At 42.4% G+C, this 119,014-nt stretch overlaps 4 protein-coding genes and 1 pseudogene across 6 annotated transcripts; 4 read left to right on the top strand and 1 right to left on the bottom strand.

The window, feature by feature from the left end:
* Positions 1-35,542: 35,542 nt before the first annotated feature.
* On the top strand, positions 35,543-43,509 carry LOC311136054 (neuronal tyrosine-phosphorylated phosphoinositide-3-kinase adapter 1-like; the record flags this gene model as incomplete). The annotated part of the gene is made up of 6 exons (XM_084170118.1): positions 35,543-35,730; positions 38,329-38,708; positions 38,827-40,536; positions 40,734-40,979; positions 41,434-41,528; positions 43,084-43,509. 6 exons carry the CDS (start codon positions 35,543-35,545, stop codon positions 43,507-43,509), a joined length of 3,045 nt encoding a protein of 1,014 aa, XP_084026244.1.
* Positions 43,510-48,092: 4,583 nt separating this feature from the next.
* Positions 48,093-54,907, top strand: LOC311136038 (sodium/potassium-transporting ATPase subunit beta-2-like; the record flags this gene model as incomplete). The annotated part of the gene is made up of 8 exons (XM_084170103.1): positions 48,093-48,183; positions 52,404-52,532; positions 52,734-52,838; positions 52,944-53,149; positions 53,433-53,492; positions 54,080-54,106; positions 54,426-54,521; positions 54,740-54,907. The coding sequence occupies 8 exons, from the start codon at positions 48,093-48,095 to the stop codon at positions 54,905-54,907; spliced, it is 882 nt and encodes a 293-aa protein (XP_084026229.1).
* An 8,345-nt stretch (positions 54,908-63,252) lies between these two features.
* On the bottom strand, positions 63,253-66,539 carry LOC311136306 (ceramide-1-phosphate transfer protein-like; annotated as a pseudogene). Its single transcript has 2 exons — positions 66,466-66,539; positions 63,253-63,719 (listed from the first exon to the last, which is right to left on the bottom strand). The product of its transcript is annotated as a ceramide-1-phosphate transfer protein-like (transcript).
* A 5,106-nt stretch (positions 66,540-71,645) lies between these two features.
* On the top strand, positions 71,646-77,654 carry chrne (cholinergic receptor, nicotinic, epsilon; the record flags this gene model as incomplete). The annotated part of the gene is made up of 11 exons (XM_084169597.1): positions 71,646-71,727; positions 72,220-72,353; positions 72,676-72,720; positions 72,936-73,045; positions 73,242-73,501; positions 73,760-73,960; positions 74,421-74,535; positions 74,655-74,769; positions 74,998-75,205; positions 77,041-77,174; positions 77,450-77,654. 11 exons carry the CDS (start codon positions 71,646-71,648, stop codon positions 77,615-77,617), a joined length of 1,572 nt encoding a protein of 523 aa, XP_084025723.1. The 3' UTR covers positions 77,618-77,654.
* A 4,086-nt stretch (positions 77,655-81,740) lies between these two features.
* LOC311135616 (phospholipase D2-like) lies at positions 81,741-118,388 on the top strand. 2 transcript variants are annotated; one of them, XM_084169631.1, is made up of 24 exons: positions 81,741-81,940; positions 84,490-84,643; positions 84,803-84,933; positions 87,181-87,323; positions 87,494-87,587; positions 94,222-94,287; positions 94,374-94,432; positions 94,568-94,813; positions 100,912-101,055; positions 101,214-101,297; positions 103,215-103,293; positions 104,900-105,010; positions 105,186-105,404; positions 105,540-105,705; positions 106,134-106,252; positions 106,417-106,533; positions 106,651-106,755; positions 107,160-107,248; positions 110,831-110,944; positions 112,613-112,659; positions 113,008-113,142; positions 113,917-114,070; positions 115,948-116,065; positions 116,232-118,388. In XM_084169631.1, exons 2-24 carry the CDS (start codon positions 84,502-84,504, stop codon positions 116,454-116,456), a joined length of 2,907 nt encoding a protein of 968 aa, XP_084025757.1. In that variant the 5' UTR covers positions 81,741-81,940; positions 84,490-84,501; the 3' UTR covers positions 116,457-118,388. The 2 variants fall into 2 exon arrangements, with proteins under 2 accessions (XP_084025757.1, XP_084025758.1); XM_084169632.1 differs by lacking the exon at positions 110,831-110,944.
* Positions 118,389-119,014: the final 626 nt, after the last annotated feature.

Below are 119,014 nucleotides of genomic sequence, written 5' to 3'. Positions count from 1 at the left end.
AACTGGTTGAGTATGAGAATTATAAATTGTAGTTACATAGAAAAAAGGAAAAGTCTTCATATTTACTTGGAATAGGACTAGGATACCTTCCTAAATTATCAAACTTTTATCATCTGTGCACCACCATATTATTAGTTCTAGCCTACGGAATATCAGTAAAAAGATCAGGGAAATGTTTTATAAAGTCCATCTGTCATAACATAATGTAAAATCGATATTCCACCAAAACTTCTACTTGACAATCTAGACAAACTAGAATACACTTGGCCAAGCTGGTTAAATTACATTTAATTGGAAAAGGAGTTGGTTCTTGTTCAGGGCCGGACTAGTGCATTTGGGGCCCCAGGGCACCGAGTGCTTGGCAAGTGTCATGTCAGTCGCAATGTTTAAAGTATGTTCCAGTGTGAACGTGCATTGAAATCTGACATGAATGGGTGCATTCCAGATATACAGTTGAAGTCGGAAGTACACCTTAGCCAAATACATTTAAACTCAGTTTTTCACAATTCCTGACATTTAATCCTAGTAAATATTCCCTGTCTTAGGTCAGTTAGGATCACCACTTTATTTTAAGAATGTGAAATGTCAGAATAATAGTAGAGAGAATGATTTATTTAAGCTTTTATTTCTTTCATCACATTCCCAGTGGGTCAGAAGTTTACATACACTCAATTAGTATTTGGTAGCATTGCCTTTAAAATGTTTAACTTGGGTCAAACGTTTCGGGTAGCCTTCCACAAGCTTCCCACAGTAAATTGGGTGAATTTTGGCCCATTCCTCCTGACAGAGCTTGTGTAACTGAGTCAGGTTTGTAGGCCTCCTTGCTCGCACACGCTTTTTCAGTTCTGCCCACAAATGTTCTATAGGATTGAGGTCAGGGCTTTGTGATGGCCACTCCAATACCTTGACTTTGTTGTCCTTAAGCCATTTTGCCACAACTTTGGAAGTATACTTGGGGTCATTGTCCATTTGGAAGACCAATTTGCGACCAAGCTTTAACTTCCTGACTGATGTCTTGAGATGTTGCTTCAATATATCCACATCATTTTCCTTCCTCATGATGCCGTCTATTTTGTGAAGTGCACCAGTCCCTCCTGCAGCAAAGCACCCCCACAGCATGATGCTGCCACCCCCGTGCTTCACGGTTGGATGGTGTTCTTCGGCTTGCAAGTATCCCCTTTTTCCTCCAAACATAGCGATGGTCATTATGGCCAAACAGTTCTATTTTTGTTTCATCAGACCAGAGGACATTTCTCCAAAAAGTACGATCTTCGTCCCCATGTGCAGTTGCAAACCGTAGTCGAGCTTTTTTATGGCGGTTTTGGAGCAGTGGCTTCTTCCTTGCTGAGCGGCCTTTCAGGTTATGTCGATATAGGACTCGTTTTACTGTGGATATAGATACTTTTGTACCTGTTTCCTCCAGCATCTTCACAAGGTCCTTTGCTGTTGTTTTGGGATTGATTTTCACTTTTCACACCAAAGTACGTTCATCTCTAGGAGACAGAACGCGTCTCCTTCCTGAGCGGTATGACGGCTGCGTTGTCCCATGGTGTTTATACTTGCGTACTATTGTTTGTACAGATGAACGTGGTACCTTCAGGCATTTGGAAATTGCTCCCAAGGATGAACCAGACTTGTGGAGGTGTACAATTGTTTTTCTGAGGTCTTGGCTGATTTCTTTTGATTTTCCCATGATTTCAAGCAAAGAGGCACTGAGTTTGAAGGTAGGCCTTGAAATACATCCACAGGTACACCTCCAATTGACTCAAATGATGTCAATTAGCCTATCAGAAGCTTCTAAAGCTTTTCCAAGCTGTTTAAAGGCACCATCAACATAGTGTATGTAAACTTCTGACCCACTGGAATTTGTGGAGTGGTTGAAAAATGAGATTTAATGACTCCAACCTAAGTGTATGTAAACTTCCGACTTCAACTGTACATTCTGCGCAGGCCTGCGCATATTTGAAGATCATTATATTATATTGATGTGGTTCATGAGACGTCAAATGCTTATCCTGACATTGAAATGATCTGATGCATGTCAGCTACACAAATTCGATACATGCCCTATATGTCTTCTGACTTTCTAGACCATGGGAGGAGCCCTGTAGGCCAGGGGTATTCAACCGGGGGTCCACGTACCCCTAGTACTGCAGGGGGTCTGCGAAAAAATTAATAAATATATATTATTGTTTTAAGTGGAAAATATATTGTTTTAATTTAAATGTTTTGCTGAATATTAGTAGCAAAAACGGAATAAACTCATTTCGAATTACCTACCTACAGTGAGGGAAAAAAGTATTTGATCCCTTGCTGAATTTGTACGTTTGCCCACTGACAAAGAAATTATCAGTCTATAATTTTAATGGTAGGTTTATTTGAACAGTGAGAGACAGAATAACAACAACAAAATCCAGAAAAACGCATGTCAAAAATGTTATAAATTGATTTGCATTTTAATGAGGGAGATAAGTATTTGACCCCCTCTCAATCAGAAAGATTTCTGGCTCCCAGGTGTCTTTTATACAGGTAACGAGCTGAGATTAGAGCAAACTCTTAAAGGGAGTGCTCCTAATCTCAGCTTGTTACCTGTATAAAAGAGACCTGTCCACAGAAGCTATCAATCAATCAGATTCCAAACTCTTCACCAGGCCAAGACCAAAGAGCTCTCCAAGGATGTCAAGGACAAGATTGTAGACATACACAAGGCTGGAATGGGCTACAAGACCATTGCCAAGCAGCTTGGTGAGAAGGTGACAACAGTTGGTGCGATTATTCGCAAATGGAAGAAACACAAAATAACTGTCAATCTCCCTCAGCCTGGGGCTCCATGCAAGATCTCACCTCGTGGAGTTGCAATGATCATGAGAATGGTGAGGAATCAGCCCAGAACTACACGGGAGGATCTTGTCAATGATCTCAAGCCAGCTGGGACCATAGTCACCAAGAAAACAATTGGTAACACACTACGCCGTGAAGGACTGAAATCCTGCAGCGCCCGCAAGGTCCCCCTGATCAAGAAATCACATATACAGTACAGGGCCGTCTGAAGTTTGCCAATGAATATCTGAATGATTCAGAGGAGAACTGGGTGAAAGTGTTGTGGTCAGATGAGACCAAAATCGAGCTCTTTGGCATCAACTCAACTCGCCGTGTTTGGAGGAGGAGGAATGCTGCCTATGACCCCAAGAACACCATCCCCACTGTCAAACATGGAGGTGGAAACATTATGCTTTGGGGGTGTTTTTCTGCTAAGGGGACAGGACAACTTCACCGCATCAAAGGAACGAGGGACGGGGCCATGTACCGTCAAATCTTGGGTGAGAACCTCCTTCCCTCAGCCAGGGCATTGAAAATGGGTCATGGATGGGTATTCCAGCATGACAATGACCCAAAACACACGGCCAAAGCAACAAAGGAGTGGCTCAAGAAGAAGCACATTAAGGTCCTGGAGTGGCCTAGCCAGTCTCCAGACCTTAATCCCATAGAAAATCTGTGGAGGGAGCTGAAGGTTCGAGTTGCCAAACGTCAGCCTCGAAACCTTAATGACTTGGAGAAGATCTGCAAAGAGGAGTGGAACAAAATCCCTCCTGAGATGTGTGCAAACCTGGTGGCCAACTACAAGAAACGTCTGACCTCTGTGATTGCCAACAAGGGTTTTGCCACCAAGTACTAAGTCATGTTTTGCAGAGGGGTCAAATACTTATTTCCCTCTTTAAAATGCAAATCAATTTATAACATTTTTGACATGCGTTTTTTCTGGATTTTTTTGTTGTTATTCTGTCTCTCACTGTTCATAGACTTATCATGTCTTTGTCAGTGGGCAAACGTACAAAATCAGCAGAGGATCAAATACTTTTTTCCCTCACTGTATAGTAGAAAAGTGGAGGATATCTTCTTTCTAATTATGTCAATGTTATTTTTCAACTCCTAATATTTAGCAAATTACACTAATTGGAGCCAATTACGCTCACTGGAGTGTCTGACATATGCTTTGAAAAAGTACCCGCGATTAGGCTACCAGTGCGGCAGGTGGCGCTGGCTGCTGGTAAGCTTTCTTAACCAGGACATGCATTTTTGCCAACACATGGCTAACTTTTGTTTAACCAGCTGAACAGCTGCTCTTAGTGAAAATGTGTTTGGAGTTACCTTAGAGTTTATACTTCCTCTTCCAATTATAATGTGGGGAGGTCAAAAAATAATGAACAACTATCTACCAAATCTGTTCATTTTTCAATGTTGATTACTTCTCCTTGCCATTATCATTCACCTGATGATAAGACAAGACATGTGCAAGAAAAGGTTGAAGACCCCTGCTGTAGGCCAACACCCTGTAGTGACTGAAGGGGTGTGTTGCACACCACATCTGGCTATTCAGGGGCTGTGAAATATGTAAAGCAAGGTGTAGACTTGTCCCCAAATATGAAGAAATATTAAAAGGGACTAATTATATGCTACATTATCTTGGACATGATTCTTATTAATTTGACTACTCATTATCCTCCATATAACTCTGGCGCGTTTCTCAAATAGGCAGCTGGTGCTCGACAGGCCTCGCGTGACCTGTTGACCTTCAAAGAGAATAAGGCACTAAAGGTAGGCCTATAACTAATGGTAAAATTAAGTGTATGAGTAGAATAGAGTGAGAATACAAAAATGATTTTATATATCTAGAAAGGGTATTACACATACAGTCAGGTCCATAAATATTTGGACATTGACCAAGTTATTATTATTTTAGCTGTCTACCACAGCATATTGGAGTTGAAATTAAATAATGAATATGAGTTGAAAGTGCAGACTTTCAGCTTAAATTTGAGGGTATTTACATCCAAATCGGGTGAACGGTGTAGGAATTACAGCACTTTTTATATGTGGTCCCCCCCTTTTTAAGGGACCAAAAGTAATTGGACAATTGGCTGCTCGGTTGTTCCATGGCCAGGTGTGTGTTATTCCCTCATTAGTTCATTTACAAGTAAGCAGATAAAAGGTCTAGAGTTGATTTCAAGTGTGGCATTTGCATTTAGAATCTGTTGCTGTTAACCCTCAATATGAAGTCCAAAGAGCTGTCAATGCCAGTGAAGGAAGCCATCATTAGGCTGAAAAATCTAAACAAACCCATCAGAGAGATAGCAAAAACATTAGGTGTGGCCAAATCAACTATTTGGTACATTCTTAAAAAGAAAGAATGCACTGGTGAGCTCAGGAACACCAAAAGGCCCAGAAGACCACGGAAAACAACTGTGGTGGATGACAGAATAATTATTTCCCTGGTGAAGAAAAACCCCACAACAGTTGACCAGATCAAGAACACCCTCCAGGAGGTAGGCGTATCTGTGTCAAAGTCAACAATCAAGAGAAGACTTCACCAGAGTAAATACAGAGGGTTTACCACAAGATGTAAACCATTGGTAAGCCTCAAAAACAGGAAGACCAGATTAGAGTTTGCCAAAGAACATCTAAAAAAGCCTGTACAGTATCTGGAACAACATCCTATGGACAGATGTGACAAAGATCAACTTGTACCAGAATGATGGGAAGAGAAGAGTATGGAGAAGGGAAGGAACTGCTCATGATCCGAAGCATACCACCTCATCTGTGAAGCATGGTGGAGGTAGTCTTATGGCGTGGGCCTGTATGGCTGCCAATGGAACTGGTTCCATTGTATTTATTGATGATGTGACTGCTGACAAAAGCATCAGGATGAATTCTGAAGTGTTTAGGGCTATATTATCTGCTCAGATTCAGCCAAATGCTTCAAAACTCATTGGACGGCGCTTCACAGTGCAGATGGACAATGACCCGAAGCATACTGCGAAAGCAACCAAATACTTTTTTAAGGCAAAGAAGTGGAATGTTCTGCAATGGCCAAGTCAATCACCTGACCTGAATCCAATTGAGCATGCATTTCACTTGCTGAATGCAAAACTGAAGGCAAAACACCCCAAGAACAAGCAGGAACTGAAGACAGCTGCAGTAAAGGCCTGGCAGAGCATCACCAGGGAGGAAACCCAGCATCTGGTGATGTCTATGGGTTCCAGACTTCAGGCAGTCTTTGACTGCAAAGGATTTGCAACCAAGTATTAAAACTCACAATTTAATTTATGATTATGTTAGTTTGTCCAATTACTTTTGAGCCCCTAAAATTGGGGGGCTATGTATAAAAATTGTTGTAATTCCTACACGGTTCATACAATAATTTTGACAAAACCCTTAAATTAAAGATGAAAGTCTACATTTAAAGCACATCTTGATTGTTTCCTTTCAAATCCATTGTGGTGGCGTACAGAACCAAAATGATGCAAATTGTGTCACTGTCCAAATACTTATGGACCTGACTGTATACCCTCAGCTTTCTCAAATTTCTTCCATCTCCCTGGTTTGGAGCTTAGCCATACACAGTACATAATGGATATGATTTCTCCAAGTGATATTTGCATATAATCATAGAGAGCCTATGGCTACATACAGACAGTGAAAACACTTTAAAAAACATATCAGGAGGAACCAGCAAAGTCCTACAACTTTCTCTACTAAAGACTTGTTAGAAAACATGTAATGGTCTGATGACTGCATGACTGGAACCCCAAGCATTGGACCCCTGGTGAAGGCTGTTGGAGCCGCAAGGCGTAGTCAGAGTAAAAATAAATAAATAATGTCCATGCATAAGCCGTAAAACAATACAGGCTTTTACATTTTTTCCACTACATGAGAGTGCCTTGATTACTTCTGGAAGTTTGTTTTGCACAAAGGCTTTTCCGGCATTGTTCACTATCCAGCATGAACTTATTTTTGTTTCATTGGACCCCTGTGTTGTAACTGAAATAATAGAAGCTGCAAGTACAATGAAGACATCTCTAGCCTGCGGGAATCCATTGATCTGCCCTACCCGCTCACTAACATTCAGCAAAGAAAACAAGTTATCACCGATTCAGCACCACCGCAACTAAACAGCACCGCTCTCAGGCCAACAAACATTCAGCACTATGGACAATACCGCGACCAGCGTGAAATAGGCTAGCCTAAACAGAAGACTTATAGCTGATTCAGCACCACGGCCACTGAACAGCGCCGCGCCCGGGCAGCTCATATAGCCAGAGAAGAAGAGGCGAAGCAAGAGGGTTTACTCTGCCCCAAATCTGTCCACGAAAATAAGACCACGAAGTGAGGAATTTCTGTATGAAGGTCAATGAGAGTGTTCAATTTGGTCAACAAAAAATATAATTTCTAATATGATCAAATAGAAGTTTCGCAATGGTTAGGTTGTTATGAATGCACTGATATACGTGGACGCACATGGCATTTCGGCAATTTTGAAAAAAACTACTTTATATCGGAATTGTGCCTGTTATTCACACGCGTACCTGCCTTCTCATTGGCTAGACTGGTCCCACTTGATCTCGCCTCCTCCCGGTCACTCAACTATGTTGTCAATATAATAGATCATCTTTGATAGCCTAATGAGTGAACATTGCAAACACCTCTTATTGCAGGCAGAAGGCTCTCTACCATACTTTGCTATTGTTACCTGTGTTGTTTAGTGTTAATAACATGAAGACTACGTTACCCAGCAGGCTATGCGAGGGGGGAAGTTGAAGTATGCATTGCATGGCTACACAAGGAGATTGCTAGCTAAAGTATCAGTTTATTAAAAGTAGTTCAACCCATGCCTCGGTTTGTCATTATTCAAAGGAACAAACATAACATGGTGTCAGATTGGTAGTCGCTATGACGAGACAGAGAAAATAAAGGAGGTACTCTGCTAATTTCCGCGACGTAAATTAAACATTCTACCACAAGTCAAGTGACGTGAGTAGTCGAAGATGCTAGCTTGCAAGAGCGATGCCAACGAGCCGCAGCAGCGAGAGCGAGGCTGCACTGGAATCTGTTGACGAGCAAGTTGATGAGCAACCTACCGAAGTTAGAGAAATTGAAACTGTACCTGTTTCCCGAGTGTTTCCCGTCATGGATAGGCTTAGTCCTCCTACTCATATGCAGTTAACAGGCAATCTAGCTGACAATTGGAAACGTTTCAAGCAGAGATTCAATATCTACCTAGCAGCCAGTGGAGCAGGGGGAGATGATGACAAATTGAAAGCTTCCATTTTTCTGCATGTTATTGGAGAGGATGCATTGGACATTTACAATAGCTTTCAGCTAGACGAGGCAAACTTGACATTGACTGTGCTCATGGCTAAATTTGAGGAGTACTTTGTACCAAGCCAGAACGTCATGTTTGAGAGATACAAGTTGTTCTCTCATGATCAGAAACAGGGAATCCGTTTTGACCAGTACTTGGCTGAGCTGAACACACTGAGCAAAACGTGTGAATTTGAAAATCTGAAAGAATCACTAGTGAAAGACAGGATAGTCTGTGGCATACTTGATAATGGACTCAGATGTCTTCTGGAACAGGAAAAAAAACGAAAGGGAATGGTCCCATGAGCAGGAAACCTGCTTCAAAAACCTAAAGAAGGCAATCACGGAAGAGCCAGTGCTCAGGTTCTATGATCCAGAGAAAAGCACAAGGATTTCTGCAGATGCATCACAGTTTGGCCTGGGAGCAGTTATTTTGCAACAGCATGACGACACATGGCAACCTGTTGCTTATGCGTCCAGAGCCTTGACAGCCGCAGAAACAAGGTATGCACAAATAGAGAAAGAACTACTGGCGAGCACATACGTGTGCGAAAGGTTTCACCAATACATCTACGGACAAGTCTTCCAAGTAGAAACCGACCACAAACCACTGGTGTCAATCATGTCTAAGCCACTGAATGATTGTCCAATGAGAATCCAGAGAATGTTGATCAGACTGCAAAAGTATGATGTGAAGATGATCTACCCCCCGGGAAAGTTCATGTTCGTTGCCGACACACTTTCTCGAGCAGTCGACAAGAAAGAGAGCGCCAACACACATAAAAACACTGAGATTCAGGCCTACATCGACATGATCGTTGCATCACTTCCTGTGTCTTCTGAGAGAATGGTGCAGATCAAAAGAGAGACAGCAGCTGACCAAACAATGACAGAGTTGAAAGAAACAATACTGATAGGATGGCCTGCACAGAAAAACAACTGTTCAAGGAGAATACAGGATTACTGGATGTGCAGAGCAGAGGTCACTGTTGTGGATGACATAGTGTTCAAAGGCAACAAGATTGTCATTCCCATGACACTACTCAAAGAAATGCTACAGAAAATACACGAGGGCCACTTGGGTGAGGAAGAATGCAAACGACGAGCACGAGAAGTAATGTACTGGCCAAGAATGAACCAGGAAATCAGCCAGACCAATGCTTCATGTGAACTGTGTTTTACCTACATGCCAAAGCAGCAAGCAGAACCGCTAATGCCTCATCCAGTACCCAACCGACCCTACTACAAAGTTGGAGTTGACCTTTTTGACTGCAATGGCAAAAGTCACATTGTTGTTACTGACTACTACTCAAACTACCCTGAAGTAGCAACACTGCCAACTACCTCCAGCAAAGCTGTAATCACCTACCTGAAATCAGTCTTCGCAAGACATGGGGTTGCGTCTGAACTGTACTCGGACAATGGCCCGCAGTTCTCAAGTTCTGAATTCCGATCGTTTGCTAATGACTGGGGATTCCGACACAACACCTCCAGCCCCAACTACCCAAGGTCCAACGGCTTAGCAGAAAGTTCAGTAAAAATAGTCAAAGGTCTGATGAAAAAGGCACATGATGGAAAGGAGGACTTCCTAAAAAGTATGATGATCTACCGCAGCGCACCACTGCAGAACAGACTTTCACCTGCACAAATGTTGATGGGACGTCGCATCAGAACCAACCTACCCATCCATGAGGACTTGCTAACACCCAGAGGTGCTCAAAACGTCAAACTTGCAAAGGAAAAACAGAAAGACAAACAAAAACAGCGACACAACAAAAGTGCAAGACACTTACCTGAACTGAAACCTGGAGATCATGTACGACTCCGAGACATCACTACAGGAACCTGGATGCAGCAAGTGTGCGTGCAGAGAGAAGTTGCACCGCGATCCTATGAGATCCAAACGGAGCATGGATCACAACTGAGACGAAACAGAGTGGATCTAAGGCTTCAGCCATTCACTCAAGGGACTGAGGATCCTCAGGAGGATACTGCAGAAGTGTCAAATGCCTTTACCAATGGACAATTCAGTCAGAACACCCTGACTGACAATGAACGCTGTCCAACTGCTTCAGGAAGCACTTCAGCAGAACGCCCAAAAAGAACTGTCAGAGCCCCTGAAAGGCTTATTGAGAATTGCTAAAAATATATAAATATGGAAAAAAATGGTCACCTGGATTGGATGTTTTTGTTTATGTGAAAAGAAATAGAGCCACAATAGAGTATTGTTGGACTGAGACTGCATTTAGTTGAGAAACAAAAAAAAAGGAAAGAAATGTGTGTTATTGAAAATTGCATGTTATGCAGGTTGAGTAAACATTCCCATTCCCCTTTTCCACTCCCCCCTGAACTTTAGAATTGCGAACATGTAGGAAATAAATAGATTATTGCAAAACTGCTCTCCGACTCATTGGTATCCCGTTACACCCTAGAAAGTGTTCAGCTTCTGAGATTAAAATCTTCTAGACATTTCCCTTCTCCACATTCCGACCTGTCATATTAGACAGTGCAACCATTTTCAAAGGTAATTATATTTATAGGTTAAGAGGAGAGGAGAAACAAGAAGGGATTAAAGGAATACCACCATTTACATTTACATCATTTAGCAGACGCTCTTATTCGGAGCGATTTACAGTTAGTGAGTGCATAAAAAAATTTCATACTGGCCCACCATGACAGACAGCCTAGAACTGTTATAAAGTGGTCATTGAATAGACAGGATATCTGTTTTAAAAAAGAGAATCGTAGAATGTAAAACAGTTTTTGGACAGTTCCACCGCCAACAAATCCCAATTTTACTCACTCTGCTCACTATTTAGTTTGCAGTTCTCAATATGAAAACAGACCTAAAGGGGCGCAATAGGAATAGCCCAGTGAAGTGATAGGGTTAATAACTGTATGCTTAAAATAACTGTTCATAACATAACTGCCTATTCGGATAAATTGATGAATTGCTTAAATCTTGAAGTGGTTGAATGTATCTCTGAAGAATTTTCTTGACCCTGTCTGTTAAAGTTCTGTGTTTTTTCCAAGCCGTATGTGATTGTATGTGTGAATTAATGTATGTTGTAGCCTCTGTCTGTCAGTTTCTAAGGTAAAAAGATAGGCTGCTGTGAACCACGTTTATAGAATGCACACGCTGCCAGTCTGCTTACGTCTGCAATGAGACCGCAGACGAAATTGTAAATACTACTCAACCTGAGTCGATAGAGAGAGGCGGAGAAAAAGGCAGACATAGAAATGTAGAAAAAAACTACTTAGAAAATGTATACTCGGTAAGGTGGGCAGATCTGTCGACTCGACCTTTTAAAAAAACCAAAGCGTCACATCGGTTGAGCGAGACGCGCATTATGGAATCTTCATAAACCTGCCTCGTTGCATGTGCTATTTTATCAACCAATGGCCTCCTCTGGAGAACAATTATTAATATTAATATAAATGCAAATATCTGCTAGCGCACCGCTTGAGCCGAGGTTTCTGTGTTTATTTGTGCAGTAGTTTTTTTAAGCCATCAATGTTTTATCGGATGGTTCAGATAACGCGCAGAATTTAGGAGCGTTCCATTATTTTATTTGTGCATGTTTTTTTTGTTTTTTTTTGGGGGGGGGGAATAACATTTTGTAACGTCGCAATGAACTGCACCATGGATTTTAATCAGAATTCTTAACGGGTAGCCCATAGTGCCCATTTAATCGGTGGAAAAATGGAAACGTTGTTCATGTAAACAAGAGCCAACTATTTTTCAGATCCGCCCCATTTATCTATTCTATCTTTCAGTATTTCTCGACACATCTGGAAAAAGTGTTTTTTCTTTTACCGTTCTTCCACGAAGACAGCGATGTCATCATTAACATCCCGGCGTGGTTTTGTTGTTGTCTGATTTTACTACTGGATATCCGCACATACCCCTGCGCCAAGCCATACCTCCGTTTTTTTTATAAGGTAAAGCCTTTACCTTTATTTCCCATAACATGTTATAGGAACAGCAAATGTTGCCTATTATTTGAATAACCAAACGCCATCGATGAAATCATATTCCCTTGATATGCTATTGCATGTGATATACCCTACTGTTTAATTGCAAGTCAGTGTTTATAGGAGCGAGAGGTGTAAGTCTTTTTCCATAATAATGTATGCACTTTCTGCTGTAGCACATGTAGCCTAGTCTAGTAGAGGCCATACGTGTGTTTGTAGGTGATGCCATTTTCCACAGAAATTGTAGTCAGCATGTCTGCTTTATTTGCGACAGAACTATAAAGATAACGTAGCCCAGGTCTTAAATTCAGTCGTGACTAGTGGTCGTAAATATTTCACACGAAAACAAGAAGTCCATCAGCTGACTTGTGATGATGGAGCCCATGCATGGCATCGTTTTAATCATATGAGCGGACGGCTGTGTCAGAAAACCACTCGTCAGACGTGGTCGTCACGTAAAACATACCGATAGTGTCATTGGAATTCATAACAATGCCATAATTTTTTTGTTGTTTATGTGAATAAATATTCGGGTGTAGACATTACGCACGCCTGTGCACGTTGTCAGGTGAATTAGTTTGCCACGCGCGCGTCTTTGGGTTGTTGGGTTGGGGATGTGCTCGTCTGGCTGGGATGATCATTTGTTTTGAGGAATTCATGAAGCTATTTTTATATCATTGCTTCAGCTAATATAATTGAATCTCAAATAAATGTAATGACAACGTGAGAATGCATATGCTACATGTCATATCGACGGTCCTTAAATTGGACAAACAGAGGGGTGGGGGCGTGCTGGGTTGTGTGTGTAACATTTTAGTGCTGGATACCGGCTCAGACGTGACGCCTGCTCACTCAGACACCACACATTTTTAGGCGTATTTTTTTTATTAGAGACTGGCAAATAAGCACTGAATGTAGGCCTACTAAATTACAGGAGGGAGGTTGGTGGGGTGACGGATTCCAAGGTTTTTTGTGTGACTGTGACTGCAGACATTTGTCCCCACCCTTGCAGAGCCATGTGGAGCATTTCTATACACACATATTCTATGCAAATAATGATGAGCTTTTCATAAATAGTCATCATAATAACATTTTATTTGGATGGGTGTAATGAGGAGTTTTAGTTAAGAAGCTCAACTCCACATGCACAATGGTGTCTACACACATCTGGAGGCTAACATAATTTATTTGACTGAATCCAATTCCCAACCCGGTCTCAGAGCATTTCGTATTATTCTTTGTGTAAATCCGAGAACACTCCATTTAGAATATGTTACATTTCATATGGTATGTATTAATTTGTGCATGTCCATCATCCATTTCGTATGATGATTTTCGAATTACAATTCATATTATATGTTACGAATTTGCAAAACGTACAATATGTAATGAATTTTCTAAATGTACAATATGTTACGAATATGCTAAATGTATGATATGTTTACAAATTCCAATTCTAACGTTAGCTAGGTGGCTAACACTAACGTTAGCTAGCTGACTAACATTAGCTAGGCTAGGGGTTAGGGTTATGGTTAACGTTAACGTTAGGGTTAAGATTAGGAGTTAGGTTAAAAGGTTAAGGTTAGGGTTACGGGAAGGGTTAGCTAAAATAGTTAAGGTTAGGATTAGGGGAAGGGTTAGCTAACATGCTAAGTAAATTAGTTGCAAAGTAGCTAAAAAGTAGTAAGTAGTTGAAAAGTTGATACAATTCTCAAGTTGTCCGTGATGAGATTCGAACACGCAACCTCTGGGTTGCTAGATATTTGCGTTATCATTATTCATTTTTGTCTTAAGTAGCCTTCTGTCTTATGCACCATACCATTACATATCATACTAATTTGAGTGTGTCCAGGATTTACATTTACTATGTTACGTCTATTCTATGAGACCAGGCTGCAATTCCATATCCTGTCACAAGTTCCTAGGTTCCTATGAGTGAATGTGTGTAATATGTGTCAGATTTGGGGTCAATTCCATTGAATTTCTGGTCAGTTGAATTTACTACAACTTCCAGTGCAATACATGAATTGACTGGCATCTAGATGGCGCTGCTCCTTACTCGCTTCTGTGTTTGTTTTATGATTTGCTTTTATAGTGAAAGCTTACTTACATAGTGGTATTATACGATAGATGTACGTGTATATGTGGGGGTTTGATCATATTTCTGTGTGAAAATCAATCTCCATATAGATATTTATGTGTGTGTTTGTGTCTCTGTTAGTGTCGGTGTGTCTATTAGAGAGGGCTTTAGGTACTAAGGTATCCTACAACATTGTTTAAGACAGAAATTAAAAGCATCATCATCCTCACCCAATGTCCCTGAACTCCTCCACAGTTCAGTGATTATAGTAGCCAGAGAATCTCAACTCCTAGTGGTGGTGGACAAGAACACAGCGCCTAAGTCTTTCTCCTACTACAAACGTGGCCAATGCAGTAGTAACGTACAAATTCCCACCGAACACTTTCTCCCTGACAGTCACACAATTCAGGGTTTTCATTGCTAATGCTATCTTAAATGTTTTCATTTTTAGCAGACGCTCTTATCCAGAGCGACTTACAGTTAGTGAGTGCATACATTTTTTATACTGGCCCCCCCATGGGAAACGAACCCACAACCCTGGCATTGCAAGCACCATGCTCTACCAACTGAGCTACAGGGGACTATCTGAGAAAGGACAGTTGGACCCAATGAACCCAATGAACCCTCTATATTTTGAGCAGCTTCTCACTGAGGAAACATGAATGAAAAACACACATGTTTCAGCAGCATTGTAGGAACCCTCTCATTTATTCTGGTATCCTTTATTTCAAGATATCAATGAGTAGGATGCAAACAGCAACACCGGCGTGGATAGGTGTGTAAGTGGGGATGATGACTAAAGGAGGGAAACGAGGGTCCACTGCAATGAACGAGAGAGGGAAGAGAGAGAGAGGCAAGCACACTATCTAGCCATTTCCCTGTGCATTTCCCTGTGAGGATGGCTAGTCGTTCCATCAGACAAAGACATCTGGTGGGATTCCAGAGATGACGAGTGATTGAAAGATGGAGGGATACTCAAATGAGCCTGACCGACAAGGGGCAAGAAAAGGCTCACAGATGGAGAGACAGAGCGAGAGAGAGACAGAGAGAAAGGAAGACGGAGGGAGGAACTGGCGAGTGTCAGACAGACATGGCAGATGCTCACGTTTAAAGCTAATTTCTCCACTAGAATTCTGGCATTTCCGGGCTCCTGATCTGGCTGATCTGCGATGAATCTTTTACTGCAGATTTCCTGGAATCCCCGAATTGAATTTGACCGGACCGGAATGTGAGCAGTATGATTATATACAGTATGATTCAGATCCCTGTTTGTGGGGAGAGAGGGAGAGAGGGAGAGAGAGAGAGTTAAGGAACCAGAGCAGGTGCAGTAATATCAGACTGTGGAGTCCAGCTGTAGTCCTCTCTGAAGCTGGGGATGGATGGGAGCTGGAGCGGGGTACTGGGTGCTCACAGGATGAAGACCTATCCGAGATTTGGTAGTAGATTAAGTTATAAAAAAAAGAATAGCAATCTCCACAGTACCATGCATATGAACGTGACGAGACTGACAGCTTCTCTGAGCCAGGCAAATTCATTTATCTGGATCATTAGAATGGATATATCCAAAGAAATGGCAATAGAAACAAAGTTAAAACAAATGAAAATGCACATAGTTTGCTGTCATTTCAGCTGCTTGATGTGTGTTAGATTTAGTTGGCTAGATAGCAAAGGAGAAGTAGCTAGCGTGCAATTATTTGTTTACACAGAAACTCCTCAAAGGTTGTAAGGTTCTGAGTCACATGGAAGTCTAGATCAAACATAATAACTGCCATTATATGCCAATAAACATGACAGAGATGAGTGTTTCAATAAGAGACTGTGATGTGTGTCTCTCCTAACAGCCCTCTCATCTCCTCATAGTACTCAGCTTGTGTTGATAAGCTCCTCTCCAACTAATCGAAACCCAGACATGAATTTACAAAAAACTCAATCTTTCTGCACAGACGTTAGTCCAACATTAGTCTCTTCCAACATCAGCCGCTGTATCATGAGTCTAGCAAGCAAGACTAGTCCAACATCAAATTGTGATTTGGTCGAGTTGAACTCATAAAATAGGATGCACAGTACAATATGCTTTACGGTAGAATGCTGGTTGAAATGACGTTAATATGATGAAAGTGATTACTAAGCCAGCAATCAAAGCAATTAACCCACTGAACTGCATAGAGCTGATGTACAGCATAAATGGAGGTAACTAAAGGGTAAAGGGTTTTAATCAAGGATTTATACTATAGTAAACAAGATAGGGAGGGAGACAGAGAAGTAGAGAGTTGGATTTAGAATACGATCCCTGCTCATAAGAGAGAGAGTGTCTGTGAGTGTGGGTTATCCTATCCACATCGACGGGACCGCAGTGGAGAAGGTGGAAAGCTTGAAGTTCCTCGGCGTACACATCACTGACAAACTGAAATGGTCCACCCACACAGACAGTGTGGTGAAGAAGGCGCAACAGCGCCTCTTCAACCTCAGGAGGCTGAAGAAATTTGGCTTGGTACCTAAAACCCTCACAAACTTTTACAAATGCACAATTGAGATGCATCACCAGGGGCAAACTACCAACCCTCCAGGACACCTACAGCACCCGATGTCACAGGAAGGCCAAAAAGATAATCAAGGACAACAACCACGCGAGCCACTGCCTGTTCACCCCGCTATCATCCAGAAGGCGAGGTCAATACAGGTGCATCAAAGCTGGGACCTAGAGACTGAAAAACTGCTTCTATCTCAAGGCCATCAGACTGTTAAATAGCCTTCACTAGCACATTAGAGGCTGCTGCCTATATACATAGATTAGAAATCACTGGCCACTTTAATAAATGGAACACTAGTCACTTTAATAATGTTTACATATCTTGTATTACCCATCTCATATGTATATACTGTATTCTATACTATTCTACTGTATCTTAGTCCATGCCGCTCTGACATTGCTCATCCATATATGTATTTATATATTCTTAATTCCATTGCTTTACTTAGATTTGTGTGTATTGGGTATATGTTGTGAAATTGTTAGATATTACTTGTTAGATATTACTGCACTGTCGGAGCTAGAAACACAAGCATTGTGTATGTGACCAATCAAATGTGATTTGATTTGATTTGAACAGTGGGATAAAGAGGCGGTTGAAAGGAGCAGAGGAGGACAGTGATAGGGAAAAACAGATAAGCGACATAAATGTTTCAAATATATGGTTTAATGGAACATGAATCATACACAACAGTGAGGGAGGGAAACAGCAGAGCAGAGCAGCAGACCTCCCTCCAGAAGCGTCCCTCCAGTAGCATCCCTCTCTGCTCTCTTCCTCTGGTTGGCCCAGAAACAGCAGAGGTGAACATTACAGACAGGCTGCTCCATGCTGCTCACTGCACTTCAGGGGCCTCATTTATCAAAGGTGTGTGGGCACAAAAAATACTCTAAAACTTGCGTGTGCCAGTTTTCCCACAAAGGTTGGTATCAAAGTGAACGCATCTCCACTCAAAATCTCAGACCATGTGTACGCACAACTTCTAGTGGTTGATCAACTGTATTGCAAGCAAATATTGTGTTTGATGCATGGGAATTATAATAATGGTAGGCTATTAAACGTATAGGCCTGATGATAAAATCTCCTAACCAACATTTGCTGTTGGTTAGGAGATCGCATAGCAGCATGTCGGTTAACCCTAATGTGTTTCTTTTACTTTGATTATATAGGCCAAAATCATAATCATATTGCAGGACGTCTCTCCTTCTCTGACATGACTGGTTTATTCCTGCTACACAACAAATATTAGGCTACCATTTATCCATCTCTCATTGCTCGAAAGTAAATAGACTGGTAGCCTATTTAAATGTGATAGTATGGGTAGGATACAGTATTGCTGTGTGATAGGAGTGCACGTCATAGCCTATTTAAAGTAGCTGTCCAGTGTTTCCAGATTTCTATGAAATATGATCTATAATTAATTACAATATGAGTGAAATAGTTTTGCTTACAAAAGATTGTAATTAACTTTTAAATTTAACTAAATGTAATCGAAAATGTAATGAGAGGGCCATAAACAATAACTAGTAATGCTGCATACTCCAAGAAAAGTTAAAATCTCACCTTTCTGGTAAAAATAGTTATAAATTGTTGAGGTGTAGTCATTGTTGAGGACACAAGCTCAAGTACACAGTACAAATATGATAAAAATATGAAAATATGAAATATTTGATATTATATATTTCCTATTCAACAAAACTGTATGAATAAGGCTTAAAATTACTTATAATTTTTCTAAACATAGTATAATCAATTTACAAAACGACTAACTATAAGATTTCACCTTCCTTATAACTGTAAAATACATATTTTTAATTTAGGGTTAGAGAAAATGTGCATATATTCTTAAGGTCTCTTGATCACAACGTCTGCCACAGTCGCTGTGAATGTCACACAGAGCTCTAGCTTGGCTTCATCCGTGAAGAGCACACTTCTCCAGCGTGCCAGTGGCTGAAGTCGGTTACAACGCCAAATTGCAGTCAGGTCAAGACCCTGGTGAGGACGACGAGCACGCAGATGAGCTTCTCTGAGACGGTTTCTGACAGTTTGTGCAGAAATTATTTGGTTGTGCAAACCCACAGTTTCAGACCATCCCACAGGTGAACAAGCCGGGTGTGGAGGTCCTGGGCTGGCGTGATTACACGTGGTCTGTGGTTGTGAGGCCGGTTGGACTTACTGCCAAATTCTCTTAAACGATGTTGGAGGCGGCTTATGGTAGAGAAATTAACATTCAATTCTCTGGCAACAGATCTGGCCAATTGCACGCTCCCTCAAAACTTTAGCCATCTGTGGCATTGTGGCAATGTGTGACAAAACTGCACATTTTAGAGTGGCCTTTTCTTGTCCTCAGCACAAGGTGCACATGTGTAATGATCATGCTGTTTAATCAGCTTCTTGATATGCCACACCTACCAGGTGGATGGATTATCTTGGCAAAGGAGAAATGCACACTAACAGGGATGTAAATACATTTCTGCACAACATTTCAGAAAAATAAGCTTTTTGTGCATTTGGAAAATTTCAGTGATCTTTTATTTCAGCTCATGAAACATGGGACCAACACTTTACATGTTGCATTTATGTTTTTGTTCAAATCAAATCCAATCAATGCGCCGAATACAACAGGTGTAGACCTTACAGTGAAATGCTTACTTACAAGCCCTTAACCAACAATGCAGTTTTAAGAAAAATAAGTGTTAAGTAAAAAATAGATAAGTAAAAGATAAAAATTAAAAATAATTAAGCAGCAGTAAAATTATTTGATACACTGCCGATTTTGCAGGTTTTCCTACTTACAAAGCATGTAGAGGTCTGTAATTTTTATCATAGGTACACTTCAACTATGAGAGATGGAATCTAAAACAAAAATCAAGAAAATCACATTGTATGATTTTTAAGTAATTAATTTGCATTTTATTGCATGACATAAATATTTGATCACCTACCAACCAGTAAGAATTCCGGCTCTCACAGACCTGTTCATTTTTCTTTAAGAAGCCCTCCTGTTCTCCACTCATTACCTGTATTAACTGCACCTGTTTGAACTCGTTACCTGTATAAAAGACACCTGTCCACACACTCAATCAAACAGACTCTAACCTCTCCACAATGGCCAAGACCAGAGAGCTGTGTAAGGACATCAGGGATAAAATTGTAGACCTGCACAAGGCTGGGATGGGCTACAGGACAATAGGCAAGCAGCTTGGTGAGAAGGCAACAACTGTTGGCGCAATTATTAGAAAATGGAAGAAATTCAAGATGACGGTCAATCACCCTTGGTCTGGGGCTCCATGCAAGATCTCACCTCGTGGGGCATCAATGATCATGAGGAAGGTGAGGGATCAGCCCAGAACTACACGGCAGGACCTGGTCAATGACCTGAAGAGAGCTGGGACCACAGTCTCAAAGAAAACCATTAGTAACACACTACGCCGTCATAGATTAAAATCCTGCAGCGCACGCAAGGGCCCCCTGCTAAAGCCAGCGCATGTCCAGGCCCGTCTGAAGTTTGCCAATGACCATCTGGATGATCCAGAGGAGGAATGGGAGAAGGTCATGTGGTCTGATGAGACAAAAATATAGCTTTTTGGTCTAAACTCCACTCGCCGTGTTTGGAGGAAGAAGAAGGATGAGTACAACCCCAAGAACACCATCCCAACCGTGAAGCATGGAGGTGGAAACATCATTCTTTGGGGATGCTTTTCTGCAAAGGGGACAGGACGACTGCACCGTATTGAGGGGAGGATGGATGGGGCCATGTATTGCGAGATCTTGGCCAACAACCTCCTTCCCTCAGTAAGAGCATTGAAGATGGGTTGTGGCTGGGTCTTCCAGCATGACAACGACCCGAAACACACAGCCAGGGCAACTAAGGAGTGGCTCCGTAAGAAGCATCTCAAGGTCCTGGCATGGCCTAGCCAGTCTCCAGACCTGAACCCAATAGAAAATCTTTGGAGGGAGCTGAAAGTCCGTATTGCCCAGCGACAGCCCCGAAACCTGAAGGATCTGGAGGTGGTCTGTATGGAGGAGTGGGCCAAAATCCATGCTGCAGTGTGTGCAAACCTGGTCAAGACCTACAGGAAACGTATAATCTCTGTAATTGCAAACAAAGGTTTCTGTACCAAATATTAAGTTCTGCTTTTCTGATGTATCAAATACTTATGTCATGCAATAAAATGCAAATGAATTACTTAAAAATCATACAATGTGATTTTCTGGATTTTTGTTTTAGATTCCGTCTCTCACAGTTGATGTGTACCTATCATAAAAATTACAGACCTCTACATGCTTTGTAAGTAGGAAAACCTGCAAAATCGGCAGTGTATCAAATACTTGTTCTCCCCACTGTATATATAGGGGGTACCGGTACAGAGTCAATGTGCGTGGGAACAGGTTAGTCAAGGTAATTGAGGTAATATACACTACCAGTCAAAGGTTTGGACACACCTACTCATTCAAGGGTTTTTCTTAATTTTTACTATTTTCTACATTGTAGAATAATAGTGAAGACATCAAAACTATGAAATAACACATATGGAATCATGTAGTAACCAAAAAAGTGTTAAACAAATCAAAATATATTTTATATTTGAGATTCTTCAAATAGCCACCCTTTGCCTTGATGACAGCTTTGCACACTCTTGGCATTCTCTCAACCAGCTTCACCTGGAATGCTTTTCCAACAGTCTTGAAGGAGTTCCCACATATGCTGAGCACTTGTTGGCTGCTTTTCCTTCACTCTGCCATCCAACTCATCCCAAACCATCTCAACTGGGTTGTGGCCAGGGGGATTGTGGCATGGTCATCTGATGCAGCACTCCATCACTTCTTGGTCAAATAGCCCTTACACAGCCTGGAGGTGTGTTGGGTCATTGTCCTGTTGAAAAACAAATGATAGTCCCACTAAGCCCACTAAGGGTGGGGTTGGGGGACAATGCAAATAGTTCGGGTAGCCATGATTATCTGTTCAGGAGTCTTATGGCTTGGGGGTAGAAGCTGTTAAGAAGCCTTTTGAACCTAGACTTGGTGCTCCATTACCGCTTGCCGCGCGGTAGCAGAGAGAACAGTCTATGACTAGGGTGGCTGGAGTCTTTGACAATGTGTAGGGCCTTCCTCTGACACCGCCTGGTATAGAGTTCCTGGATGGCAGGAAGCTTGGCCTCAGTGATGTACTGGGCCGTACGCACTACCCTCTGTAGTGCCATGCGGTCGGAGGCCGAGCAGTTGCCATACCAGGCAGTGATGCAACCAGTCAGGATGCTCTCGATGGTGCAGCTGTATAACGTTTTGAGTATAGATTACTTGCTATAAATTGATCTCTGAATGTGCCACAGCGACGAAACCACTCTCTCCTGCTGTGTTACGGTGTAAGGATTCCAGGTATACAGTGGGGAAAAAAAGTATTTAGTCATCCACCAATTGTGCAAGTTCTCCCACTTAAAAAGATGAGAGAGACCTGTAATTTTCATCATAGGTACACGTCAACTATGACAGACAAATTTAGAAGAAAAAAAATCCAGAAAATCACATTGTAGGATTTTTTATGAATTTATTTGCAAATTATGGTGGAAAATAAGTATTTGGTCACCTACAAACAAGCATGTTTTCTGGCTCTCACAGACCTGTAACTTCTTCTTTAAGAGGCTCCTCTGTCCTCCACTCGTTACCTGTATTAATGGCACCTGTTTGAACTTGTTATCAGTATAAAAGACACCTGTCCACAACCTCAAACAGTCACACTCCAAACTCCACTATGGCCAAGACCAAAGAGCTGTCAAAGGACACCAGAAACAAAATTGTAGACCTGCACTAGGCTGGGAAGACTGAATCTGCAATAGGTAAGCAGCTTGGTTTGAAGAAATCAACTGTGGGAGCAATTATTAGGAAATGGAAGACATACAAAACCACTGATAATCTCCCTCGATCTGGGGCTCCATGCAAGATCTCACCCCGTGGGGTCAAAATGATCACAAGAACGGTGAGAAAAAATCCCAGAACCACACGGGGGGACCTAGTGAATGACCTGTAGAGAGCTGGGACCAAAGTAACAAAGCCTACCATCAGTAACACACTACGCCGCCAGGGACTCAAATCCTGCAGTGCCGGACGTGTCCCCCTGCTTAAGCCAGTACATGTCCAGGCCCGTCTGATGTTTGCTAGAGTGCATTTGGATGATCCAGAAGAGGATTGGGAGAATGTCATATGGTCAGATGAAACCAAAATAGAACTTTTTGGTAAAAACTCAACTCGTCGTGTTTGGAGGACAAAGAATGCTGAGTTGCATCCAAAGAACACCATACCTACTGTGAAACATGGGGGTGGAAACATCATGCTTTGGGGCTGTTTTTCTGCAAAGGGACCAGGACGACTGATCCGTGTAAAGGAAAGAATGAATGGGGCCATGTATCGTGAGATTTTGAGTGAAAACCTCCTTCCATCAGCAAGGGCATTGAAGATGAAACGTGGCTGGGTCTTTCAGCATGACAATGATCCCAAACACACCGCCCGGGCAACGAAGGAGTGGCTTCGTAAGAAGCATTTCAAGGTCCTGGAGTGGCCTAGCCAGTCTCCAGATCTCAACCCCATAGAAAATCTTTGGAGGGAGTTGAAAGTCCGTGTTGCCCAGCGACAGCCCCAAAACATCACTGCTCTAGAGGAGATCTGCATGGAGGAATGGGCCAAAATACCAGCAACAGTGTGTGAAAACCTTGTGAAGACTTACAGAAAACGTTTGACCTGTGTCATTGCCAACAAAGGGTATATAACAAAGTATTGAGAAACTTTTGTTATTGACCAAATACTTATTTTCCACCATAATTTGCAAATAAATTCATTAAAATCCTACAATGTGATTTTCTGGATTTTTTTTCTCAATTTGTCTGTCATAGTTGACGTGTACCTATGATGAAAATTACAGGCCTCTCTCATCTTTTTAAGTGGGAGAACTTGCACAATTGGTGGCTGACTAAATACTTTTTCCCCCCACTGTATGGCTGTGACATAGGGTTCTGCCAGGAGTTGATGGAAAGTGAGAAGAGCGAATGAAATGGTAGGAGGGACATCCCAGCTTCAAGTGGTGTCAGATTTCACATCCTGCTTCACACAGGCAGAAGGACTCCTGTGTCCGTGAAAATCAGGGCTACCGCTCAGTGCAAGCCATTTCAATCTACCGTGTCCACAGATCGATTTCTAAGCAAGAATGTTGGTCGGAACCAGTAACAGAACCACGCAGGTCCCCTAAACAGGGGACTTTACATCAAAGAGGTTTAAGTATGTTAACAACCAGCTTTTCTGTGTTTGAATGGTGTGAGCGTACCCCAACAGAATGTTGTGGGCTTATACCGGTCAATAAATATATTCATGTCAAGTAAACAGCTGATTGGCCAGCTCAGCCAATGAGCCAATGAGACGTCTCGGCCAAAAACATGACATCATCCTCTATGAGGAAATAGCAAGCGTTTTTGAAACTGTCTGTTTGAGACACAAGTTTGAGGAGGGATACATTATTTGGGTATGAGTTAACAGATTAGGAGCTTTTAAAAGTGAGATTTTCACTGAACAGTTTCTTTAAATTCAGAAGCTATACCCGCAGGAGATAGCAATGCAATAATCTACTGACAAACAAAATATTGAACAACAATTCATATTTTCCATAGAAGTGTGCTGTAGCATTTACTTTTAAATTGTTCGAATAGACAATCAACTTGCAGAATCCGCTGCCTGTGTTTGGCACTCGCATGCATTTTTTGTTTAAAAAAGTTGCAGAAAAAGATTAAGAAATTCTGCCCACACCTCAACATAAATGTGATCGAATTTGCCATTGCGCTTTCTTTTAGAAATTGTCATGGCCCAGTTCCAACATCTCAAAATCATACAGCAAATTAGGGTGTTTTTGTTACCATCAAATGTAAATGGATGGCGTTTTCCAGGTGGGGTTGTAATGCTCGTTCACGAGTGCCCAAATATAGTATGGCTCTAATTTATCAACGAAAACATGTGTACAGTGGGGAAAAAAAGTATTTAGTCAGCCACCAATTGTGCAAGTTCTCCCACTTAAAAAGATGAGAGAGGCCTGTAATTTTCATTACAGGTACACGTCAACTATGACAGACAAATTGAGGAAAAAAAATCCAGAAAATCACATTGTAGGATTTTTAATGAATTTATTTGCAAATTATGGTGGAAAATAAGTATTTGGTCAATAACAAAAGTTTCTCAATACTTTGTTATATACCCTTTGTTGGCAATGACACAGGTCAAACGTTTTCTGTAAGTCTTCACAAGGTTTTCACACACTGTTGCTGGTATTTTGGCCCATTCCTCCATGCAGATCTCCTCTAGAGCAGTGATGTTTTGGGGCTGTCGCTGGGCAACACGGACTTTCAACTCCCTCCAAAGATTTTCTATGGGGTTGAGATCTGGAGACTGGCTAGGCCACTCCAGGACCTTGAAATGCTTCTCTCGAAGCCACTCCTTCGTTGTCCGGGCGGTGTGTTTGGGATCATTGTCATGCTGAAAGACCCTGCCACGTTTTCACTCAAAATCTCACGATACATGGCCCCATTCATTCTTTCCTTTACACGGATCAGTCGTCCTGGTCCCGTTGCAGAAAAACAGCCACAAAGCATGATGTTTCCACCCCCATGCTTCACAGTAGGTATGGTGTTCTTTGGATGCAACTCAGCATTCTTTGTCCTCCAAACACAACGAGTTGAGTTTTTACCAAAAAGTTCTATTTTGGTTTCATCTGACCATATGACATTCTCCCAATCCTCTTCTGGATCATCCAAATGCACTCTAGCAAACTTCAGACGGGCCTGGACATGTACTGGCTTAAGCAGGGGGACACGTCTGGCACTGCAGGATTTTAGTCCCTGGCGGCGTAGTGTGTTACTGATGGTAGGCTTTGTTACTTTGGTCCCAGCTCTCTGCAGGTCATTCACTAGGTCCCCCCGTGTGGTTCTGGGATTTTTGCTCACCGTTCTTGTGATCATTTTGACCCCACGGGGTGAGATCTTGCGTGGAGCCCCAGATCGAGGGAGATTATCAGTGATCTTGTATGTCTTCCATTTCCTAATAATTGCTCCCACAGTTGATTTCTTCAAACCAAGCTGCTTACCTATTGCAGATTCAGTCTTCCCAGCCTGGTGCAGGTCTACAATTTTGTTTCTGGTGTCCTTTGACAGCTCTTTGGTCTTGGCCATAGTGGAGTTTGGAGTGTGACTGTTTGAGGTTGTGGACAGGTGTCTTTTATACTGATAACAAGTTCAAACAGGTGCCATTAATACAGGTAACGAGTGGAGGACAGAGGAGCCTCTTAAAGAAGAAGTTACAGGTCTGTGAGAGCCAGAAATCTTGCTTGTTTGTAGGTGACCAAATACTTATTTTCCACCATAATTTGCCAATAAATTCATAAAAAAATCCTACAATGTGATTTTCTGGATTTTATTTCCTCAATTTGTCTGTCATAGTTGACGTGTACCTATGATGAAAATTACAGGCCTCTCTCATCTTTTTAAGTTGGAGAACTTGCACAATTGGTGGCTGACTAAATAATTTTTTCCCCACTGTATATGTTGTGTGCGACAGTTTGATAAATCCCAATAATTAGTTGCGCACGCAAATCCTAGAATCTCCTTGTATGGCAGAATTTAGTACACACGGTTGATAAATGAGGCCCCAGGAGAGGTCAAAGGGTACACGCCCCCAGGGGGAGGGCTCTATCTTGTCCTTATACCATGCTAATTGTCATGGATCTCATCTCATCTGGGTTTGCTATACAGTATGTAAATATATTCCACTCAGTAATAGACCCGAAACTACAGTGTTTTTTGTCACTTGGTGTCACATTGGTGTCTTCTCAGACAAAATATGCGTTAGCAATTTGGGGAGATGTTTAGACTACCATTATAAAGTTAAAGGGGTTGATACACTCTCTCTCTCTCTCTCTCTCTCTCTCTCTCTCTCTCTCTCTCTCTCTCTCTCTCTCTCTCTCTCTCTCTCTCTCTCTCTCTCTCTCTCTCTCTCTCTCTCTCTCTCTCTCTCTCTCTCTCTCGACCGCACCTGCTGTCTCGACCTCTGAATGCTCGGCTATGAAAAGCCAACTGACATTTACTCTTGAGGTGCTGACCTGTTACACTCTCTATTACCCTGCTGGTAATCTATGAACATTTGAACATCTTGTAGAACGATCTAGCCTTAACGTCCATGTACTCTTATAATCTCCACTGGCACAGCCAGAAGAGGACTGGCCACCCCTCAGAGACTGGTTCCTCTCTAGGTTTCTTCCTAGGTTCCTGCCTTTCTAGGGAGTTCTTCCTAGCTACCGTGCTTCTACATCTGCATTGCTTGCTCTTTGTAGTTTTAGGCTGGGTTTCTGTATAAGCACTTTGTGACATCTCCTGATGTAAAAAGGGCTTTATAAATACATTTGATTGATTGATTGTATTAATACGGTCCTGGTTTACTGCCTCATGATGCTACTAAATATCTTCAATGATATCAGAGGCATTGTAGGTTTGCATAAAAATAAATGTGCATATTTTCTTGTCATGCAATTTTGATAGCTCATAAAACAAACAAATACTCTGCATTATACAATAGAGGAGTTCATAGCAAAAAGGAGGGGCAGGGCAATGTTGCAGGTTAATTAGCATCAAAGACGAAAGGATAGTCAGATCCTGTTTACAAAATGATGCTGGCTTAGTGTTCAGGAGTGTGTGCATCTTTAAGCTTCTGCCCCCTCCTCCCTGAGGAACTGCATTTTTTCCATTTTCATTACTGCTACCCTCCTCTCTCTCTCTCTCTCTCTCTCTCGCCTCTCTCTCCTCTCTCTCTCTCTCTCGCTCTCTCTCACATGCACACAAACACACACACACACACACCTTCCCTCTTTTTACACACACATGCCCTCTCTATTCCTCAGCTACCCAGAGGAGAGGGATGAACTCAGCAGCACAGACAGCACATGACAGTAGACAGACACAGCCAGCCAAGATGATCCCCAGAGATTTAGAAGTGGGAGGGATATCAGTGTGTGTGTGTGTTTTTGTTTGCATGATATGTGCTGTTTTGTTTGTTTGTTTGTGTGCGTGCATGTGAGTGAGTGATTGAGTTTGTGTGTGTGTGTGTGTCTGTCTGTCTGTCTGTCTGTCTGTCTGTCTGTCTGTCTGTCTGTCTGTGTCTGTCTGTCTGTCTGTATATGGTGGCTACCAAATTTCCAATGGCAACGCGGGACACCAGCAGCAGATCACGCTGGCCTGGCCGTTTATAGAGTGTGTGTGAATTTAGGCTCACAGAGCCAGCCGAGGCAGAGTGTGTCTGTGTCTGTCCCTTGAGGGCAGGCTGTCCTGTTGGATGAGAGACTCAGCAGCAGCCCAATGGTATCACTGAGGAGTGTGATGTGCTGCTGTGCCGCTCCTCTCATCATGGCGGGTATGCTGCACATACTGTACCACACATGCTGAGCTTCCCAGTGCTGGTATATACGCTCTCCTCTTTCCTCTCTCTCTTCCTCTCTCTCTCTCTCTCTCTCTCTCTCTCTCTCTCTCTCTCTCTCTCATCTCTCTCTCTCTCTCTCGCTCACACAGAGCAGGGCAGGGCAGAGCTAAGGTATTGTCTGGGACTCCTTGCTGAGGGTGTTTGTCTGAGACAGTAGAGGTGGTTGTGTGTGTTTGGAGCTCTGGGGTGCCTCTCCTCCATTTAGAATTTTATTGAGCACATGGTGTGTATGTGTGTGTGTGTGTGCACGCATGTGTTGTTAGCCAGTGAATGTTAATATACTGAGTGCACTGAGTCACCTTGGTTACTGCAGATTCCAACCAGAGATGATGAAGCATGGGCAGGTTACTGCAGGAGGGAAGGGAGGGGGAGATGGAGGTCACTGAGTGCCTTCATATGTTGACTGCACCATGGAGAGAGAGAGAGAGACCAGAGAGAGACCAGAGAGAGAGAGAGAGAGAGAGAGAGAGAGAGAGAGAGAGAGAGAGAGAGAGAGAGAGAGAGAGAGAGAGAGAGAGAGAGAGAGAGAGAGAGAGAGAGAGAGAGAGAGAGAGAGAGAGGAGAGAGAGAGAGAGAGAGAGAGATGAGAGAGAGAGAGAGAGAGAGAGAGAGAGAGAGAGAGAGAGAGAGAGAGAGAGAGAGAGAGAGAGAGAGAGAGAGAGAGAGAGAGAGAGAGAGAGAATGCATGACTAGTTTACTGTAATTTTCATATGCTTGCAAAAATAGGAAATAATTGTAAGGTAACAAACTCAAGAAAAGTAATACAAATTCACTATGCACACAAGTGTACACACACACACATAAACATATACTGTATGTAAATGTAAAATATATGTAGCATATTAATGTGTTATTGGCAGAATACTCATCACATAAATGAAAGTTAGCCATATTATCATCCTCCATTAGTTGCTGTCACTCAGTTATGTGTGCTTTGGCGCAGAGAGGAGGAAGGAGGACGTTTGTTTGGAGTATATTTTTGGTTCCAACTCCATGAAAGATTCATTGGTCACTCAGTTTGTACAATGCAGAGGAAGAGGAACAGCCAATGCAGGGTGGAAGAGGGAATATACCAACCAAGGAGGGTGTACTATATGTGTGCAGTGTGTTTATCTATATGTATGTGTGCGTGCACGTGTGTATGTGTGTTCACTGTTAACATTTTAAAATATGAGACACCAAACCCGTTCACAGGGATGGTTAACTCTCGAGGTTCCACTAGTCCGTACTGATCTAGGTAAATCCACCTTCAGTTTTAGTGCCCCCCATTTTTGGAATAGCAGACAAATCTCCCTACATCTTGACTCTCTGGTGCCTCTAGGGCAGTTTAGGACTTTAATGTTGAATGAATTTAATGAGAATTGCAACGATTTGGATTTAATGTAAATACTTGTATTTGTGGTTTTTGAAGCTGTAGTATTGATTCTGTAATTTGTTGATGATTTTGAATTGTTGTATTGCTGTCCTCAGGGCACCATTGTAAATGAGACCCTGATCTCAATGGGTTCCCTTGAATAAATAAAAGTGAAATAAAAAAAAGTGCTGCCTGTCACATGCAGTCATTTTTCTTTTGGAGAAACCCAATACCACTCTATTTCCCATGCATTTTATGATTGAGTGCTTTTTTCTGGGTCTTTGAATTCATTTGTTTTAGTGTAAGCAGCACAGTGGTTGGCAGTAATCCTATGTAGTGTCCCAGTGGGGTTACTCTCTGACCATACATCATATCACAGTGTATTCTCTTGCCTTGTTCCCTCATGAGAAAGGTACATTATGTATTCTATAGCCAAACAACAACATCAAAAACAACAACAACGATATACACCAAATACAGCATGGTAACCATGGTTGTGGCCAATCTAATTTCATAGTAGGCCTATATGGATTTCCATAATGTATGTTTGTGGAATTGGCTGGAAGCCTGAGAGCTGACTGTCTATCATCTGGAGAATATATGAGAATGGCACTCTCTGCACAGCATATGGTATCTATTTGTTACAGATATACTATGGCAATTAAGACACGATGTAGGTGTACACAGAAATACTAATTAAGCAGGGTAAAATTGGATCCGTAGCATGTTAACTTTCCCATTCAGATAATAATGAACGACAGCGCTAACATCCCCCTTTGTGAATATTTAGTGGATGGAGAGAGGCACATGCAGACAGTGTTGCTAGGAGACCACACACTCAGTGACTGTGTGAGAGACTGGCTGGTTTCACAGGCAGCCCTCCCCCAATTCTTACAGTCCAGCTTCTTCTCCCTTTTCACTGTTTATCTATCTCCTCCTCTTTTCTCATTTTTCTCCATTTACTTATCCCCTCTCTCCCTTTCTCCATCTCAATACTTCTCTCTATCAATCTGTCCCCACTTTGTTTTCTGTCTATTCCTGTTTATCTCTACCCTTCTCTCTCTCTTTCTCTCTCTCCCTCTCTTTATTTATCGGCTTCCTCTATCTATCTATCTATCTATCTATCTATCTATCTATCTATCTATCTATCTATCTATCTATCTATCTATCTATCTATCTATCTATCTATCTATCTATCTATCTATCTATCTATCTATCTATCTATCTATCTATCTATCTATCTATCTATCTATCTATCTATCTATCTATCTATCTATCTATCTATCTATCTATCTATCTATCTCTCTCTCTCTCTCTCTCTCTCCAACCCCTCCCCCTCTCTTTCTCCCTCTCCCTTCCTCCTTCCTTCCCAGTCCTTCTCTCCCAGACTGATTGGCTGCAGCGTGTCGGGCTGCCACGGCGTACAGTCGGGCTTGTTAGAGCGTGGTGATGGTGACAGTGTGGATGCGTGCGGCGTGGGGTCAAGCCATGATAGCATACAGTGCGGTGCTGTACAGTGTGGCGGTGTGGTGGAGCCCCGTAACAGGCCAGCACTGTGGTGTGACAGACAGCAGCCCCACGGCCCAATAGAGCAGACGGCCTGACAGCCAGGTGCTCTCTCTGCCACCACTGGGAGGCAGGGTGGGGGAGGAGGGAGGGAAGGAGTGGCAGGGGAAGACAGGGAGAGGGGGAGGCAGGAGGGAGGGAGGGAACAAGGGGAGAAGGGGGAGACAGGGATGGGAAGATAGGAAGGAGGGAGACAGGAGGAGTTTATGTAGGGCTCATTGTCTCGGGAGCGCCATCTCCCACAAACCCAGATGGCAGCGAATGCAAAGTGTGGATTCAGAAGTCATCCAAGGTTGAGTTTAAATAGGATATGTAGAAACAGCCACAGACACAGTCCTTTGACACCACAGATATCCTCAATATACTGTAGGCCTATAAGGTTAGCCACTCCCTTTTTACACCCAGAGATGATTCTCACAGTAATTATTGTTTGGTTAGTTAAAATTGTGGGCATATCTCATTTTCACATATTTTTATCACATAATTTACTGTATCAGTTCTCTACCTTTTAATCAGTGAGCATTCGAGATTATAGCTCAAAGGGTTTTGTTTGTGTCCATGTGTCAGTGTGTGTGTGTCCATGTGTCATTGTGTGTGTATGTCCGTATGTCCATATGTCCGTGTGTGTGTGTGTTTTGTTTATGTGCCTGAATGGCTAAATGATCTGCAGCCTTGCATGCAAATCCAGTTATGTGAATCATGCCTCCATCTGCCTCCTAGCTCTAATGAGGTGGATTTGAATGACTTCTGACCCTGTAAATGCCTCTTAAACTGCTTTTACAATCCCCATGAATGTGTCAGTGTGTGGGCTTTGGTTGCATATATACATTGTGGGCTGCATACACAATATAGCCTATATAGAGTGTATGTATGTGTGTGTGTGTATGTGTGTGAGAGAGAGAAAGCGCGCGCACACACACAAGTGAGTGTCCGTGCATGTGTGCATGCATGTGTGTGCATGCCATGTGCTTATACTGTAGCACATGTAAGAGCTGAATAAGATTGCACATCAATGTGAGCGATGCTGTTGCCTCCACATTCATTTAGGCTCCGATAAGAACATGCTCTAGGAGTAGATGAAGTGTGCTGCTGTATAGTGGAGTAGTGAACCTGATGAACCATCTCTCATGCAGTGTCCTAATCCTCAGCAGCATGTATACTTGCACACTTCTCAACAGCTGTAATGCGACAATTGCAGGGCTGCCTGCTCAGCTTCCAGATCCTGGAAGGCCAAATCAGCGGCCCTGTTAACAGAAGGCCAACCTACACTTTCTCAGCCCCCTAACCTAATTAACACTGAGTCACACAGCACGCCATGCCATACTACGCCACACCACGGAGGGTAGCCAGGCCGCAGCATGCAGCGGGGCATTGTGGGTAGCGAGGCCAGGGCGCTGGACAACAGGAATAGCGGGAGCTACGATGACACACAGGGCCATCTCAGAACCATGATGGGATGATACCGCTCTCTGTATGATTTCGTCTCTCAAAAAAATTATAGATGTTTCAACTTATTATTAAGTAACTGGTTCCACAGCCTTTTTTAGTTTACTCAACTTTTCGGTCAAATGTTACCTGAACTTAAAATTTGTAGTTGGCCCAAACTTAGCTCCAACTTGAGAAAACGTAGGCAAAAATTCAGTCAACTTAAAATGATTTGTTTGCGCAACTCATATGTTCATTCAACTAGAAATTATTATTTGGGCATCTTAACTAAAAAAGGCTGTGCAACTGGTTACACACACACAAACAGTGCTTTTAACATACAATGTTTTCAACATACATATTTTGACATATAATTACATTGTGCATGTTTATCATTACAGTAGTTATTATTCAACATGTCCTCACCTGGGATTTGAACTCACAACCTTTTGGTTCACGGCATTCCGATCTTACATTTACATTTACATTTACATTTTCGTCATTTAGCAGACGCTCTTATCCAGAGCGACTTACAAATTGGTGCATTCACCTTATGATAGCCAGTGGGACAACCACTTTACAATATATCAGCCCCAAAAAAATTTGGGGTAGGGGGAGGGTAGAAGGATTACTTTTATCCTATCCCAGGTATTCCTTAAAGAGGTGGGGTTTCAAGTGTCTCCGGGAAGTTGGTGAGTGACTCCGCTGTCCTGGCGTCGTGAGGGAGCTTGTTCCACCATTGGGGTTCCAGAGCAGCGAACAGTTTTGACTGGGCTGAGTGGGAACTGTGCTTCCGCAGAGGTAGGGGGCCCAGCAGGCCAGAGGTGGATGAACGCAATCTTCTATGCCACCAAGTCTGTGTCAATTATCAGTTAACCTGACTATTCTCTCATTCTTACAGTCCAGCTTCTTAACCCTTTTCACTGTTTATCTATCTCCTCCTTTTTCTCCATTTACTTATCCCCTCTCTCCCTTTCTCAATATTTGTCTCTATCAATCCCCACTTTGTTTTCTGTCTATTCCTGTTTATCTCAACCCTGCTCTCTTTATCAGCTTCCCTCATCTTTCCCAATACCTCCTCTCCTCTCTCCCTCGAACTCCTGCCTGAGCTGTCTTCCTCCCTCCCTTTTCTCTCTCCCTCTCTTTCTATGCATCTCTACCCATCCTACTCTTGAGGACTGTTTATCTCTCCCCTCCTCCCCACCTGTATCTCTCACCCTCTCTCCCCTGCCCACTCCTCCCTCTCACACTCTTTATATCTCTTGCACAATGTAATCATGCATGTCAAATATGTAAGTTGAAAACTTGTGCATACTTGAGTGCATACTTAAATGTGTAGTAGTAGACCACTATTGATTTTGTCCACATTGGATGTTGGCATACTTTTGATCCAGTGTTTGTGATGCTCCTCAAACCAAAACCAATAGCAAGGAAAGAGTGTCCCGTGCAGTAGAAGTAAAACCACCAAAAGCCTGTGAACTCTCACACTGACAGCTGTGCTTTTCTTAGCCAATCGCAACACCGTGCTTGCATACTCCAATGCACACAACACTGTTGGGCATTCAAATATCTGCCCCACAACAAGCCTGACTCCTCATGGGGTGAGTAGCGTGTGCAGGAAGTCTTGTGTGCGCTACATATGACAAACCACATTACTGCCTGGGTAGCAGACAGCCCTAGCTAGGCCACCCCAAGGCCCCCAGCCAGAGAGCAACACAGCAGCTGAGTTACCATGCTTACTCAGATAGTCGTAATTGGATAATGAACATATAAATAGTGTTTTCATGTGATCCACTGTAGGTTGGACATTGGCGTAAACAACACAGTGGCTGAGTAAACATCCAGTACCTGTGACTTGCTGTCTGGCTGCCTGGGTGCCTGGCCCAATGCCCAGTTTGTTTTAGCCTGGAGGAAAGGATATCCACCATGACACAATGAGCCTTAGTAGTAAAGTTTCCTGCATTGCAGAGTCAGTTTATCTGGATGCTTTCCCATGTTTTGGTCAGATATTTTGTCAGACATAGTTTATAATGCTGCATCCCATCTGGGTTTTAACTTTCACTCCTGATCACAACTCCTACCCTGTCTCTGAGCACCTCATTATGTCTGAAGTAATCCCTACTGGTCTGTTCACCTGTATGGAAGAGGAAGAGCCCAACCTGGTCTCAGAGCATTTCATATTATTCTGTATGTAAATCCGAGACACTCCATTTAGTATGATATGTTATGAATTACAACTCGTATTATATGTTACGTATTTGCAAAACGTACAATATGTTACGAATTTGCTAAATGTACTATATGTTATGAATTGTAGCTAGGTGGCTAACGTTAGCTAGGCTAGGGTTAGGGATAGGGGTTAGGGTTAAGGTTAGGGTTATGTTTAAGAGTTAGGCTAAAGGGTTAAGGTTAGGGTTAGGGTTAGGGGAAGGGTTAGTTAACATGCTAAGTAGTTGCAAAGTAGCTAAAAAGTAGTAAGTAGTTGAAAAGTTGCTAATTAGCTAAAATGCTAAAGTCGTCCGTGATGAGATTCGAACTCGCAACCGTTGTGGTTGCTAGACGTTCGCTTTATATGCCTACCCATCCACCCCGACCAACCATCCTACTTTCATTTTTGCCTTAAGTAACCATCTGTCTTATGTAACCATACCAAACGTAACATATCATACTAATTTGAGTGTCCCGGATTTACGATTTACTATGTTACGTTTAGTCTATGAGGCCAGGCTGAGGAGCCAGGTACCATAACCGTGCTGTGACTGCTACTGCCCTACATACAGCATGTCGACATGAGAGTTGTGTAACTGTGCAGGGGAGCTATGTAAGAGGAGCACTGGACATGACTCGGTCATGTCAGCTCAACATGTAGTAGATGACTATTAACAATGCCACTGTCTCCATCTTCTCTGTGTCTAGGTGATTGAAGTGTGGCCTGCAGTGACATCCATCCCCTTCTCCCTATTGGTCTTCTATACCATGAGCTCTGGCTCCGCCCAGGATGTGGCGGTGGAGCATTTCTTGCGTGACATAGAGAGGCGGGGCAAGCGGCTACATTGTGCTGTGATTGGCTGCGAGGAGCAGCGTCCCTGTGGCGACATGAACCTGCTGTATCGTAAGAGCCGGCTGGACTGGAGGCACAAGGACCAGGAAGGCAATAAGAAGAGGTGAGGAGGGGTGAACTGATCTTAACTCACAACAGCATGCTGGACTGGAGAGATGGAATGAGATTATTCAGTTCAGATGAGTTGTAAGTCTCTGAGCTGAAGTGGAAGAGTTTTATCGTTCATATTTAATGTGCAACCTCTGAATTGTCATCCTAAGGGGAGTGGGGGCATGTTGAAAGGAAGTAGAGAAACAAGAGAAGAGAGGAACAGAAGATGAGAAGAGAGGAGCTTTATTGCCTTCTTTATAGGGACAATGTGGCCCATTGGTGCCTATGTAGATTATGGCAAGCACACACACACTTACACACCCGCAGGCACACACACACACACACACACACACACACAGAGCTCTGCTCTTGGCTTTTCTTCACATAATGCAATGAGACAGAAAACAGTTGCATCTCTGTTCTCCATGATGAACAGGCTCAGTGCTGTTTTCGCTGCCTGCGCTAGCTTCCCCCCTCTCAATAGGAAGGTGTACGCTCACATTGTCTCCCTGCTGGTTCACTGCTTCATAAGAGATGATGGCAGAATTAAGGACAAGACTACTCATTGTGACCTATAAACAAGGCATGCATTTAGATGTGTGTAGTTTGTTACGTTTTATCGCTCTTGCTTCCTCTACCTCAAACAAACATGGTAACACTCAGGGACCACTCACATGCAATAACCTCCTAAATGAGGCCTTTGATTGCATGCTCGGAAGCAAAACATATCCTCCTCTCCTCACATACGAAGAGACCCAGTTTACCTCTCTTTCTTTCTTTCTTTCTTTCTTTCTTTCTTTCTTTCTTTCTTTCTTTCTTTCTTTCTTTCTTTCTTTCTTTCTTTCTTTCTCTCTCTCTAATTTCTCTCTCTCTCTCTCTCTCTCTAATTTCTCTCTCTCTCTCTCTCTTTCTCTCTCTCTTTCTCTCTTTCTCTCTCACAAACACACACACACACCAGACACACACAATGTGTGCACCCACACACTCACTTCCCACTCTTTCCCAGCAGGGAAACAAAAGGTGGTCGTTGCCTCCAGCTCCATTCCTCCAGTCCTGCTAGGGATGTCAGATCTGACCCATTCCTCCCCTCTTTCCTTCCTCACCATGGCTACCTCTCCCCTCCTTCCCTCTCGGAATCGTCTTGGAATTGGAGAGACAGGTTGAAATGGACATGATCCATAGTTGATACACTAAGTAGAGGCTTTTTATATACTGTGCTATACAGCCAATAATTTCCTTCTAGGTGGTTGTAGTGAAGAACGGTTTCATTTCAGGTCTTTTCATGGTAATTGCTGTGCACAGTGTTTTCCTACTGACTTCAGCCACTGTTGTGAAGGCTGAGTCACCTCTATAAAGGTTAATTTACAGAGCTAAACCGTATATTCTATATGTAATAACTCCAGATTTGGACCATGTCCGCTGCAGCTCCCCATCCCATGTTATTGCCCATTAAGGTACACTGTATGGATTCTACTCAAATTGAATCAATCATTAGCTTGATTGGTGAGATATTGATTATTGTTTCACCTATTAGGAAACCAAAGACGTTCTGAATCTGTGGCATTCCTGCATGATGTTAGTTTGGATGAGGTCATGATGACCTTCAAAAGATGTTCAGTGATTATCCATGTGATGTTTTTGAAGTAAAATTGGCTTTAGAGAGCAATTAAGAATTTAGTTGTCTGTTTAATCAAAGGAACAGTACAGTAGTTCATACATTAAACTGCGATTTATTTACTTTTCATCAAGTAAACTCCAGTTTAGATTTTTATGCTGCACTGCCACACCTTTCTTCAGGCACTAAATTGCCCCCCACATATTATATGTTTTAAGGGTGCTTTTTCTTTTGTGTGCTTGTTTGCAGTATGTTTAGTACATTGGCAAGCGATACCATGTGCATTTTCACGGGTTTTAAGACAAACCACTAAACAAATAAATAGGCAAACCAGTTGCCATGGAAACAGATAAAATACTTGGCAGAGGTCATGATGAGTGTAGTGAAGGGACAATGTAATAAAACAGATAAAGAATTAGTTAGAGAAACCCAGTAACACAGTGACGTACATACAGGAAGATTATAGTCAGAAAGGAGCAGCTAGATTTGGGAGGGTTGGGTTTTAGGGGAAGTCATTTCCTAATTGAATGTGTTTGTGAGCTAAGGGCGCAGATGTGGGGGGATAGAAATGGAAGGATAGAAGAGTTCTGAAGAGGGAGGGGCCTCCCCTACACCCCATGCAGATACCGGCATGCACAGCTGCTGCACTGCCTCGCCCAATCTCTCATCACTCACTCTCCATCGGGAAACTACGCTCCTTGTGCCATCCATGCATGAGGAGCAGTGTGTGTGTGTGTGTTTGTCTATGTGTTTGTGTGTTTATGTATGTGTGTGTGTGTGTGTGTTAGTGAGAGAGAGGCAGAGGAGTAGAGGGAGCCGTAGGACTGCAAATGAAATTGACTGTAAGCTATGTAGAGACCATTTTTGAACAGAAAAAGAAAAAAGGAGAGAGGCAGAAAAGGGGAGGGGCATCACAATGGAAAATAAATTCACGTCCTTCACTGAGACGTGATTAACTGCTGAATGAGAGAATGTTGTTCTTCCTGTGTTGTTCAGCTCCAGCCAGAAGGACCCCTCCTCAGCCACGGTGGGCAAGGTCCGTGACCTGGCATCATTCCGGCGCCACTTCCGCATGGGCTTCATGACCATGCCTGCCTCCCAGGACCTGTCCCCTCACTCCTGTGCCTCCGCCATGGCTCCCCGCTCCCAGTCCTGCCATGCCGTGGGCGCTGGAGACACAAGTCTGGAGAATGGGGAAGATTACTCTGACACCCAGTCGCAGCACGGTGGGCGCTGTCCCCCAGCTAAACCCAAACGCCATCCCAGCACCCGCCTCAGCTCCTCCTCGGACCCCAGAGCACCTCACGCCCCACCGGACGCCCCTCCGCCACCCCCGCCTACTCACCCGCAGGCTAAACACTCAGAGAAGAAGAACGGTAGGCTATGGCAACAGTAATGAGGGCAATGAGGTGGGGAAATTTGAAAATGTGTGTTATTATTATTGTCCTTGTTGTAATTATCTCTCATTCATTGCTGTCTCTCTTTCCCCTGCAGCCATGAAGAAGTCTGACTCAGGGGACATGTCCAAAAAGGTGCCGCCTTTGAAGCCCAAACGAAGCCCCAGCACTCAGCTCTCGTTTGAGCCCCCAACTCCCCGCGAGCTCCCTCCTGCCACGCCCCTGCCCTTCCAGGGGGGTGAGGGTCAGCCTCAGGGGGAGGAAGGGGACGATGAGCCCGTCTACATAGAGATGGTGGGCCAAGTGTTCACCAGGGAGATCCAAACTGCCACCCCTCACCCTGTCACGCCCGTTGCCACCACACCTGATTCAGACTCAGACCAGAGCGAGGCCATCTATGAGGAGATGAAGTACCCGCTGCCAGAGGACAGAGAGGGACACAAACGCCTCCCTCTCAAACACGAGAGACTCAAATCCTCCAAACACCACCACTCCTCCTCTGGCACCTCCACCCCTCTACCTCGCCCCTCCTCCTCCTCCCCCTCCTGCTCAAAACCTAAAGCCACAGTGTCTGTCTCTCACTCCTCGCCCCTCCCCTCCTCCACCTCCTCCACCCCTGTCCCCCAGCCCCTCTCCTCCAGCCCGCACCCCCCACGAGCCCCTACGCCCTACCTCCTCCAGGGGAACAAATCAGAGACCGAGTCCAACAGTAAGATCCCAGCCCCCTTCCCCAACCTGCTGCAGCACCGACCCCCGCTGCTCGCCTTCCCCCAGCCTGCTGCTGCCTCCAGTGGGGTCGGGGTCCAACACAAGGCTGCTGCTGTTGCCAAACTGGGGACCATCAGCATCCAGACCTCCTCCAGTATGACAGCTCCGACTAGCACTTCCTCCTCCACCACCCCCTCCTCCAACCTCCCCTTGCCCCTGTCAGGCTCTAAGGAGTCTAAGGACAGAGACAGAGACAGCCAGCTCGGCCCTGCACCGGGGCTAAGGGCCAGGAGCCACTCCACACCCCTGCCCCCTTCCTCCAAGTCCACCTCCCCCTATTCCCACCACCACCACCCCCACCCCCACCACCGCCCCTCACACTACCACCACTACCGCAAGCCAGAGAGAGGAGACTCGCCCAACCCCAACACCAACAACAAGAATGGCTCAGAGACCTTCTCCAAGTCCTCTGCCCAGACCCAGACACAGGGCTCGGGCAAGGAGGGGAAGTCTGTGAGCTTCTGCTTGAAGTTAGACAAAGGAGAGAGGGACAGGGACAGGGAGAGGGACAGAGATGGTCACAGGGACAGTCACAGAGACAGAGACAGGGACAGTGACAGAGAGAGACACAGGGAGAGAGACAGAGAAGCAGGGTTCCACTCTACCTCCTCTCAGGCTGAGAAAACCACCAACAACCTTTCATCCCAGACCAGTGCCAGTTCAGCCCCAAACCCGTCCTCCTCTTCCTCCCACTCTCGCCCTCACTCTCGCTCCCAACTCCACCGCTCCCACACCCCCCACGGCCTGCCCGTCTACAAGCCCCCCTCCTCAGACAGCCCCCTGCTCTGGACCTACCCCTCGGTGGGCTTCCGGAGACCCCCGGCGTACGACAGCCTGCGAGGAGGGTCTCATCTGCCCTCCTTGCACCACCAGGGTCACGGTGATGTGGCCTCCAAAAGCAGCACGGTGCCTGGGCCCGTCCAGGGGAAGGCTGGGTTCATGCCCTGGGACAACAGTGGCTTTGGAGACGACGGGTCTTACTTGCCCATGCAGAGGAAACTGTCCTTCAGCCACGGCAGCAGAGAGACAGGGAGAGAGAGTAAGTTTATATGTGCTGGATGGCATCATGGGTTTGAATTGAGTATTGAAATGAATCAGAAGTTCCTCAGATCCCTGGGGAAGGGATAATCAGACTATTAGACTGTAGCTAAGTGACATCTGTCACTACACTATACTTTGTCAATAGACGATTATTCCATGTTTACTCAACAATTCCGTCTGTCATTCCCCTCTCAGAGGATGAAGGGCGGGCGTGGAATGGCAGTGCCGATACCCTCCTGAGGATGGACAAGGAGGAGCTGGGCCCCGGGCATCGAGGAGGAGGAGGCCACTCTGGGATCCCAGTACGCTTCACTGGAGGGAGGGGGCTGGGCCACAGTGAGTCCCTGGCCGGGATGGAAGAGGGGCCCTTGGGGTTCCGAGCCCTGCCTAGAGGGGGTCTTCCCCTCCCCTGCCAAACCTTCCCAGCCTGCCGCAATGGAGGTAAGCACTAAGACACCCAGCACAGAATCCTTCACCCAGAATCTTTTAAAGGAAAGGGGTCTAAAGTATGTCAAGGATTTCACTAGAACCCAAAAATCTCAAGCCAAGCGCTTTAGAAAAGAGACCACATCAGCAGATTTATCTGAAGATCCTATTACCTGAATTTCTTAAATCCACGCTCACATCATCATTGTGTTATGGTTTAAGATCACAAGTGGCAGCGTAGTGGAAACGATGGTATGTAGTACCAGAGCCATATATATATATATATATATACACACATACTCAGGCACATAATACCTCCCCCCACATGTATGCATGGTTGTACATAGACACATAAAAGAATACACTCCATTCTATACGCACAGCCATTCTCCCTGACAACATGAACAGCACATTTGATTTGTGAGTGTAGACAGCTGTATGAACAGTGCTTGTTTTTTCTGTGTTCCAGAACTGGGTCGACTGAGCCGCTCATCATCCACCTCTGGGGTGAGACAGGTGGGTGGAAGCGACGTTCAGCGGCAGAGCAGCCTGCCCCACCGAGAGGTACTGAGTCAGGTGAATAATACCTATTATTATAATGATGATGATTATTATAATGACGATGATCTTTGGTATTACTGTGATTACTATCATTTGTACAAGTAGTAGTATTGGAATTATTCTGAAGAATATGGCCATTGTTGTTATTCCCTGTGCTGATAGCAACAACCCTCCTCCTGAGCTATTTATAGCATGGAGATATGTTCACTGAGCAGAATAAGGTTGTGCCTTAAAGAATAAGTCCCGGGGAGAGCGATGCTCTAATTGACGTATGCAGAGATGCGTAGATGTAAGGAGTATGCTTCTCTACAGTGTTTTGGAGCAGTGAGCCGCTGTCCAATAGCGTTGCGTTTTGCCCAGTCACTTGGCTGCATCTCAAATGCTGACGCAGTTCAAGTGTGCTGTGTTGTGCTGCAGAGACTGTTTGCGTGTGCTGCGTAACCCTCCCTTGCACGCCACAGGCTCGAAGATGGTGTCACACTGCCGCCTGGTGGCAGGTTTGGGTGCAACACATTTGGGGGCCCTAAACGAGATTTGGTTGGGGGTCCCCCCCACCTCGTGGGCAAAACATTTTACTCGTCCCCGTCCTGACGGCGGAGAGAAAACATTTGGTTTGCAATTCTACACATTTTGCCATGGGGCAGAGATAATATTTGTCAATTTTCAAACACATTTCATGCAATTCTACTCATTTTTACATGACTTATGCCATGTTAATATGATATCTGAGTGAGAGTGACTAACAAAATCAATGGGGCCCCCTGGAGGTCAGGGGCCCTGGGCACATGCCCTGCATGCCCGATTGGTATTTGACCATGATTACTACAAGTTTAGATAGCTGGCTAGACTTAACCTTTTACTGCATTGGCTATATCAGGGTCACACAGAGTGTTCTTGGTAGTCTTAAACAAATCTACTTTGAAACAAAAGTATACACCTCACACACAAAAATAAGGCACCTGTATCATGTCAGATATAGAGTTGAAATGTATTCAATTTTGAGTTTGCATCCCAATATTACACTTTATATACATCACAGAAGACTGAAATATAACAAAGCCGTTTGACATAGAAACACCGGATTTTCTACTTTTTTTTCAAATAATGTTTATTAATTATTAAATTATAAAGAATGTGAATAACATTCCACCCATGAGGCCACTAGAGGGCGATTTGGTCATTTGACTGCAGGAAAGGGCTACCTTACCAATCAAAAAATTGTTAGCTGACATGGTTAATTGAGTGACTGTCAGTGACTGACACAACAAGTGACAAACTGCTGATTTACAACCAAATTTAGAAATTGCACCTTGTGTATTTTACTATTCTATCTTTCAACAGTAACGTTTTTGTTGGTCGGGGCCCCTGTTTTTGAAAATTGATCTGCGGGTTTACAAAAGGGGGGCCCCGCCAGTTGCCCATCCCTGGTTTACAGGGATACAACAGAGATGCAGTATTCATGCATACCCCACATTAGATTTTAGGTAAAAAATCCCGAAATCATGCATCTTCCTTTAACTCCCCTCCTTTCTCCCTCCCTGCCTCTCTCTCTGTCCAGTTGCATGGGCTGTCCCACTCCTCCCAGACGCCCTGCAGTCCTATCCTGTCCAGACAGCAGCAGCAGCTCCAGCTCCACCAGCAGCAGCTGCAGTTACAACAACAGCTCCAGCAGCTGCAGCAGCAGCACCACCTTCAGCTGCAGTTCCAGCACCTGGCCCAGCTGGCCCAGGGACAGCCTCCCACCCCTGGGGGTGCCGCCGCGTCCGCAGCCCAGACCCAGAGGGACGGCAAGCTGTTGGAGGTCATTGAGAGGAAGCGCTGCCTGTGCAAAGAGATCAAGGCCCACCGGCGCCCAGAAAAGAATCTGTGTAAGCAGGACAGCATGCCCATCCTGCCCAGCTGGAGACGGACCCCTGAGCCCCGGAAGACGGGCACACCCCCCTGCCAGAGGCCCCAGGCCGTGGTGTGGGACACAGCCATCTGAGAGGGGTGGGGGGGTGTGTGGGGGGGGGGCAAGTACTATGTACTAAATAAGTACTATTGTGGTGAAAAACAAGAAGTTTACAAGTGGGGAGACATGGTGGGAATCACTCTCTACAAAGGGAAAGAGGATGGAGGACTATTTCCTCTCTTAGGAGTGACAGTGTGATTACCGCCGACCTCCACAGAAGAGGGAGAATATATATGAGAGTAAGATGAGAGTTTTGTGCTCTCACATGTTAAAATAAACTTTATGTGGAGCTGATACAAGGTCTACAAGGTTAATGCAATTTTTTTGAGGTGTGTGGGCCAGAGAGATAATGAACTGAAACATAAATCGTTATTTTGCCAAGGGTGATCAACTCTACTTTGTAGAGATAAAAAAAAGATTGGGAAGATTCAATTGAGGGATATACCAATCAAATATGAAACCAAGAAGAGACATACGTACAATAATTCAGTACTGTGTGATTTCTTACACTTTAGTTTTAGTATTCTACAAGCCCTTCCTTGACTCTTTATACATTTCTTAAACGCCAGTCGACTCTGCTTTTGTTGAGGCTAAATAAAAACGGCATGAATTTACACTATAAGAGCAACACTGGTTTAACTAGTTAGGCCTAATTTCCCCTAACGTAACTACAGCTTACATCAACTCGTAGTTGACATGCATTTTCTCTCCCTCCACTGTCACAAATGGACATTGGGAGGGAGAGTTTGAATGAGACTTGAGGTTGATGCTCAGCAAGACACATCTTATACACACTTATGTTCAAGCACACAGACACAGACACTTTAAACACATACACACACACTTATACTCTCTAGCCTTTGATAAAAATGATTATGAAAATGAAAATTATCTTATTATTAAAGAAATATTGAAACATGTTGAGTGCATATGAGATGGTTTGGTTTGCCTTGTGGTCTGGGTATCAGTAGATTGTTATTATGGAGATGAAGTAATCATGATTTAGGAGGAAAATACTACCTAACTGTTTGCATATTTGTAATGTAAATATACAGACTTTCTCAGCGTTCCTGCAATTTTATAGCAATATGTTCCCAATGTGGGCGTAACATTAATATTAAAACATGTCAGCCGGCCAAAACATATCTCGGACTTGAACTCAAAGTCACAGTTAACATGTCATGTCCTGCATGTCATTGAACAGACATACAGTACTGTATAAAACCATATAAATTAATCTACTATCGTGTGGAGATTATCGTGTGGAGATTATCGTGTGGAGATGGTCATGTGAGATTGTTAGATTTTAACATAGATCTTGAAGATGCCATTATATCACTACATACACCATGAAAAGTCCTGCTGAAATGTTATGTTGTGGTTGTGTAAAAAGATTAACGTGTTGCTGGGGAAATCTTTTCAAAAAGTTAATATTATGACAGATGGCACATACTGTACACTCAAACATAGCCGCGGGAAGTAGTCGTGCAAAGGGTGTAATATTTTGTTATTAATAAAATGTTTTTATTAATAACAAAAGTAGTGCACTGGGTCTTTACTAGACCTGTATTAGCGAACTGATATAGCCTTCTGTAGCGCGGGCTAAAACATCTGCACTCAAATCATACTGTACAGTCAAATTAAATACAAACGGACACAGATTAATTGTACAAAAAAACATCACTGGTCGAAAAAAACACCACCGGTCATGCAGACTCACAGTTACTTATTGATGAGCGTCCCATCCCACAAAACAATGATATCAACACAGACAGTAGGAGATGCTGCAGTTGATAGGGCAGTGCAACATCATCACACACACACCTCAAACAGAATGCTGGAAGAACCTGCCCAAAAACACAGCATACCCTTAAGAGAAAGAAAACCCCTATATACTATGTAAATAGATATGTACAACTGTATTGAAAATGTAGCAATTATTTCCACTTTCATACTTTTAATCAATAAATATAATGTAGCATATAATGTATAAATGCATTTGTTCATTTTTATTTTTGTTAACTTTTTTTAAATGAGTACTTTATCTGTTGCAACTGGTCCACACAGACATTACTGTACGGTTCTACCAATAAATGACAAGCCCTCAAGACAAAGGCAGTATCACAATTGTCGTATCATATTTATGCAAGATTCCCTTTAAGCAGTACATACAGTTGTTGTATTTATGCCCTTTTCTACATACATTGTATTTATGTACAGGTTTGAACAACTCAGTTTGACCATTGTTTGGACATTTTCTGAAATACTTTGCTGCTATCTCAAACTACTACTAGCTGCTGTTGTTGTTTATTGAATTACAATGGTATTTGTGACCATATCTAACATTACTACTATTGTGCTTATTGTTACATACTTTTAATTTATTTACCGAAAAGCCACGTGAGATGAAGTTTGTACTGTAAAGAGTCAATCCCTCTGTACTTGTATTCTGGCACTTGAATGTCTCCTGGTTGTTGTTGTTTTACTGGTTAGCACCAACCTGTACAGTTCCAGTGCCACCCCGTGGAAAAGTATCCAAAATGTTGAAGTGACATTGCACCAATGTTACCAAGTCACTGCTTCACTTTTTGCTACTCCAGGTTATTATCACCCATTTGACTATAGTTTAAACTAAACAAACAGAGATGAGGACCATGTTGAGGGAGAGAGGGGAAGTGCAATGCATTCCTTATATTGAAAACATGTCAGAGTTTGGGTTCTATCCCAAACCCATTGGTAAGTGTGCCCAATAATATTGTATTTCAGATATACCAAGTAGTCATCTTTTAAAAAATGTATTACAACAATTGATATCTTAGGCATAATTTACAAACTAGTTTACAAAAGCTATCAGCTTTGCGTGTCGCCTAAAACAGTGGCCAGTATATGAGTGCCATACTATATTGATATGGTAAGATACGGTGTACCTTGGAAATCACTGTAGTGCTATATTCACATTGATATCGTCATTAAATCAATTTTATATAATGAACAGGATTTTTGCATGTCTTTATGTTTCATGTCATGACAAACAGAAGCGTACTAATATGATCTCTTTGCTTTATCTCTTCACATCTCTTATGTATTACGTTCAATATAATTGGTAGGATAAGTAGTGGTGAATGTAGAAGATTGTCTCTGGTTAAAACCATTGCAGACAGACAGAATGCCCTCTAACAGGGTTCTGCTGCAAGGCTATGAACCCAGTGACACCACCCAGACACAGAGGTGTTGTAATGTCTTAGATCTCCAAGTGAGGGCACCAATCACATCCCCTGTACCAGTTACCAGTCTCTCTCTGAGATTCATGTACCTATCAATTCAGTATACGTACACACACTCACACACACTGTCATGCGGATGGATGCCGGTGGCAGAGCAAGCCACATCCTACGGCACCAGAAGTACTGCAGAGCAATCCATTAGCCTTTAGACTTGACCTCTGCACTGCCATGAGACTGACTGGCAGACCAGACACCCCTGCCACACAATGCAGGGATGAATTTAGCTAAGGCAACTCCCCCCAAAATCTAGACAGGCTTTATACTGACTCTCCCTATAGTCATATATTTGATTCACCCTGCTTTACCCTAAGTGGGCTAGCCTCTTCTACAGTAAGCTACATTACCAATATCGTAGACATCAGTTGCCAGTTGTGTGCAAATAAGCATCATATTGATATTGTGTGAGGCAGCTCCATATGTCTCTCCCTCCTCCTTCCTTCCCTCATGACAGCCGGGTTTAGAGGACAGCATGGGAATTAACCGCAACATAATTAATAAATCCTCAGAGGAAGCTGCATTATTCAACAGTGTTGGTTTCAGGGAGGGGATGCTGAGGGGAAGACATTTTGTTTAGATGGATGTTACTATATGAGCTATGTTCAAGAGCCCAATCTATGAGCAGCACCACTATCTTCACACACATGCACGAGCTGCATGAGGAATCCCCAGAGCTTATATCATTTGCTGGAATGCTTGTCACTCAAATCCTTGCTCTGGCGTTAAGCGAGCAACATAGGTTGTAGCAGGCATATGATTGGTTAGAGAGGCAAGCTGGTTGGCTGCTGGTGTCCTCTGGTGAGAGGGGAGGAGGGGATTGTAGCTTTCTCCTCCGAGGGGGTGGGGGTGATGGGTAGGGGAGGGGTGATGCTTGAGGGGTAAGTGAGGGTAAGCAAGAGAGAGGCTGGTAGAGAGAGAGAGAGAGAGAGAGAGAGAGAGAGAGAGAGAGAGAGAGAGCTAGAGAGAGAGGGGGGGGAGAGAGAGAGAGAGAGAGAGAGAGAGAGAGAGAGCTTTACCGCAGTATCACTACATTTCTGCATCACTCATCAAAACTCTGCGGCATGCTAACTAGATCTGGGGGAGGGCAGATACCGGTTTTGTGCTGAGTGTAGTGTCAACACCACCGTCGTTTAGTATACATTGACTGTAATTAGATACAGTAGCACGGAGCCGCCGGATTGTTCATCCTTTTCTTTCAAACAGCTCGTCATTTGTGCGCTCGATAACGACTTTCTGCAGCCTATCTGAGTAAGATATTTAACATCTCACCAAAACGCCTATTACATTAGGTTATAACGCCCGGTAACAGTCCGTGGATTAAAGAAATCTAGCAAAATGTCAAAGGATGCTGAGAAGAGCACTTGGAAGGACTTCATATGGAACTCCAGGACGCGAGAATTTTGTGGCAGGACAGGGAGCAGCTGGGGTGAGTCTTCTACCTAGTAATGGTCGCCTGCAGCAATGCAGCACAGATGGCCCCTCTACCTCTAACACAGGGATGGGCAACTCCAGTCCTCGGGGACCGGAGTGGTGTCACACTTTCCCCCCCATCCCTAGCAAACACAGCTGATTAAACTAATTGCACTCTAAACTGAATATGATTAGTTGATTATTGAAGTCAGGTGTGTTAGCTGGGGCTGGGGCAAAAGTGTGACACCAGTCAGGCCCCGGAGGACTGGAGTTGCGCATCCCTGCAAAATAGCAGGTCCGCAGCACCTTCTAGTTAGCTGCAGGCTTCACAATGATGTCATGAGCACCCTTTAATTGTGCTGCTTGAATACTTATTAATGCGTAAAGAGTAAATGAATGTGACCAGGCAGAAATGTAAAATGTGTGTAGGCTGGCCTAGCCTACAAAGTGTAGCATTCAATGCGCAATTTGAAGCCGCTGCCTCACCCCAGCGATCACTTAATGAGATTGGTCGCTGTCCAGTGCAAGGCGGTGCTGACATTCAAATGCGGCATTATGTGTGGATTGCCGGCATTATTCTCTTTCATTTATTCATTTATGCCACTTAGTTTTCCTGCGCAATGCGTCTGGACATAAGGGTGGAGGCAGTGCCAATATATGAAATTAATATGCCAGTGCACACCATTTTAATACTATTCTCTGCTGTAGCCTACTTTTTAAAGGCTACAGTAGGCCTCTTTAGATTTAATTATCTTTACTTAATCTGTCTTCTGGCGCAGAGCACCCCTTCCTGAGATGTGAGGGCCAGTTGTTACTTCAAATAGCGTCAGAATTGATTAGCCTGACCTGTTATTAACTTGAATAGGCTTTACAAAACGCAAATGTAGTGGGTTTGCGGCATTCAGTTCAACTATAGGCTATTTGCAATCAATGTTACAATGCAGGTTTTGTTTCAATGAAGAATCAAATTGATAAGACTAAAGTTGTATCATCTGCTAAGTGTCAAGATCAGCACGATAATCTGCACTGACAAGATCTGAAATAAGATATGGTAATGTAGTCTAACATCTGAGATTTTAAGAGATGACCACAACATTATAACTTGTGCACTTTTTCAACGCCCTTAATAACCTGCAACTATTTCAAATGGCTCTTTTCTAATGACATTGAGGCGTTTTAATCTGGTTAAAGCCGAGGGCCACATTCTATTTGCATCACCTCCAACCCCCCAGCCCTCCCCTCTCTTAGTGTGAGTAAATCAGTGCAGGATTTAATCCTAATCTAATGACTTCATTGGCTGGCCAGCCGAGTATCAATTGTAGTTGTCCAATCAAACTGTATACATTTCAGAACATTCCCTTTAATTGATTACATTTAATGTAAATGCAATGATTTGAGATGTCACACACACACACACACACACACACACACACACACATACCTAGCATTTCACATTTCCACAAGAAATGGTGCCCTTGCTAAGATATTCATGAATGGAGAGAAATGTAAGTCATAGGCCTACTGAGTGGGGTGATCACTGACTGTAGTTTCCTATGCAGTAATTTTCCCAGAATGCACTCCTTCATCCAGCTCAGTGTGTCCCATATGCTTTGAGGACTGGTGGCCTGGTTAAGCTGCGCTCTCTAAGGCTTGCTAATTAGGCTATTTCTGTAGTGAGCCAAAACGTGTATAGCCTATACATGGTCCCTGAACTTAGTACATCCTCATTACCTGTCTGGGCCTAGGTGATCTAGGTATCCAGGTGCTAGTCTACATGCAGCTTTCTTTTAATCAGCCCTGACCTCCTCCACAGCCCACAGAACAAAGATGGAGACATAGAGGACCCACACCAATCTGATGCACACAGTACTCTAGCTAGTGTAATGGACACTGTTTCCACTGATAGCGCACACTGCTTAGATTAGATGGGGTAGAAAATCAGCCTAATCAGGGTGGCACTACTGTTCATTGTGGAAATGCAAGTGTGTTTGTGTGTGTGTGTGTGTGTGTGTGTGTTTGTGTATGTGTGTGTGTGTGTGTGTGTGTTTGTGTGTGTGTGTCGCACAATTATGGAAATAGTTCTTAGATCCATGGGCAATTTCAAAAGTACATGAATATTAAAACAGCCATAGCACATACATATTCTTTTATCCTTACCACTTTTTCCATTCAAAGCTTCTTGTTTGATAACCCAGCTTCAAAACAGTGTCCACTGCGTTTGAACACTATCCCAATCAAACAAACAAAAAAGAAAAGAGACACCTTTTAAAAGGCGTCCATGTTGCCATTGTAGGAGGGAAAGCCCCGCCATTTTGTTCTTTGCTTTCAACTCTCCCTGTGATGGGGGGATGAAAAGAGAGAGGCAGAGGAAGAATGAAAGAGAGAGGGCATGGTGATGAGAGGTCAGGCAGGACAGCCAGTGAACTGGACACCCTCCTGGTGTGGCCAGGGGAAGGTGACCCTCTCTACACTCCTCTTGACCCTCTCTCTCGGTCTGCACACAACACCCAGTCTGTCTCCCCATAGGGATGGGTGGTATCTGTGGTCACCATGACGCCCCATAATGTTAGATCAGATAAATAATGTCAGGTCCCCCTCCCTGATGATAGTCCCTCCCGGCATTGGTTGGACCAGAGCCAGGGCTAGACCCAGGGCTTGTACCGTATCTGTGATGACTCAGCAGGGTTTGTCCTTCCAACACACTATGTACCACAGCTCCCTATCTCTCTTCACCACATCTCACCCTACCCCACAGGATGCCGCTCTGCTCTCCTCTCATCTTACGCTCCTCTCTATAAGGTTACATATCTACGTAGATCCCCTCACCCTGGGGACTGGCAGACAGACACACTTACACATTCACTCTCACTCACCAAGAAGCTCTGGTGTTTGCAACTTTATCCCATGGAGGAGCTTCCTCTTGCTATTTGGTTATGGATCCTTGTAAGCCTGGCTGCGCTGTGAGGCCCATGGCTCCACACAGCTCTAGGCCTGCTGACAGAGGAAGCCCTCATGGTGGTCTTTGACAGGGCCCAGGTGTGGAGCTCCACAATGGGGCCCATCTAGCAGAGACACAGCAGGCCTACACCCCAGGACTGGTCTCAGGTGACCATGCTGAGATGGCAGAGGAAGGGAAGGAGGGCTACTGATAGGCTCAGTCAACTCACCTGTTTTATTCATTATATTATACACTAATTGTGTATCTCACATCCTGTATGACCATATAATGTTTAGCAGCTGAGGTGATTTTATGTTATCAACCCAACAGAATGGTTCAATAGCTGCCCGTTCCCTTGGGCCCAATGCTGATATGTTACCGTGTTGGTTTGGTCTCCATACGGTTTGTGTCAGTGGGATACTGTACATGGCAGCTAATCCCCTGACCCCCTGCCCTAATCTCCAGGGGTCTTCTCTCCTCCTCCCCTGTCCCCTTCTGTCACCACTCCTCTCTCCTTCTATTTTACCCTCCCCCTCATCTCGGCTCTTTCCCTCATTGTTAGTGTTACTTGATAATTAATTTGGACAAAGACCAGACATTCAATCCTGGATTAATCAGCCTTGTTTAAGACTGGGGGGAGGACGTGTGTCTTTATGTGCAGGTTGTGTGTTGTCGGTAGTGTGAGTTCAGACATGTATGGAGAAGTGTGCATGTCCAATTAATGTTTCCATAAATAGATAGATATTCAATATCCATTAAACATATTTTTTTCTAGTTATAAAAATGTGTACTGTGTGTTTGAGAGAGAGAGAGGGCGAGAGAGATAGATAGAGAGATATATATACTATAGAAGGAAGTAGAGGCTTCTAGTTTGAGGTAAAGAGGATTACTCCTCACCTCCTGTATCTTTTCACATATTTGATCGTTGGCACGGTATAGTGTGATAAATACAGAGAGAGTGGTATAGTGTGATAAATACAGAGAGAGTGGTATAGTGTGATAAATACAGAGAAAGTGACCAAATAATGACTTGGATCATAGACAACATAGCACCTACTCTACATTACCTTTTCACTTTTCAGCTTTTCAGGCTTTGTTATAACATAGGGCAAATCATAAATGGCACCCTGTTCCGTATAAGTGGGAAATATGGAATGTCCATAATCTGACATAACCCCACTGTATAGGTAATTGAGTGTCATTTTGAGTATAGCCCTATTTTGTTGAATGTTCCGTTTCCTATGATCTAGTATGATGTTAATGCTGTATCTGTGTGCTGGTTGTGTCTCCCTCCTCAGGCCTCATCCTGCTGTTCTACCTAGTGTTCTACATCTTCCTAGCAGGCATGTTCTGCCTCACCATGTACGTCATGCTGCAGACCTTGGATGACCATAAACCCACCTGGCAGGACAGGCTTGGCACACCAGGTATGATGAACTAACACCCCAATACCACATTCTAAGAGGTTTTGATACACTAAAACTTCAGAATTCAAGGTAACATTTTGACAAGTCTCTTCACAACTGCTACTGTATAGCCAGGACCAGCCATGAACAATCACACATAGTCTAGTATCCATGTGATGTAGGCTAAAAGCCCTCCCCATCTTCTCTCTCTCTGTTCTGCAGGCATGATGATCAGACCCAGGGGAGAGGCGATGGAGATCATCTATAACACCCACAACACTGAGAGCTGGGACATGTACGCCAAGACCCTGGACAACTTCCTCTCCCGTGAGTCTGTCTGTCTGTCAGCTTGTCTCTGCCTCTTTACCGCCACATAATTACATTTCTATTATAGAAAACAACATGGTGAAACTGTATTTCTCTCCCATCCAGCCTACAACAACTCTCTGCAGGCTGAGAAGAATGAAGAGTGCACACCGGACCAGTACTTTGTTCAGGCAGACAGTGGTGATGTGAAGAACAACCCCAAGCGCTCCTGCCAGTTCAACCGCACCTTTCTAGAAGAATGCTCTGGCCTCGATGACCATACCTATGGATACCAGGCTGGCAAACCATGCATCATCATCAAGCTGAACCGGGTATGGGAGAAGCAGAGAGTAGAGGGGGGCTGGGGAGGGAAGAACTTGTGGTGATGCTAGGAGATGAGTAAGGGAGAGGGGGATGGAGCAGTCATGTAAATGGTTTGGAGCCTGGAAGAGATCATACCAATTAAGTACAAACAATGTTGGAAATTTTTTATATTGTTATATTGACAATCACAACAATGATCAGTTGAATGGATTCGCTTTAAGGAGGGATGAAGTGGGGATGGTGGTGGAACTCCCAGGTTAACGCATGTCTGTCTGTCTGTCTGTATTCTAGGTCATTGGGATGTTGCCAGGAAAGGATGGCCAGGCTCCATTTGTCACCTGTGGAGCGAAGGTGAGCCTCTCTCTCTTTCAGTTCCTACTCTCTCTCTCTCTCTCTCTCTCTCTCTCTCTCTCTCTCTCTCTCTGGTCTCTGGTCTCTCTCTGGTCTCTCTGTCTTGTCTCTCTCTCTCTCTCTTTCTCTGGTCTCTCTCTCTCTGGTCTCTCTCTCTCTGGTCTCTCTCTCTCTCTCTCTCTCTCTCTCTCTCTCTCTGGTCTCTCTCTCTCTCTCTCTCTCTCTCTCTCTCTCTCTCTGTCTTGTCTCTCTCTCTCTTTCTCTGGTCTCTCTCTCTGGTCTCTCTCTCTGGTCTCTCTCTCTGGTCTCTCTCTCTCTCTCTCTCTCTCTCTCTCTCTCTCTCTCTCTCTCTCTCTCTCTCTCTCTCTCTCTCTCTCTCTCTCTCTCTATCTATCTCTCTCTCTCTCTCAGAATTAACCCATCATGTCTCTTGTTCTCATCTATGTCCCCCATTACCTTCCTTTATGTCTGTGTCTGTGTTGCATGATACAATGTCATTTCATCATTTCATACCATATGTGTATGTTGTTGTTGCTGTTCTCTTCTTTTCTTTTCTGTTACCATCCATTCTGTCCTTCCACTCTCAGAGGTACAAAGTTGGCAAAGATGAATGGGTAAGGGTGCCACTGTAGTGACTGTTGTGACAGATAGAGAAGTAGATATGTTGTGTATAGTTGCTAGTGCTACACTAGTACCCTCATCTTTTTATATTCCAAGATATAGAGGTTCAATAGCTTTATTGCATAGCATATACAGGTAGACTCAATGGCTAAAGTAAATGTAAATAAATAGTCTACTCTAATTGTCATGGTGTCCTTTCAAAGCTCATCCACTTCTTCAGATTGGGCAGTCTTTCCCTGCTCGCCCACACACTTCCGACAGAACATGGTCTAACATGCTCTAACTAATGGCCTTGATCCTCTGCCCCTGCAGAAAGAAGACTCTGATAAGATTGGAGAGGTGGCGTACTACCCTGAAAATGGTACCTTCAACCTCATGTACTACCCTTACTATGGCAAGAAAGCTCAGGTGAGAATCCTCCAATACCAACCTGCCAACACTCAGAAATCATCACTTATAAACCTCTGTTTTATGGTTAGATGAACTCATCTTAGTGTTCCAATGTCATTTCTAATGTTATTACGCATTATTTTGCCTGTGCTTTCAACACGTTATAGATAAATGTTGCTGAAAAAGAATTCTGAAAGCTTCTGTAACAATATCTTTAAAATGTTAACTACTCCCAGGTGAACTACTCCCAGCCGCTGGTTGCCATCAAGTTCCTTAACATGACCCTCAATGAAGACATCAACATCGAGTGCAGGATCATCTCCAACAACATTCCTCCTGGGAGTGAAAGAGACAAGTTTGCTGGGAAAGTGTCTTTCAAGCTGAGGATCAACACTAAAAACTAAATGTACATTCTCTTTCTCTCGCTAACATGCCCACCCACCTCTACCTTCTGTGCACAGGTACACACACACATACAGGGACAGATAACAGAATTAACACCCTCCGTTTGACGAATAGAACATGTTTACAACTTCCATTTACCCTAGATTTCGGGCATTGTATGTCCAGTGGAGTGATGATGTCAGAATGGTGGAGTAAAAGGGTGGTAATTCTGTCTCTGTTTCTGTGTGTGAACTTTGATTATTTTCTGTAAATTAGTTTGACGTGAAGTCTATTTATACTGCATGACTAACTAGGGGATAGAGTGGACATAAACATGTATGATTTCAAAGTTTGCAAGGAGAAGCAACGCCTCTTACCAGTTTATTGTTGCTCCTTCATTGCTGCCTCCCTATAGAGTGCCCCTCTATATACGAATATACACAAAATACAATACAAAACGTGTATATCTATTTATATATCATAATCTTATATCAGTATGTCTATTTTGTTGCACTTAAAAATAATCCAACAGCTAAAACATATGATGAAAAAACATATTTTTGTGGATGAATGCAGAGATGGAGTCATTTTGCATGTGTGTATTGTCTTTAGTGTGCTAAGAAGGTGGGAGGCCCCATGTCTCAGCTCTCTGCTCTGCTATGTGTGAATTATAAACAAGGCAATGTTCAACTGCTGGCCACCAGGAGGGACCACACTGCACTCTGCAGTGATCATCCAATTTAACCCATAAGAAGATAGCATCTCCAACATGGGGAGTTATAGAGGTCAAGACCTTTGTCTGTGTATGTGTGTGCGTGTGTATGTTTGTATGTATGTGTGTGAGTATGTACTGTATGTTTGTTTGTATGACCAAATTCCATTTGCAAGACAGAATGCATACTGTAGGTCGGGAAGTTGCATATGCAATGTGCAATATTCATTAAGAGTGACACATCATGCACATTCTACACATTAAACAGGACTATTTTGTCATAAACACTTGAATTGCACATAGTCATAAATCGGATTAGGCTTCCATAACATCAATTTACACTACGTTGTTACATGGTTTATGTTCACAGCTGTATTCCTACAGCTCAAGGCGTAGGGCTAGTTTGTTTGTTCATAGCTTTTTGCTTGTACATCGCATCTATTGATATGCTCCTGTACATATCAGAAAGAGATGCCATTCTTCTATTTTGTATTGATTTGCACTGGTTTGTGTTTTTCTTGTGAAGAGGAGATGCTTATGGTTCTGTGGAGAAGGAAAAATATAGAGAGAGTTTGTTTTGTTTCTACGTTTGTTTAAATGTATATTCAAAAATGTCGGACCAACTTCATCAGTTGTACATGACATGTTACTGCTGTAATAGTGCATCTTAGTTTGAAGGCTGTCTCCAACCTCTCTGAGTACATCGGCCAGAATGTCTGGAAGGCTGGTTTGGTGATAACGGTCATTTGTTTGATTTATTTTTATATTGGTAGGATTCTCTGCCATTACATTGCTTTAAAAAGGGTGCAACAGACCAACCAACCTTGTAGTTGGAGGCTGTACTATATCTAAAAGCACCTACAGTTGAGCATGTGCAAGAGCATTTATGAACTTGCTCTAGCATGATGGTCAATGTGCTGGCGCACAGATGCCCTGGATGTGCTGCTGACTTGGGGCTGGATTCAATCCGTAACGCTAAACTTCGGCAATACTTATTGAATCCAGCCCTTGATTAGGTACACCTAATGAGAAAAGCCCATCTATCAGTTGAGGAATCTGTGGATCTGAGCGAGTGCTGCTGAACCTTGGCTGTGACATTGTGGCAATGTGACTCTGATCCTGCTACGACGTCATAGCGACACTTTTAGAACACTAGCATCTGTTCACTCAGTTTAAGGGTTGGGTTGACTTTTAGGGCCTGTTCTTCTCTCAGTCAGTATAAGGTGTATATCAATACATTCTCCTTCATTTTGGTTGAAGTTGCGCCTCAGTAATATCATCATCGTCAAGACTTGACAGTGTAATAATAATCATTATATAAATAATCGGTTTTGTTTGATAGCTGTATAATACACGTTGATGATTGACTGAACAAAGTCAATTCACTCCAAGCTGAACATGCATGTTGCATGTGGCCTACCAATAGTCTTTGTTTTTGACATTGTGAAACAATGGAGTGAACAGTGCTACTTCCTCGTTAGCATTCCTGCTCCACTCAGTCTGCTTCGCATGCTGAGATTTCACTGTAATCTCTTAATCTGGTCAGATAATCCAGAGCAGGTACTCTACTTTATCCTCTCTTTGTAGTTCCTCTTTCTTGTGTCAACCCCCACTCCCCCCCCCCCCCCCCCCCCCCCCAACACCACCCCCTTTCTCTCTTTTGTCCACACAAAGACACACACACACAGACACACACACACATATAGAATCATCCACCCTTTCTGTTAAAATATGTCAGGTGAGGAATGACTACGGTATGTGCTTGGTTCTACAGTTATTTTAAGGTCTATATTATTATTAACATGTTTTTATCCATGTGACCCATGTATTGCCATGTTGTATCACAATATGTTTTGTCCCATGAGCCCATTCCATTCACAATTCAATCTACAAGTAAATGTGTATCCATGGTGTGTATCCATGATGTGTGTAGCCACGCAAATACATGTATGTGGATATATTCCAATTGTAAAATGAATGCTTTTCTTTTCTGCATACAATAGTAGTCCTGTCACATTCCCTCCAACCAAAGATATTCATTATCATTTTAACAGTATGAAATAATCATGCTGCAACTACAGACCACAGATCTCTAAGAGAAAGGGTTTCATTTATGAAGGATGAAGGATGTCCTATTCTTAGATAATGCTACACACAGAAGGAGCAGGTTTCACTAAATGACAACAGTGCCTCCTGGTGGACAGATTTGTTGTTCACCAGTATCGCCGAATGTTATTTAATGTTATCTCCATATATTTGTTTTTATATGATAATTTGGAGACGTCTTAAAAAAGCAATATATTTATTTCCTGTGTTGCTGATGATGTATTTATTATTGGAATGGCTGTAACAACTTTATAGTAACATAAATCATCAAGAGAGTGAGGAAGAAAACAGAAAGAACATGGAAATATTATGTTCACAAATGTTATATGTCTGCCAATGCACATCTTCAAGATTGAACAATAGAAACACTTAACAGTTTTGTTTTCAAAAGAGATAAAGTATTTTTATTGTTATTTTGTTGTAAAGAGGAAATAATGTATTAGCTTTGGATTGTAATAAGACAGGGGTGCTACCTGGTAGGTGTTTGAGCTGTAAACTCTTGACTCTGGTTGAACACATACCAAGTATGGTTGAATGTAGAAAACTTTTTTTTGGTTTATTTTCAGTCCAACCCCTTCTTTTTCTATTTTGTTTTCAACCTTGCAGTATTGAATGTTTGCACTGATGAACGCTCCACTATTTATTTCAGATGAACTGTGCATGTCTTTATATGGGCCACAGTATGATGAGATGAAGAAGGGTATCATCTTGGTTTGATCAGCTACACTGAAACAGTACAATACTCGCCTGTGACCACTGCATGTGGCAAACTAGTGTGAACTACCTATTTGTTTCAAACTCACTTGTGAAGACGCAAGACGCAGCTTTTCACTAAGGTCCAACCTGAAAAGAACATAAAAAAGTTGTATCCCTGATTAAAGACAATCTTGAATCAGACAGCTTATTCAAAACAATCTAAGGCAGAAATCCTTTGAAACACATTGGGATAGTCTCACCCAAAAATGAAAATGGCTGATAATTCTATTCTCTTTGGATCTTTTTTTGCTGTTATTGTATTTATATATATTTTTTGCTCCTGTTCATTGTAAAAAATGATAGAGAAATCAATAAACGTGATTGAAGGAAACACAACCAGATTGTCTGTTTCGTTCCCTTTCATCATTTTATATAATTGTATTGTCTCAGTTCAGTGTGTCTGTCTACCCTCCTCCTTCCTTCAGTCACACAGTCAGTCAGTCAGACATAGAATACCCTCTACAGGATAACATAACACTGACATAAGAGGAAGCTAATCTATTCTAAGACTTGACAGAGTAAAAGGAGACGTCTCCCACATGACATTTCTTTACAGTTTACTATAAAATACTACTGTACTTAATATAGAATTCTGTAGTAAAGTGTAGTATACTGTAGAATACATTTACATACATACATTTACTATACTACACACTGTAGTATCCCTCGATCATGTGTAGTACTTACTGTAGAATGGTGTAGTATACTGTAGAATACTACAGTAAATACTACAGTAATGTCTGAAAAACCCTACAGTACGCAAAAACACTACACTTTTTTAATACTACAGTATTCAATTAGCATATACCCTGCCCATTCCTCTCCCCCATATTGCAGTTTGTGCCACCCATAAGTGAGAAACCTGCATGCCAAGTATAGAACATAGTGTTCCCTATAGGTTATATATATAAAAAAGAAGTACTAGCCATTCAGACCCCAGACCGCAGTATTTCTCTAGTAGGTTTCCTGAAGGAGGAAGTCTCCACTTCTATGTTAAAGATAATAAAACAAAACACTATAGTAAATACTACAGTAATGTCTGCAAAAACTCTACTGTAAATACTACTGTCCGCAAAAACACTATAGTAAATACTACAGTAATGTCTGCAAAAACTCTACTGTAAATACTACAGTCCGCAAAAACACTATAGTAAATACTACAGTATACTACAATCTGTAAAAACACTATGTTAATTATTATAGTATATACTACAGTTTTCATTAACTAACTGTTAATACTTCAGTAAACTACAGTATAGTCTGAAAAAACACTACAATGAATACTATAGTGTTTATACCATGGTATATTATAGTATTTGTTCATTACATTTTAGTCATTTAGCAGACACTCTTGTCCAGAGCGACTTACAGTTAGTGAGTGCATACATTATTTATTTATTTATTTTTTCATACTGGCCCACCGTGGGAATCGAACCCACAACCCTGGCGTTGCAAACGCCATGCTCTACCAACTGAGCTACATCCCTGCCGGCCATTCCCTCCCCTACCCTGGACGACGCTGGGCCAATTGTGCACCGCCCCATGGGTTCATGTGGGCTGTAACAGAATCATTCACAAGTCAATAGACAGATACTTCAACAATGAGTTCTGTACTGTCAACAGCAATCTAACAAAACTATTTGATGATCCAAACTGGTTTTGTATAAAGATGAAGTGAGGCTCTGGGGAAACATTCTATTTTCAACCTAGTGGGGAAAGCGGAAGTAAAGGACCAGTGGAGTCAAGAGGTAGCGTCAGGCAGATGGATGTAATCTAATGTAATCTCATTCACCATGATAATCCCTATGCATCTCCTTCAACACTTATGTATCCTGCTCTCTGCTCTCCTCTGGCAGTTGATGGCCACCTACCTAGCCTGACCTCAGGACATGTCATCTAGCCAAGTACCCCGAGCATAAATACCGTTCATGGGAGACATTGGCCTGTACTGTAGATCACCTAAGTTACAATGTATAATATGAACCTCGAAACAAATTAACCAAAACCACTACATTTGAGCACTTTTTTCATAAAATATACAAGATAAGTAAATGTGCTAGAGTCTGACTGTCAGACTCTGACTCTGTTCTCAGATTGGACAGTGCTTCATGATGTTAAAATGTCATAGTGGTTCTGACTCGTCTACCCTGACCACTTTACAAGATTATAACAGAACTTGACACCCAGTCTTTGACCTTCACCTCAACTCTGACCACCCTTCACATTCTCTCTCTCTCTCTCTCTCTCTCTCTCTCTCTCTCTCTCTCTCTCTCTCTCTCTCTCTCTCCCTCACTTCCTCCTCTACGCTATGCCCTTTGGCTCTCTCCTTGCTTCTCTCATTCCGTTCATCCTTTCTGGGAATGGGATCCAGTGGAGGACAACAGAGAGAGAGCAAGGATTACATGGCATTAGAGGTATTTGCGGGTTTAAAATAGTGTGATCAAGTGTAACGCAAGTGGCTGATATACTGTGCATGCAACAGCTCTCTCTCTCTCTCACACACACACGCGCGCACACACACATACAGACAGACAGACACACACACACACACACACACACACACATACACACACACAGAGAGACTCACAGACAGTGATTTACATGTACTTTCTACTTATGCACATGGTGCTCTGCAATCCTGCTTAGGCGTCCACATTTCACATTAACCTACAGTTAATTTTCTCTGAATGCTTGTTCAGACTCTTTCCATTAACAGCCTAAAGCAATATTTCTGTCTCCATATTCAATCTCAAGAGCATTTTTCATTTTTTCTAACCATCACATTACAGTCAGACACTTAGTGGTTATTAATATATTTTTTAAATTACAGTTAATTCCCAAATATATATTCTGAGGTCAAAAAGTAATTGTAGCTTACATTCAAAAATCTCTTAAATGGTGGCATTATGCCATTCACAGCATGTGTGTCCAAGCAGTGGTGAGTGCTTGTGAGGTAGAAGTGATTACTTCACAAATGCTCATTTAAATGACTTTGTCACTCACTGTTGTAAGCATTCAGGGTTCAGTGAGAGTGCTGTGCTTCTGTAGGACAGCACTATGACCTCTAGTGGAAATAGTCCAGTACTGCAACAGGAGATCAAAAGTACCTAATTGTCATACCTGAGCAAAAGTATAACAATAATAATATAATATGCCATTTAGCAGACGCTTTTATCCAAAGCAACTTACAGTCATACGTGCATACATTTTTGTAAAGATACCTTAATAGAAAATGACTAAAGTAAAAGTGAAAGTCAACCAGTAATTTTACTACTTGAGTAAATGTCTAAAAGTATTTGGTTTTAAATATACGTAAGTATCAAAAGTAAAAGTATAAGGGGCACATGCCAACACTCAACAATCATTTACAAATTAAGCATTTGTGTTTAGTGAGTCCGGCAGATCAGAGGCAGCAGAGATGACCGGAGATGTTTTCTTCGTAAGTGTGTGAATTGGACCATTTTCCTGTCCGGCTAAGCATTCAAAATGTAACGAGTACTTTTGGGTGTCAGGGAAAATGTATGGAGTAAAAAATACATTATTGTCTTTAGCAATGTAGTGAAGTAAAAGTAAAAGTAGTCAAAAATATAAATAGTAAAGTACACTACAGATACCCCCAAAACTACTTAAGTAGTATTTAAAAGTATTTTTACCTAAGTACTTTACACCACTGCGTATCATTGTGTGATTGCTTCATTTTTTCAAGCCAGAGATTCGTTTAGAACATTTTAACATATCAAAAATATTATTTGTACTGTGTAAAATTTGTAGGAATGCTTAAACGTACTTAAACCATGACAACAACAGTAGCTAAGATCCTAGTGAATCACTACATTGTGATCAATAATGTCCATCTGATGTGTACAGCAGCCCTAGAAAATATTCAAAATTACATAATGACAGTGTCGGGCATGGATAAAGTCCTTTGCCTTGGGATTGGCCTCAGATTCAACGATGGCAATGCCGAATTACGCATCAACATATCAGTCACTCACAACAATCACTGACCTATGGAATTACATTGGCAGCATCATCCTAATTTACAACAGTACCTAATAAGTTAGACTTGTTTTTCAACCAGATATAATTCATATGGTCTCCTGTCTTCCAACAGTGTAAAAAAGTCCATTACATGATCTCACACAAACAGTGACATGACAATGACTTATCAATTGTACAATGAAGACGAAGTTTAGCTTTAGTTGATTGTTTTTACCTGCACTTTGGTCATATGGCCCCTGTGGTCATATGGCCCTTAATACAATTTGGTTAACTATGTTATGTTAGTGGTCCTCTGTAGCTCAGCTGGTAGAGCACGGCGCTTGTAACGCCAAGGTAGTGGGTTCGATCCCCGGGACCACCCATACACAAAAATGTATGCACGCATGACTGTAAGTCGCTTTGGATAAAAGCGTCTGCTAAATGGCATATTATGTTAGGATCACTCACTCATGACTACTTGAGCAGCTCATTATTCTTGCTTGTGAACTTTAACCTGATAGTAGATGGTGTGTTGATAGTACAGCATATGAAACAAGGCACCAGGGGATAGACTGTAATACCTAGTTCCCACTATTGTGCTGACCCGAACCATACTGTGCTGGCTCTATTTTATTTTCACATGGTCCAATCCAGCATGATTTCAACCTCTGTTGTGGATGCGTAACCATGCCAGCGCAGTACAGCTCAGCTTGGTTCGACTCAGTAGTGTGAAAAGAGTATTACTGTAATGTCCAGATGTGGCTGGTCTCTCAGGAACAGAACCCCCCCCCCCCCCCCCCCCCCCTTCTCCTACGGCAGGTCCAGCATGCCATGCTCCTCCCGGGCCCTCTGAGTTCTGTCATACACCTCTCCGATGGCCCGGACCACCCTGTTCAGCACCATCCTGGCCATCTCCTGGTTCATCACACACACCCCGCTCAGGCATGGAGATGAAGGCTATTTCTGCTGCCCTGGGTACGAACCAGGAGTGGTGGTGGGCCATGGTGTGCTGATAGGCTTCAAGGCAGAGCTCAGAGGTGCTCCGCAGCTAGCTGCCCACAGGCCCCTCCGCCAGCTTCTCCAGGAAGCCCTGCAGCCACAGCAGGGCCCGGTGCAGCCGGAGCAGAGTACGAGACCCGGAGTCTGTCATCTGCTGGAAGTCCACCAGGCCCCGGCTGCTAGTTGCCTCCCGCAGGGCCAGGTCGCGGATGATGGAGGTTTTGGTTTCAATCTCCTGAGATATTAGTCCAACCATCAGACCAAGAGTCTCCATGAACCTGTCACAGAGGGAGGAATAGGAAGAGGAGAGAACCAAACAACAACCACACAGAGCCCAAATAATCCACCACTCCCACAGCCCCCATCCATTTGAGTTCATTCACCCTGGTTCATCCAAGTGGATGTGAATGTCCCTTTTACTCAGCCAGGCTGGGATCTGGTGTGTGTGTGTGTGTGTGTGTGTGTGTCCTGCCTGACGGGTGATGGAGAGGGAGGGGGAAAGAGAGAAAAAAGAGACCAATAGATTAATTTGAGTACATTTGGTTATCCCTATTGAATCCATTCATATAAAATCCAGCTGTACAAATAAGTTTAGAATTGTTTTAATTGTATTTCACCATACTTCTCTGTCTCTCGTTGATTTACCCTGTTTATCTAATTGTAAAATGTAAGACAATAATCCCATTGGTAATCCAAATGTCCATCTGTAAAGAGAAAGAAGACTTCTAAGAGTAAGCTACAATGTTTTTACTCACCACTGGGCACACCACGTAATTTCAACGTTGAAATTAGGGTAATATTTGGTTGAGATGTTGATCAATGACATTTCAAACTTTATTCACCAACTCAAAAAGACAGCCAGAAGTATGTTGAATTTCTGATGTGTTATCACTATGCTTTCACCCATCTAATAGCACAACCAAATTCCAATGGAAAAACAATGTCTGATTTTTGGTTTAGTTGTCATCTAAATGTGTTATCACTGCGCTTTTAACCATTTAAAAGCACAACAAAGTTCAAATGGGAATACAATATTTTACTGCAGTGGGCTAAATCAGGGTCACACAGAGTGTTTATTGGTAGTCTTAAACAAATCTACTTTGAAACAAAAGTATACACCTCACACATGATTATGGGCTTAAAAAAAAGAAGACATCTGTACCATGTCAGGTATAGAGTTGAAATGTATAACATTTTGAGTTTGCATCCCAATATTACACTTTATATACATCACAGAAGACTGAAATATAACAAAACCGTTTGACATAGAAACACCGGATCTTCTGCATTTAAAAAATAATTATGTTTATTAATTATGGAATTACGAAAAAAATTAATAACATTCCACCCATGAGGCCTTAGGTCATTTGACTGCAGGAAAGGGCTACTGTGTTATCACTGTGCTTAATCTAATAGCGCAACCAAATGACCTGGATTGTAGTTGAGATTACATTAAAAGTACATAGTGCAAGTGATCAATGCTGTTCAAGATTCTGTGCATATTATCACAGCAATTATGAAGATCTCCACAGACCTGTGACCTTTGCATGCTATCTTGAACATGCACACTGTCTATGATTACATTAGAATACATTTATCGTTACTGTAGACTAACTCAAAATGAGGCCATGGATGTGTTACATTTACATTTTACATTTTAGTCATTTAGCAGACGCTCTTATCCAGAGCGACTTACAGTTAGTGAGTGCATAAATTTTTCATACTGGCCCCCGTGGGAATCGAACTCACAACCCTGGCGTTGCAAGGTTAAATAAATACTGTTACATTACTTTGTAAGATAGCCTTAACTTTAGCCTATTTACTATATTACAAAAGTAATATTGAACTGTGTTTAGTTGACAACCCAACCAAATAACAACATTCCGATATCTAATGATTGCATACACTCTTAGAAAAAAAGGTGATATCTAGAACCTTAAAAGGTTCTTTAGCTGTCCCCATAGGAGAACCCTTTGAATAACCGTTGCAGGTAGAACCCTTTTGGTTCCAAGTAGTAAGGGTTCTCCTATGGGGACAGCCGATAAAGGTACTACATTTTTACAGTTAAAATACGTCTTTACTATTAGGCCCATAAAAATGTTTTATGCACAGACAAGCGCATGCACAAATAGGCAATCCAGTGAAAAAAATAGTAGCCTGCCCGAATGTCACAATATAATTAGCACACGGTAATTACAATTAATAATGTCATTTCTAAATTAATACCTGTTCATTTCTGAACTGTAAAATAAAGTGCAACCAAAACACCTAATCCTTCAGAATAGTGAGGAAACCTGTTAGACAGACATGATTTATAATTATAACATTATAAGACTATGTCCTTCTTTCTGACCATTCTACCAAGCTATCATACACTGTCATGACCTCAGTGACAATGTGTACTTGATGGGGGTAATAAAGGCTTATTAGATCACTCATACATTCCGTCTCATATCATGAGACTGACATCTGTGATAATGGGAGACGCATGACAATAGGCCGGCCACCCTTTTGATCTAAATAAGATTCAAGATCAAATGGATTATTGCAAACTTGTGTATGACACATTTTCAATTGACAGTACACATCCTTGCAGCATGAACAGCAGTTAACTGCTTGTAAATTGAATGTTTATTTGTGCTTCACTCCTATCTCCTTCTCTATTCTAATATCTTTGTTAAGTGTATGTTTTCCTCACTGCAACTAAGGTTACGGTGCTGGATGAAGTTAGAAAAGAGGCAAAGCTTGCCCTGATTATTGTGTAGAGTAGCAGGATGTGGTGGTGTGGACCCAGCCTAACCAGCAACCTAACCACCACAAGAGGAAATAAAAATGTCTAGAGATTCCTAGGTCAGCAGGCACAATGTGATATTATTCTATACATTCCAAACAAGTGAGGCATGTGTAAATCAATAAAGCTACATTACATAGGCTGGCTAACTCATGGAATGTTTACTATACCGGACACGTGCTCAGCCACACACACAGCCTCCCCTCAGTGTCGGCTTGAGACAGATATGTTACTCAAGGAGCCACATGGAGCCGAGGAAGAGCAGTAGAACCACGGTGGCCACAGCAGCCTTGCCCTTTACCCCCATGCTCACACACGGCTGTGAGAGTCAGCCTGGCCCTCTTTCTCTCCCCTCTCCCACTGAATATGCCACAATGCCTGCCAGCCTCTATCTATCCATACCGCTGCCATTTCCTCATGCGAGTGAGTTCACTGGTCCCCCCACTCTGTGTCTGTTTCGGTCTCTCTATTGGCCCCTTTAGAGGAAGGCCCAAAAAATTGTCAAAGACTCCAGTCACCCAAGTCATAGACTGTTCTCTCTGCTACTGCATGGCAAGCGGTTCCAGAGCGCCAAGTCTAGGTCCAAAAAGCTCCTTAACAGCTTCAACCCCCAAGCCATAAGACTGCTGAATAATTAATCAAATGGCCACCCGGACTATTTGCATTGACACCCCCTACCCCATTTGTTTTTACACTGCTGCTACTCGCTGTTTACTCTCTATGCATAGTCACTTTACCCCTACCTACATGTACAAATTACCTCGACTAACCTGTACCCCCACACATTGACCCCCTGTACAGTGGGGAGAACAAGTATTTGATACACTGCTGATTTTGCAGGTTTTCCTACTTACAAAGCATGTAGATGTCTGTAATTTTTTATCATAGGTACACTTCAACTGTGAGAGACGGAATCTAAAACAAAAATCCAGAAAATCACATTGTATGATTTTTAAGTAATTAATTTGCATTTTATTGCATGACATAAGTATTTGATACATCAGCAAAGCTAAACTTAATATTTGGTACAGAAACCTTTGTTTGCAATTACAGAGATCATATGTTTCCTGTAGGTCTTGACAAGGTTTGCACACACTGCAGCAGGGATTTTGGCCCACTCCTCCATACAGACCTTCTCCAGATCCTTCAGGTTTCGGGGCTGTCGCTGGGCAATACAATACAATCTATTGGGTTCAGGTCTGAAGACTGGCTAGGCCACTCCAGGACCTTGAGATGCTTCTTACGGAGCCACTCCTTAGTTGCCCTGGCTGTGTGTTTCGGGTCGTTGTCATGCTGGAAGACCCAGCCACGACCCATCTTCAATGCTCTTACTGAGGGAAGGAGGTTGTTGGCCAAGATCTCGCGATACATGGCCCCATCCATCCTCCCCTCAATACGGTGCAGTCGTCCTGTCCCCTTTGCAGAAAAGCATCCCCAAAGAATGATGTTTCCACCTCCATGCTTCACGGTTGGGATGGTGTTCTTAGGGTTGTACTCATCCTTCTTCTTCCTCCAAACACAGCGAGTGGAGTTTAGACCAAAAAGCTCTATTTTTGTCTCATCAGACCACATGACCTTCTCCCATTCCTCCTCTGGATCATCCAGATGGTCATTGGCAAACTTCAGATGGGCCTGGACATGCGCTGGCTTGAGCAGGGGGACCTTGCGTGCGCTGCAGGATTTTAATCCATGACGGCGTAGTGTGTTACTAATGGTTTTCTTTGAGACTGTGGTCCCAGCTCTCTTCAGGTCATTGACCAGGTCCTGCCGTGTAGTTCTGGGCTGATCCCTCACCTTCCTCATGATCATTGATGCCCCACGAGGTGAGATCTTGCATGGAGCCCCAGACCGAGGGTGATTGACCGTCATCTTGAACTTCTTCCATTTTCTAATAGTTGCGCCAACAGTTGTTGCCTTCTCACCAAGCTGCTTGCCCATTGTCCTGTAGCCCATCCCAGCCTTGTGCAGGTCTACAATTTTATCCCTGATGTCCTTACACAGCTCTCTGGTCTTGGCCATTGTGGAGAGGTTGGAGTCTGTTTGATTGAGTGTGTGGACAGGTGTCTTTTATACAGGTAACGAGTTCAAACAGGTGCAGTTAATACAGGTAATGAGTGGAGAACAGTAGGGCTTCTTAAAGAAAAACTAACAGGTCTGTGAGAGCCGGAATTCTTACTGGTTGGTAGGTGATCAAATACTTATGTCATGCAATAAAATGCAAATTAATTACTTAAAAATCATACAATGTGATTTTCTAGATTTTTGTTTTAGATTCAGTCTCTCACAGTTGAAGTGTACCTATGATAAAAATTACAGACCTCTACATGCTTTGTAAGTAGGAAAACCTGCAAAATCGGCAGTGTATCAAATACTTGTTCTCCCCACTGTTTATAGCCTCATTATTGTTATTTTATTGTCACCCTACCCCTCAAACCACCTGACAAAATATGCTTTCTCTATGCCGTCGTGCCTCAATAGTTTTATCAATCTTTAACTTTCTCCTTTTGTTCTGTTTCTGTTTTCTGTTTTCTATTTCAAACCCAACCGTCCTGGTCCTGCTCTCTTTATCTATGCTCTGTCCTTCTTTCACTTTGTTTCAGTCCTTCTCCTTTTATGGCTCCCTCTTTTATTTGCCAAACTCTGTGTCAGTCTTCAGCTTTGTTGATCAATGTAAGATTCCAGAAATGAGCTGAGTTAGTCAGCCGCTAGCTGATTAAGCAAGTGTGATCTGTCCCACCGAAGCAATACCCATTCTCTACACCAGCTAATACAACAAATCATTTTCTTTAATCACCCCCTGTAAAAACACAGTTCCACATCCAGGCTTACCAAATGTCTAACAGCGTGTTTATATATCAGAGGGGAGGTAGTGTAAGAGAACAAAATGACCACAGAATCACAGTTCAGTAAATAATTAACATTTTCAGTGGACCTGCAGTGGGGTTTTCCTGCAATTTATTAAATTGCAGAATTTGCCAATGAGTTTGCCAACTGAGCTTGTCAATCAATAACTCCACAAAGTCTGCCATGCCCCTTTATGTCAATGGGAAGCTAAGCAATCTCAATTTATGGAAGAGCTCAATCTGGTCCTCACAAAGAGATCTTCTGAAAGAAACATTTAGAAGGAGCTAAGCCACCAACAGTTGAAACAGAGGCAGTATTTGAAAAAGATACAAAGACATACAAAAAGCTATTTCACAACACCATTGCCGATGTGACTAACATTATAAATGCTGTGATTGGCTGTAGACCTACAAAATCTAATAAAATCTAATCAAATTGTATTTGTCACATGCGCGGAATACAACAGATGTAGACCTTACAGTGAATTGCTTACTTACAAGCCCTTAAACAACAATGCAATTTTAAGAAAGAATACCCCCCAAAAATAAAAACATTAAGTACAAAAAAAAAGAAATTAAAGTAACAAATAATTAAAGAGCAGCAGTAAAATAACAATAGCGAGGCTATATTCAGGGGGTTCCGGTGCCTAGTCAATGTGGGGGGGCACCGGTTATTCGAGGTAATTGAGGTAGTATCTTGAAGTACGTTGACGTCAGATATATCCTGACAAAACCTGATGACACATTCTGTAGATAGTAGGCCACATCTGAGATGTATGGGTTGATAAACTACTGGGGTATAGGGGAAATACTGTACGTGTTCCTCCATTATCACCATTACTGATAGACTTTGGCCAATTTGTAAGTCGCTCTGGATAAGAGCGTCTGCTAAATGATGTAAATGTATATGTTATTATCAGTGGCTGTGCTTTTGTTGGGGTGGAGGACGGGCAGAGACACATACTAATCACACTCGTGTGCTCAGGAGAAGAGGGGGGATGCATAATTGTGTATTTGTTGGAGGAGGGAAAAGTGAAAACAAGGGCATTCATTAGGGAAGGATGTGGGGAAGGAGGGGTGGGTCATGTGAAGAATTTAGCCTACTACTTAGCCGAAAACACCAACTGAGATAAGTCTTAAGTGTTGATGTGGTGTGTGTGAGTGTGTGTGCGTGCATGTGCGTTTGCGTGTGCATGTGTACATTGCTTTGGGGGGCAATCAAAGTGTAAATATAGTTTAGACTGTTGTAACATTGAGGAAGGTGTGCATGATAATAGTATATGTTATGTGGGACATGTGTCCTGCTCTGTGGCTTGAATTTGTGAACTCTGCGACCGTGAGATACGTATCGGTCTCCCAGACACAGAGGTTTCGTTTCACTAATGTATTTTTAGAGGCACTTCGAAGACGGCAGAATTCACACCGAACACATTATACAAGGCATAGATTATATCCTTGTTGTTTTAACATAGACAACTTCACCAACAGTTTCTTTACATCCAGGCAGCTGCATGATAAAATTTGAAGGAAAAAAATCGAATTGACCAAAAGCTACAACAAATATCGGTTAATACCTCCCGGTATCGACAATAAATGTTCATTAGGCCTTTATTTGATTTATTCCATGGAAATGTTCATTAACGTTGGTTGACGTCGTTATCAAATACCAACGACAATTGTATGCTGATATGCTGATGATTGGATTCTTACCTCTCCACTGCATTTTGCGCACATATTCACTGCAGCGCGTGCACTGCTGCCAACTAGCTAGGGTTTGGTCACTCAAATGAATTTAACAGGCGCATCCGGCGTCTCCAATCTGAACACACACACACACACACACACACACACACATGTCCTGGTACATAAGTCATATTAACGAGACCCCTTCCTGTCTATCGTCTATGCCCAGCCGTCATCAGGACAAAATCTTCCCTTTCCTTCCCTCCCCACCCCAATCCCCCCGAGATTGACCCGTTTCACTGGAGCCCCGCAGTGCAAACAGCAAGGAGCACAGCATAGACGCTATTTATTTATACCCTCCCCCGGTAGAGAGTGGGGGCAGTGCAATGGAGCAGCTTCCAAACTGGATCCCTGTCACCTGTTCACCTTGCTCACGAGTAGCGTCGACACACGCACGCCCTCACACACACACGTTTTCAAAAATGGTCAGTTGTGGTCTTGGCATATTGGGCCTATAGATGCAATATTTGTAAAACAGAGATAGGCTACTTTGTAAATGGACACTATTCCATTCCAGCCTACTTTCAGAATGTTGTGGGCTATTACTAGTTTGAAACTCGCTGACATATCAAGCAGAAAAGGTCCTCTTCATAATCGGAGCATTGTCATAACCACCCCATAGTATAATAATAATGATTATTATGATGAACGAGTGTGACTTTAAGACCAAGTTTAGCGCTTCTCGGCTGCTATGTAACCCGAGCCGCGGGTAGCGACAGCTGGGGCAGCGGGATAAGAGAGACGACGAGCCATTCGGAAATAACCTCTCGCTTTCTCTTTCTTTCAATTTGTACTTCACTCAAATCTGGAACTGTGCGTAAAGAGCAATGAACTTTGCGATGGCAACGCAATCCTTTTGGACGTGTTTGATTGCAACTGTAGGCCTACTCTGGGGTGTGACAGTACCAGGTAAGTGCGTATATTGATTGTTTTTTTTCATGGTCAGGATCACGGCTCTTGGCAATGGCACCTCTCGGTGTGTAGACTATTAATCTCTGTCTCCATGCCAAATGTGTGTGCGCCTGTTGTTTTGGTGTTTCTTTGAATCATTACGACACAATGGGGTTGTTATTATTGTTCCTGGGAAGCAGATGTCATGTTCTTGTTTGTATAGGCGCTGTGAAAACTTTCACGAACATTGTTACAACTTTTGATGTTAGGGTTGACATGCCTAAATGCCAAACATGTAAATTGAAAAGGGTTCATTGGGTGATTTTAGCAAAGCAATCGGTCACTGACTATTTAAGGTCATTTTGCATTTTAAGTGTTATGGGTCCTTTGAAATGTTATGTGTTGTATTCCCTATGGGTTTTACTCCACCCATCTCTCATCATATAATGCCATTGCACTCTGCTGTGTGCTCTCGCTCTCGCTCTCTCTCTCGCTCCCTGCCTGGTGCAGTGAGTTGTAATGAGGAGTCTAAGCTGATCGGGGACCTGTTCAGAGGCTACAACAAGAACATCCGTCCAGCAGCGCACCCCACTGACAAGGTGGCGGTGCAGGTCAAGCTGATTCTCACCAACCTCATCTCCCTGGTGAGAGACAGTTCACACCTGATGCAGCATAACACCATACAACACATATTACACACACACATTACACACCTGCTGCAACCCAACAACATTTCATACGCATTACCATCTAAACAGTCCTATGCTTCAACCATGCTGGGTGCACTACAGTACTATCACATATCAAACTGCCCAGCATAATCCCATAGAGCTGCCACAGTTACCAACTACCCTTTCACAATGTCACTGCACCTCCACATTTATTCCTGTAAGGTTATGTAGGCTACCCAAATAAAAATAGACAAATGTTTGCATCAGACCATCATGTATATATCCTCTGTTACAGAACGAAAAGGAAGAGACTCTCACGACTAATGTCTGGATTGAGATTGTGAGTGTTTCTCTCATTGTGGACCTATTTTTTTATATACTGTATCTTCTCAATTAATTTCTCATGTGGTTCCTGCGTACTTCTTTGACTAGATTATTTCAGTTTTTTTATTTTCTCCTACTTTGACCTGATTTCTTTCTATCTGTCTGTCTTTTATTTCCATCTGATCCTCCCACTCTCTCTCCTCTGCCGACACCCTCCGCTCCCTCCCGCAGCAATGGAACGATATTCGCCTGGCCTGGAACACCTCTGAGTATTTTGGCATCGAGGTTATCCGTGTGCCTTATAACACAGTGTGGCTCCCTGACATTGTCCTTGAGAACAAGTGAGCCAGTAGAGGAGGGCTTTCATCTTCTTTTCCTTTGACTTTGTTCCTCATTCTGATTTCCCCCCATCTGTGGCTCTGTTTTGTTTTGACCAATAAACTCTTGAACGCGTTTCATCGCACTCTCTACCCTTTCCTTCCACCTCCTCTCTTCCCCCTCCTCTGTCCCCCCTCCTCTCTTCCCCCTCCTCTGCAGCATTGATGGCAAGTTTGATGTGGCCTACTATGCCAATGTGTTAATCTACTCCAGTGGCTATATGTACTGGCTGCCTCCAGCTATCTACCGCAGCACATGTGCCATAGAGATCACCTACTTCCCCTTTGACTACCAGAACTGCACTTTAGTCTTTAGGTCCCAGACATACAGTGCAAATGAGTTGGAAATCATACTGGCTGTTGACGCGGAGACTGAACAGCCCATTGAGTGGGTGGACATTGATCCTGAGGCCTTCACTGGTATACACACACTAATGTTGCAATGTTTTGTTTATATGGATTTGAATAAATTATATTTCAAAACCCCTTTGATAGTTTTATACTACTACTCAGGTCCTGCATGTGTGACACAAATGCTGTATATGAAACTTTGTAGTTCCTCAAAATCAATCTGTAGGCCTACACCTATCTGCAAACAACTGACACAACCCGTCAACAGGTCCAATCCTAATGAAATGGCTTCTACTCATCCCAGTGTCTTTGTTTCCACCCTGTTAGAGAACGGTGAGTGGGCCATAAAGCACCGGCCAGCCAGGAAGCTGATCAACTCACGCTACACTCCTGATGACCTGGAGTACCAGGAAATCTCCTTCAACCTGGTCATCCAGAGGAAACCTCTGTTCTACATCATCAACATCATTCTGCCCTGCTCACTTATCTCCTCCCTGGTCGTCCTGGCCTACTTCCTACCTGCACAGGGTCAGTGGCAACGCTGCTGCTGATTGGTCAGTGGTGTAAGGGTTTAACTTAGGGTTAATGAAACAGGAAGATGATGCAGTATGCCATCAACAACTGAAGTTAGCAGTTGTCTGCTATTGTTACTTGTGTTGCTTTGTATATTGACTATTATTTCAAATAATTTCTATTTAAGAAATGCTCTAACATAGATTTAATGGTTTTGAGTTTCAAATTAGAGAATGCACTGTATGTTGTTGGACTTTAGTTGGACTCAGTTTGCCTGTGCAAGACAATGTCAATAGGTTACTGCATCCCAACTAAAGCACTTGGAAGCATTTGGAAGCACTTGAGCACTCTCATGTTATGTCTGGAATTGCTAGAGTACAATATATTATGTCTGTTGTCATCTATGAGGATGATGATGGGAAAAGCACTGCACTCCCCTCTGTACCCCTCTGACTCTCCATTGTCCCCTTCACAGCTGGGGGACAGAAGTTAACTGTGTCCATCTCTGTCCTGCTGGCTCAGACTGTCTTCCTCTTTCTTATTGCTCAGAAGGTCCCTGAGACATCTCTCAATGTCCCTCTCATTGGCAAGTGAGTAAGAATTTTCTCCAGTCTCTTTCTTACTGCCTTCCTCCATATACAGTATATCTGTAACTCCATAAGAGCCCAACCCCCTCTCCATCCACATCTGTCTGTTCTTCTCTTCCCAGGTACCTGATCTTTGTCATGTCTGTGACAACGCTTATCGCCACCAACCAAATCGTGGTGCTCAACATCTCCCTCCGCAGTCCCAATACTCACACCATGTCCCCCACTATCAAACACGTATGTATACAGTAACTGTATAATAACACGGGAGAAATGCAAAATCAAAACTGAAATCAAGGCTCCTGTAACACTAGCCCAAACAAACATAGAATGGACAAAGTAAATGTCATCTGTATTAAGAAACAATACAATACGATATGATAAAATGCTACTTTATCAGAACGAATATTCAACTTTTTTCTTGCCTAACTAATACCTATTCCACCTTTCCTCTCCTCTGTTCAGGTCTTCCTGGAGCTTGTCCCTCGATTCCTGGGCATGGACCCTCTGGTGGATGATGGAGAGGCAGAGGCGGAGGTGAATGGAGTGAGGGAGCGACGGCGTAGCTCGTTCGGCCTGATGCAGAGAGCGGAGGAGTATGTGCTAAAACAACCACGCAGCGAGATGATGTTTGACAAACAGAGAGAGAGGCATGGCCTCACACGATCATTTGGTAAGATTAAGGAAAGAGATACCGCTAGGGAGCAAAGGGTAGCGCATGGGGCAATTCACAGTTTATCAACATTTGACAGTCTCCTTTCTGATTAACAACCTTTCAGATGTAGTAGTAAATAGTAGTTACACTCCCATCTGTATTTATTTGGACAGTGAAGCTAAAACTTTTAATTTGGCTCTATACTCCAGCATTTTGGATTTGAGATCAAATGTTTTATTTGAGGCGACAGTACAGAATGTCACCTTTTATTTTAGGGTATTTTTGTACATACTGTATCTGTTTTACCATTTAGAAATGAAAGCACTTTATGTATCTAGTCACCCCATTTGAAGGTGTCATAAGTATTTGGACAAATTCACTTATAGTGTATTAAGTTTAGTATTTGGTCCCATATTCCTAGCACGCAATGACTACATCAAGCATGTGACTCTACAAACTTGTTGGATGCATTTACAGTTTATTTTGTTTGGGATTATGTTGAATCGTGAATAATGATGAGTGAGAAAGTTACAGAGGCATAAATATCATACCCCCACCAAAAATGCTAACCTCCTCTGTTATTGGTAATGGTGAGAGGTTAGCATGTTTTGGGGGTATGATCTTTGTGCCTCTGAACATTTTTCACATTTATCATTATTCACAAATCATTCATGATTATCTGTAATCATGGTAGCATCCACATAATTCTAAAAGTGTTTAGAAACATATTATATTCTTATTTACAATAAAAGTGACTCCAAAATGACATAATACATTATTTACCATGCATTTCAATTGGGCACAAGATAATCCGAAACACAAACTGAACAAACTGCAAATGCCTCCAACAAGTTTGTAGAGTCACAAGCTTGATGTAGTCATTGTATGCTAGGAATATGAGACCAAATACTAACGTTTTTACTACTTTAATACAAATGAATTTGTCCAAATATGACACATCAAATGGGGGGGGGGCTAGATACATAAAGTGCTTTCATTTCTAAACGGTTAAACAGATATGTATGAAAATACCCTCAAATAAAAGGTGACATTCTGTACTGCTGGAGTATAGAACTAAATTAAAAGTTTGAGCCTCAATATCCAAATAAATACAGAGGGGAATGTATGTGCATTATCCAGCAAGCCACTTTTCTGAATAGATGTCTGGCTTAATTTGAATTGGTTTTAAAAAGCATTTAGGTTGTATTTGATATTGTAAATAAGTATCAAAATCAATGGGAAAAGGAGATGGGATCAAGATTAGCACTGTGGTCCATCATCAGTGTACCTTTAGGTAACTGTATGTGTCTCTGCTACCATCTAGTTGATGGGATTGATGTGTCTCTGTTACCCTCTAGTCATGGTATTGATGTATCTCTGCTACCCTCTAGTGGATGGTATTGATGTATCTCTGCTACCCTCTAGTGGATGGTATTGATGTGTCTGCTTCCCTAGTGGATGGTATTGATGTGTCTCTGCTTCCCTAGTGGATGGTATTGATGTGTCTCTGCTACCCTCTAGTGGATGGTATTGATGTGTCTCTGCTTTCCTAGTGGATGGTATTGATGTGTCTCTGCTGCCCTCTAGTGGATGGTATTGATGTGTCTCTGCTTCCCTAGTGGATGGTATTGATGTCTCTGCTTCCCTAGTGAATGGTATTGATGTGTCTCTGCTACCCTCTAGTGGATGGTATTGATGTGTCTCTGCTACCCTCTAGTGGATGGTATTGATGTGTCTCTGCTACCGTCTAGTGGATGGTATTGATGTGTCTCTGCTACCCTCTAGTGGATGGTATTGATGTGTCTCTGCTACCCTCTAGTGGATGGTATTGATGCGTCTCTGCTACCCTCTAGTGGATGGTATTGATGTGAGCACCACAGCCAGCCTGTACAAGAGCCTCGCCCAAGCTGCTCCAGAGATCAAGGAATGTGTGGACGCTTGTAACTTTATCACTGAGAGCACAAAGCAAGCAAATGACATTGGATCAGTAAGTATTGCTTTTACTCTGGGGATGTAGGTGTATACCTGTCCATCAGGGTTTGGGTCAATTTAATCTAAATTCAACCAGTTCAAGGCCGTATTCACAAAGAGTGCTGATCCGGATTTATTCGTGATAAAATAAAGGATTAAAAGGCCTTCTCTGAGACACTTTGTGAATACTGGCCTATGATGAGCTGAGAGTTGAGAAATCTTGATAGAACATTGTGGGTTATTATCTCCCCACTTCTACCCCCTTCTGACTCACCGTTAACTGTCCCATAGGAAATGGAGAGCTGGGTATTGATCGGGAAGATGATTGACAAGGTTTGTTTCTGGGTGGCCATGGCCCTCTTCTCCATCGGAACGGTCGCCATCTTCCTCACGGGACATTTCAACTCCGTCCCAGATTTTCCATTCCCTGGGGAAAACAAACGATACCTCCCCAGTTAGGGGGGCAAGGCAAGGCCCTCCCCCTCTCTTAATCTGGTCACAGGTTACAGGACACATCATCATCGTCTTCATATCATTGAGAGCTAAGATGTCTTGCTCATTTATTCACTTACTTATTACTCTTACTTATCTTATTTATTAGTCTTTTTAGCAGTAGATGACTGAAAATGGTATCGTCTTGATATCACGTCATCCTTTTTGATAAATATTTCATCCTGTGTTTTGTGTTAAAGCTTAACCATTTCTTGTTATGTGTGATATACATGTGTGAATTGGATTTTTCATAATACCAAAAGCCTCGAACAGTTTGTGGCGAAGCAGTTGTGAAATTAATTCAACAAGTCTGCTGTGGGCTTTTGTGGGCTTTGTTATGTTAGAACAAAATGAAGAAGCTAGATCTCTGTTTTAGCCTTCAACCTTATTCATACCTTAGTCTTTACACACTACCTTAGGAGGACGCTGCAGATCACCTATACCCTGCAGAATTCTTGTCTTTCTTGTATCTCACTGTATGGTGATGTACACTGAGTATACAAAACATTAAGAACACGTGCTCCTTCCATGACATAGACTGACCAGGTGAATCCAGGTGAAAGCTATGATCCCTTATTGATGTCACTTGTTAAATCCACTTCAATCAGTGTAGATGAAGGGGAGGAGACAGGTTAAATAAGTATTTTTAAGCATTCAGACAATTGAGACACGGATTGTGTATGTGTGCCATTCAGAGGGTGAATGGGCAAGACAAAAATTGGAAGTGCCTTTGAACAGAGTACGGTAGTAGGTGCCAGGCGCATTGGTTTGTGTCAAGAACTGCAACGCTGCTGGGTTTTTCACACTCAACGGTTTCCCTTGTGTATCAAGAATGGTCCACCACCCAAAGGACATCCAGACAGCTTGACACAACTGTGGGAAGCATTGGAGTCAACATGGGCCAGCATTCCTGTGGAACGCTTTCGACACCTTGTAGAGTCCATGCCCTGACGAATTGAGGCTGTTCTGAGTGCAAAAGGGGGGGTGTTCAACTCAATATTAGGAAAGTGCTCCTAATGTTTGGTATACTCAGTGTATATGTATTTTACTAGACGCTCTTATTTAGGGTTAAGTGCCTTGCTTAAGGGCACATCGACAGATTTTTCACCTAGTCGGCTCGGGGATTAGAACCAGCGACCTTTCGATTACTGGCACAACGCTCTTACCCACTAAGCTACCTGCCACCCTATGTGACACAGGTGTTTACTGATGGATATAATGCAATGTAAGAAGACCATATACTGTAAGAATATTTGATTTAACTAGTTACTTTAATTTACACATGCTACATTTACATGGTTAAGTGAATTGTTCTGTTTAATTTCTAAGAATGACACAATAACACAGAGACTTATTTCAAAGTTAGAAACTGAGGCCTTTCCTTCCTTTCTGTCCAATGTGTGCCTCATTTATAAAATGAATGTAAATATACAATTACTTTTTCGTATACAATTACAATCCTACACAATTAAAGCCCCTATGTTGCTGTTGTTAGCATACACAAATAAAACCTATGCAATCATCATGAACAACAATGCATACAACAATTTATGTTTGTTTTACGTTATGGGCATTGAATATGTTGAGTTTTAGCATTAAGAGGATGTGTTGGATGGTATATAGAGTCAGTAAAAACTTTTGAGATTCAAACCATTGCTTGAAAGTACTGTGTTGTACTTGTTTTAGACAAAAAAATACTGTATCACGAGTGTTGTTAGTATTTAATGTTGTTATTAATACTGTGAGAATTAAATCAAATACATTTTTTATCAAAAGACTGTTGCGATCATTGTAGAGAGGGTGCACATACAATATGTGGCTATTAAATCTTGAAATGGCAGTTTGAGATAGTTTTTAAATATCAGACAATGATGAAGACGAAGGTAGCTCCAGACCACCTCCAAAACACTGCTTGCCTGATTCCAAGTCTTGACTATAATCATATATCCAGCCGTTTGGGAATCCAAGCACAATCTCTGTTCCTTTTCCCAGCGATTAAATGGAGCAGTAGCACGGCATCCTACCATGCAACACAACAGTTTGAAGGTAGTTTTAATATTAAAGGCAAAGTAAACATTTCTTCAACCCCTGACAGCACCAACAACTCACATGCAAGGAAGGCTGTATTGATTAATTTTGTCTACTACTGTCAAGTATTGTAATGTTTACATTTTATGTTTCACTATAGAGTATTCTTAAAACCTTTGTGAATGAAGATTAAGGTGTTCATAAGGCATATTAATGGGATGCAGTTTCTGATCAGGGGGTGTAGGGTGTAAGGTGAAAGTACACATAAGTGTTAGCCTATAGGGGTATTTGTATATGTATTTATTATGGATCCCCATTAGCTGCTGCCAAGTTCTACATGTTTGAGACATTTCACACCACTATAATTATGCAACTTTTGAGTGATATAAGAATAGATTACACACCTTCAAGTTCATGTTTTGATGTTTCTTTGGGCAATAAATCAAGTGTTTAAAAACAAAAGCTTTTTCATCTTTACATTGTTTAAATATACATTTGTTTATGTATTTACAATATTAAAACAATGTAAGTTAATCTGAGATGAATATCCCTTTAGGTTGAACACATTTTATTTACTACTGCCACTGAGTGTACAGAGTGTGCTCTGTCCATCTGACTGTGAATGACTGGCCATCTAAAAATGTAAATGTAAGCACTATTGCTGGACAATGACTGCTGACTCACCCAAATCTGCAGTCTCCCCCCAAAGATCCTCTTTGTCCTCTATTGGGAGAAAATGTCAGACGTAACCTCTAAACTTCAACCCTACAGACTATGCCTCAGTACTGTGGAGTGAAAGCACTTGGAAAACTCTAAATAACTTCTGTGCTTCCGTCCATGGCAATGTCACAACCCTCCTGCATGCATAAGGGGACCATGACTCTTTTCACACACATCTACTTTTCATTTGAAAGCATGAGAGTGAGATTGAGCTGATAATGACCCATACACACAACTATTTTAATCACTGACCCAATTCTCCTGCCGTACTACACAGTCCAATTCAGTTATCTCTGAGTGAAAACAAAGATATTACTCCCCCAAAATGTGATACCATTACACTCATTCTACTCCAGCCATTATCACGAGCCCGTCCTCCCCAATTAAGGTGCCACACACCTCCTGTGATTATAGGCTATTGTTATGATTTTATGTTGAAAGTAGTTAAAATGTTAAAGGCCCAGTTCAGGCAAAAATGCGGTTTTTGGTCCTCTGTAGCTCAGCTGGTAGAGCACGGCGCTTGTAACGCCAAGGTAGTGGGTTCGATCCCCGGGACCACCCAAACACAAAAATGTATGCACGCATGACTGTAAGTCGCTTTGGATAAAAGCGTCTGCTAAACAGCATATTATTATTATTATTATTTTATATATATTTCCACACTATGAGGTTGGAATAATACTGTGAAATTGTAAAACATTATGATAATGCACTTTTAGTGTAGGAGCTGTTTGAAAAGACCGCCTGAAATTTCAGCCTGTTTTGGTGGGATGGAGTTTTGCCCTGCCTGGTTAATATACCAATAAGAGAGTTCCAAACCTCTCTGCCAATACCAGCTAGTTTTCAGTTTTCCCCTCCCCACTCAGACCGCTCCCAGATAGTCCTAGCAAAATTATTGCTTGATAAATTGCTATTTGCTAAGACGTTATTTGAGTTTCTTTTGACCATTTAAATTTAAACAATCACAATAAGGTACTTAATTGTTACCAAGAAATAATTTGATATTGAGATAAGAATGGCTGCATTGGAGCTTTAATAGAAGAAGTGCAATGCAGGCTAATGTTGTGTGCTGTCAACCACCGAAAACCTGGCTGCAACTGGATTGCTGCTACCTACTATGCCAGCCACAATGCAACATTTTCTTTGATCATGGATAGGTAATGTGAAAGGAAAATGTATACATTGTTGGTACAGTGATGCAATGTTTATCTGGACAACTAATCGCGCGCTATTGTATCATATTGAAACTCCTTCATAGCTAATTCTGCTACAGTCCCGGCTAGTCCGGGTGAATGTTGCATGAACGTTGCATGAACACACAATGCAGCCGGAAGGAACATTTACTCGCGCATCGTTTAGAGTGAGTACGGTATCGGGCGTATCTCCCTCCTCTCTTTTACTTTAAAAAACTACTGTTAAGTGTACTAGGACGGAGGAACTAGGATGAAAAACTTTAAAAGTTAATTGATCTTTTGATTCAACAATACGGAATTATTCGGAATTTGACCATCATCTTTCAGATGTTTTCTGTGTGACGCTTTAGTAAGTAGCCTACGCCTCTGCCAAAATAACCCCCTCTTATCTATTTAAAGGGAACTATCGTGATTTAAAATTGTTTAAAACAGCGCGTAAATAGGCCTACTAATAAGGGCCTATGCGACAGTTCAACTGGACCCTTAATTATTGTCTCACATTGTCAAATCTGCTCCTACGCTCGCATGCCAAGATTTTACTTTTTTCCCTGGAGTGTTTTGGAACTCTGTAACTGCACTGGTGAAACTGGGATGGGTGGAGGCTATGACAAAAACTTTCCATAGGCTTTAAAGGTGATATAAAGAATTATGGCTTAAGCGGGGAAATCTATAGGCTAGTAGCCTAGGCAATAGGCCTCTATCATTTTGTCATTTGAATGACTGACTAGCTAGAATATAGAACCTTTTTGGTGGTCCTCTGTAGCTCAGCTGGTAGAGCACGGCGCTTGTAACGCCAAGGTAGTGGGTTCGATCCCCGGGACCACCCATACACAAAAATGTATGCACGCATGACTGTAAGTCGCTTTGGATAAAAGCGTCTGCTAAATGGCATATTATATTATTATTATTATATTATAATGTTGATTATGGTGTTTTTTTAATTTTTTTATTTCACCTTTATTTAAGCAGGTAAGCCAGTTGAGAACAAGTTCTCATTTACAACTGCGACCTGGCCAAGATAAAGCAAAGCAGTGTGATAAAAACAACAACACCGAGTTACATATGGGGTAAAACAAAACATAGTCAAAAATACAAAAATATATATATATATACAGTGTGTGCAAATGTAGCAAGTTATGGAGGTAAGGCAATAAATAGGCCATAGTGCAAAATAATTACAATTAGTATTAACACTGGAATGATAGATGTGCAAGAGATGATGTGCAAATAGAGATACTGGGGTGCAAATTAGCAAAATAAATAACAATATGGGGATGAGGTAGTTGGGTGGGCTAATTTCAGATGGGCTGTGTACAGGAGCAGTGATCGGTAAGGTGCTCTGACAACTGATGCTTAAAGTTAGTGAGGGAGATAAGAGTCTCCAGCTTCAGAAATGTATTTGGTGTAATAAATTAAGCAAATATCTGGCTGATTTTAGATTTTGATTCCATGGGAGTACTGGTTGTTTTACAATAATTATGGAGCCACCAGTAATTTGTAAGTCGCTCTGGATAAGAGCATCTGCTAAATGATGTAAATGTAAATGTATGGTGGAAAAAGTACTAAATTGTCATACTTGAGTCAAAGTAAATCACAGTACCTTAATAGAAAATGACTCAAGTAAAAGTGAAAGTCACCCAGTAAAATACTACTTGAGTAAAATTCTAAAAGTAGTCCTATCTGGTTTTAAATGTACTTAAGTACAGTGTAAAAAAAAGTACTAAATTGTCATACTTCAGTAAAAGTAGAAAGTAAAAGTAAATGCTATAGATCAAACTTCTTATATTAAGCAAACCAGACGGCAACATTTTCTTGTTTTAATTTATTTATGATCAGAGGCACACTCCAACACTCAGACATAATTTACAAACACAGTATTTGTGTTTAGTGAGTCTGCCAGATCAGAGGCAGTAGGGATGACAACACGTTATATTGATAGGTGGGTGAATTGGACCATTTTGCTGTCCTGCCTGAGCATTCGAATTGTAACTAGTACTTTTGGGTGTCAGAGAAAATGTATGGGAGTAGAAAGTACATATTTACTTTAGAAATGATACTCTGAATAGTAAGATACTTGTAGGAGATGGTGGTGCAAATTTTGCCAATGCTTTCTCTCTCTCTCTCGTTCTCTCTCGCTCTCTCTCCCTCACAATCTCTCTCTCTCTGGATTGTGTTCCACCTGGAACCTGGTTGCCCTAGAAACAAATCTACTCAGCCAATCGGATCCCTCTACCCACACGCATTTGCACACACCCTTCTTCTCTCTCATTGTGTCCCAGGCTTCTTATGTATCACACTGTCGATGGAAAAAAACAGGTAAACACCACCAACACATGATTGCGGTGAATGCTCTCTGTCTTTCCTGTTTAATGCTGTTATCTCGTAATTTGTTCCTCTTCAACTTCTCAAAACCCACCCATATGTCATTGTGCACACATGGTATTGAGCTGTTGACACTGCTTCCTCTACGCCTGCTTGCTGCTGTGGTGTGATCGGTGTGATCTGTCTGGTTTACTGCGGTGTCTGAGGCACTTGAGAGGTCCCAGGATTATATTTAGACACACTTGAAGCCCCAGTCTCTCCTAGTTCATAGATCAATTCTCCCACTATGTATTACTTAGCTGTGTTAAGTATCCTTTACGGCACTGTACTTCCTACATAACGTGTCTGAAAAATTGTTCTCTGCCGTATTGGCACAGGCCTGAAATTAGTTTAAATGACTCTGTAATAGCATTGTATAGTCCCACTATTGGCCTGTATTTTCTATGTTAAACGGTCCAGCTAGATTTGAGAGTTTCTCAGTTATTATGTCCTCGCACATAGAGAAAACATGAGTTAATTATGAACTATGGTGTGTGCATGATTCATATTTAGTGCTCCTTTTCTGTGTGATGAAAGGGGTAGAGCACCATGGCCAGTCCAGCACCAGCATGCTGCAAAACCCCTTCCGGTCCAGAGGGGGGAGCGGCAGAGACCCAAAAGACAAAGCGCTTCATCACGGACGACTATGAGCTAAGCAAGGAAGAGCTAGATGGTCTCATGAAGGAAGGAGGTGAGGAAACACAGACACAAGTTGTTGATATAGCCTATACATTTTTTATTCCCTCCATCCAAATACCTTTACATCACATCAGACTGATGAGAAACTCCAGTTGGGGTGTTTTATTAATCTGTGATGATGGATTGCCTGCATCATGTGACCCCCCTACAGAAGAAGAGCGTCCCTTCCTGGTGGTCCATCATCTGCTGGATGTGAAAGAGGCAGGTGTGCCGGTATTACTGCCCGGGACCCCGGTCATCTGCAGAGTGGACAGCACTGAGAGATACACCACACGCTCCAAGGTGTTTGTGTGCATTCCTTTGTGTCTGTGTACAGTTGAAGTCGGAAGTTTACATACACCTTAGCCAAATACATTTAAACTCAGTTTTTCACAATTCCTGACATTTAATCCTAGTACAAATTCCCTGTGTTAGGTCAGTTAGGATCACCACTTTATTTTAAGAATGTGAAATGTCAGAATAATAGTAGAGAGAATGATTTATTTCAGCTTTTATTTATTTCATCACATTCCCAGTGGGTCAGAAGTTTACATACACTCAATTAGTATTTGGTAGCATTCCCTTTAAATTGTTTAACTTGGGTCAAACGTTTCTGGTAGCCTTCTACAAGCTTCCCACAATAAGTTGGGTGAATTTTGGCCCATTCCTCCTGACAGAGCTGGTGTAACTGAGTCAGGTTTGTAGGCTCCTTGCTCGCACACGCTTTTTCAGTTCCTCCCACACATTTTCTATAGGATTGAGGTCAGGGCTTTGTGATGGCCACTCCAATACCTTGACTTTGTTGTCCTTAAGCCATTTTGCCACAATTTTGGAAGTATGCTTGCAGTCATTGTCCATTTGGAAGACCCTTTTGCGACCAAGCTTTAACTTCCTGATTGATGTCTTGAGATGTTGCTTCAATATATCCACATAATTTTCCTTCCTCATGATGCCATCTATTTTGTGAAGTGCACCAGTCCCTCCTGCAGCAAAGCACCCCCACAGCATGATGCTGCCACCCCCGTGCTTCACTTCACGGTTGGGATGGTGTTCTTTGGCTTGCAAGCATCCCCCTTTTTCCTCCAAACATAACAATGGTCATTATGGACAAACAGTTATATTTTTGTTTCATCAGACCAGAGGACATTTCTCCAAAAAGTACGATCTTTGTCCCCATGTGCAGTTGCAAACCATAGTCTGGCTTTTTTATGGCGGTTTTGGAGCAGTGGCTTCTTCCTTGCTGAGCGGCCTTTCAGGTTATGTCGATATAGGACTTGTTTTACTGTGGAAATAGATACTTTTATACCTGTTTCCTCCAGCATCTTCACAAGGTCCTTTGCTGTTGTTCTGGGATTGATTTGCACTTTTCGCACCAAAGTACGTTCATCTCTAGGAGACAGAACACGTCTCCTTCCTGAGAGGTATGACGGCTGCGTGGTCCCATGGTGTTTACACTTGCATACTATTGTTTGTACAGATGAACGTGGTACCTTCAGGCGTTTGGAAATTGCTCCCAAGGATGAACCAGACTTGTGGAGGTCTACACATTTTTTTCTGAAGTCTTGGCTGATTTCTGTTGATTTTCCCATGATGTCAAGCAAAGAGGCAGTGAGTTTGAAGGTAGGCCTTGAAATACATCCACAGGTACACCTCCAATTGACTCAAATGATGTCAATTAGCCTATCAGAAGCTTCTAAACCATTTTCTGGAATTTTCCAAGCTGTTTAAAGGCACAGTCAACTTAGTGTATGTAAACTTCTGACCCACTGGAATTGTGATACTGTCACGGTTTCGGCCGAGGCTGCCTCTCTCCCTTGTTCGGGCAGGCTTCGGCGTTCGTCGTCTCCGGAATTCTAGCTGCCACCGATTGATGTTTCATGTTCGTTTGCTTTTGTCTGTTTGTTTCTACACCTGTTTCTGTTTTGTAGTAATTAGTGTCCTATAAGTTTCTCGTTGTGTTTGTCTTGTGTTGTGTGTGATTGTTACCGTCAGTTTGTGTATTTGCTCGGTTGAGCGTTATTTTCTCCACTGTTTGCTGGAGCGTTCGTTGCACTTGTGTGTGCACTTATTCATTTTGACGCACCTGTTTGTGCGCATTGTCTTTTCGCCTTCGTGCGTATTTTGCTGTCAGGCTTATTTTGTCCTGTTGCCTGTGTTTAGGCAGTAATACAGCTTTTTGGAATTCAGTCTGCTTCCTGCGTTTGATTCCTACACAACACCTACAACACGACCTGACAGATACAGTGAATTATACGTGAAATAATCTGTCTGTAAACAATTTTTGGAAAAATTACTTGTGTCATGCACAAAGTAGATGTCCTAACCAACTTGCCAAAACTATAGTTTGTTAACAAGAAATTTGTGGAGTGGTTGAAAAACAAGTTTGAATGACTCCAACCTAAGTGTATGTAAACTTCCGACTTCAACTGTACATATGCATAGTGTTTATTTGTGTGTCTGTATATAATATGCATTCCTGCGTGTGTGTGTGTGTGTGTGTGTGTGAACTGTAGATGTGTATATAGGTGTATGACATGTATTCTCTGCCAGGTCCGTGTGTGCTCTCTGTACACTGTGAAGCTGAGCCATGGAAAGTTCACTTGGACGGTCAAGAGGAAATACAAGCACTTCCAGGAGCTGCATCGTGACCTCTACAAGCACAAGATGATGGCCCACTTCCTTCCTCTGGGAAGGTCAGACTCAGAGCACCAATCAAAGCTCAGACATGCAAAGCAAACCATTATCTGTGTGGAGAATCATTTGTTTAGAGGGGATGCAATTCAAATCAGAGTGAAGGCCTGTTGTGATTTCTGTACGAGTTTAAGAAAGAAAATGTTTAGAATATTCAAACATCTCTTTTTAGATTTGCAGCCCAGAGAGCGCAGCTGAGGGCTATGACAGAGGAGATGCCAAGTCTACACGGGACTGAGAGGATGAGACAAACCTCCAGCAAACCGGTATCACTCTTACATTCATGGACCCACACATACTGTATACACAAAGACAGACTCTGATAAACACCATGGTACACATGCAGACAGAGACCCACACATAACTCAGTCTCACATAAAGGCTCATCCCACTGGGCACACCATGTCATTTCAACATGGAAATGTGGGTAATATTTGGTTGAGATGTTGATCAATGAGATTTTCACCTTTATGCACCCACTCAAAAAGACAGACTGAAGTTTGTTGAATTCCCAATGTGTTATAACTTTGCTTTCAACCATTGAAAAGCACAACAAAGTTCAAATGGGAGTACAATGTCAGATATTTTGTATTTGTACAACAACTTAATGTGTTATCACTGTGCTTCATATAATAGCACAACCAAATGACCTGGACTGCAGTTGAGATTACATAAAAAGTACATACAGATGTAGGATCTTAATTTGAGCCAGTTTGCTACAGCATGAAAATAATCTTGCAGCAACAGGAAATGTGAATTATTATGTGTATTATAATTAACTTAATTTTTTGTAGGAGTTCATCCATTTTTCATTAGGGCAAATCAAGTCTGTAATTTTAAAGTGGAAATTACTAACTTTATAAGCTCTTTTAACCTTGAATATAATACAAGTTTGAAAAATTATCAGCAGCAAGAGTGATCAAATTAAAATCCTACATCTGTAGTGCAAGTGATCAATGCTGTTTGAGATTCTGCACAGATTATTATAGCAATATTGTGAAGATCTCCACAGACCTGCAACTTTTGCATGATATCTTGAACATGCACAATGCACACCTTTTATGATTGCCTAAGAAGACATTTATAGTTACAGTAACCTCAGAATGTGGCCATGGGTGTGTTACTCATTTTAAGGTTGAATAAAAACTGTTACATTAGCTTGTATCTTTTGTGCCACTGACTTAGTCTGGCTTTAATTCCAGTTTGTCTACAAATTAATAATTGATATTTTGGATTCACGTCTCCATCTCAACCAAAAATCTAAGTTAAAGAATAGGACTAAATCAAATCAAACTTTAATTAAAGTGCATTTAAAGTTTGATTTGATTTAGTCTTATTCTTTAACATAGATTTTTGGTTGAGCTGGAGACATGAATCCAACATATTAATTAACAACTTGAAGATTACATTTGAAATCAACCAAAGCTTGAAACCCTAGGCCTATAATGTATTGTCTATTTTTAGTTGAATTGAAACAATAGTTGTTGATGACTTCGCAAATGCTATATAGGCCTAAATATTGATGATATATGATTTATAAAGTATGGTTACATTTCATTTGCTCTGTTAAACTGACCCTTTGGAATGACGTCAATAGTAACAGGGAATCTATTTAGTTATTAAGAGATCGCTCATAGGGCTGTTACGGTGACCGTATTACCGCCACACCGGTGGTCACAAGTCATGTTGGCAGTCAAATTCCATGTAACCGTTTAGTCACCGTAATTAGGCTTCTCCAAGCTCTAATGCTGCTGATGGTCATTAGTAGCCTACCAAACTTGCTAACTGCCTGATACTCAGCACTCTATTGTCCCTCTAATCACTCTGACATCAATGCAAATGTATTCGAAAAACAAATCAAACACTTAATGAGAGCCCATGAGCTCATGTTGTGCAACATTTCTATAGGCTATGCAATTGCATGAGAAAACAGAGTGATGGCCTCTATTAAAAAGAGGAGGATCCCATCAGCTTTCTATAGGCTAGGCCTACTATATTTATTTCTCAACCTTCCTAATATTGAGCACATTGCTTCTCTATAAAACAGGAGTATAGCCTACCTGGCTGGCATGACAATTATCCACGGGAAAAGCGTCCTCCATTCGCTATTTAAGTGTATAGATGACATGTATTTTTTTCCCGCTGCCCCTGTTTCGAGAAAGGTGCATGATAATGGTCCATTCTAAATCAAAACAAATTTCACACATATTATTTAGTATATGTAAAGACAAGATTAAATCAAGAATAGTGTGATGGGTGACAATATTAGCCTATCACTTGTGAATAATATATTATCACTTGTGAATGATGAACAGCTTAAGGCAAACAGCGCATGCTTTTTTTTGCGACTTTTTCAAATCATAGTTGCACACCTCATGTAGCCTAGCCCATAGGCCTATATGTTTTGATAAGGTTTGTATCACAACTAAAGTGGCCAAATAACATCTTAAAATGAAGCACATTAATCCGCTTTACAACGGGTGTAGAGCCTAACTGGCATACATACGCAGCGCGTGAGTTTCAAGTTTGGGGAAGATCATTTTCACCATAAAAATGCACCTTTTATAATAAAAGCATTACATGCATAATCGCATTTGTGGTCACTTTTGAGAATGGTGTTCTCCTGCTAATGGAACATTCGCGCTTATAGCCTACTGCCGTGTGCGCATTGCTGCGCTTCTAATGTGACAGCCTAATAGTTTATCAACATTTTAAGCTAAAAGTTCTCATCTGTTGTGTCAGGCTCATTGCTTTAAACAGGTATTTTGATGCTAGTGGTTGTATTAATTTGGGATCTATCGCATCCCACAACTGTCCCGGACTATGTTTGGAATATTTATTTCTCGCACAGAATAGAATAGGTCAACTTTTGTACTATGGGGGATAGTAGATTGACATAGGCTAGTGCTTTTGCTGTTCGTTAGGCCTACTCATCTTGTTGGCTAACTTAAAGTAAATGTGGATATCTTCAATATGTGCCTCGGAATTGGATAAGGACGAGCACAGTTGCGTCCCCGATGTGTCTGTCTTCACTTGTAGCCTGTGAGAAAGACCCGATCACGTGAGTGAGAGGTGCTTCGGCACGCAGCGGGGAGAAGGGAATTGTAATTATTATATTCAGCCCAAGGGCACAATGGCCATTGGGAGGGATTATGGCCACACAAAGGGGATGCAGCCGGGAAATTCAAGGCATTATCAAGTGCTTTTCAAATTGTGAATGAGAGACTGATGAAGTGTGTACAGCCTGCGCAAAAAACAAAGCAGAGCTCATGCCTTTCATGCAACTTTTTTCAAATCATCATTAGAGTCGCATCATGCAGCCTTAGAATGTATTAAAAATCAAAACATATATCACAACATATTTATCACAACTAAAGTTACATAAATAACTCTAAATTAAGCATATAGGAGAACCTGTGTCTTTGTTAACCGCTCAACACAGAATAGCCGCATGTGCGCACTCCCTCAAATCGTTTAGAGAAAAATATACTTAATATTTTATTCAGCTATGTTCAATTGCATTCTTCATACTATAAAATAATATAAAATATTGCCATGGATTTCTAAGCAAATCTTGTCTGCTAAATGAACTAGTGTAGCCCACAGCCAAATGGCATATCCAGATCAGGGCCTAACATATGGACAACGCAGAGGATGCCATTCTGTTCTTCTGAAATAGACTACATTTTCTTCATATCATGTTTCTTTGGACCTGTCTAAAATAAATATTGGATTTATTGTGAAGGTGTAGGCTATATTACATGATTTATTAGACTATTTAAAATGTAGATGTTCCAAAGGTCTGCATCAGTGGCTTGTAGGCTATGCGTGGAAGCCAGGAGATGCTAAATGTGTTTACCTTAATTAACGGTCAATAGACCGGCAGTTATTTGCTTGACAATCACCAGCTGACAAAATTTCATGACCGCCACAGCCCTAATCTCTCAATAATTATCACGATAACAAATGTCATAGCTAAGCAGGGCTGGGTTTGGTTAAACCCTGGAATGGAGACCAAATGGATAGCTGTAGGTAGATCAATTATCCAGTAGGAGGTGCTGCCCAACCTATAGTTTTTTTTTCTTCTGATAGTGGATATAACATTGAAGATCTGATGTTTTTTCAAAGGTTTTTCTATGTTGAAAATTGGTTACCATGATGACATAATCCTGTGGTTGAAATTTCACACTAAAAACAACAGTTTACATTTATTACTTTTTATGTATTGTCCACGTAGATTCCACGTCACAATACGTTTACAAATTATGTTGAAACAACAATGATTTACCAGTTTGTGGCCAGTGGGATGCCCTTACATCTACTCTGTTCTAGATAATACCCTCCACACAAAAACAACATGAGGGCTCAATCTTGTGTGACATTTTATCACTATCAGGGGTTCTTCTATCTGACCATTTGATTTGTTGACATTTGATCATGTAGGCCAGAGGTGTCAAACTCATTTTGCCCTGATGGCTGCATTCGGTCTTCACCGAGGTCCGGAGGGTTATATTTCCTCGCCGTCAAAATTTGAACGAATTGGTCCTCTATCCATCGCTTTTGGAATTTTCGATGCTCCCTGACTGTCTAGCATTCTTTTCGATGACTGTTAGCAAGCTGGACAGAGTGAGAAGACTGTAAATGCAGGTCCATTATCATTTCTACACAGTTTCGTTTTGGTTTTAGTCATTTCAATGTCTCTCTCTGTATTTTTTATTTTAATTTTTTCCTTTATTTAACTAGGCAAGTCAGTTAAGAACAAATTCTTATTTACAATGACGGCCTACCCGGACGACGCTGGGCCAATTGTGCGCCGCCCTATGGGACTCCCAATCATGGTCGGTTGTGATACAGCCTGAAATCGAACCAGAGGGTCTGTAGTGACGCCTCAAGCACTGAGATGCAATGCCTTAGACCACTGCGCCACTCGGGTACAGTACCAGTCAAAAGTTTGGACACACCTACTCATTCAAGGGTTTTTCTTTATTTTTACTATTTTCTACATTGTAGAATAATAGGGAAGACATCAGAACTATGAAACAACACATATGGAATCATGTAGTAACCAAAAAAGGTTAAACAAATCAAAATATATTTTATATTTGAGATACTTCAAATACATTTACATTTACATTTTAGTCATTTAGCAGACGCTCTTATCCAGAGCGACTTACAGTTAGTGATTACATTTTTTTATACTGGCCCCCCGTGGGAATCGAACCCACAACCCTGGCGTTGCAAACGCCATGCTCTATCAACTGAGCTATATCCCTGCCGGCCATTCCCTCCCCTACCCTGGACGACGCTGGGCCAATTGTGCGCCGCCCATGAGTCTCCCGGTCGCGGCCGGCTGCGACAGAGCCTGGATTCGAACCAGGATCTCTAGTGGCACAGTTAGCACTGCGATGCAGTGCCTTAGACCACTGCGCCACTCATAGCCACCCTTTGCCTTGATGACAGCTTTGCTTTCTCTCAAGCAGCTTCATGAGGTAGTCACCTGGAATGCATTTCAATTAACAGGTGTGCCTTCTTAAAAGTTATTTTGTGGAATTTATTTAGTTCTTAATGCATTTGAGCCAATCAGTTGTGTTGTGACAAGGTAGGGGTGGTATACAGAAGATAGCCCTATTTGGTAAAAGATCAAGTCCATATTATGGCAAGAACAGCTCAAATAAGCAAAGAGAAACGACAGTCCATCATTACTTTAAGACATGAAGGTCAGTCATTCCGGAAAATGTCAAGAACTATGAAAGTTTCTTCAAGTGCCATTGCAAAAACAATCAAGCGCTATGATGAAACTGGCTCTCATGAGGACCGCCACAGGAAAGGAAGACCCAGAGTTACCTCTGCTGCAGAGGATAAGTTAATTAGAGTTAACTGCACCTCAGATTGCAGCCCAAATAAATGCTTCACAGAGTTCAAATAACAGACACATCTCAACATCAACTGTTCAGAGGAGACTGCATGAATCAGGCCTTCATGGTTGAATTGCTGCAAAGAAACCACAACTAAAGGACACCAATAAGAAGAAGAGACTTGCTTGGGCCAAGAAACACAAGCAATGGACATTAGACCGGTGGAAATCTGTCCTTTGGTCTGATGAGTCCAAATTTGAGATATTTGGTTCCAACCGCCGTGTCTTTGTGAGACGCAGAGTAGGTGAACGGATGGTCTCCGCATGTGTGGTTTCCCCCGTGAAGCACGGAGGATGAGGTGTTATGGTGTGGGGGTGCTTTGCTGGTGACACTGTCTGGGATTTATTTAGAATTCAAGGCACAGTTAACCAGCATGGCTACCAAAGCATTCTGCAGCAATACGCCATCCCATCTGGTTTGGGCTTAGTGGGACTATCATTTGATTTTCAACAGGACAATGACCCAACACACCTCCAGGCTGTGTAAGGACTGTTTGACCAAGAAGGAGAGTGATGGAGTGCTGCATCATATGACCTGGCCTCCACAATCACCCGACCTCAACCCAATGGAGATGGTTTGGGATGAGTTGGACCGCAGAGTGAAGGAAAAGCAGCCAACAAGTGCTCAGCATATGTGGGAACTCCTTCAAGACTGTTGGAAAAGCATTCCAGGTGAAGCTGGTTGAGAGAATGCCAAGTGTGTGCAAAGCTGTCATCTGGAATCATGTAGTAACCAAAAAAGTGTTAAACAAATCAAAATATATTTTATATTTGAGATTCTTCAAAGTAGCATTGATGTGTTATTTCATAGTTTCGATGTCTTCACTATTATTCTACAATGTAGAAAATAGTAAAAATAAAGAAAAACCTTGAATGAGTAGGTGTGTCCAAACTTTTGACTGGTACTGTATATACTTTTTTTTCTTCTCAGAACCCCCTGTGGGCTAGTAGGCTATCAGTCCTGATTTCTGATCTCTCTGTTGTAGAAATACCTTGAGGAATATCTAAATGGCCTTCTGGAGAATTCCTTTTGTAAGAACTACCACGGCATGGTGAGTGAAGATGACACACACACACACCAATTATCATTCAGTGTCAGGATGTGCTGTCATCACTGTCTATCTTGTTCTGATTTCAGCTGGAATTCCTTGATGTCAGTGCTCTCTCCTTTGTCAGTGAGCTTGGACCCAAAGGCCTGTAAGCACTATTAATAGTCTATGAGAGTGTGTGATGGTATACGAGAAGGAGAGACTGTGAGTGCTATTCAGTATATTTTAATGTGACTAATTCTATGTCCGTGTGAGCAATGGGAGTGATGTCATTGTATTTCAGGGAGGGTTCTATCTTCAAAAGATCAGGAGGTCATCGTATCCAGGGGCTGAACTGTATTGGTCATCACCAGTTCTGCTTCCGCTGGTCAAAGCGCTGGCTGGTGGTCAAGGACTCCTTCCTGCTCTATATGAACCGGGAAAACGGGGTCGTCTGCTTCGTACTGGTCTTTGACCCGGAGTTCAAAGTACAAGTGGGCCGTGCATACACTGACACCAAGTATGGGGTCTGCATTCAGAACTTCACCAGGTAAGTCCATAGTGGTGTCCAAAATGTGATGTACCTGTAGGCAGACACACTCATAAAAGTGTACACTCAAATACAGATCACACTTGTGAAGTATACATTTGTATTCCTAATTGTTTATTTATGCGTCAATCCCTAGCTGTGTGTGTATTTGTGCAGGCAGGTAGGGGAGAGTGGGGTAAATAGATTTATTTTACTTTCAGCATCACTACGTCAAGGGAAATACAGTATGTGACCCACCACCTTGATACGGTCGTATGTAGCAACATTTGAAATTATGTTTTTTATATTGGATAAAAGTAGAGTTTCAGAGCTAGAAAATTGTATTTAATACACAGCAGTTGAGGAACAATGGGAAAGTAATTTTGCTTTGAAAGTTGATAAACTTGTAACACCACTTTTGAGAAAATGGCCCGTGAATGCTTTTGTACACCTACTGGAGAGATCTTCATTTTCTACACCCATTCAGCATCGTTAACACCTGCTTAAGCCTTAGCTCCACCCATCTCTTTAAGGATTCACGTGTGAGGCCATGTGCTAAACAGAGTGAGTAAGGTAGTGTAGTAAACACTAAAACATTAAGACTAAATGTGGTGAAAGTAGTAGCAAAAAGTATTAGTAAAAATACACTTTATCTAGTCCTTGGCCTATATCCTAATCTGACTTTGGTGCAGGTCATATTGTTCTTCACATTACCGTCTCTGGTAAACACACACTATATCAAATAAAATCTGAGTTTATTTGTCACATGCACAGGATACCAAAGGTGTCAAAGGTACAGTGAAATGATTACTTGCATAGTGGAGTCTTTTGTTTAGACCCATAATCCCAACCCATACTACCATGCACCATGCATGAATCTGCAGGTAGCTAACGCTAACCAACTAAGTTCAATATTAGCTAACTAGCTAACATTAGGCTATAACTAGCAATACAAATGGTAGTCCATCACAACTGTTTCCCACTGATCTTTGTCGATAGCGCCTGTTAAATTCAGCAGTAGCAACACTTTTTCAGTTTTTCATGATATCTTTAAAAAAAGACTTGGTAAAAATGATTATCTACACATAATGAGCAGCTCGTGTTATAAACAGAAGCATGCTACATGGCAGACCAATCCGAACTCATGTCCAGGCCAACCATTATCTCAGCCAATCATGGCTAGTGGGAAGGTTCCTGTCTTTTTCCGTGGTTAAACCAACTAGGCTTGTAATGTATTATTTATTATTTGTATTTATAGATGGCATACATGTTTGTTATTAAGGCACATGACAGTCCACATGTTCCAGAAGGCATTTCTGCCCCAAAACTTATTTTGATCAAATAAAAAAAAAGAATGTTAAAATGCCTCTCCTGTGAAGTAGTGATGTGCAACATTCGCCTAGCTTCCTGGAACGGTTCACATTTAGTATTATTTCTAACAAGATATCTACATATATTTCAGGATGTTGTGTATCTGTGGAATTAATCAGAATTCATGTAAACATAACAGTTTTGAAAACACAGCTTGTCCAAAAAAAGTGGTCTCTTGGCACAATTTGGGGCAAGTTGAGCATGGGACGGGGTAAGTTGAGTCACCTTGTCGTAAGTGGTTGATGGTGTCCTGTGACAGTGGGTAATGGTGCTGATAGGTCAAAGTTTAATTAATGGAATGGGGATGTGTGTATTGTATATCTTAAATGTATGCCTACATTCAGATATAGATATTTTTGTTCAATATCACTTGCTCTTTCATTTCTTGACCAGTTGTCTGATTCGTAGGCAAGTTCTCTGCATTTGAGGCTACTGGTCCGCAAGATTCTTGATATGTTTAGGAAGCTCAGACTCCATGTCATCAGATAAGACCTTGTGTGCCTCTGCTACTCTATCATAGCCTCTTTCGCACAGGTACATGTTCATTTAGGTTTTTGTCAATGTACCTCTTCAGTGTCATTCAGTCTATTTTTTCATCCCTTGCTGCTGCTCTAATGGACTTCTTCCCTTCTCTCACTTCCTTGGCTGCTCTCTCAATAATCTCAAGGGGGGCAAGACCCCTGCTTGTTTTATGTGTGTAGACAGGGGGCATGATTATGTCTGCTCTGTAACAATAAAAATGCACTATCTTGAGTTCATACATGACACATTGCAAAAATACTATGCATATTATGCACAAAACTGACAAATGTGATGATCATTTGTATGGGGTATGGTGGACATTAGCTCAACTTACCCCATGGCCATTGACACAACTTACCCCAAGGCAAACATGTTGACTATATTAGCCCACACATGAAAGTGGACAAGGATACACTTTCATGCTAGGTTTAGGACCTCATATTTTAGCTTATAGAGGTCTCAACTGATGTATAAAACTACAGTTGAAGTCGGAAGTTTACGTACACTTAGGTTGGAGTCATTAAAACTTGTTTTTCAACCACACCACAAATTTCTTGTTAACAAACTATAGTTTTGGCAAGTCGGTTAGGACATCTACTTTGTGCATGACACAAGTAATTTTTCCAACAATTGTTTACAGACAGATTATTTCACTTATAATTCACTGTATCACAATTCCAGTGGGTCAGAAGTTTACATACACTAAGTTGACTGTGCCTTTAAACAGCTTGGAAAATTCCAGAAAATGATGTCATGGCTTTAGAAGCTTCTGATAGGCTAATTGACATCATTTGAGTCAATTGGAGGTGTAGCTGTGGATGTATTTCAAGGCCTACCTTCAAACTCAGTGCCTCTTTGCTTGACATCATGGGAAAATCGAAAGAAATCAGCCAAGACCTCCGAAAAAAAAATGTGTAGACCTCCACAAGTCTGGTTCATCCTTGGGAGCAATTTCCAAACGTCTGAAGGTTTGCGGAAATGGAGGAAAACTAGACTCCCTGCGGACCTGGCATCTTTTCACTCCCTCCTCTCTACATTTTCTTCATCTGTTTCTGCTGCTAAGGCCACTTTCTACCACTCTAAATTCCAAGCATCTGCCTCTAACTGAATCCTCCCCCCCTCCTCCCTCTCTGTGGATGACTTCGTCAACCATTTTGAAAAGAAGGTTGACGACATCCGATCCTCATTTATTAAGTCAAATGACACCGCTGGTCCTGCTCACATTGACTTCTTTCTCCCCTCTCTCTCCAGATAAAATCTTGCGACTTGTGACGGCCGGCCGCCCAACAACCTGCCCGCTTGACCCTATCCCCTCCTCTCTTCTCCAGACCATCTCCGGTGACCTTCTCCCTTACCTCACCTTGCTGATCAACTCATCCTTGACCGCTGGCTATGTCCCTTCGTCTTCAAGAGAGCGAGAGTTGCACCCCTTCTCAAAAAATCAACACTCGATCCCTCTGATGTCAACAACTACAGACCAGTATCCCTTCTTTCTTTTCTCTCCAAAACTCTTGAGCATGCCGTCTTTAGCCAACTCTCTTGCTATCTCTTTCAGAATGACCTTCTTGATCCAAACCAGTCAGGTTTCAAGACTGGTCATTCAACTGAGACTGCTCTTCTCTGTGTCACAGAGGCTCTCCGCACTGCTAAAGCTAACTCTCTCTCCTCTGCTCTTGTCCTTCTAGACCTGTCTGCTGCCATTGATACTGTGAACCATCAGATCCTCCTCTCCACCCTCTCCGAGCTGGGCATCTTAGGCGCGGCTCACTCTTGGATTGCGTCCTACCTGACCGGTCGCTCCTACCAAGTGGCGTGGCGAGAAGCTGTCTCCGCACCACGTGCTCTCACCACTGGTGTCCCCCAGGGCTCAGTTCTAGGCCCTCTTCTATTCTCGCTATACACCAAGTCACTTGGCTCTGTCATATCCTCACATGGCCTCTCCTATCATTGCTACGCAGACGACACACAACTAATCTTCTCCTTTCCCCCTTCTGATAACCAGGTGGCGAATCGCATCTCTGCATGTCTGGCAGACATATCAGTATGGATGACGGATCACCACCTCAAGCTGAACTTTGGCAAGACGGAGCTGCTCTTCCTCCCGGGGAAGGACTGCCCGTTCCATGATCTTGCCATCACGGTTGACAACTCCGTTGTGTCCTCCTCCCAGAGTGCGAAGAGCCTTGGCGTGACCCTGGACAACACCCTGTCATTCTCCGCTAACATCAAGGTGGTGACCCGATCCTGTAGGTTCATGCTCTACAACATTCAGAGAGTACGACCCTGCCTTACACAGGAAGCGGCACAGGTCCTAATCCAGGCACTTGTCATCTCCCGTCTGGATTACTGCAACTCGCTGTTGGCTGGGCTCCCTGCCTGTGCCATTAAACCCCTACAACTCATCCAGAATGCCGCAGCCCGTCTGGTGTTCAACCTTCCCAAGTTCTCTCACGTCACCCCGCTCCTCCGCACACTCCACTGGCTTCCAGTTGAAGCTCGCATCTGCTACAAGACCATGGTGCTTGCCTACGGAGCTGTGAGGGGAACGGCACCTCCGTACCTTCAGGCTCTGATCAGTCCCTACACCCAAACAAGGGCATTGCGTTCATCCACCTCTGGCCTGCTGGCTCCCCTACCTCTGCGGAAGCACAGTTCCCGCTCAGCCCCGTCAAAACTGTTCGCTGCTCTGGCACCCCAATGGTGGAACAAGCTCCCTCACGACGCCAGGACAGCGGAGTCACTCACCACCTTCCGGAGACATTTGAAACCCCACCTCTTTAAGGAATACCTGGGATAGGATAAAGTAATCCTTCTATCCCCCCCTTACCCCACCCCACCCCCCCAAAAAAATTAAAAAATAAATAAAATAAAACATTGTAAAGTGGTTATCCCACTGGCTATAAGGTGAATGCACCAATTTGTAAGTCGCTCTGGATAAGAGCGTCTGCTAAATGACGTAAATGTAAATGTAAGGTACCACGTTCATCTGTACAAACAATAGTACGCAAGTATAAACACCATGGGACCACGCAGCTGTCATACCACTCAGGAAGGAGACGCGTTCTGTCTCCTAGAGATGAATGTACCTTGGTGCGAAATCATTCCCAGTACAACAGCAAAGGACCTTGTGAAGATGCTGGAGGAAACAGGTACAAAAGTATCTATCTCCACAGTAAAACGAGTCCTATATCGACATAACCTGAAAGGCCGCTCAGCAAGAAAGCCACTGCTCCAAAACCACCATAAAAAAGCCAGACTACAGTTTGCAACTGCACATGGGGACAAAGATCGTACTTTTTGGAGAAATGTCCTCTGGTCTGATGAAACAAAAATATAACTGTTTGGCCATAATGACCATCGTTATGTTTGGAGGAAAAAGGGGGGGCTTGCAAGCCGAAGAACAGCTTCGTCGCAAATGGGTCTTCCAAATGGACAATGACCCCAAGCATACTTCCAAAGTTTTGGCAAAATGGCTTAAGGACAACAAAGTCAAGGTATTGGAGAGGCCATCACAAAGAAAATGTGTGGGCAGAACTGAAAAAGCGTGTGCGAGCAAGGAGCCCTACCAACCTGACTCAGTTACACCAGCTCTGTCAGGAGGAATGTGCCAAAATTCACCCAACTTATTGTGGGAAGTTTGTGGAAGGCTACCAGAAACGGTTGACCCAAGTTAAACAATTTAAAGGCAATGCTACCAAATACTAATTGAGTGTATGTAAACTTCTGACCCATTGGGAATGTGATGAAATAAATAAAAGCTGAAATAAATCATTCTCTCTACTATTATTCTGACATTTCACATTCTTAAAATAAAGTGGTGATCCTAACTGACCGACTGACAGGGAATTTTTACTAGGATTAAATGTCAGGAATTGTGAAAAACTGAGTTTAAATTCATTTGGCTAAGGTGTATGTAAACTTCCGACTTCAACTGTATCTACTTTGGTTTAGATACAAGCGTCATGAAACCTAGAACACAATAAATTCATTTGACTTTGTGAACATTAGTTTTTTGGACCAAACTTAATTACCACTGTCCCCATATGGCTTCTTCCTTCACAGACTCGATGAAATTATGAACTCTTCCTAAATATTTGGCCACATTATTAATTTTGTGTATGGTTTTCTAGAAACAATTGGGGTGGCTCAAATAATTATTCGGTTCAACTTACCCCACTCTCCCATATTATGTGTGTTCTTACATGAGCGTTGTGTGTGTGTTTTAGGAATCTGGTCATCAAGTGTAACAGCTACAGACAGGCTCGCTGGTGGAGCCATGAGATCAACAGGCTGGCTGAGCCCTGTGAATTCCTCCAGGTCCAACGCTTTGGGGGCTTTGCCCCACCACGGGAGAACACACTCACTAAATGGTCAGATGTGTGTGTGTGTGTGTGTGTGTGTGTGTGTGTGTGTGTATTGCTTCACATTAGCTGATGATGTGGTATTTGTACATACTGTATACATCCATAGCTTTGTGCTCCCTTAACTTGAATGTAATGTCTCTGTTTATGAATTGGTTGTATTAAAGGTATGTAAATGGCAGTGGCTACTTTGCAGACCTGGCTGATGCTCTGGAGCAGGCCAAGGAGGAGATTTTCATCACAGACTGGTGGTGAGTAGCAGAGCTAGCACCATAGAAATAGAATAGAACATTATATTATTATTATACACTATATCTCTATAGCTAGTACGCCTACTGTGTGTTCCAAGACTGATGTAAGCACAGTGCTCTCCATAATTACAGAGAGTGGTTATCCAGATCCCAATACTGTATACATGGCTCTGCTATGCCATTAGCTAAATTAGAGCATACAGCAAACAAAACAAATATTTGATTTCACTCTCTCAATAACAACGGAGACCACTTTTTCCAACATTTTATTAGGTTTGTTTCTAATTAGTCTGTAAACAGCAGGAAACAGTGTTAATACAGTGCATTCGGAAAGTATTCAGACCCGTTTACTTTTTCCACATTTTGTTAAGTTTCAGCCTCATCAATCTACACACAATACCCCATAATGATGAAGCAAAAACAGGTTTTTAGACATTTTTGCAAATGTATTAAAAATAAAAAACAGAAATACCTTATTTACATAAGTATTCAGACCCTTTGCTATGAGACTCGAAATTGAGCTCAGGTGCATCCTGTTTCCATTGATCCTCCTTGAGATGTTTCTACAACTTCATTGGAGTCCACCTGTGGTAAATTCAATTGATTGGACATGATTTGGAAAGGCACACATCTAAGGTCCCACAGTTGGCAGTGCATGTCAGAGCAAAAACCAAGCCATGAGGTCGAAGGAATTGTCCGTAGAGCTCAGAGACAGGATTGTGTCGAGGCACAGATCTGGGGAAGGGTAGCAAATAATGTCTGCAGCATTGAAGGTCCCCAAGAACACAGTGGCCTCCATCATTCTTAAATGGAAGAAGTTTGGAACCACCTAGACTCTTCCTAGAGCTGGCTGCCCGGCCAAACTGAGCAATCGGGGGAGAAGGGTCTTGTTCAGGGAGGTGACCAAGAACCCGATGGTCACTCTGACAGAGCTCCAGAGTTCCTCTGTGGAGATGGTTGTCCTTCTGGAAGATTCTCCCATCTCTGCAGCACTCCACCAATCAGGCCTTTATGGTAGCGTGGCCAGACGGAAGCCACTCCTCAGTAAAAGGCACATGACAGCCCGCTTGGAGTTTGCCAAAAGACACCTAAAGGACTCAGACCATGAGAAACAAGATTATCTGGTCTGATGAAACCAAGATTGAACTCTTTGGCTTGAATGCCAAGCATCTCGTCTGGAGGAAACCTGGCACCATCCCTACGGTGAAGCATAGTGTTGGCAGCATCATGCTGTGGGGATGTTTTTCAGCGGCAGGGACTGGAAGACTAGAAAGGATTGATGAAAAGATGAACGGTGCAAAGTACAGAGAGATCCTTGATGAAAACCTGCTCCAGAATGCTCAGGACCTCAGACTGGGGTGAAGGTTCACCTTCGCCCCAGGACAACGACCCTAAGCACACAGCCAACGCAGGAGTCTCTGAATGTCCTTGAGTGGCCCAGCCAGAGCCCAGACTTGAACCCGCTCGAACATCTCTAGAGAGACCTGAAAATAGCTGTGCAGCGACACTCCCCATCCAACCTGACAGAGCTTGAGAGGATCTGCAGAGAAGAATGTGAGAAACTCCCCAAATACAGGTTTGCTAAGCTTGTAGCATCATGCCCAAGAAGACTCTAGGCTGTAATCGCTGCCAAAGGTGCTTTAACAAAGCACTGAGTAAAGGGTCTGAATACTTATGTCAATGTGATATTTCAGTTTTTTTTTTAAAATATATTTTAAAAATTTCTACAAACCTGTTTTTGCTTTGTGATTATGGAGTATTATGTGTAGATTGATGATGGGAAAAAATGACTTAAAAATAAGTTTGTAACGTAACAAAATGTGGAAAAAGTGAAGGTGTCTGAATACTTTCCGAATGCACTGTATGTACATGGTTAATATTGCATGGTGAATATTTATTTCCCTCCCTCCCTCCCAGGCTCAGCCCAGAGGTTTTCCTGAAGAGGCCAGCTACAGACACATACTGGCGCCTGGACCAGATCCTCAAACGCAAAGCAGTACGAATCTACTTCCCACCTTTCTCCTGTCAACATATCTCTAGTTTCGCTTTTACCTGTCCTCCTCCCTCCTCTCCTCTGAAAGCACTGAAGGTTAATGTCTTCCCAGCCAGCACATAATGTTCTGAGAGCCATTTGTTTCTTAGAGCTTGGTGAGAGCGTAGGTATCCTATTGGTTATTTTGCATACAACCTTCCCCAACTTTCTGGGAATGGTGCAGGATAGTTGCTTGGCTTTGGAACATTCTCAGCACATTTAAGGAACTTGACAAAAAAGCACATTATTTACATGGTATTTCATTTCACAGAACGTTTCCTTAAAGTTCAAACATGGTTACATTTAATTACATTTTTGGTCATGTTCTAGGAACGTTCTCCAAATGGTTTGACATTGGGAATGTTCTCAAATAGTTCAGAGAACGTTAAGAAACCATGTTCTTCTGTGGGAATTTCAGTACTTTCAGCATAACGTTTCCTCATGGTTCTATTTAAAGTAATGTTCTCAAATTGTTCAAATAACTTTAAGAAACAACGTTCTTTTGTGGGAATTTCAGTACTTCCACAGAACATTCCACACAAGTTCCCATGTGGTTCTATTTTATGACATATTTTTACCACATTCTGGGAACGTTCTAAAAGATTCTGTGACTTAAGTGCTGTTCTCAGAACGTTCAGAGAATGTATGGTTGGTTCTCTTTTATGTAAGTTCTTGGCAATATTCTGGAAATGTTCAAAAAAAATAATTGTACACATTAACATCAATAGGCTTTAAATTCCGTTCTCTGAACATGAAGAAAACTTCAGTAACATTCAGAAAACATTCTAAGAATGTTATTTTAAAACGTATATATTCCATTCTCAACAAAACTCTCTCTATCCTCTACAGGATCTTGTTAAGTGTGTTGGCTGCGCCCACTAATTGGCCACACCTAATCTTAATGAGTGCTTGTTTCCTTTTGAAATGGGGTCTGTTTCATTAGACTAAAATGAACAACTTTGTATGCGTAAAAAAAACATTAGGTTTGTATCTCACTGATGCTGTGTCACAATAAAAAAAGTAATGTGTTTGCATGTTTAATGCCTAAGTAAATGAATTTCAATGTGTCCTATCTGTGCTTGGAGTTCAAAAAAGTTAACCCAAAATAAGCTAGCAGTGTTATTAAGTCTTATTGAAACATTCAGTGAAAGTTATTTAAAAAATGTAGTTTTTAGAGTCAATAATAACCATAACAAAACTTTCACAACATTTAGAGAATGTTCTCAGAATGTTATTTAATTACTTTCAAATAACCTAGGATTTCAGATCTTTGAACGTTAATAAAACCTCCCAGGAAAACTTTCATGGAACTCAAGTAAAACTTTCTGAAAACCTCCCTGCAACCTAAAAATAAACATTCCCAGAACAGGTGAAATTTTCACTTCTGTTCTCAGAATGTTTTAAAAAAGGTTCAGTTTTACCGGTCAGGAAGCGTATGGCTTCGTTCCCACAACCAATGTGAAACCGAAAACATACTTTCCCACAACATCCAAGGAACCAAATGTGCTAGCTGGGTCCTTTCCTCCTTCCCACCTTCTGTGTATATCCATCCTTTCTTTTCTCTGTGCAGGAACAAGGTGTCAAAGTGTGTGTGCTCCTGTACAAGGAGGTGGAGATGGCGCTGGGCATCAACAGTGGCCACAGCAAGAGGACACTGATGGACATGCACCCCAACATCAAGGTCTGTCTGAGACACTCTAATATCTGCTCTACAATCAGGTGGTGCTTTACACCTGATAAACTAACCACATAGCATCGTCATGCTTTCATTGCTGGTGTTATACTGTGTCATTATTTTAAATTCAAATAACTTTATTAGATTTGTGTCCTTAGCTTCACTGATGTCTCTCCAACAGGTGATGCGACACCCCAATCACATGTCCGCTGTGGTGTTTTTCTGGGCCCATCATGAGAAGATGGTGGCCATCGACCAATCAATAGCCTTCGTGGGAGGCTTGGACCTGGCCTTCGGGAGATGGGACGACAGCCAGTACCGGTTGACTGATACGGTTCCCACAGAGACAGCCAATCACATCTCTGAAGAAGTGCCAAAGGCTCCAATGTCTGAGCCAGAGGTGATATCTCAAGACAAAGTCATGATTCATCTTTCTTTCTCTTTCTCCTGTGTTGTTCTGATAATCCATATTTCAGTGTGTTACCTGGTGTTGAGCAGTGACTTCATTGCCAGACTGTCCTATTCTGCCTCCTAGGCAGCTGATTCAGGTGACCAGGTGGATGGGTCAAACTCAGCCCAGGATCCAAAGCCGGAAGAGATCAATGCTGAGGATCTGAAAAACAACACCCAGCTGTGGCTTGGCAAGGACTACAGCAACTTCATCAAGAGAGACTGGGTCCAACTGGACCGCCCATTCGAAGGTACAGTATACACACATTATACCTCCATTCATAACACCCACTACCACTCTCTCCTATAATAATAATAATAATAATAACACACACACACACACACAGTCTTGTACAACTAACCTTGTGAGGACACAATTCAGTCCCGTTCAAAATCTTATTTTCCCTAACCCTAACCTTAACCCAAAAACCTAACCCTAAACCTAACCCTAGCTCCTAACCCTAAACCTAATTTTAACCCTAACACTAATTCTAACCTTAACCCTAAACTCCCTAGAAATAGCATTTGACCTTGTGGGGACCAACAAAATGTCCTCAGTTGGTCAAATTTGTGTTCGTTTGCTATTCTTGTGGGAACTTATGGTCCCCACAAGTATAGTCAAACACACACACACACACACACACACACACACTGGAGAGATAATTCTTTGTTTTCCCAGACAACATTGACCGCACTGAGGTGCCCCGTATGCCGTGGCGTGACCTGTCTGCTGCCCTCCATGGCAAAGCTGCCAGGGATGTGGCCCGCCACTTCATCCAGCGCTGGAACTTCGCCAAGGTCAGAGGTCAAATAAGAGGTTCCTAAGGATCTTTCTGTCATGGCTTTACTTGGATGTACGTACACTACTTCTAAACTAGGTTCCAAAGGACAACCCTAGACACAACTAGGGTTATGTGAGAGAGACATCTGGCTCTTATTGTCTTTGTTTTGTCTGCCTACAGATCTTTAAGTACAAGAACATTAGAAGCATGTTCTTCCCCTGCCTTCTGCCCAAGTCTCACAGTACTGCTGATGCACTGCCATTCACTGTGCCTGGCTCTGGGAAGGCCTCCGTGCAGGTACACAAGCTCACACATAAGAGTGAACAAACCCACTCCGACACATACAAGCTCACAGAAATGACTCTCATTCTCCTTTTTTTATGATCAATTATTTATTTATCCTCTCCTTCTCAGGTGTTGCGTTCTGTGGATCGCTGGTCAGCCGGAACTTGTGAGAACTCTATCCTTAATGCCTACATCCATACCATCGAGAACAGTGAACACTACATCTACATTGAGGTAACTCTGCTACCAGCACATTACCTACATTACATACACATACACATTATTTAATTGCACCCATTTACCAGACTCGGACTCTGACCAGACTCATTGCACCAATTTACCAGAGTCAGAACCATTCTATACCATATCTATCTTCTCTACCCATCTGTTTGATTGCTGTAAAAGCATAGACATCAACCAGGAGACAAGGTTGTTTTTTGTAACGCCAGACAGTATTCAGTGCCCTGGCCTCCCCCATGCTGTCTTGTGACTGTGTCTCTGTACTAAAGTCAACTTGGAGCTCAAGGTTGCGATAACGGTAGTCCCCTATGGCTCCACATTCCACATGGTCCTATCAAGTCCAATTGAATGTATGGGTTGTAGTATAGATTCTCAAATGTCCCCCTCTCTGCTCTCAGAACCAGTTCTTCATCAGCTGTGCTGATGGGAAGAATGTGCACAATGGCATCGGTGACGCAATCGTGAAGAGGATACTACGTGCACACAGGTGTGGTTCTACCACCATGTCTCTCGCTCTGTCTGTCTGGGTTTAATCAGTCAACACACAGCTGGGTTTACTGTATAACATGATTTTACTGGACTGATCATCACACTGAGTTATACACAGGGGTGAAAGTAGAATTACCGTAATTTTCGGACTATAAGCCGCGCCTTTTTTCCAATTTTTCGACCCTGCGGCTTATATAACAGTGCGGCTAATCTATGGATTTTTACAGCTAACGGCCACTAGAAGACCTCCTAAATCTATGGATTTTACAGGTTACAGTCCACCAACTTTAACTCTATGGGCTCTATGACCGGTCCGCGCCCCCCACCTTTAAGCGGCGGGCTCCAGCAGGAAAAGCTGGAGGCCGTAAAAGAGTGAGACAGGTAGCGCGCAAAAGTAAAAGTGGAACCGAGAGTGGTACGAGAGACAGAACGAGAGCAAGGCAGACAGACATTACGAGAGCGAGACAATTTGTGCAAAGGAAGTTTTCAAGCAGCCATCTCTTTCCCGACAATCCCCTCTGTGCACGAACCCTTACATATGGTAATTAAACATTAAAACACCTGCGGCTTATAGTCCAGTGCGGCTTATATATGTACACATCATTCAATTTAGCTGCTGCGGCTTATACTCCGGTGCGCCTTATAGTGCGGAAAATACGGTAATTTATTCCCGGTTCGGGACCTCCTATATGTGCTTGCGCCTAATCATAGAATTACGTACAGAATCCCTATTAATTCAATAGCATCTCTGTGGGCCTAGTCGTAAAGACTTGTCATTTAACTTTTAACATGTATTACCTTTTGTTGTGGCATAAACAACCAGTCATTATGTTTTCATCTGATTGTCAAACAGTCACTTCAAAGGGCTCCTTCACTAGGCTACCAATGCACATTCATCCACTCGCACCATATTTGAGACATCTGTTACACAAAATACCAAAAAGTGTAATGTCATTTGGCGATTGTCATTAGGCCAGAATTTATGAGTTTACTGCTGTCCACGTAGGTCTCAGTGTCGGCCCCTCAACTCTGCCTTGGCAAAATCTCAGTGTTCTCGTCTAACCACATTGCATTTTGAACCGTAGGCTATACCACCTGTTTTCAAGTAAATTCTCTCATTTTTCATGCCTATTACGTGGTAATGATAAATAATGGTGTAATAGCCTACAGTTTTCTTGACATTTTGTTTTCATTATTGTGATAGGCTCATGTTTTACCGGTATGGCGTACCCCCACTATTTATTTTTGACGGGACACCATACCAGACCATACCGACTTACTTTCACCCCTGGTGGCCTGCATCGAGTCAAGTTAAATTATCATGATTCAATATTGTTAATGTCACAAATACCACATTGTTGTCAATGTTTCTATATTTCTTAAATGTTTTATTTAACCTTTTATTTTAACAGGGAAGACATATTGAGACCTAGTTCTCTTTTCCAAATGCGCCCTGTATAATACAATATAAATATACACATTATACACAAAATATATACATACAGTGCATTCAGAAAGTATTCAGACCCGTTTACTTTTTCCACATTTTGTTACGTTACAGCCTTATTGTAAAATTAATTAAATAGTTTTTTCCCCCCTCAATCTACACACAATACCCCATGAGGACAAAACAAAAACAGGTTTTAAGAATTTAAAAAATAAAATATAAAAAACACCCACTGAAATATAAAATTTACATAAGTATTCAGACCCTTTACTCAGTACTTTGTTGAAGCACCTTTGGCAACGATTACAGCCTAGAGTCTTCTTGGGTATGACGCTACAAGCTTGGCACACCTGTATTTGGGGAGTTTCTCCCATTCTTCTCGGCAGATCCTCTCAAGCTCTGTCAGGTTGGATGGGGAGCATCGCTGCACAGCTATTTTCAGGTCTCTCTAGAGATGTTCGATCGGGTTCAAGTCCAGGCTCTGGCTTGAGATTTGTCCCGAAGCCACTCATGCGTTGTCTTGACATTCAGGCCAAAGAGTTCAACCTTGGTTTCATCAGACCAGAGAATCTTGTTTCTTATGGTCTGAGAGTCCTTTAGGTGCCTTTTGGCAAACTCCAAGCGGGCTGTCATGTGCCTTTTACTGAGGAGTGGCTTCGGTCTGGCCACTCTACCATGAAGGCCTGATTGGTGGAGTGCAGCAGAGATGGTTATCCTTCTGGAAGATTCTCCCATCTCCACAGAGGAACTCTGGAGCTCTGCCAAAGTGACCATCGGGTTCTTGGTCACCTCCCTGACCAAGGCCCTTCTCCCCCGATTGCTCAGTTTGGCCGGGTGGCCAGCTCTAGGAAGAGTGTTGGTGGTTCCAAACTTCTTCCATTTAAGAATGATTAAGGCATTTTTTGGTACCCTTCCACAGATCTGTGCCGTGACACAATCCTGTCTTGGAGCTCTACGGACAATTCCTTCGACCTCATGGCTTGGTTTTTGCTTTGACATGCACTGTCAACTGTGGGACCTTATACAGACAGGTGTGTGTGCCGTTCCAAATCATGTCCAATCAATTGAATTTACCACAGGTGGACTCCAATCAAGTTGTAGAAACATCTCAAGGATGATAAATGGAAACAGGATGCACCTGAGCTCAATTTCAAGTCTCATAGCAAAGGGTCTGAATACTTACGTAAGTAACGTATTTCTGTTTTTTATTTGTAATACATTTGCAAACATTTCTAAAAACCAGTTTTTGCTTTGTCATTATGGGGTATTGTGTGTAGATTGATGAGGAAAATGTTTTATTTAATCCATGTTTGAATAAGACTGTAACGTAACAAAATGTGGAAAAAGTAAAGTGGTCTGAATACTTTCCGAATGCACTGTAGATTAAGTTTACCATTTTTGACCAATGGTGTTTATATAAATAGTGAATAGAACAGGTCCCGAAATCAACCCGTGGTTCTCCTTTATGTACTTCAAGAATCACGATGGCCTGAGTTCTGTCACTAAGATAATCATGTAGCTCAGTTCGTAGAGCATGGCGTTTGCAACGGGGGGCCAGTATGCAAAAAAATAATAATAATAAAAAATACAAATGTATGCACTCACTAACTGTAAGTCGCTCTGGATAAGAGCATCTGCTAAATGACTAAAATGTAAATGTAAATGTAATGAAACAATGAACAGGCGTCAGAGCTCAGGCCTATCGAGGACAACTTATTCAATAAAATAGCATGATCAACAGTATCAAAAGCTTTTGACAGGTCCACAAACAAAGTAGCACATTTCATTTTTGTGTCGAAAGCATTGACAAGATAATTAACAACTAAAGCTGTTTCTGTAATAGTGCTATACCCAGGCCTAAACCCTGATTGGTTTACATTTTAAAATACATTTCTCAGATAAAAAAGAGAAGTTGTACATTTACCAAGGATTCAAGAATCTTAGCTAGACAAGAAATCCTTGAAATTAGGCGATAATTATTAAGATCACTACTATCCCCATCCTGATGGAGTGGCAGCACAAGAGCTGATTTCCATACTTTTGGAATATTTCCAGAAAACAATGTTAAATTAAATTATGTATAACCCACTCACCTCTGTTACCCCATTCCCGAACGCTATTGGTGTTCCTCAGTGAGCAGAAGAAGTACAGGGTGTTTGTGGTGGTGCCCCTGCTTCCTGGGTTTGAAGGAGACATCAGCGAGGGGGGGGGGAAAGCCATCCAGGCCATACTACACTTCACCTACAGGTCAGAACCCTTATGAGCCTACACCCCCCCCCCCCCCCACACACACAGTAGAAACTATCACACAATCACTTACAGTGGCTTGCGAAAGTATTCACCCCCCTTGGCATTTTTCCTATTCTGTTACCTTACAACCTGGAATTAAAATTGATTTTTTTGTATCATTTGATTTACACAACATGCATACCACTTTGAAGATGCAAAATATTTTTTTGTGTGAAACAACAGAACTTGAGCGTGCATAACTATTCACCCCCCCAAAGTCAATACTTTGTAGAGCCACCTTTTGCAGCAATTACAGCTGCAGGTGTCTTGGGGTAAGAATTGGATTTTTGCCCATTCTTCAAGGCAAAACTGCTCCAGCTCCTTCAAGTTGGATGGGTTCCACTGATGTACAGCAATCTTTAAGTCATACCACAGATTCTCAATTGGATTGAGGTCTGGGCTTTGACTAGATCATTCCAAGACATTTAAATGTTTCCTCTTAAACCACTCAAGTGTTGCTTTAGCAGTATGCTTAGGGTCATTGTCCTGCTGGAAGGTGAACCTCCGTCCCAGTCTCAAATCTCTGGAAGACTGAAACAGGTTTTCCTCAAGAATTTCCCTGTATTTAGCGCCATCCATCATTCCTTCAATTCTGACCAGTTTCCCAGTCCCTGCAGTCCCGGGGTGATGAGAGGTGTTGGGTTTGCGCCAGACATAGCGTTTTCCTTGATGGCCAAAAAGCTAAATTTTAGTCTGACCAGAGTACCTTCTTCCATATGTTTGGGGAGTCTCCCACATGGCTTCTGGCGAACACCAAACATGTTTGCTTATTTTTTTCTTAAAGCAATGGCTTTTTTCTGGCCACTCTTCCGTAAAGCCCAGCTCTGTGGAGTGTACGGCTTAAAGTGGTCCTATGGACAGATACTCCAATCTCCACTGTGGAGCTTTGCAGCTCCTTCAAGGTTATCTTTGGTCTCTTTGTTGCTTCTCTGATTAATGCCCTCCTTGCCTGGTCTGTGAGTTTTGGTGGGCGGCCCTCTCTTGGCAGGTTTGTTGTGGTGCCATATTCTTTCAATTTTTTTATAATGGATTTAATGGTGCTCTGTGGGATGTTCAATGTTTCTGATATTGTTTTTATAACCCAACCCTGATCTGTACTTCTCCACAACTTTGTCCCTGACCTGTTTGGAGAGCTCCTTGGTCTTAATGGTGCCGCTTGCTTGGTGGTGCCCCTTGCTTAGTGGTGTTGCAGACTCTGGGGCCTTTCAGAACAGGTGTATATATACTGATATCTATATGTGACTTCTGAAGGTAATTGGTTGCACCAGATCTTATTTAGGGGCTTCATAGCAAAGGGGTGAATACATATGCATGCACCACTTTTCCGTTATTTATTTTTGTAAATTTTTGAAACAAGTAATTTTTTTCATTTCACTTCACCAATTTGGACTATTTTGTGTATGTCCATTACATGAAATCCAATAAAAATCTATTTAAATTACAGGTTGTAATGTAACAAAATGGGAAAAACGCTAAGAGGGATGAATACTTTTGCAAGGCACTGTATAGTGTCATACTGCATAATGTAAAACATACATTTTGTGTAGTGATTTGTGTTTTAACGAAAACAACTTTAAAGATTGTTGTCGATTTGATGGTGTAAGGAATATGTATTTGTTACGACAGGACCATTTGCCGTGGAGAGTACTCCATACTGATGAGACTGAGAGAACGTGAGTTTTCTTTCCTTATTTCCAATTCAACCTAATATCTGGCATCGCTCTCCGTCTGTCTGTCTCATCTCTGATAATATTTCTGCTTTTCTTTCTCTCCTGTGTTTGGCTTAGCCTCCCGCTAACTGAAGGCTCATACTAGGTATCTGCCTTTACTATATATACTATCTATAGTGTAGCTCTCCATTCTCCTCATACTTCATCATTTCATCCTCTTTTCCTATAACGTCCATCTGTCTTCTCATGTTTCAATTGTGCTCCTGTTTCCTTTGCGTTCATTTATTAATTTGCTTTAGCTCTATGCCAGTGTTCCAGCCAACCAGTGTGTCTCCCTACCCCCTCCCCCAGTTGAGGACCAGTGGAGCGAGTACATCACCCTGTGTGGCCTGCGCACGCACTCCCAGCTCTCCCAGTCCCTGGTCACAGAGCTCATCTACGTACACAGCAAGACCCTCATAGCTGATGACTGCCGCTACATTATCGGTGAGTCACTATCATCACAGCCACACTTACAGATGAGACAGGATGGTGCATCACTGTGGCTGTTTCCAAAATGGCACCCTATTCCCTATATACTGTAGTACACTACCTTTGCTCTGGCCGAAAGTAGTGTACTATAGGCCATTTCCGACACAGCTTGTGACTGTGACTCATCGCTGGGATCAATCACAGGCTGCTAATTACACCCTTTGCATAATAATCACAAGGTGAATGATATGCAGAGCTAATAAAATATTCAGCTATAAATACATACATGCTGGACTTTAGGGGAGGGGGGAGGGAGGGAAGGGGAATTTAAAAGGCACCAACCTCATTAAAGATGAATGCATTTTTTTCCGAAGTAGATTGTATTGGAATCGTTATATAAAAACATGCACTCCGCACTGTGTAATGAAACTCTTGACCTGGCATGGCTCCATGCTATGATATTACTTTGATTACACTGGGACTGGGTAGGGTACAGTAATTTTGATGCTCCTGTCAGCTAGATAAGAAAGAGTCCTTGAGACACAGGAAAGGGGTTTCATAAACAATGTTTTTTGCTAACCTTCCATCTTCTATCTTCCCTGTCTTCGTATTAAGAAGGTTTGCTGCTACCAACTCATATACTTTGTTGGAAGCAAGTCACTGCAGCATCACTGATATTAGTGTCACTACATGCTCCTCTTTGCTCTCTCTTTCTGTCTCTGGCCGTCTCTCTTTTCTCTCCTCTCCGGTTTCTATTCCCTCCACTCTCTCTGTGCTCCCTCCATCCAGGCTCAGCCAACATCAATGACCGTAGTATGCTGGGCAGCCGGGACAGTGAGCTGGCTGTGCTGGTGGAGGATGAGGAGAGGGTCCCCTCCATTATGGGGGGAGAGGAGTACCAGGCTGGACCCCTCACTCTGGCCCTGCGCAAAGAGTGTTTCAGGTTAGGACTCAGGAAAAGAGTCCATACACTTCTGCACTGTCTGTGATTTTACATTAAATTAGTTCACTGATAGAGAGGTTCACCAAGGTTGAGCGGTATGGGAATGATATACAAAAGTATGTGGACACCCCTTCAAATTAGTGGATTTGGCTATTTCAGCCACACCCATTGCTGACACACCCATTGCACACAGCCATGCAATCTCCATAGACAAACATTGGCAGTAGAATTGCCTTACTGAAGAGCTCAGTGACTTTAAACATGGCACCGTCATAGGATGCCACCTTTCCAACAAGTCAGTTCGTCACATTTCTGCCCTACTAGAGCTGCCCCGGTCAACTGTAAGTGCTGTTATTGTGAAGTGGAAACATCTAGGAGCAACAACGGCTCAGCCGCGAAGTGGTAGGCCACACAAGCTCACAGAACGGGACCTCCGAGTGCTGAAGCGTGTAGTGCATAAAAATCGTCTGTCCTCAGTTGCAACACTCACTACAGAGTTCCAAACTGCCTCTGGAAGCAACGGCAGCACAAGAACAGTTCGTCGGGAGCTTCATGAAATGGGTTTCCATGGCCGAGCAGCCGCACACAAGCCTAAGATCACCATGCGCAATGCCAAGCGTCGGCTGGAGGGGTGTAAAGCTCGCCGCCACTGGACTCTGGAGCAGTGGAAACGCGTTCTCTGGAGTGATGAAACACCCTTAACCATCTGGCAGTCCAATGAACTAATCTGGGTTTGGCTGATGCTAGGAGAACGCTACCTGCCCCAGTGCATAGTGCCAACTGTAACGTTTGGTGGAGGAGGAATAATGGTCTGGGGCTGTTTTTCATGGTTCGGGCTAGGCCCCTTAGTTCCAGTAAAGGGAAATCTTAACGCTACAGCATACAATGACATTCTAGACGATTCTGTGCTTCCAATTTTGTGGCAACAGTTGGGGAAGGCCCTTTCCTGTTTCAGCATAACAATGCCCCCATGCACAAAACGAAGTCCATACAGAAATGGTTTGTCTAGATCGGTGTGGAAGAACTTGACTGGCCTGCACAGGACCCTGACCTCAACCCCATCGAACACCATTGGGATTAATTGGAACGCCGACTGCGAGCCAGGCCTAATCGCCCTAACATTAGTGCCCGACCTCACTAATGCTCTTGTTGCTGAATGGAAGCAAGTCCCCCGCAGCAATGTTTCAACATCTAGTGGAAAGCCTTCCCAGAAGAGTGGAGGCTGTTATAGCAGCAAAGGGGGGACCAACTCCATATTAATGCCCATGACTTTGGAATGAGATGTTCGACGAGGAGGTGTCTACATACTTTTGGTCATGTAGTGTGTCTGGGTTGAACCTGGGTGTGTTTGGACATGAAAGGGTTACCCCCTCTGCAGAGGAGAGTTATTTCTCACGAGATGAACCACTCTCACATAGCCGTCCTTATATTAGTGAGGGAGGTGGAACCAAGGTCCCTACACTGACATACTAATAACGCTGACTCCACTGCTAGTGGATGGATCTATTCATTAGTAATTGTTGGCATTTGTGATGCACTAAAACTGTCCCTAAAGGTCCTAGACAGAATATGCATACTCCTCACAGAGCTTGCCTGCAGCCTGTTATGTCAGCAGAGCTATTAGTTTTGGCTCGAATCAGCAGCTACCAAGTATATCCTCTTGTTTCCAAGGGAACCATCTCAGACGACAATTTTGCGCAAGCGTAGTCGTTATTCTCTGTATGAAGGAATTCCGTTTTTTTAAATATGCATTTTTGCACCAACCTCTACTCAGATAGCGTATTACGAACTGTCACTCTAGCAACAGTTTGAATGTGCAGTTAACATAGCTGCTTGGCAGTAACTGACTTACAACTCTATGTGCATGTGCTTCCCAGGGTGCTTTTAGGAGCCGATTCTGACCCAAAGATCGATATCGATGACCCAATCAGTGACCAGTTCTTCTTTGTGGGGTGGAACACGATTGCAAAACTGAATGCTAAGATTTATGACAAGGTATGAATGGAAATTAATAGGACTAAAAGCTATGTTTTGTTCTCTTTTATGTGCATCCCCAAATACATCCACTCTCTCTTTCTCTTTAACATTCCTCCCTGTCCTCTCTGCTGCTCACCTTTCCCATTGACTGTTCCTCCCCTTCCCTTCACTTTACCCGGAACAGGTCTTCCGCTGCCTCCCGTGCAACTCTGTCCACAACATGAGGGAGCTGAAGGAGCATTCAGGCCTGGAACGCCTGTGTGACACAGACACCCAGCAGGCTAAAGAGGAGCTGGAGGCCGTCAGGGGGCTACTGGTCCATTTCCCCCTCAACTTCCTGTCCGAGGAGAATCTGCTCCCCCCACTGGGCAGCAAGGAGGGCATGGCTCCCACAGGACTCTGGACATAACAGAGTACCAGGCTACCAGCCACAAGGGCCTAGATGACACTGGAAAAGCCCAGTCCAGCAGGAGAGAGCTTTATAGATTTTTATCGCATTGACCAGATTCCGCTCCATTGTAAATCAAAAGATTGGAAGAAAAATTTTATTCTCAACTCACCTAGCTAAAAAACACTAACTGATGTGTCTTCGAAGAATGCAATTAGATGCAATGTTTTTAGTATGCTTACATAGCTGATACAGAGTGGATTTTAAGTCTTTGTTAAAACTGTCAATTTGTTTTTTACACCAGATGATAATGTATACTAACACATTATGAGCCTTGTATGTGCTCCAAGTGACTTTGAGACATAACTATTTGAAGGATTACCACTTTTGTAATGTTAAAACTACATTTTTATGATGTTGGATCATTGCCACAAATTTGTTTGTTGATCTAATACTGAACCTGAGTATTTCTTTTTTTAAAGGGCTTAGGTACGGGTCTGCCATTATAGAACACAACAGGAACAGGATGCCACTGTATGATAGGCAGGGGGAGGAATGGAGATCAGAAGTCAAGAGTCTCAGATGATTGAAGAACATAGCGTACATGTATTGTTGCAAGGTTGTGGGTGGATAGCTCTCCTCTCTCTCTTTCACTCACTCTCTCTCCCTGCCTCTTTCTCTCTCTCTCTCTCTCTCTGTCTCTGCCTCTCTCTCTCTCTCTGCCTCTTGCTTACCCTCTCAATGCAGTGCCAGCAAATATGTCAGAACATTTGTGGTTGTTATGGTGACAGTTACAAAGAGCTGACTAGATTGTGGCCGAAAGAGGAAAGGAGAGATAAACAGAGGGGCAGAGTAAGATGAGTGATTGGACTGAATCAAACAGAGGTTTATGAAAAGATTGAAGGGCATATGGAAGACATGGATTTGTGATATAGCCCATGACAAAGAGGAAGGCAAAGGACCATAAGAGGGGCATGGGGTGAGTAGAGGGGAATGAGGAAAAATATATTCATGGGTGTTCCTTGCGTGCTTTAATTGTTGCGTATTTTTGCTGTCACCATGGCAACCAAGTGAATTATTGTTACATAATTTACCCGGTTGTCAGTGGTCCAGAACATTCCACTTCATTTTGAGATAGGGGAGCAAGGAAAGAGTGTTTTTGTAAAGCACCGTTTCTAATCTGGGATGGGAGGGGTCATTTTTTGGACAGTTTTGATAAAGTGACAGGTGAACAAGGAGCATGATGTTCTCTTTTCTGCCGTAGTCTGAATATGCATGTAACAGGTTTATGTTTCCATTTATAGGCTCATGTGTATGCTGAATTCTAGCATGTTGTCCCCATCTCAGCATAACAAAATTATTGATTAGTTCACTTCTACCAAGTTATTTAGACTAACTGAAATGGTAATGTTTATTTAATGATACTACTTCTACCACTACTTAATCTATCACCACCACTACTACGTATCCTCTTCCTCCTCCTACTACTACTACTACTATTTTTTATTTTTATGTTACCTTTAACTATGCAAGTCAGTTAAGAACAAATTCTTATTTACAATGACGGCCTACACCAGCCAAACCGGACGACGCTATAACTAGTACTACTTTTGTTTTAGAGTTTGGCATTGGTTTCATATTTTCATTGCACCAAATTTAATTTCTCAGCTCCATCTATGGTAATTACATTCACCATACTACTTTATGCTGAGTCTAAACCCCATTTATAGACTGTAATGTTAAACATATACCGTCTATTCACGAACCTGTCTGCCACCTTATTTTTAAACAGTATAGGCCTAATTTTCACTGTTTTTAAACATTTTAATGTGCATCAAATGTATGTATCACTTAATTATTATAATAACTAGGTTATAGCCTCTGCTTTTATTTTTCAAAATTGTCATGTGTGAGAATGTATCTTTGTAACATTTAATAAACAACCTAACATTTAACAAACATTTATTTTAAGTTTTAGTATAAACAGTATTAGTTAATTTGCCTCTGGTTTTGACTTTTGAGTCTCATGTCAATCTGATTGTCCCAATCAGCCAGGTAAACAGGAGGCTAGCCTAGCCTACAGGCCAAGGCAGTAGTATGCATTACTGATCACCTCTCAGGTAATTTGTCCCCGATGCAGTACCGTAGCACTCTTCAGTAGGTAGAGGGGAGTGGGAAAGAGAGAAAAAATAAAAGAATAGAGAGGAAAGGGTGTTGTATACACACAGATGAACACAGATGAAAATGACTATACAATAGAGATTGATAGATAGATAGTTAGAGGAATTTTAGTGCCCAAAAGCCTGTTTGAGCAGGGAAGCACCATTGAGGATTTTCACCATTTTGAAATAGGGTGGGACTATCTTTGTGTTAATGAAGGATCACATAATTCCATCCAGGTCATCAGGAGGGGTCAGCCAATGAATTATACAAACATTCCATAACTGCAGGTGGCAGTAAATCACCAACCTTGGCTTTATACCTGTTGAAACAACACACTCCAGGTGGCAGTATGGACCCTTTCAGTTTGTTTACCAACTCATAGACAGTAGAAGAAGAACATTGACTACTTCAAAATG

The sequence above is a fragment of the Coregonus lavaretus genome (genome assembly GCF_964263955.1).
Source record: "Coregonus lavaretus genome assembly, chromosome: 10".
NCBI lineage: Eukaryota > Metazoa > Chordata > Actinopteri > Salmoniformes > Salmonidae > Coregonus > Coregonus lavaretus.
The sequence above is the reverse complement of the archived record's forward strand: the minus strand, read 5'-3'. Positions and strand labels throughout refer to the sequence as shown.

Coding starts and splice junctions, on each gene's coding strand:
- LOC311135616 (XM_084169631.1), top strand. CDS start 84,502: ATGGCCAGTCCAGCACCAGCATGCTGCAAAACCCCTTCCGGTCCAGAG. Junction 87,588..94,221: donor GACAAACCTCCAGCAAACCG/GTATCACTCTTA, acceptor TCTCTGTTGTAG/AAATACCTTGAGGAATATCT. Junction 103,294..104,899: donor AGATCCTCAAACGCAAAGCA/GTACGAATCTAC, acceptor TTCTCTGTGCAG/GAACAAGGTGTCAAAGTGTG.